General features: G+C 43.6%; 4 protein-coding genes and 1 non-coding gene across 11 annotated transcripts; 2 read left to right on the top strand and 3 right to left on the bottom strand.

Annotated features, from left to right (window-relative positions):
- Positions 1 to 43833: 43833 nt before the first annotated feature.
- On the bottom strand, positions 43834 to 74369 carry bcl11bb (BCL11 transcription factor B b). 2 transcript variants are annotated; one of them, XM_070987724.1, is made up of 3 exons: positions 73698 to 74369; positions 65419 to 65802; positions 43834 to 48689 (listed from the first exon to the last, which is right to left on the bottom strand). In XM_070987724.1, the coding sequence occupies exons 1-3, from the start codon at positions 73759 to 73761 to the stop codon at positions 46624 to 46626; spliced, it is 2514 nt and encodes an 837-aa protein (XP_070843825.1). In that variant the 5' UTR covers positions 73762 to 74369; the 3' UTR covers positions 43834 to 46623. The 2 variants fall into 2 exon arrangements, with proteins under 2 accessions (XP_070843825.1, XP_070843826.1); XM_070987725.1 differs by having other exon boundaries at positions 65419 to 65799.
- A 4103-nt stretch (positions 74370 to 78472) lies between these two features.
- On the top strand, positions 78473 to 84797 carry ccnk (cyclin K). Of its 3 annotated transcripts, none has more exons than XM_070988115.1 (11): positions 78473 to 78604; positions 79624 to 79862; positions 80190 to 80271; positions 80348 to 80479; positions 80868 to 80973; positions 81057 to 81114; positions 81367 to 81536; positions 81628 to 81836; positions 82046 to 82076; positions 82361 to 82432; positions 82921 to 84797. In XM_070988115.1, the coding sequence occupies exons 1-11, from the start codon at positions 78596 to 78598 to the stop codon at positions 83472 to 83474; spliced, it is 1662 nt and encodes a 553-aa protein (XP_070844216.1). In that variant the 5' UTR covers positions 78473 to 78595; the 3' UTR covers positions 83475 to 84797. The 3 variants fall into 3 exon arrangements, with proteins under 3 accessions (XP_070844216.1, XP_070844217.1, XP_070844218.1); XM_070988116.1 differs by having other exon boundaries at positions 78495 to 78604; positions 79627 to 79862; XM_070988117.1 differs by having other exon boundaries at positions 78512 to 78604; positions 79666 to 79862.
- A 324-nt stretch (positions 84798 to 85121) lies between these two features.
- Positions 85122 to 128210, bottom strand: ccdc85cb (coiled-coil domain containing 85C, b). 4 transcript variants are annotated; one of them, XM_070987696.1, is made up of 7 exons: positions 126599 to 128207; positions 99113 to 99192; positions 97838 to 97879; positions 93392 to 93496; positions 88765 to 88857; positions 88300 to 88398; positions 85122 to 87375 (listed from the first exon to the last, which is right to left on the bottom strand). In XM_070987696.1, the coding sequence occupies exons 1-7, from the start codon at positions 127314 to 127316 to the stop codon at positions 87286 to 87288; spliced, it is 1227 nt and encodes a 408-aa protein (XP_070843797.1). In that variant the 5' UTR covers positions 127317 to 128207; the 3' UTR covers positions 85122 to 87285. The 4 variants fall into 4 exon arrangements, with proteins under 4 accessions (XP_070843797.1, XP_070843794.1, XP_070843793.1 ...); XM_070987693.1 differs by lacking the exon at positions 97838 to 97879 and having other exon boundaries at positions 93392 to 93493; positions 126599 to 128205; XM_070987692.1 differs by lacking the exon at positions 97838 to 97879 and having other exon boundaries at positions 126599 to 128203.
- A 463-nt stretch (positions 128211 to 128673) lies between these two features.
- On the bottom strand, positions 128674 to 134343 carry LOC139347861 (cholesterol 24-hydroxylase-like). Its single transcript, XM_070987691.1, has 15 exons — positions 133888 to 134343; positions 133663 to 133740; positions 133222 to 133303; positions 132895 to 132968; positions 132595 to 132681; positions 132327 to 132465; positions 132070 to 132180; positions 131822 to 131984; positions 131385 to 131450; positions 131095 to 131167; positions 130930 to 131014; positions 130602 to 130712; positions 130299 to 130387; positions 130118 to 130184; positions 128674 to 130033 (listed from the first exon to the last, which is right to left on the bottom strand). Exons 1-15 carry the CDS (start codon positions 134034 to 134036, stop codon positions 129884 to 129886), a joined length of 1524 nt encoding a protein of 507 aa, XP_070843792.1. The 5' UTR covers positions 134037 to 134343; the 3' UTR covers positions 128674 to 129883.
- A 4927-nt stretch (positions 134344 to 139270) lies between these two features.
- Positions 139271 to 139341, top strand: trnae-uuc (transfer RNA glutamic acid (anticodon UUC)). Its single transcript has one exon. It is a non-coding gene; the product is annotated as a tRNA-Glu (tRNA).
- Positions 139342 to 144179: the final 4838 nt, after the last annotated feature.

Raw genomic sequence — 144179 nt, 5'->3', positions numbered from 1 at the left:
CCCGGGTTATTGTCCCCCCTCTATACCTGCAATGCCAGAACGCTCTGTTCCTGCATGCAGGAAAGCACAATGGCCCGGTCCGCATTGGCTCCCATCTGAATACCTGTATCTGCCTGTGCCTCTGCTGAGGAGTCTGCCACACAAAGAAAAAAATAATCTTCTGAACTAAGCTTGTCTGGCATATCCACTGCTGAGTCTATAAGAGCAGAGAAAATCTCCTCAAACTGATGCACTGAAATAAATACGCTTAATTTACCTATGCAAAAGCCGCACTGGAGACCGTAAAGGCCAGCAAATAAAAGAGGCGTGGATGGAGTTGTTTGGAGATTGAGATACAAGACATTGCAGGTTAGTGGAGCATGCTATGCATATAGCAAAATGCAAATTCACTGAGAGGGGTAGAGGATGCAACAAAAACACGTTTCATACATTGAGTAAAATTTATTCCATGCATCTGAATGTGCCACCCCAACCCGAGCACATCATTTGCTCGACATTCAGTACATCTGTTGTGTTAAGTGACTGTAATTTAGGTGACATTGGCACAAAGCCTCTTAATGTAGCCCCGGTGGACCCCCTGTAAGAGGGGCACGCGGGACCAAACAGAGGCATCTCGCAGCTGGAGCCGCGTCAAGGATCATTTCCCTCTTCACATGATTAATTACAGTTTGATCACTTGAATCTAAATCTGATTAATTTTGGTCACATGTCAGGGAGGCATCAGTGGTCTATAATGTATACTGTGTTAATCTGTTCCAGTCTCTCCTTGAGAATCATTTTATGAGGTTAGAACATGGAAAACTAATGTTGCGCATGTGTGAAGTGCTGAAACGATCACTTTATGTCACTCACACATGAGTCTTTGGTATTATGTAAATTTCCAGAATTGGCATGGTGAATGTGAGACATGCTGTCTTTAATGGGCCACTCATGCAATGAGGTGATTTAGGCTACACATTTATTGTCTCCATTCTTTGCATAGGGTATGCCCTGCGAACGTATAGGAGGAGGTAGCCTGCAAGCTGTGAGTGCAACATTAACCTTCTCCTGAAAATCACCTGATGAGGTGTATTTAAGGAGCTGCACTCATAGCAACTCCTCACACACACACACACACACACACACACACACACACACACACACACGTTCCCTCAGGACTTTAGGCCAGATTCCTGTCCTAAGTGGTTGTTGTGGAACTTCTGCGCTGTCAAAGCCTCACCATAATCCCTCTCATGGGTCAGGGCACAGTGTCAGATCTCAGTTTACTGTACGGCTTTCCACAGTTTACTGGCCTTCGCTTCACTGTGGCTTAAACGCCCCACAGGATAGGTTTATTTATATTTATAGCCAAGGTAGCTTCATCATTTCATTGTAGGTGAAGAAAGCCTCAGATCTCCCTAAAATGCCAACCTTTGGTGGAGTTCGACCCACACCGTATGTTACAGTTCATCCAGTGGGTTTTGGAAGAATTTCATAAGTGATCTTTCACCAGACAACAATGTGCTGGTTCTAAAAATACGCCCCTGAAATTGCTATTTTGTGTTCTGTTTTCTAATTTCAAAAATGCCTGCTTGGTGGAAGTTGAAAAGGGGCAGTCAAAACAGCTCCACAGGGGCACATAAGCATGACCTTACAAATATGGCAGGAATGTGTTGTGAGTGACAATAGTACAGTGCAAAGTAAACACCGTGAGGCTAGAGGTCACTTTGACAGTACCTGTGTGGCCACTACCATAAAGCGTGTGTGTGTGTGTGTGTGTGTGTGTGTGTGTGTGTGTGTGTGTGTGTGTGTGTGTGTATTTTTGTGGTTTTAACTCACAAGTCAGTGACAGGATCAACATTTCTGCCTAACCAGTAATTAAATAAGAATGATAAACACACAAAAGCTAACAGGGAAATTAAGGAGAACTGGATGTCCAGTATTTGACTTTGTTTGCTTTTCCTACAAGAATTTCTGTATTTACATTTCCCACACAAGCTTGTTTCAACCATCAGATGACAGCTTGCTGAAACCAGCATAATTCTTCAATTCCAAGATGACAAAAGACAGCATGTCCTGAATATCTTGTCAATGTCAAACATTGTTTCGTATAATCAGAATCACCTTGGCTGTGCTTTGTGGGCAAACAGAGGTGGAACTGTAATTGCAGATATGCTGTACGTTTTAACACAAGAATATAAAAGGGGGGCACAACAACTTGCCGGGAAGCTTTGTGAAGTGTGTGAGCTCTGGAACTGTGATCCTCAAGGGCGAATCAGCGGAAAACAAAAGCACACAACAGTCGTGGCCTACATTCATGTTGGAGTGCTTTCAACGCCAACAGAGCTTATTTTCATACGCCATTAATTGCTTGAATAGATTGCCTGTTGAATTCTTAATGTGCTATAAATTCCATGTTTGTTTTCCCTGAGTTGACAGCGCGCAGGCATACTGTGTCAGACCGTGTCCTGTTATCAGCACTGGCCTTGGAAGAAGTTCAGCCAAAGAAAACCCTTCCACGTTCTCCTCTCTTCAACTTAACGTTCTCATTGGCTATTGTGCACAAGTTTGTCTCTCATCTCGTTCCCCTCACAATGGAATTTATCCATTACATCTGCACGATACATCAATGGCCTTCTGTATAGTAGAGGATTTCTTTGTGCTCATCTTTCCTATTCAAGAGGTAGGTGTGAAAGCTGGAGAGGGTCACTGAGCGACGAGCAGCGCTGCCAAACAGATTATCCTGCAGCACAGTGAGGAGTTGGACGGCAGTGAAGGGACATCTCTGGTTTTTGTCTCCTCAAAGTGCAGAATCAGTCGTCACTCCAGGGCTTTTACCTGTAGGAGTCAAACCCTGCTTCCAATCCATTTTAATGCATAACCAGCAGGGCTTTCCTTTCCAGCTTAATTCGTACGCAGGGACTTTGCATGTTTTAAGCTCTATGCAAATATTATTGGATTTTCCAAGGATTTGGGCGGATTTCCTGCCATGGATTTTCCTTTACAAATGTCTTTAGAAAATAAAGTGAACCTATTTTATTTAAATTCGGTTTAAGAAGGCAAACAAATATTTAGATGCTAAAAATATTGAAGAGGGATCTTCTGAAGTAGGAACTGAACTTTATTTCAAATATTTTTCGCCCATACTAACATTTACTTTTCCACAAATCTTCTTTTTATGGGAAATTAACTTTCTTCTATCAAATTCAAAGCCCACATCAACTGGATCGTCATCATCATATTACCTATGCGGCTCATGTGGCTCTATAGTGCTCAAACTGTCTAGATGCAAAAAAAAAAGTGGATTATGGCCCTGAATATCTGTGTAATGATCCTCAGCATTGTTTTTCAGTGGCCTTGACAGACTGTACATGGACCAGGCCTTGAAAGGCAGCACTGACAACATCACATCCTTGAGCAAACCAAAAGGCTGTCCAGAATAATGGGCTGCTGTTGCAGTCATGTCATCCGAGAGGGCGTTGTGCAGAGGAATAAGATGGGGGTTTGTTTGGACATGACCGTGGCGGGTACACCACCCCCTCTAGCCATGGAAGATGACACTGGAAAAGGTAGAAAGCACACAAAGGCAGGTGCAGTCGGCCTCTGAGAACAGCTCTAAAAGGTGGCCCCCGGAGGCAGAAAGCCTAATTCTTCTAAAAGATGTTGACTGTGTACACAATATTCAGAATTGCAACTCTCACCCCTTTGCCACCAACAAACGTCCTGACAAAGGCCTTAATCAGACAATGCTACAAGTGGAATTTGAGGTGCACATGTTTTTGATTAGTGCTCGCTCGTGTACTCTTCCTGCACTGCCATCCTTAATGGTGCCAGAACTTTCAGCAATAATGTTTTCCCAAACAAACTGCAGCAATCCCTGTATTTAAAACATTATGCTTGTGTTCTCTCAGCATACAGGGCACAGTTTTAATGACTATCTCTCACACCCCGCTCGCCTCCTTCTGTCTCTGCCCTTCATTTCTCTCATAGTTTAGTCTGTTGGTGGCTTTTTGGGCTGGGAGGGGGGTAGGCCCTGGCCACAAGCTGAAGGCTTGATTACAGTCCTGGCAAGAGAACAGAAGGCTGAGGGGCAGGAGGGATGGAAGGGGATGGGGAAGGGGAGGGAGAGGATGGAGGGACCTCAGGCCCTGACTAAAAGCAGCTGTGGAGCGGGCGGGGGTGAAGGCCCTATGTGCTTTTAAATGGCTCAGGAAGACTGACCTCAGCAGAGCTACACATGGAAGTGCTAATACGTCCACGTTAGGTAACTTGGCAGACGGCTCAACTGTTAATAACTTTAGTACTTCCTGCGTTTCTTAGCTGGATCCCACTTTAAAGAATAAATCCTGTTTGTTACAACCCGGGTCTTGTTTTTTATTTATTTATTTTTTGTAGCTTTGGCTATTGTTTCTATGATAACTTGTGCTCACCAGAGAAATTGGTGAGATCAGGGAACATGACGGCATCATTAAAATAAAGTCAGACATGGAAAGAATTGCCGGTGGTCGGATGATCAGACATACGAACATAATGGTTGATAAATCGTTTACGGATGCTTTACGGATCAGTTATAAGCCAGAACAAATCTTGAGTTGCCAGGTTGTGATAAATATCCTTGGCCAGTCTTAAGCGTGCAGTTATAAATGCTGGCAATCCATTAATAAAATGTATTAATTAACAAATGGGTTTTGGTGGAGATCCTCTGCAGCCCTTTTTCAGCCGGTCAGTGGTCCAATCAGGCAAAGAGATTTTTTTCAAACTTGGTGTCCCAAACACTATCAAATCAAATCAAATCAAATCCAATCAAACTTTATTTATATAGCACTTTTCATACACCATAAAATGCAACACAAAGTGCTTTACAACAGTTAAAAACATTATAAAGGAAAACATAAAAACGGAGAAGTCTAGTCTTATTATAGGCGTATAAGTGATCAAAAAGGCTTTGTAAATAAAGCCATTGATTTAAACCTTTTTTTAAAGAATGGGTTATTAGAAAGTCATTCCTTCCAAACACATTCATTTGGGGGTTTGTTTGAAATCTGTACGACCATCTGGCTGCGCCTGTTTCTTGCCCTGTTGGACTCCTGTGTAGAATTCCTGGCTGTAAGCAGACAACTTTGTGAGCACAATGTTAATAACCGATACTCATGACGGCCAAAGCTACAAAAACAAGACCCGACTTGTGATAAGAGAGATCTTGCATTCAAAGCCAAGTAAGATGTGGAATGGCACCCGACAACATATGCAAAACCTCAAGAGCCAATGAATCTGGCTATTGAGGCATCAGTATTTCAAGTGAGTTGATTTTCTCTTCTCGTGAAGCTTTTATCTATTCAAAACAAAGAAAAAAAGAGAAAAATGGTGATGAGCTGGATGAGATAGTGCTGCCAGAATAATGATATATTCAAAATAATGGCGGTGAGAGAGCTCCCTAATGGCAATTTTCGGGATCCAAGTATTGTAAAGCGCCGCACAAACTTGTGCAGTGGATTTACATGGGGAGATAGCTGGCGACTCCTACTCTTTTCCTCACAATGGGGGGGAGGGGGGATGAGAAAGATGAGCAACAGTCGACACAGTGTCCTAGTATAGTTGTCGCACACTCCCACAAACCTTCTGTCAAATCAACAATGTCATAGGAGGAAGAGGCACCAAACAGGATCTAAATTTGTGAAGCCATTGGATCTGAACAGGATGTACAACAAAATTACATGTTCACAGATGATAAGCCTAACACTGCAGCACCTTCAAAATTCACTTAACTGCACCGTCGCTTTGGCACAGCGGCAGAAAAAAGGGGCATGTTTTTGAAGGATCTTCTCTTGCCCCCTGAGTGACGAGGACAGTCAGCTTTATTAAAGGGATATTTCATCCAAACACAGGGGTCCACTCTCCCCCTGATTTTGATTGACAGCTGAAGTCCAGCAGAAAATCAAAGCAATCTGGGATGCATTTGGATTAAAGCGAGAGGGTCATCCTCAAAGGCTAAGGTTAGGCACACTGTGTGCATTTCCCATTGAAGGAACACACATTTGAGCGCGGATCAAACGCCTTTGTTTCGGAAAAGGGCTTTAATGTGAAGATAACATGTTGTTGTTTGGAAATGTTGAAATGCAATCTTAAGTATCCCTCTTGAATGTGAATCATCTCATTACCAGGCATTCTCACACTGAGATAATGTGAAGCATAATGTGTTTTATATCATCATGGTATGAAACAGGGCCAGCAGTGCACTGTGTAAAATCCCCTTCAGTGGCATTATTTTGGTCGTCAGTAGCATAAATTTGGATGTGAGAAACATCAAAGCCCCCATATAAATGCCTTTCTCTTCATGTTGTCATCCTATCTTTGAATCACTCCCCCTCCCCCCTAGGGCCATGGTTATTTACATTTTCAAATCTGCATTTTTCATATAGATCTGTCTGCCTCTGATTTTAATATCAGTGATGTTTCCCACGACACCTTTTGTTTTATTATGCATTATGAATTTCTTCCCCTCTCACTCCTCCCTCTCTCTCCTTCTCCCTCTCTCTCTCTCTCTCTCTCTCTCTCTCTCTCTCTCTCTCTCTCTCTCTCTCTCTCTCTCTCTCGCCTCCATCTTTTTCTAATCCCTATCCCCCACACTTGGCTTATGAGTCCCAGTGTTTTATCATGGGGAGAGAGATTTATCATTTCAATCTCATTTCAATAAATAAAATAATCTCTCTTCTCTTGTACGTGACAGCAGCTAATAGTATTTTGTTATCGTGGAGTGAAACTTTGCAGACTTGGTGCACTTGCTGAAATGCATTGGCATTCTGCAGCAGCGTACGTTAGCATCGCCTGCATCATGAGGAATACTTATCGCACTGTAAACTGTACATTTGAAGAAAAGTGACTCCAGCCCACTTCATTAAAGTGAAGCATGATGTCAAAACATCTTATTTGTTGATTTAATGGATGTAATAATGTAACATGCGTCTGTTACAACATGCATTCATTGGATGTTTCTCAGGTTAAATGCAGCATCGTGTTAGCTGCTTAGTAATTAAATGAGTAATGCATTTACTGGGTTTGATTTGTACCTTTTTCACTAGCACTATAGGAACCCTCTTGTACCAATTCCATCCTCTTAAAAGCTACTGGGCTGCACTCATGTATGCTTTTATCTTTCAGCCAGGATATGTTCTTAAAGCACGGTCTGTCAGATCCGCCTGCACTGTGGTGTGTAGAAGAACAAGAGCAGCCATCAAGACGACAGTTTTATTTTAATTGCTATCTCCCTTTCCTCCCGGTCCTTCATTTTCCCTTACCCCTGGAGCAAATCAACAGAAAAAATGTAAAAGGACTGACAGGAAAACAATTGCGTTTCAAATTGAACTCCCTGCAGAGTGTGTTCACTTCCTTAACCTGACATCCCTCCCTTCCCCACACATGGCAGAGGAGAAGGCGAGGCGAGCGGCAGCCACACTAAAGCTTGAGAGAGGGGGGAGACCGTCCTTTTGAATATGTGTTTTCTGTTTATCATTAGCTGACTGGGTGCTTCATCATTCGGCGAAAATCCCTATCTGCTGAACATAAGGCCGAGAGACAGCGGGGAATCAATCTTTTGTGCTTGGGCAGATAAACACAGGACGCAATCAGGGGGAGACGGAGCGACGGAGCAGGCCGCGGGACTCACGCCGCCGGTGATGGATGGCGGAAGTGAAAGTGTCAGGATGGCATTATGCAAATGGGGGAGGCATCCGAGCATCGCCCCGGTGATTATGGGAGATGGGAGAGCAGCCTGTGGTCCCCCTGGCACCAAGGCAGCCATTTTGGGGGCTCGTTGTCTCCTAGTGGAGCTGTGGAAGAGGGAGGAGGAGGGGGAGGAGGAGGGGGATGGATAGAGTGGTGGACGGGGGAGAGAAAGAAGGAGGAGATGAAGGAGGAGGAAGAGGGAGGGAAGAACGTGTCATGGTATCATTCCCTCACATGCGCCACCGCCTCACCCCCACCCCTTACTCAAAAAAGGGGAGGAATAAGTCTATAAGCAGAGTGAGAGGCATCTGTGTCATTTACTGAAACAAATGACCAGCCTTCTCTTTCTGTGGGGTTTGAATGAGGAGGGTGAGCCTGCCGAATGATAGAGATAGAACACTGATAAACAATCATGAATAATGAACTTGAACTGGACAGAAATATAAAAGCTGGTTGGGGTGATTGTGACGGCAGCTACGTTTTTTTTTTTTTTTCTCGACAAGTTGAAACATGCCGTGCCACTCTCAGAGGCCAACGTGACCCCTGGGTACAATGGTATCCATCCCGGCTGTGTCACTTTCACAACCATCTCGACTCTCACACACACACACACAAACCAATCTCAATGACAAGCAAGCAGGACACACACTCCCACTATAATGACCAAGGATGCTACTTGTATTCAAATGAGGGTTGAAGTGAGAGCCAGGCAGATACTTCAGGGAGCAGCCGGGCCCAGAGGGGAGATCCAGCCGCAGTCCCTGCTGTACCATTACAGTAAGATTGGATGAAGATGGAGACATGGAAAATATGATAGTGTGTGTGAGCTGATGGGGACGGCGCAAGGAGAATGCCGCCCAGATGATGTATGCACGCGAGCATGTGCACGATGTGAGCGAGTTGGTGTGTGCTGTGAAATTAGCAGCTGTAGTCGGATGAGCCCATTTTTCTCCTGTTTACACAAGAGGAGAGAGGGAGTGGGCATGTGTTTGTGATATCAGGGAACAGGAGAGCGGCAGTGATCATGCACTTCACAGTGTAATTCTTTGGAGTGAACGTCTGCCATGATCATGGCGTCATTGTTTCTCTACTGGAATACAATTAACGGCAATCATCCAGTCTCAGTCTTTACTTAAATTATCGTCCTGTTTCTCCTTTTCAGCCTGCATCCATTTTTAGTCCCTGTCCTAGAGAGACAAACGGGGCTGAAGCGCCCGTCCTCCACCTCTAACTTTACCACTCGCCACAACACACAGACAATACCACTCCGTTCCGCCTGATTGGATCCATTTGCATTGGACACCTCCTCTGCATATTGATTGATGGGTTTAATCAGCGAATCAGGGGGAGCGCTCAGACATCAATCTCTGTCAAGCCCCTACCTTTTTCCGAGCCTGCGATTCCCTGCTAGGACTCATCAAGGAAAGCAAGTTTAGACAGAGGAAGAGGTAGGGAGAGGGAACAGAGGAGAATGAGAGAGGAAAAAAAGAAGAAAGGCATGCGAGGAGTAGAAGGACAAAGTATTAGAAATAACTTCAGGTGGATTTCTCTGACTGGCCCCAGTAAAAGTAGATCAAGTGTAGCATAAAGGAAGGCCGGCCAACTGTGAAGCCATAGAGGAAATTTAGAAATGAAATAGCAGCCACGCTGAGCAGATTTACACAGGTTACTCATGTACAGAAAATGAGTCCAGCAAGAAAAAAATGAGTTTCAGCAGTGGTCAGCTGAGAATGATCTGACCTGACCGTACACTCTCAATGAATCATATCATTTTACACATTTTTATCCAATTATCTAATTTTATCGTACCTTCAATAATGTAACTTCTCTCTGGCCTTGGCGTGAAGAGAAATTAATACACAGAAAGATTTTCCCACCTCCTCTTCTCCCTCAAATTAAACTTTCATTCCTTTTCTCTCCACTTTAACTTCGGCGCAATGAAGTAATAAGGGATGACGAAACACTTAACTAATTGGCATCAAACAAGTCTTAAGAGCGTTCTTCGTGCCTAATTTCACAGGTCCTACATCAGGTGGAGCTGTCAAAGTCACAGGATCAATAGAAAGGGCTGGAAAACAGCCTTTTCACTCCCCTCCCCACTGTTTGTGTGTGTCTGCACGTGTGCGTCTGCATGCATGCATAGTTGTATATATAGAAAGTGTTAATTGAGTTGTGATTGCCATTGTGTGCCTCATCAGGGGAAGTACAAGACCCCCCTCCACCCTTCCTATGTCAATGTGAGAGTGTACCTGTGACACGTCGAGCTGGCAGATACTTCATTTCCTTCTCACTTGATAATTACTGTAATACAAACTCAATTAAAAGAAAGCAGCTCAAAGATGAAGGAGATGATTTTGATTAAAATATGAATAAAAATACAAATCTGAAGAGACTTTACAGACCTGTCCCTAATATTGTGTGAGATTTGCACAGGAGTATCACTCATTCCTGTATCACTGGAGACAACCAATATAGAGAGAATGTGGTGCTTTGAAGCAAGCAGGAGAAAAGTGTTTTTAGGCAGGGAAATTTGACTGCTTTCAGATAAGAATTTAACAAAATCAGCCTGTTAACAATGAATGAATGAAATGAACGACAGAATTAATGACTCCTTCTTTGTCACGAGCAAACACTCACCCTCTATTAGGAGCACAGGGCTGAGGTTGCTTTAAAGGCGACCATATAATAGTCATGAAACATCACACACAACTAGTAAAAACAGTAAATGAACTCTATCCTTCTGCATTTCAACATTTGTTCAGGCTAAGAGCATATTTTATTTCTTCTATTAAACTCAATTACTTCCTGTGTGAACCTGGCCTTGACGGAAAGGGCCCTATAATTCAGTCCTGGATAGAGAGAGAGAGAAAGAGTAAAAAAAAAACAAAAAAAAAAACATTGCAACATGCCCGTTTTTGGAGGAAGAAACTTTTAATACCCACAGCTCTTAATGACGGCACTGCAATTAGAGTGGCTGCATTTTTGCTCTAGCCGCGAGTCAAAGGAAAACAAATAAAGCAGCTCGATTTAGAAACCTTATTAGACTTTGAGTCCCTGAGCAATTAAAGTATTACAGCTGAAGTGCTTCTGTGAACCCACCGATGGAAAGCATTTATAGGTGGTCTCTACTTTACTGGTGGTCTGTTACTGGGCTTTTTTCTCTCTCTTTTTCTTATTTGCATCAGTCAGAGCCGGAGTCGACTCATTGTTTATGTGTAAGCATGTTGTGAAAAGGTATTGGATGATAAAAGCCCTTCTGCAGTGTCTATCAAGGGCAAATTGCAGACATGCTAACTTTTCTGTCCTCTGCCTGCTTCAGCATGCATAGATTGTGACAAGATGTAAAAACACGTATGGCAGATTGAAGCATCTGTTTAAAATGCAGCGATTTAAGACTTAAACTCCTCATTTCAAACATGCATTCTTTGATCTTCTATCTGTTTGCCCCATGCAGTGTCTAAATTGGCTTGGCTGTGATGATGCCCTTTGCAATGCAATCTCTCCAATTTGATGCCTTATCAAATTACTAACCCAGAGGAAATGAATGGTATCATCTGTGTCAAGGCATTGATGTAGTTTCACTTAGCCTGAAACACTATGGTCCTAATTGAATGATTAGATTTCTCTAGATTTTCTGTCCGTCCTCATACTAATTACAATCGAAGAGGAAAACTGAGTGCCTTAAATATCAATTAACAAATAAAAGCAGGTAAAAATAAAAAAAGGACTTTTTAATCACAGAGAATGTAATAATACAAAATCGTAATTGACTATAATTGGAGTGGGAGTGTTCTGAAGACAAGCAGAATTTCAGTTCCTTAGATATATTTTTATTTTAAGGAGCTGTAATACATTCTTGGAGAGGGCACAGTGATAAAAGACTAAAACCTGATGTGCCACTAGGGGGGGTGGTGATACTTTTCGGGCCGAGCAAGCACATGGGTTGGTATGCACTGAAAATACACTGCATGCAAATGTTCTGTGTGTCATCCACACACACACACACACACACACACACACACACACACACACACACACACACACACACACACACACTTTCCCACAAGTGAGAGAGAGGAGGTGGCTGGGTTTTAAGCGGGAGAATGAAGAGAAAAAGAGAAGAAAGAGGGAGAATGTGGTCACATGACCACTTGCATTACAGCTACAGCTCTATCTCGACTAACTTTGGCGTGGAGTTTCACCCTCTGCCTGCTAATACCATAATCCTCCCGTGGTGACCTCCTCCTCTCAGACCACTTTTGACACCTCCTGCTCAGCCACCTCTGCCCTGGATCCTCCCCTCTGATCACTCGGCAAGAGTCCCCGCCATAATTGACTAATGACCCCATATCAATATTTGGCTGTGGTCACAGGCTTTCAGTACCGTTGTAATTTAAAGTGGATTAGTGTTCGCCTCAGCACGTTTCTTTTGGCAGCCAGCCAGTGGGACGAGCTTTTGATAACAGGTTCCTTCTTGCGTGAGTGTATGTGTGTTTCCAGTATAAGTGTGTGTGTGGGTGTGTGTGTGTGTGAGTGTGTGTATGTGTGTACATGTCTGCTTTGTGTGCATGTGTATTTGTGTGAACTACATAAGCTGCCCATTGCCCTACGGGACTTAGACACCAAAGCAGCAAAAAGGCTGCAGTTTTTCCTGATGAGGAGATGGGAAGACACACACACACGCACACGCAGGCGCTGACTGACTGACTTACTGCCTGAGCCTGTTCCTGTGAAATGCTGAGGTCCCAGTCCAAGTATTCACGCTGCTCTCCCAATGTGAGCCACGCATTTGACAAACAAACAAAACAACAATTTTGAAAACTAGAAAGAAGATGGTTGCTTGATTTGTGAGACTGTCTGGCAAGTTCATTTGTGTTTCAGTAAGTAAGATAATGCTAGTATAACTAACTATTGTAGCCCTGGATGAGTGGTTCCCAGTCTTTTTGGCTTGTGACCTCTCGTCGCATGGTGTGACCTTATTGCGTAGGTGTGAGTTTTCCCTTGCAGATTGATTTGTTTAAAGGATTTTAAAAGGACTTAAGTTATGAAAGTATTTCACAAGGAAAAAAAATAATGATAGATAATACATCTCAGACCAGATCGATGTTTCTGTTTGGCCCCTCTGACCCCTTAGAAGGATCCCACCCGCCAGGTTGGTGTGATCACTATCAATTCAACAAAAACTAATTGTTCAACTGTGCTCTTCTTTTGTTTAAATATTTAAACCATATTAAGATATACTGATCCCCCCCTCCCCTTGTCTTTTGATGTCTGCACTGCTGTGGCTGATCAGACACGACCAGGTCCAGACTTGTCAGGATACACCGTCTGTCTTTCTGCTCCGCTAAACAAACCACACAGCTCTACTACGGCAATACCCAGACAGACAGAAAGACAAACAGAGAAAAAGAGTCTGACCGTGTCTTACGCCGTCCCTGCATCGCTTTCTGTATGCAGAGTGCGGAGGCAGAGTGTTTATCTCGCTCGCTGGTGGAATGTTTGTGTAACTGAACGCTACGCTGATCGAGTTCAAATCACGGCAGGATAATTAAAACATGTTGATCCCTTCAGTCATGGGAAAGGGGCAGATTTATTAATGATACACTTACCACAGCCTGTGGACTGCGCGCGTAGCTGAGAGATGGTAATATTGCATGAAATCGTTGGTTAGATTGTCATTTACCTGCAGGCCCGTGCCAGTGTGAGTGGTCTTTCATGTAAATGAATTTGTCTAGAGAAGGAAAGAAATGAGAGACAGAGGGAGGAGTGAGAGATGGAATTAATAGCTTCGGGTCATGGGGATAATGATTTCTTCATGGACCCAGTCAGAGTCAAATGGCCCAGGCATCTCGTTTGGCTTTTTTTGAAAGGAATGAATGTAAGGGTGAACATTACGTGGAACAGGGGCATTTACTGAATATGTAAACGCATTTGGTTTTATGACAGGGTCTACATGCCAACAACGCTTCCAAATGACCCACTTTGTATTCACGCAATGCAAATTTGCCACCGCGTCGTTAGATCTCGTTGATTGAGTGGTGCTCCCATATGTTGAACAAGAGAGCATATAATTTTCTCATGCTATCAAAATATTGTGACATGTAGGGGTGAAAAAAAACTGTTTTCCACAAGTGTGACCCTGGTCAAGTACAGCCTGGTCAGACACTAAGCAGATTGTCCTGTTTCAACCTGATTCGGAGTCTATTTCAGGCTTAAACTTCCAAGTCAGTCAGAACAGGCATACCCCTCTAGCATTAACTGTGAACCCACACACATAAAGGCACAGGTGTGTTTTTCCACCCGTGCTCATTCATATTTGAATGGGGGTGGCCGCGTCAAAAGCTGCTGGTCAATCTCTTTGCACGTCTATTGTGAAGGGGGCAAGTCTGACAGAGTAAACCAGCATGGACACATGTGAACATAAAGGGCGTACCTCACACCCCCACTGCCCCATGCTGAAAGGACCCAGTGGGGGTGCGAGCAGGAGGGAGAGAGGAGGGGACAAGGAAGGGCCCAGGCCAGGGCCTAATGGTGGGAACAGTGCGGAGGTGAAGCTGTCTTTTTGTTCGCCGCGGATAAAGGAGGCTTTTGAGAGGCAGCGTGTGTTTTTGTTCCACGGAGGGCCATCGAAGCTGCAGGCCATGCTTGTCCTGGGTTGTGTTGTTGGGGGGTGGGGGGAAGACAGGAGTGTGGACACAGCTAGAAGACAGAGTTACTTGCTCCAGGGAGAGAAATATGCTACTGCGAGGGTGTTGGAAGGAGGACAGCGTATCATCTGTCTATGAAGAAAAAAAAAAGAGGGGGGGTGAGACAGTAAGACAGGGCTATAGAAAGAGACAGATGGAGGGGGGGATAGAAAGTGAGACAGAGAGGGAAGGAAAGAGAGATAAGGAGAGGCGTGAAGGTGCTTTATGGGGTACTTAGTGGCTCATGTATCCAAGCTGCTGTCATTTCAGGTCATCCATTGTACTGTGTGCAGCCGTACACACCTGATTTTCACTCAAAATAAAACATATTCCACAAAACAATGAATTTCCAAATCATCCAAAAAACTGGTTTTGATTTTTGGGCCAAGACGGCCAATCAAATTACCTCCCCGTGACAATGACCTATTGTTCACGATGACGGAGGGACAGCTTCAGGCAGCCAGCGGTGAACTCTCTGTGCTCCCTGACCTGTCTGACCTTTCCAACAGTTCAACTTCCACAGACCAGCATTGATTGATCTGCCTTGAGGGCCCTTAACTGCGTCTTGTCTCCTCTGCTGACAGGGAACAAAAATATGCGGTTCCTACACAGAAATCTGATCTTTATATAAAATCTGAACATGAGAACCACGCATTCTCCCCAACGAGCCACTGTGTCAGCTTACGCAGCATTACACATCAAGTCCTAAAAAGGGTTTCACAAATGCTTCTTAGTTTGTTGGTAAACTCAACTTAGCAAGTATTTATGTACTTATGTACTTATTTTGCATCTGAGGAAACCCATTTGGTAGTTCTATACTGAAATGGTGGTGCTCGAATCCAAAACTGTTGTTTAAAAAAATCATTTTTTTTACATTTTCCATCCAGAGATAACAAGGATCAGTGTTGTATTATTTCTGACAAATGTCCTTTCATTTATTCCCAACCAGGTTATTTACTTTATGCATCAACATTAATTATTATTTGTTATTTTAAAATACTTTTTTAAAAAAGTGTTGTTAATTGCTCCCACGACCCCGAAAGGGATAAGCGGCATAGAAAATGGATGGATGGATGGATGGATGTTAATTGCCAGGTTTCTGTGAAAGTAATGAGAGATTCCCTGTTTTAATAAAAAAAGTTTACTATAAAATTAGATTGCTGTTTAAAGAAAACCATGTAAAACGCAGCAGTTCTGCATGGATTGAGAAAAATCTCCTACTTCTTAAAATAAGTAGAACATTTAAAAAAAAATCACCAGATTATTCTGAAAATGCATCAACACAAAGCAAGCTGGCATTTTGGAGAAGCACTCAGAAATGTTTGATGAATGAATCGACGATTGGGTTCTACTCTGCACTGACATGACTTTGCTCTGCAGGAACAAGCAGAAAGCCCTTTCAGGTGTTAGGTGTCACTTTTTGCAGTTAAGTCAGTATTCACTTAAATGACCCCAGGTGACATCTCTGTAGTCCTTTAACCTTTCAGTTCATTGTCAGACATCTAATCTCCTGAAATGCCCATGAAGTTGTCACGGAGAGTTTGTCTGTAGAGCAGATTGTAATTGATGGGATCAGGTGACATTTCAAACTGGCAAAGGGAGGACGGATTCCTTTATGAGCTGCACAGGAATGGCATTGAGTTGCTGCTTTTTTGATGTAAGTACACTACAGCTGAATGTTTGCCATAATAGAATAAAAAGTAGAAAGTTTTTTTCTGGAAATATAGACTGTACCTTAGATGCTTCCCCAAATGTAGCTTATAACACAATGGTGGAGAGCTAAGCTAACGTTGTGTGGATTGTGAAATGTTTATAAAGCAATGTATAACTACATGCATACATATTTGTTCCAGAACAACAGAACTTTCATAAAGGTCTGCCGATACTATAACCAACAATTAGAAATTAGATTAGATATCTATATTGAATACTGCCCTGCGATCGACTGGCGACCGGTCCAGGGTGTACCCCGCCTCTCGCCCGTTGACAGCTGGGATAGGCTCCAGCCCCCCTGCGACCCCAAAAGGGATAGGCGGTATAGAAGATGGATGGATGGATGGATGGATGGATGGATGGATGGATGGATGGATGGATGGATCTATATTGAATATGTATAAAAATGCCACATTAAAGAATGATGTCCTTGCAATTGAACGGGCAAAGTTTTACTCGAAATCGTTGGAGAATCACAACAGAAACTGGACGAGAGAATACTAATAAAGGACAGGGTTGCAGTCACTGGAGTAAGACTTGGCAGCACTAATTAGTCTACAATGTGTTTTCCACATCTTACATGGCAGTATATCACAGTTTGATATATTGTTACATGGCCAATTAGCATCCCATAATGCTCAGTCAGCCACAGAGCTCGGGGTCAGAGGTCAGGTTCGCTCTAGTCCGAGAGGGAATGAGACAGAAGCAGAGGCAGTGCAGCAAAAAAAGGAATGGAGTTAGACTATTTCAAGGCTCATTTTACTGTGATGGATCAAAGATAGTGGGAACTTCTTCTATTATTATTATAAATAGGACTCAGAACAGGCAAATGTAGCAAAATGGCAGATGATATCTCACCACATGGATGTGTGAGAAACATCACAGTGTCTAGATAGCCTGTAGATTAAACACGGGTTTCCTCAAGCCGTTCCTTATCTTCCGCTAGATTCTATCTTCACACAGGTAACTGTGTAAATGTTCCTCGAAAAGACATTACAATGCACACAGTCAACTGTAAAAGGCAAATGAACTCTAATAATAGCCTTTATCTGAGGGCTAATTGCCATAATCCATAAATCATCCTCAAAGATTACATCACCTAAGGGCTGTCAAGTATCATAGATGCATGATAAAGCATTAGAATCACTTAATCACCTCTGACAAAGTATAAAAATGATTGAATGAGTCCTCTTTAAAAGACGCTTTGTTTGGATAAGCTAGAACATGCAGTGAGTGAGGAAAAAGGCCAAGTAAGTCGGGGGCTGCGAGCTGGTAGGGAAACGATGTGTGTGTGTTTGGGTGTGTAGTCCATTGTGCATTTGGCATCAGTTACAGCAGATACACAGTAAAAACACTGCAATCACGCCATTGCACGATAGCCATGATGTCACACCATCAGCGCGCGTACCGATCAGGACCCTCCATTAGCCCGCCCGTGTGTTTACATTCCAGGGTCTGTTCACAAATGATTTGAATGTATTTTTCGTGGCTACTGTTATTTATCACATGCAAAATGGTCTGAGACACGGTGATGTATGCTATCAGCAGTGACAATGATAACCAGGACAATAATTACACAAAGCCCGGCTCATCCATCACCGTCACTTATCACTTAAACAATCAGGCATTAAAGAGAAAGAAGGGTGGAGAGGAAAGGAAGGATCCTGGACAGGGAGTCTCTGTTCCACATGTCAGTCAAAGCCGATCCAGTTTGACTGCCTTTATAAACAAAGTATCATCTGTGTAGTCACTCCAAGCAATGTTTAGTATGATATGAGCACATAAGGTAAGCTCAAACACAAGAGCTTCCGCATTTGACATATTGTTGAGTGATTGTTGAGAAAGCAGTTTCACCACAAGGTCGATTCCTGTTCTGGAGCTTTGATCACATGACATGATTTTAGTTTGCCAGGAATTTTTCTTTATTTTTTGAGCACTTCAGGGACTTCTCATCCAAAAAGTTTAGGGTCAATGTTCCTTCTTAATAAGTAAAAAAGCGTTAAAGGAATGAGAGGTCCGCAAAGGGCTCAAAAAATAATCTGAGTTTGATTGACATTACAGTTCAGTGGGCAAAACTCCATCTATTGATGAAGATTTTTTTATGTCTTTTGTGATAAAGTTTCATTTATTTTGAGGCTAAAGCGGTTGCAAAAAAACCCCTGTTTGATCAACTATAGCGGAGTCAGATTCACACAGTGTTTTGCCTCAGACGGAGTGCTGGACAGCCTAAACGTGTCTGGGCTGGCCTGACAGTGAACTTGAACCCTGAAACCCCCGGAAGACGGGGCTAAACTGGAGACTGCAGAAAGAGGGAGCCTCCCCAGCGGCGAGAGGTCACAGGTTACATAAATACTAAGGTTGACGCTCTCTCGGGATATGAGTTTGACACCTCATGGGACTCGTAACCTTTGAACTCTGGAAGCATTGCGGTCTGTTAGCCTGTGCGGGGGGAAAAGAGATATTTCACTGGAGAAGAGACATACACACCTTCCTGTGTCGGAGAGGAGATGCAAGGGGAGTCTGGCCTTTCACCCACTGTTGTGTGCTGCGAATCCAGCATCATCGGTTTAACAGATCTTTAATGGTATACTGTGCAGTGGCTATATGACCTGTTTGAGAAAATGTGGTGAAAAACTGCAGAAAAGGAGGAGCAAACATCTGCTGCATGCAAGCACCAAATGAAAAGCACTTTACTTCAGTGTTTCATTCCCTTGTTTATTGCAGCAGGATTGTGAATAAGTTTCCTTTGAACATGATGGATCATTAAAGTAATGGTGTACCGTGGTTTTGTTCTTTTTCTGCTTAGATGTTTCTTCTTTTTAATACAAATTTATATCTGTGTCTGTGTCTCTCCTGAGAACTGCCATTGCTCTACTTACCAGGAAATACTTTCTAGATATGCAAATGTATAGTCATGAGAGAGAGCGAGAGCGGGTGTGCGTGCATGTGTGCTGAAAAAGAGAGGGAGAGATATGCATGGTTGGATTTGTTGTAGCACAAGCAAAGCAGAAGCATTTAAGTAACTCAGCAGCACATGTCGTGCATCTGTGATATCATGTGCATGTACTGTACGTGTGTGGGTGTGTCTTTGTGTGTCTGTGCACACTTGCACTCTGTACCTACGAGGCTTACTGAGACAGTGTGTTACTCTGCCTTTGGTAGAAGCAAAATCTAAGTGAGATGAAATATCTGAAATCAAGGAAATTTCTGCTTGTTTGCATTTGCCAAGATTTATCTTATTTCCAGGCAGTTTTGTGGTAAAACATTTCACTTGTTTCAAGCTTTTTTGTCATTGATTATGCTGATGAGATATTACAGCTTCTTACTGAGATTTTATTACTGGCTCTGAGTAACTCAGTAATTTAAACTAGAATTTCCAAAATTGTTAAGTTTTTTGATCAACACTAACAAGGACAACTGCTTTGTTGAAGTCAGAATTTTTTTGTATCCAGACAAATGGACTTGTTTTTAGTCTGGCTGCACTGCTTCTTTGAGGCTAGATATTTTCTACTTGTTTTAAAATCTTGATGAGTAAAATTTTACTCTTCTGTTGGCAGATAATTTTGCTTATTTTAAATAAGATTTCCCCCTTTCCACTGCTTTTTTCTTGTTTTTGAGAGCTGATTTCTTGTTGTGTATTCTTTTAACTTAAAGGAACAGTTAGATATTTTGGAAAGCATGCTTATTCACTTTTATGCTTAGAGTTAGATGAGGAGGATCGATACCACTCTCCTGCCTCTCTGTTTAATATTAAGGTACAGACAGGAGACATTAGCTTCAATTATGCTTCAATTTTTGCACACATTCAACAAAGAGATATAAAGGTGCTAATTAGGAAGCTTTTGAGGTCATCATTAACAGATTTCATTACCTTTGGACAGTTGTGCCACGTTAATTTAACATGTTGTCTTCTTATCTAAGTTTCAGACAGAAAGTAAATAAGTATATTTCCCAAAAATTCAAACTATCCCTTAAAAACAGATGTAAACAGTGCACTTTATACTCGTCTCTGTTTCCTTGGTGTCAGTCTCTCATTCATATACCAAGTCTAAAGCATTATACATGCAGAAACACCTTATAAAAGAGGAAGAGACAACAGTTTCATTATTCACAGCAGCCTCGTTGAAACATCATGACATGATGTGCCTGGGAAATGTAAATGTAAACTTGTTAAATAAAACAAGTTCATGCTGCCCTGGAATTGATCATCAAAATTTGTAGGCTTCCATATTTCTTTAAAACTGGCAGTACAGCCATGTCTCACTTCACAATGACTTGACCCAGATGACATAATATTACTCCAGATATGAAATCCCCCTCGTTCATCTTGTCTGCTGACAGATCAGAGACCACCCTCCCTCTTACGGTGGTGTGTGGTCTCCTCCTGATCCCCTCTGCCTCTCTTTTGAAGCTCAGGGGAGAGTTCATCAGCGCTAAGTGAAACAGAGAAAAGTGCCAGTGGCCAGTCAGTCCTTTGCCCTGCAGATCAAACTCAGCACCACTCTTTTATCTTTGACCAGCAGTTTCTCTCCTGTGCTGTGACACACCACCAGAGTAGCCAAAACCAGGAGGTGCAATACGCCCACGAGGCTGCTGCTGTCAGTGGTGGTGGGAAAACACGACATCGTGTAGCATATAACAGGACATATGGAAAAGGGAGCTTGTTGTATCTCCGGCTAAAAACAATTAGTGAGGTTCATCTGGTAAGCAGCCTCATGTCCACTGGTGCAGTTTTTTTTTCCCTGTTTGTCTCCTCTATAAGCCTTTGCTTTGTGAATTCTTGGAGGAAAAAGCTCTATAGCCACAACATCCTGCATGCACTGTAAACCCCGCCACCACGAAGCTTATGCGCTGGCATCCATCGACACACAATTCATGTCCTCGCTGCTGTAAAACTAGCCAACAACTTCTGTAGCATTGACTTAAACTGCATGCTGCAACTGTAGAGTCTGTTGCAAAAGAATATCTCTTCCTATTAGAATCTGACAGTAGATCAGTTACATCACTGGAAGATGACAGACAGACAGATGGACACCATATGTTTGTAAGTGCCAAGAGTCCCCCGGGAGCACAGATCAAAACTCTCATTTGAAATTAACTTCATATTGTCAAAAGTGACATCTAATAAATCTTACAGTGGAACTTGAAGTGAATCAATTAAAGGTTTGGCTTTTTGGAATTAAAATTTTCACCCAAACTGTCTCCCAGCCAACCGATTCTTCCCTACAATTAAACATGTTTGTCAGAGCTTCTTAATGTTGAGTTCAACAAGATGATCTCACACATTCTGAAGCCAAACAACACTGACCCAACACTAATCTGTAGCATTTGCAGTAAAAATGTTAGTACCAACCTCCTCGCCTGCTTGGAGTTTCGCATTGCTGGGAAACTACCTGAAATATTTTGGCCTGTTTGACTCAAATAGCTGCTCTTCATCTTGTTATGTCACCTGCAGAATGACCAGGTAGATAAGGAACAATGCTATGGTTTGCCTCTGGTTTATTTTGTGTATCATATCCATATGCAAAATATGAAGCTAGAGCAGGAGGGTCATAAGCCTAGCTTAACATATAGGCTGGAAACAGGAGCTAATCTGGCTCTGTACAAAGTAAGATGGAAATGACACCTACCAACACTTGCAAATCAGCTAGCTATTTCTTTGTTTAATGCATATACAAAGTTGTGGTTAAATGGAAAATTACATGTTCTAACTATTTCTTTGCCAAAAGTGACCTCCAGTGACTCTGAACCCTGTTGTCACTGTGAGGTGACAGTGGAGACTCCTGGTGTTGGTGGCCATATTTTGGAAATCTTAAGAGAGCCAAGCTAGCGGTTTCCCACTGCTTTCAGTCATTATGCTAAGCTAAGGCAATCACTCCCTGGCTCTTGCTCCATATTTAGCACACAGCCATAAAAGTTGGATCTATCTGCTTATTCAACTACTGGCAAGAAAGCAGTGTGCGGATGCTCCAGTTGACTAACTTTGTCAGCCAAATATCCAGCTGTTGCCTTCCGTCCTTCTATCTGCTCTATGCGGGGTTCATATTGTTAGCCATCATGTCACCCCAACTCTTCCACAAAATTGTATAAAAAAGATCGAACGTGATTAACAGATAAAACAACAGGGATACAGGATGAGCTTGCGGGTCATGAGACCTCTCTCATACAGCTCTACGAGTGGCTCAGCCATCGTGACAAAAGAGTCTGTGGCACCCTCGTCAGAAAGTCAATACTGTGATAAACACTGCCCTTCACTTGAGCCCCGGTTCACCACTTTAGCAGCCAATTGCCTTGACAGTCATTACCTAACCAGTAAATCAACACGACATGGATACAAGTAAATAACACTGTCAGTGAATGAATAACTGAAAAAACAGCAGTGAGAGGAAACATGTTGCCCTGCATTTTTACACGGACTCCCTCTTAATGGAAAGTGAGCATATGTTATAGAAAATGAGCCTGTAAAACGTTTTGGTATTTTTTTTCCCCCTATGGCTCTGGCAGCGAGTGTCATTCAAGATGTGGCCTTTCCACACTCATAAAGAACACATAAAACACACATTGTGCTCTCGTAAAGTACTTACAGAGGTGAGATTTATGTGCGAGGGTCTGGATTTCCAAATAGAGACCAATGCTGTCACTGAAATGCTTTTGATTTACACTGCCAATGTATTGGCGTGATTACCAGTGTGATTGCTTAAAACTGGGAGATGAAGTCTGATTTGAATGAGCCGAGCAGATTTAAAATCTTGTTGAGTGTGTGCTAAAGAAGTCCACATTTCTTTAAACCCGTGCAGTGTCATCTGAGAGACAGCCCTGGTCCTCCCATAGGCCAGACATGCTATCAAGCATACAGTCATTAAACACTCCTCTGCTCATACAAAACCAGATTCTCCACAACTACAAAGACATGAAGGCAGCACATCTGAAACCCACTGCAAGAATGAACACAGGTGCTCATCTCTGCTTTAGCTGAGAGAAGAATGTATTTCTTCATAAGCAGTTGGTGTCACTAACTTTGCTAATGTGCCTTTAATGTAGCCCCGTTACACCCTTGGATGTGGATATCAAAACGTTTAAATTGACCTGCTCACTGGAGGCAGAAGTGAGTCTTGTAAAATGAATTATTGATGCCATGCGAGGCTCCTCTCTGACTGGGAACAATGTAACTTGCACCGGTGAATTCATCTGAGCTCTTTAAAATCAAGGTCTCTGTGCTCGCTTTCATGTTCTGACAAGGGTTCAGTCTCCACACCACATGACATTCCTTGATTACCAGCGATGTCCAAGTCTTTCTCAGAGACACCTCAGTCCTGTCAGGACAGAGCACGTTATTGTTGGGATACCTGCATAGCTGCATGATTGGTGTCAAATAAACATGGTGCTGAGCTACAGTGCTAGAGGTCTTTTTACCTGTAATTATGGCATGGCTAGCTTTCCACTGTGGGACGGCTGCCAGCTTGCTTTGGCTTTTATGGGGCTTCTGGTCCTTTCTTGTGGTTGTCATGCTGCAATTAAAACTGTCTCCAATCGCTGGGTGGCAAAAGGCGCTGAGACAGACTCTTGTCTCTCTCACACACAGACACACATATGCATGTGTACTTGTGTACACACACACAAACACACTGTGGAGCCTCTGGCTGGAGGCAATGGGAAAGCGTATGATATAGGAAAAACATAGTTAATTACATTTGACAGGTATCTATTAAAGTGCATTCTTAGACCTTAGAGGCCTTCACACATCTAATGGAAATACACACTCAACTGCTGCCCATGAATAATAGGGCTTCCCAGCCAAAAGCTCTGGCTTTTTTTCCCCTTATCTCGCCAACATCAAGCGTCTGTCAGCGAATAGACAAATCACCACTAATCAAATCTGCAAAAGTATAAACCAAGGTCTTATACCGGTATTCAGATGCTTTTTAATTAGTTATTCACAGATTCTTTTCACTTTTAAGTGAACAAGCACTTGAATCCTTCTTTCACAGAAGCACTATCTTGCCTGTTTATTACAGACAATAGTAGTATGATTGTAATCACAGCACTTTGCCCTGATTTTGCAGTTTAAGAGAGGATGTATGCATTGCAGATATATTTGACTCCTGCAGGTGAAATGTCCAGATGCATGAGTGTACGCATCTGTATGACAAGGATAAGCTAGGACAGGGCATGACGGGGATGCTTGTCTGCCTGGCCAGTCTGTGAATCTGCGTTTTTCTCTGTCATCCTCTCTTGGTCTGTCTGCCAGTCCACTGCTCTGTCTGGTTTGTGGGTTCACCCCAGCTGTCTCCCCATTCTTTACTGGTCTTTCATCTAATCTGCCTGAAGACTCTGTCAGATCAGCTGTCTTCAAAATCCAATTTAGGTGCATGATACAAAATATTCCAGGCAACAAAAAAGGAGACAGACACTCATCATGTAAAATATGTATATCTCTTGCTTCATGGTCTTTGAAAATTTTTGAAGGAATATGAATATGGGAATATGTTTTCAAATCTTTGAAAAATGTCGATTGTACATCAATTTACAGGAACATCTAATGAAGCCTAATTATCAGATAAAACAATGCTGAAAACCCCCAGATTATGTTCAGTGTCAGCGTTTTCAGAATTCTTATGCAATTTATGTGCAGAGCAACAGTACGGATAGGGTTATGGAGTAATGGCAGTTATCCCAAATAAACTAAGGTTGAAGGAATGCCTCAATATTTTGAGAAATACGCTTACTTGTGTTCTCATTGAGAGTAAGCTGACAAGATTGATTCCACTTTCAAAGTCACTGTGCCGAGCTCATAAATAGCTCAGCACATACACTAATCCCTGTAAAATTTCAACACTGATTTTACACTTTGCTTTGTTTTTACAGATTGAATGAACAAGATAAGATAAACTAAACACCTGCTGGCCTTAGCTTCATATATATTATCTAACTCTTGGCAAGAAAGCTAATAAGCAGTTGTTCCCAAAGTCTCAAGTTCCAGTTTGGTAACAAAAAGGGACGGTGGGTTCAGCTAAATGTATCATAAAAGCATTGATACTCTGACCAGTATGCTTTGGATGTTCATGCTATTGTCACAGGAAACACAAAGAAGAATAGAACAGACAATGTAACCAGACAAGCCATAATGACAGGTTGTCATAGAGGAAAGGGCATTCAAACATGAACAGAAATATTGTAAACTGCAGAGGATGTTCGATGTCGTTTAGAGCTTTTTGCCCCTCCAAGAATGCAACACAGACCAAGTCTGGCTTACTGAAACATTTAGGGTGTCTTGTTTGGTGTGTTTCACACAAAATATTTGATATGAAAAAGCACTAATGTAATGTAAAATGTCACGAGTCATACTGGGTGGCCACCATGTTTTTACACCTGGTCCCTTATGGGCCTGAAGGGAAATATGTGATGTAACATGTAGTTCTATCAGACACATTTGTACATGCTTTTGGCTGTCGGCATTTGTGAAACCGGGAAACCTGTAACGACTGTTTGCTGGCACAAGCCATTCTTTTCCCTTTTTCTGGATAAGCAGTTGCCTGTTAAGTCTGCAGAGTGGAACTGGCTCACTGATTTATTAATTTGTGCTTGTTAATTAGTTCAGATATTGTAGATGATAAACCACAAAGGTAACATGAGTGAATGTGTGAGATTTTTCTCTCTTTCCTGATTTGCGTCTTGGCCTCTCCCTTCAGCACTTGCTCTGTTCCGTATTTTCTGTTTCACAAAACACTTTTGTGAAACTCCCTTTCTTTCACTCCTCCCACACCCCTATGTTCCTCCCGTCCTATCTCCTCTCATTAGAAGGGCTTGAGGATCACACACAAAGCCAAGGAGAGATTATGATGATAGTTTTGTAACCTGCCCCCCTTTGTCTCTGTCCACATTCCTCTAAAATGAAAGACGGCAACAATTACCTTAGTGTCTGATGCCTCGAGTCTGTTGACATCCACTTTGAAGAGCAGGTCTGGTTCCCAGCCTATGGCTATAGGCGGAGGTTTGTCTTTCGCTGCATTTACTGTCCATGTCAAGATGGCTGACAAATTGGGAGCACCCATCTCTTCTGCAAAGTTGCATTGGTTGAGAGCCAACATTTGCTGGCATGGAAAGCTGTTCTTCATGTATAGGCCAATTTTCTCCACAACAATTGGCAGCACAAGTTCTTCATGTGTTATGGACAACTAGTCGAGATTCACTCTAAATACTACCACAGGTCAGGGGAAAGGCAGTGTGTGGTATTCAAATAGACTGTACATCAAAGCGTGGCAATTTGAGAGTAACATGTGAGTCTGGAAAGTGCTAATAGCCTTCCCGAGCTGATTCCATCCAACCCCCTGCCAATGTCAGAATCCAGCTGAATTTGCTCTCCAAGATGTTCTTCTGAGGTGAAAGCCAACAGTCAGTTGTAGCTCCACTGGTAGCCGTTTCCGATGCTTTGGTAGCGTAGCATCAAAGTCACGGGGCACACATATATTCCGCAGGATTAGAGTAGCGTAAAAGGACAGCCCCAGCCCATTCACTGTTGGCACGGCCGCCACAGCCTCGGCACAAGTGAGTTTTTAATGCATTCCATTTAACTTTAATTACTCCAATCTCTGCGAGGGCACACAGGAAGAAAAGGCCCGGGCGTTTGTGCCGAGCAGATTACCCCACTGCCCTGCCAAGTCCGCGGCGCGCTGCATCCTAAGATAGAATTCAAATTCAAATGTGGGCTAAAGAAAGTGCAGCTGTCACCCCTCTGGCCTGCGAAGCCCCAACCGGATCAAAGATGAGCTGTCCTCCTCCCCTGCCCGTGTAAAAATGAGCTGTCCTGGCCGTGCCAGTGTCTCGTCCCCCTGGGGCACCTAATCCTCCTCTCCTGACTCCACACTGACAGTCTGAATAAAGGCATTAAACCCCGCAAAATAATTACCAATTAAAACGGATGGAGAAGTCATCAGGTAGTGACTGGGGGGAGAGCAGGCAGAGGCGGCAGAGAGGGATGAAGCTTCGGTGGGTTTCTCTCCTCCCTGCCAAGAACAACCTGTATTTTCTCCTTTATGGGTTATGGTTTTGCAGTTCTGGATGAGTGAGTGACCTTACAGAGTGGTATCAGACCAGGAACAGACTTCTGAAAGCTTCTTGGATGTCGAAGAAAGTTTGTGCGAGGCATCCCAACTGTGCGGAAGCCAGAAATCAGTGCCGAAGTTTTATAAGCCACAGGAATTAAGAGTACTTGTTTTATCTGGTGTTATTCCACCTGGGCTGCAGCTGCATAGATCCTGAGATGATGTTGTGAAACTATAGACATCACTGGGCATTTTTGCTTGTGTGTAACATAAAGATGTGTGTTGGCATGCTCGCAGGTCCATGAGAATGCATTTAAAAGCATCGGTGTGTTTGAATGGAAGGCCAAACCACATGTGCTTAAGCATAATGAACCTTGAATCCATGTGTTTGTGTGTTTACTGGCCACTGCGCTGTAAATGAGCATGTGTGTGCATGTGTGTTTGTACCTGTAGAACGGTGTTATGGGGGTGTTTGCAGACTAGCGTGCCATGAGGCCCGGGGCACTAATCCACCAGCGCCACACTGCCGAATCCAGGTAAAGTGATCCTAAAGCCGTCTTACCCTTCTCCCCCCTCTGTTCTCCCTGCTCCCCTTTGAGCTCTGTCTATTAGCAGTGGCGGAGATCAGACTAGTGAATATCCACTCAAAAGACCAGTCTGGACCAAGACCCACATTTTGACAACTTAATCTCCTCTTTGACAGCAGGCAGAAAAGGAGGGAGAAAAGGGTTCTGACTTGACCATATTCTTTTGAAATTCCTTCCTCCCGTATGGGAAACAACCTGTATTCCTGTCCTTCACACTCTAGCCTAAACATGTGGCACTCCTAAAAGACTGCTGCTCTTACAGTCTTTGAGCGTTCAGTTGTTTATGATTATCGATTCTGTGGCATCGATGACTGAAACTTATTTTCAATTATATATTTTTCTCTTGACTGCGTGAGTTTTTGCGGGAAGGCAGATAGGGACGCAGCGCGAAATTCTAGCTTGACACACACAGCTAATAAAAGGCGCACACTATAAATCAAACTCATATTCAAATGCCTGTTTATCCCCTCCGTTTTATAACGCCGATTGAGCAAGGTGGCTCATTCCAGCGTTTTCACCTAACTGCTCCTCAGTCTGTAACTCGCTGTGGTATTCCACTGATGTTGATCACTTTTGACCCGAGGGACAGTTTGCGTTGCTGATATGACTTGTCTTTTGGTTTCTGTGTCTGTGCCAGAATCACCCTGGGCTAAGTACACTGGGCGTGTACACTGCTGTGGACGTTGCAATGTGTATGATGCATACGTGTGTGCGTGTGTGTGTGAGAGAGAACAAGAGAGGAATGATTTTTTTTTTGTCTATTCTGTGGAACCCATAATTAGGCCTTGACTTACACTCCCAGCCAAACACATATTTGCTGTACGTGTACATAGTGTACACAGACATACTGTACACTACATTTACCTTCAGCAGAAATTAAAAAGTGATCCCATGTGGGTGTGTTCATCTTTCTTTTACTGTGTGTCTTTCTCTTTGTGATTAAGCCTGGGATCACATTAAATCCTCTCTTGTTTCATCTCAGTATCCCACAATTATCATGTTATGGTCAAATTATCATCTTGATTTACAAACTGAGCTTGTGTTGAAGGGCCAAGTCGGCTTAAAGGTGCAACTTTTATTCCATTTATTAAGTGTAGCCCGGGCATTTTAGGCCTAAAACCTTGATCCCCTTCAGATGACAACTCTGTTGTATCCAGACCTCATTGTCAATCCCTTTCCCAACTTAAATTCAGTATTGTGGAACTGTAATCTTCAGGAAAATGCATTGCAGTCATCACATAACTAAGACAATGCTTTAGTGTTATAGTATTTTTCAATAGAGATTAGCTCATCAAGGATTTAGTGGGGCGGCTGTGGTTCAGGAGGTTGAGTGGGTCATCCAGTAATCTCTGGGTTGGCGGCCTCTTCAAGTGCAGATGTCAAAGTGTCATTGGGCAAGACACTGAACTCTAAATTCGGACAAGCCAGTGCGCGCGCTGTCCATGAAGTTAGAAAGCTGCTATATAAGTGCAGTCCATTTAATCAAAATATGCATTTTTAATATATTCATAAAATATATTTTTTGTACCATCTAAGTAAATGACATACTTTTGATTGAATGGATAAGAAGTTTCCCTTCTTCTATGCACTTAAATTAAACCCCACTTTTTTTTTTGCAATTAAAAATAGCTTCTTTAGTTGCTGTAAAAATAATGTGTCAGCAAGAGTTGTTGTATGCTGTAACCTTTTGTCTGTGTGAACAGTTTGAATAACAGGCATGCGTGACATTGTCAGACAAACTGGCTGAGCACCTTTACTGCCACGGGCCAGCTGATGTGTGAAACTGGACAAACTGTACCATACTGAGCAGGCTGTACTTTTTCAGAAAATCATGTGATGATCTGTATAAGAAAAGACTTTGGGATGTTTACTACTTTAAATCTATATTTGACTAGTCTTGCTTACTTGGAAGCAATAAAGTTTGGGGTAAGAATTAACTGCATTTTACATAAAGGCTCACAGGTGAAATATTGATCTGATGATGCCATTTGTACTGGATAAATGGTTTAATAAATCTTAAACTGTGTCAAATGACATTATGCCTCACAATCAGCATTGTATCAGCTGAGATATTTGGTACATTGGTGTACCTACTAGTTCGAACTATACTGGTACTGCAAAAGGTGTTTATCTGTAGTCGTTCAGCATCATCCACAAACTAAGCTGATGGCACTGTGTTTTCGCAGGGTAACTTGTAATGCGTGACTTTTTGAATGTAGACATGGCAAACATGTAGCAGTGTTAGCACAACAGGAAGTGAGTTTATCATTAGCATGTTGTTGTTTCAAACATCTGCTAAGGCCACGCTCCATTACGGTCATCCATTAAGTGTAAAAGAAAGGACTCCAAAATCAAATATGCCACTTAAGTAAACATTGTGTTCAATGTGTTTGAAAGTGTCTTTGATAGAAAAATGAGAAACTTTGTGACATGCTAAGGTCAAAGGACAATTTGATCATTTAAGGAGGGCAAGGATTTTTCTTTTCATAAAAGGAAAGTTCGAGATAAAAGAAAGAGAAGGCCTTCGGGCATTGTCAACCATCTTCATTAAAAACCCCACTTTAGTCTTAATGCATTTCTAGTCATTAGCCGGGGCACAATATGTCACAATCCTCTTCAAAAGAGTATATACACATTGTTCAAATAATTGCCCTGTGAAGGACAAACAACCAGCATGTAAAAAGGCATCATTATTCAGGTGCAATCACTGGCGGGGACTTTCAGGCCTTCCCTCTTCTTTGCCATTGTTGTAGAAGGCCATCTGATGTCAGAGTGCCTCTGCAAAAGTAAGAATTAAAGACGGAGTGATTTTCCAAACCACAGCATGAGCGCATCTATGTGGACTCAAGGGCTCTTGAAATAGAGCTGCTGCTGCCAAGATCAACACATAGATACATTCCTATAAGAATCACATTCTCTAGTCTAATGATATTGTGTTAACATAAACTTACTTACTGTATCCGTCAGTATTGCGAAAATTTGACACCCTTTAATAACACCATCCGTCCGGATGTCAATCAAAGTGTTGCAGATATGAATTTTGTCACATTTGCTCAGTTTTTTTTAATTGATATGCATAGTTAATGAGCTGCTTTCTGTCACACAGCAGTAAAATGGCAGCCTGCTCAAGTAAAAAAAAAAAAAAAAATCATCATGCATCAATGACTGCCATATTGCCTTGTGTGTTATCATTACTCTCACTTGAAGGCAAGGTTACAACCACCCATAGAGGTTAGACCATCGAGGTTTATCATATTGTTCACGATAATACTGGTATCATTTGTATATGTATCATTTGTATGAGATCATACCTTCAAGCACAGCAACAGTAAGCATGACCGACAGCGAAGGCATCATCGCTGTTGGTTACATTTTGGAGGAGTTAGTTCCAAAACGGGGAGCAGCTTCAGTTGTGTGGAAGTGGTTTGGTTACAAGAGATCAGATGTTCAGCGAACCACAGCAATATGTAAGAAATGCAAGAAGACTCTAACAACAAGAGGAGGCAATACAACAAACTCATTTCACCAAATCAAGCAGAAGCAACCAGTTGAGTACAAGGAGAGACAAAAATCCTGGAAGGAGAGCTCAACAGCTATTGTGACTGACTCAGCATTGTTGAGTCTTTGGCAAGTTGTACTCCATCTGATGGAAAAAGCAGTCACTGGAAAAAAAAATTAGTGAAGCCATCACATTTTGTTTGGCTAAAGATATGATGCCAATCCAAATAGTTGAGACAGAAGGCTCCCTAGAATTTTTATTTCTAGAATGCTTGGAAACTGTATTCTCTTCATCACTCTTTTAGATGTTTTAAAAACACTCTTGGCAAGCACATAAGGCTTTCCTTATTTTAATGTTAGGTATGTTCCTTTTACAAGCCCTCAGGGTTTTATTTTTCTATTTATACTCACAAATTAAAATAAAGAATATAAACATTCCAAAAACCTCATTAAAAAGTTAAACCCAAAATATAGCATTCCAAAAAGGAAATATTTGTCAGTAACTAACTTATATCATCAAGAATATTATCACAGAAAAACTGTCAATATTGTGACCATATTTTAGGCCACCATTGCCATTGCCCACCCCTACTGGTGACCTTCCCCACAAGCCAGCTGAGCTGTTTACGCCTTTAGGATGACTTGTGAAATGTCTGCCTTGACTTGACATGACTAATTAACCACACAGATATATTGCACACTGCTTTTTCACCTCATGTAGGATGCTCAGGAATCTCCACAGCTTTGGGGGCTTACTGTAACTCCTTGAAGCAGTGTGCAAAAGGTGATGTACTGAAACAAAGCAACCAAAGAATGCACAGGGTCAAGAAGAAATAGCTCAACGTTTCAGGAAATGCTCTCATTTGTTTTCTTGCCAAGAGTTGGATGAGAAGATTGTTGCCTCTTTCAAGTCTGTGCTCAATATGAAGCTACAGCCACCAGCTGGTTAGCTTAGCATAGCATAAAGACTGGAAACAGGGATAAAGCTAGCCTAGCTCTGTCCATGTGTTACAAAATCTGCCTACCAGCACTTCTAAAGCTCAATTATAGCACGTCATATCTCATTTGTTTAGTCCACTGAAGTCTTGTCGTCACCATGAGGCTTCCATGCAACCAGCAGAGGCTCCAGGAAGTCACTGCCAAGAAATAGTCATGCACATAACTTCTGGTAAAAGCACAACCCATTGTTAGTGAGCTTAGAAGTACAGGTAAATTGCACTGCATTTAGACAGTGCCAGGCTAACAGTTCCTGCCTTTTTCTAGTCTTTGTGCTAAGCTAAGCTAAATGGGTGCTGGCAGTAGCTTCGTACTGTATCTGTGGTACAGACATTAACGAGGTATCAATCTTCACATCTAACCCTTGGCAAGAAAGAATAATCTTATTCCCCTAGTTACCGATTTGTTCCTTTAATGAAATATGGCAATACTGAAGACTGAAACTTTCTTTTTTACACAACTCTGTGTGGCTGATACATTTACAGGATTTACTGATGTGTCTATAGCAGGAGGAAGGTTAAAGCTTAAAAGACATTCAATTTCATGTGACATTTGAAAAGATTCAATTTTATGTTCTCATTTTATTCTCAAGAAGAATTAGCATTGATTGCACCATGAAGATTAATTAATTAGATTCTTCCTCTTATGATATGTTGCCTAACATAAAACCTGTGATGCTGAGGCTGCACAGTAGCTTTGGTCAAAGTGCTGATGCCAAGTCAAGCCTCCAAAAACTCGCTCAGTAAACAGAATATGAGCCCCAAAGGTGTCTTAAAATCTACTGAACAGAATCAGAATTTTGGACACTGGCTGTTAAAATGATATCCTTTTAAAGAACTAAATAAGAGCAAGAGAGCCGGGGCGACGATGCAGATGTGAAGTTTAATACCCATGCTTTGTCTGCCAAAATAGGAAAAGCAAGGGTAGAAAAGGACACATTTTTGGCAGCCCTTCATCAAAAGCATAAAGCAGTGGCCACAAGGGGAGAAGTAAACAGATTAGAAAAGCTATTGACATTTCCACGTTGCAAGGAAGGGGTGTCAAATGGCAGCAAGGATGATAAGGTGTACAGGCATTCAGTCCCCCCTCTCATGTTTTATGTATCTGTGATCACAACTGATCGTGAGAGAAATTAATCAATAACAATGCCGCTGGGATGTGTGGATGACACATGCCACTGCCCACCCCCTCCACCACCTTCCTCCTCCAGCACCCCTTGCCACACTCCTCCATTCTCCACCCTCCTTCATTCTCCTCACCCCATCCATTTTGATTCGGGGTCCTGTTGTTCGCCCACGTCTAGGTGAGGGATTTTTACATCCCCAGCGTGCTTGGAGGAACTCCATATGGCCGGGATCAAAGGTGTTGCTGGGTGCATGGTTCTGCTTGGTTGCCAGCCACCGCCGTTAATTAGAAAACAAGATCAGAGGCGGTATTAAAATCCAATTAAGGCCGTATGAACAGATTGCCAAGTGATGTTCACTAATGCATTACTGAGCACCATGCAAATTTTAGTGGCAGCATTTGGCTTTATGTTATGTGTTTGTGTCATTAAGAGTGTGTGTGTACTTCGGAGTGTATCTGAGTGTGTGGGGGAGTGTGTCTTTGCACGTGTCACTTGCTGGCTATCCAAGGCTGTGTGACATTGGCTGATTTTTTTGGTTGATACACAGCTCTAATCTCATATAAACAATCAGCTAAAGCTCTGCAGAGCAACAACACCTATCCACACAATAAGATTGGATGATATTGCTTCTTACAATTAAAGCATAATTGAGAAATGCTGAATTATTGATCCAGCTTAATTGAGTTCTCTTCATTTGATTTGTGTGAGAAACTAATATGATGCACAGAAAATCCAGAAGATTTGGATAAATTGCCTGAGAGTACTTGGATTTGATACAAAGATCTATAGCCTTTCCATTTGGTCTCCACTGGCCACTCAAAGACATAAATTACAAGAGGGACAGGAGCTTTCCATTTAAATCATTTTAAAATTTGAGATGGCTGTCAGCAGATATAATTAAACGATGTTAAGGAATTGGATGAGGCACATTAAAATGCGTACATAAAATCATTCTGCACAATAAGTGCCAATTTAGTCCACGAGTTTCATTCGCCACAGCAGACAGACAGGGCATCTGTACCAAAGACTGACAAGTGGATGCAGCTGGTGGCCTATGGCCCGAAGCATCCACATTATCACAGACGAGGGCTGTTAATGTTGGGCTGAATGGAGCCCCTTTTGAGATACAAAATAGCATTCTGATTAGAAAGCCAGGAAATACACATCTGAAGTGCCGGAAATTGTCACAATGCAGAACCACAGCACATTTGGCACAGTCTCAAGCTGAGTATAGAGGAGTAAGATCTTAATGAAAGGATGTGCCACTATCAAACGCGTTTAGATTTCTCATATAGTTGTGCAGTTTATCAATTTCTTCAGGTCATGGGTTGGGACAAAGTTTTCATCTCAATATGATTATGTGATGTGTTTTGTAGTTAAAATATTTCTGAGATTTAATGTTTACTCTTCAAGAGGAGCCACATGACAGACCTCATGGCTTTTGGGCTGTGTCTGCACATTACATGCTGCCTTGTGTTTTAACCTGTGCAGCTGTGTCTCATTAACTCGTTCAGCTCTGTTTGGTCAGGCCAGGTGACCTGCAGCATTTATAAACCGTCCACAGGGTGATAGTGGTACTAGAGCTGCTCACTCAACACAATGGCTGGGGTTTTCTGCTTGGGGTAAGCCATGATTTGTTTGCAACGTTTTGATAGAGTTCTGCAGTTAGTGATGCTTTGTCTGTTTTTCTTTAGGGCTTTGCTGCTTGTTCTACTGGCTAGTGCAAGTTACAGCACACCTGTGAAGCAAGGTAGAGTATCACTGTTGTCAACTTTTTAAAGTTTTAAGCTGTCAATTGTTTAAAGACTTTTAAAAACTTCTCTTTTCTGTCTCTAAGCTTTTGATCATGGTGCTTCCTATAGTAGCAGCCATGGTTCAAACCCTGCATTTGCTGTCTCTGCCTGGGATGTGCCCTCTTCTGGAAGTTTTGCTGTTGCAGCTTCTGGTACTGGGGCTACTTCTGCCTCAAATCCAGCTCATGCTCAAACTGCTCCAGTTAGAACTGGTTACCCTCAACCCAGTGTTCAGAGGGAACCACCAGCAGCTTTTTCCAGCTCTAGATCTTTGACTACACCTGAATATTCAGGATACCCGAGCACCTCGTTTGCAGGCTCACACCCGAGTTCTTTTCAACCTAGCTCTACCCAAGGTAACTGCTAATATGACTTAAGTATGAAACCAGATTTTCAGCTTTCAGGGCTGCATAATGTCTTACATTTTGCTGCTCTGTACTAACCCTTTTGGTAAGGCCACTCAGTGTAATCTTAAGTTGTGCCTAATGAAATTTCTTTTTAACTTCTGCTCTTAGCCGTTGCCTGGGAAGTTGCACCTCCCAGGCCTCTTTCTAGTGAGGAAACTTCCACAAGACCAAGTGCTCGCCAGTTTACCTCCACTGAACTTGCCCCTGAACCTCTTGTCCCTAGCAACACAAGTCCACCTGGTCCTTTCCCTCCAGCATTCCAGGCAGGAGCATTGTCCAAAACTGAGAATATCTATGAGCATGGTAACTATGAATCGGAAACTGAAGAGCAAGGCTTCCAGCCAATGCCTCCTGTTGCCGTTTTGAACGAAGGAGTCTCCACTAGTGAATTTCAGCCAGCAGGCCCAGGCACAGGTTGGGTTGAATATCCTTATCCTTATGACTACATGTTGCTGACCGGCCAGTATCCTCCAGGCACAATCACTCACTCAAGCACCAGCTTTGAGCAGGGGACGGATCACTGGCAAGACACTCACTACATAAGGAACCACTTTCCTGTCAACTCCAGAGCTCAACCAGATGAGGCTTTCCTTGCTGATTTTGAAGCCCCTCAGAGCAGTGTGCAGCCCAGCCAACCTGTAAAGCCAGATATTGGCAGCACTAGCTATGGATGGAGTGGTGCTGCAGCTGGACAAGATGAACCTTATGGAGCAGTTGGCCTGCAAGGTTACTTTCAGCCAGGTGCATTTGAACCACACCAACACAGCCCAGCAGGGGGCTATGGCTTCCGCAAGGTATGGTCTGTTCTTTGCTGAAAATACTTAACTGTGAAACTACTTTTTTTTTTTTTTTTTTTTTTTTTTTTTTTTAAATCCCCCCCAATGCTTATTTGTTTAAATGTGTCTTTTGTTTTTCAGGTTGGATATTAGGTGAATCGCTGCAGACTTCACTGTTGAATACAATAAAGATTCTTAAAGTCATGTTTGCTCTGGTTTTAACTACTTTCAAGTAACAATGAGTATTGGTCCAACCCTAGCCTCCCCTGGAGAGGTAGCACCAGCAGATCCTTCACTTGTGCATAAATGCATAGTATGTGCACAGAACTCTAAATGGCCATGCTTTACTGCAGATGGTGGTGCACAGTGGATTGTAAATGCCCACTTTAAAGAAATGACTTTGAGGTCATGTATGTGATGCCCTGCCCAAGCATGATGTACCATGTTACATTTTCAGTGTTGCCTGATATGCATTTCAAAGTGGCAGATGCCTGGACTTCTCAAACATTTTCTAATGGCTGCCCTCCATGTAGGAGTGCAAGCTCCAGGTCTTGTGCATTCTGGCTCACTGACACATCAACCTAATACTTGTGCTTTTCCTGCTAGAACAAATCAATATCTCAACTATGAGGTCTTTAATCTCAGAATTAAAGTGAATAAATTATTTGCAGGTGTTTGGAATAATCTTAAAATCAACTCTAACATGGGTCTTTCATGGCACTTACCACCTGTGATTCAATGCTGATCTGTAATGTCTGATTACTGACTCAGGCTGCAGGAGCATTGCACTTCAGATTTTCAAGCTACCTCAGCTCCAGCATTAGAAAGACATATGCTGCTTATCCATCTTCTGATGCAATTTAAACATTAAATAAAAGCCATACATTCTCCAACACATCTGGTGGGTGGATGCTTTTCCCACTTTTTTTTTTAAACCTTATTGTGAGGAAAGGCATTCATAAACAAATTCCAACAGTTTTAGTCATGATATATGGTTTGGTTTGAGCTGTGTCTCAAACAAAGGTGAATCAATACCCAATCTGTTACAGTGACATTGCCTGATGTCATTAATGGACAGTGGGCATCCTAATTCATATAACAAATCACCTCAGAAAGACTCTCCATTGATCTTTAATTAGAAGCAGCTGTTAATCACCTTTATGACTCTCCTCAGTGGCACCATAATGGTTTCTGCAGTGAAGCCACAGCAGTCTGTTCCAGCTAAAGAACAGCAGCATCAGCAGGGTGTGTTTACTGTGTGTTTATATACAGCACGCCACACTGTTAATGGATCTGCTCAGGTTTTCAGAATATTTTGTATTTGTAATTTTTATTCAATTTATGCCTGAGAGAACAAAAGAATTACAGAATCTTTGTCTCTAACCCTGCCACTGTAGCAACCTCAGATCTGCTTTTTCTAATGGTCTTTTCAGGCATAGGGACAAACAATGACCCACAAGAGAGGAATGGCAATTACCTCTAGTAAGGTGCCCACTTCACACACCTGTCACAACACAGATGAACCCATCATAAAAGACCGGTGGAGAGGGACAAAAACGAGGGAGTTCTCCCTCTGTGACCCTTCAGCTTTCATAGTCTCCCCTCTTTTTCAGCTCAACTATTAAGACATAAAGGGGTCAGTCCCCAGACAGCTCCATCCTTTATCCATCCCTCATGCACTCATCTCTGACATAAACCCTTGCTGTGTTCTCTTATTGGTTGCCACTGAGCATTGACATCAAGATTAGAACTGTGCCCTGCTTTTTTTATTCTGATGAAACGGCTGCTTTTGTCAGTTATTGCATGTTTTGTGACTTTCCTGAGTGAAGGTGAACTGTAAGGTAGTACATTATTGGTAACTGTTTTCAGTGTAAGCATATACAATTTCACAGAAATCGCATTAAGAAAAGATCAGTTTGAGATGTTACATGCAATATATATCAGTTAATTGTTTGACTGAATTGAAGCAGTGCTCCAAAACATACTGCGAGAGGTACAGCTCTCTCTCTCTTTCTGTCTCTGTCTGTCTGTCTGTCTGTCTGTCTATCTCTCTCTGTCTATATATATATATATATATATATATATATATATACATATACACACACACACACACACACACACACACACACACACACACACACACATAGCCATATGTTGCGATTTGGCATCTGGCGTCCTCCTGTGCGAGTTGATGTGAAGGTGGAATCTGGTCTGACTTAGCCATGTGGCAAATATAGGTCTAAACAAACATGTAGGCCTATTTCAGATGTCTGGTTGTAAATACCAGATAAAAAGCCGTAGCTATATGAGGAAATAATTTGCTCATAAAATTCATAGATCTTCATACTTGAGTGTTATTCCTTCAAGTGTTTTATGGCTCCCTCTTAAGATAATGAAACAGAAATAAAATCCCATGAGGAAAAGATCTAAGTTTTATTTACAGTCGTTCACATCAGTGTGATTTTGTTTGATGAGAATTGGTCATTTACTGTCAAATCTACTTATTTATCCATCTAACCTCACACACTCAATTTGAAGTGCACAAAGAACAGCAAATCCTTTATTCTCGGCAGAGATTCCTCAGATTTGAATACCTTTGTGGTATGAAAACCATATCATTAAGTACACCACAGAAATAGAGGAGGCATCAGATTCCATTACCATGTACAACTGCTTAACTCTTGACTTTTTTTTTTTTTTTTTCCAGAATTTGCAGGATGTGCACAGACCAGTGTTAAAATCTACCCCCAGTCACTGCAAACGGCCCAATTGCCTTGTGATTAACGCACAATAAAAGAATGTGATGGCTTAAAGAAGCAGCAGGAAAAGCTGCCCAGTGAAAGATGGGTGTATGGCACACTCTATAATTAAGCCAGTCTGCACTTGATGAAAGTAGATCACACTGGCGGGCCACGGCTTCACAGCCAGTTTGTTTTTACGACATAATTACAGTCCAAATCAAATGAGAAGATTTAATATTGCTCCACGACAAGCATGTGCCCAATGCCAACAATGACACTGACCCCCCTGAGGCAAGGTGTGCGTGTGTGTGTGTGTGTGTGTGTGTGTGAGAGAGAGAGAGTGAGTGTGTGTGTGTGTGTGTGTGTGTGTGGGGGGGGGGGGGGGGGGGGGGGGGGCAGGTCAGGCGTCAGGAAGCCGACAGGAGAGCAGCTTCCCCACCGCAGTAGCTATCTACCTGTGTCTGGGCCCACCTGGGAGGTCTGACACCAGTGGAATTACACTGACAGTGGGACAGAGGGTAGCGAAGAGAGAGAGGAGTTTGTCTGTGGAATGAAAGGGAGGGGAGGTGAGGAGCAGAGGGAGGGAGGGAGGGAGGGAGGGAGAAGGATCTATGAGGAGAGAAAGTTTATCTGGAAGGAATCAATCTAGTAGAAGCAGGCAAGGCAGAGGAAACAGAGAACAAAGAACTGAGGAACGAAAATAGATACAAGCGAGGTTATGACAGTCGGAGCAAGTGATGAAGAAGCTGAAAGAAAAGGGAAGGAGCAGACTTACATATGCAGACAGCGAGGGTGTGGCTGGAGCACAAAGATAAATAAATGCTTTGCTTGACTGTGTCTCCATGGCGAGGTGATGGCCAGTGTTTAGGAGGGCTTGTGCAGTCACGACACACTGAGTTGTTTTAGTGATAAAAGCAGGATTAGTTGAAGGCAAATCAGCGTTAAAGTGGATCACATCAGGTGTCTTCCTCGTCACGTCCGCTTGCTCTTCCCTGCAAGCTTTTGAGATGCAGAAGAGTTTTTTTTTTTTTTTTTAAAGGCCCAGAGAATGTGTCATTGTCAAACAATGGATCCTAGTTTTCCTATAGTTAAGGGATTGTCTGAATATAGTGGAGGCAATTATAGCAACCATAAGTTGTCATTTCTGTTTTGAGATGAGTGCCGTTTTGATGCTTGACGACATGGTTGTGCCGTAAACGACCAAAACCTCCCACTGAGTGGCTTCAGTGTTTTTCCTCCCTCTGAAAAAGTCTGCATTTCCTGTCCTTTAGTTACACGCTCGACATGACCACAAAGCCTTTGTTCCTCTGGGTCAGACTCTCCCAGAAGAGAGAATCTTCCCAAGCCACAGCTGTTGAGTGACCACGCTCGACCACACTGCTCTCTGTCTCCTGACCACCCTTTTAAATTGCTCTCCCTGCTCTCCCTCCATCCATCCCTCCCTCCTTTTCCCCTCTTTTTCCCAAGAGCAGCCAGCTGGGCCAGATTTACTCTGGTCTCTGTGTCGCAGGGCGAAGCCCGGTCTGCTCGTTGGGCGGGCAGCATCATTTGACTGGGTACTGGTCAGGATGGGTAGATTAGTAACTGGATATCTACAGAGAGGCCAGTAGGGCCTGAGCCCTGTGATCCAGTGGAAAGTAGGGTCTCTGTGGTGGCCTTGTGGCTCTGTGTGGCCCAGGACGTGAACCGCAATCCCTGCTGACACCCTGTTCCCCGAGGACGTGGTTTTACTCAAACCATGATTTCCCATCTCCCGCTCTGCGACTCACTGTCTGTGACTATAGGGCCTCTGCCCAGTGCTTTCTGGTGAAGAGGATACGCCACCTCCTTGCCGCTGGCGCTCTGGGCCACTTTTCTCCCACGAAGCTGGGCACACAGGAGGGGGCCTTCTCCTAAACTTTTTAACCTCATGTCACATGTGACCTGCACAAGATGGCCCGCTGGCAGAGAACAGGCCAGAATGGGTCTGTGAGCACACATTTGTGTGGCTTTTGATTATATGGAGAGTAGCCCTTTAGAAAAATAGCCAGTTCAGCATGAGCATAAAGTTCTGCTAGAATAGGTTGTATAATGAGATGCTTGAGGTTGTTATAATTGCGCACAACAAATACACAACCTTGTTCTCCAGCACGTCAATTTGATACAAAATACACTGTATGTGTAATGTCATGCAAATGACATCCTTTATGTGTTTTAAATAGATATCTGAAAAGTAAGAGATAAAGTGAGCAGCGATCATTTGACATTACAAGCTTTTAATCTGATTTTTTTTTCTTACCTTTGTTGAATCATGAAAGACATCTGCAGCCACTAACCATTCACAGAAAGCCATGCTATTCCAATTGTTATGTCAATAGCTATGCCATTGCTAGGATAAGAGCTGTGGGAATGTGACATCTTCTCAGCATGCACATTTCTGCTGACCAGAAGACCAGAATTATCAACATGGCACCCAGATGTCAGCCTCCAGGCACAAACACACACACACACACACACACACACACACACACACACACACAGTTGGGAAAGTCACAATAAGATCCCTCCTGCAGACACCAAATCCACCAAACATCATCTTTGTAAGCAATTTGCAGCTTCTTGTTTGATTATTCTCAGAATATTTTGACAAAATAATTACATTTCTACACTGAATCATGCATAATGTTAAGACACCGAGACACTTCATGGGTCATTGTGTGTGGCAAGAGCTGGCAAGCATCAAGAATTCCTCCTGCTTTGACTTTCTCACACAAACCAAGCCTTCTTTCCTTTCTTCACTCCTCTATCTCCACACTATTGTTGTCTCTCCCCTCTCTTTTCGCGCTTTCTTTTCAAGCTAGCGCACACACATACACACACACACACACACACACACACACACACACACACACACACACACACACACACACACACACACACACACTACATGCACTATTTCTGTTTGGTATCCAATGGCCTGGAGGCTCAAGCGAGGACAGGCTTGACTGCTGTTGGCCTGATATCAAGAAATGCCTGATGAGTCCCCATACTCATGCCAGGACTCATTTATGAAGTATGAGACTGTCAACAGCTACCTTCACAAATTAAACCTATGACTCACACTCTCACCTGTATTGTTTTCGAAGAATAAGGGAGTTGTAAGCTACTAGCCGTCACCTCTGAAGTTCAGTGTGCTGGTTCAATAACACAAATTGAAATATTATTTGTCAGACTGATCAAGATTCAGTGCCTGCCATCTATCTGTGTCTTGTCTTGCCCCAAGAACGTTTGGCCAAATAGCTGCAAGCTAGTAAGATTCCTAACTTGATAGGTATTTCTTAAGTTTCAACCATAAAAACATCAACTCAGAGACCTTTAGACATCACACTAGAGCCATCAAACAGCCATTCTCTCAACTCACTGAAAGCTGAGGATGTTCGAGTGTTGACTGCAGCATTGATTAAAACATCAATCTGGTAAAATGTTTTGAATGTAATCTGGAGGCAATTCATCTCCAAAGTTGTCTTGAAGATGCACCAACTGTATGTCAGTAAACCACCACAACGTTACACAAGGCAGCATCGGTGTGAACGCACTAGGTTAAAGTGAACTCTTTAAGAGCAAGCAAGGAAATTCTGGGAGGCTTCTTGTTCATGACCCCGCTTCAAACACTAAATATGTTATATATTTTCATAAGCTGCTATTTTAATAACTCTTACTCTCTAAATTCTACATTATACAAGATGAATAATAGGGAAAATATGTTAGTTTCTGTTTGGTTTGTGTGCACTTTGTGTAGTTTTAAAGATGGCACATTGAGTTAAGTTTACACCCTGCGTAGGTCAGCCACTGCTGGCTGACAGCTGGCAGTATGACAAGGTTCCACACCCTAAAGCCAGCGTCAGATTAGGAGTCATACTTAATTATTAGCAGCCTTTCCTGATTCTTTGAATGTAATATTGTTGATAGCGTATACATGCATGATTCACTTGTGTGGGATGTAAAGATTTAGCCATTTCTGCCCAGTTTTGCATGCCGGCGAAAATAAGGCTGTTATTTTCTCTTAACCCCTTACAGAGACTGATGAAACCTTTTTTTCTTTTTATCTTAACAGATGGGTTAATTTACAAGAACGGGCGAGAATGGCTGTATAGCAGCAGTGTAGTATTGTATTGGCAATTTCTAGTTTTAGCTGTACACTAAACCTGTAGTTGTTCCAGTATGTCATTAATTGTGGAGGTAGAAGTAAAGGAAGGTGGAATAATTGGAATGAAAAGTTGCTTCAATCATAGAGCAATTGCAACATTTATTGAAGTGTTGGCTTTCTTGTATTGATTTTTCAACACATTACAAAAATACATATATGTTCAAAACAGCAGATGTGTACTGTTCTGAAATCACTTTTTTCACAATGATGCACTCCCCCCCACCCGCCCACCCCCCCCCCAAAAAAAAGACCAAGGAAACTATTTTGTACAAAGAGTGTAAGTGACAGTTGTGAAAAGTGAAATATGAAAATGTATTTAAAATTACAGTTGTAAGTGCCATCACAAGACCTTCAACCAACCATGAGGAAAAACATAATGTTCATGAATGTCTCATAAAGTCGATTTGGAAAAGCGTTCCCGCACAAAGCTTTGTTTTCCCCTGCTGAAGGGTCTTTCTGTTAGCATCACCTTCCACTTCTTTTTTAATGGATTTTTTGTTTTACATCCACGTAGGATGGCTTCACCAAACCAACAGCAGGAAACTCATTCAATAAAATGAAAAAAAAATAAAATAAAATAAAAATAAAAAATTAAATAAAAAATAATAATAATAAAAAAAAAAGATTGAAGAGACCAAAAGTCAATAATGGCACCACTCTTGTTAGAAAAAAATAATAATCTGGCATGATTCTGCAATATTACATTTCAAAAATTGTCTTCCCATACAGTGAACAAGTAATCATACAGAAACATATTCATGAAGATAAAATCCCTCCACCAGGATAATCATACAAAACTGCTATGGCATTCAAAAACATTTGAAAGAACATTGGAGAAAACAATACTTTATTATCATTTTAAACACTTACACAGAGTATTTCATTAATGGCATACTTCAACACTGTAAACATATTGTAAGACTGAATGTCCATATGTGATTTAGCTCTCTGTCAGGGTTCCACTGTTAATCGCTTGAATGTGATATATTTCATAGTTGTGTGGCTCCTTTTGGCCTAACTCTGAGCTGAGTTTTCCTGGAATGAATACACTGTGCATTTACAACAGGATCTGGATTTTTGCACTCATGCATCAACATGTGTAAGCAAGCAGAAAGCAGCTCTTCAGCCGATCTCACTTTTCGTGTTAAATCGCTAAAAGATACGGAGCTACGCGCTTACGGAATAGCTTATGGAGAGCTGCTGTGACCTCAATGTCGTTTTCCCTTCTAAAAATCACAAATTGCATTCAAGATACAGCAGAATCCTGTTTCAATCAAAACAAAATGGCGCAGATGAAATCTGGCGATGGGCCAAAAAAGCAGGTCGAACTTTCAAGTGAAGATGATTTTGATGATTGAGAATTGCAGTACTAAAATGAAAGATGTCGTCTCAGTCTGCTTTCATGTGGCTTTGCTGTCTCCCTCCCTCTCATGCTCGCTCTGTCTCACTCTGATGGTCCGTTATAAGATGTGGCCAGTCGATGTGCATTTGGGTACCAAAAAAACACGCTTTTCATATGCTTCCAATTTCATTTGAATGACTCCTCTCCCTGGTCAAGGTCTTGCTCTCTCTCCCTCCATTTCTTTCTCACACTTCTTCATTTCTCAGTTCCAATCTTTCATTTTTACTACAAGAGTAGCCCCTACTCAAGGTCGCCCGGCCATCCCCCATTGCAGCTGCGCTCCAAATTATCATAACTCATATAACCATTTTTTTTTCTACCAGATTCATTTCAGGATGAACGATGCAGAAAATAAAAACCGTAATCCCCAAAAGTCACGAACATGCACACTGTCTCAAAATCTGTTACTGAGAGTTAAACCCATATCACTTTGTGAGGCGAATGAACAGGCTTCCTTTTAAAAGCCGCTCTAATGCATGAATCTGAGCTAGTGAACTGTGAAAAGACGCCGTCGGAGAGAGGCTTAGAGCACACTGCAGCGAGAAGAACACACACGCTAACACACACATTGATATGAATTTCATTTGAAACCATTTTGTGGATCCTAAGGGAACACGGCAAGTCAACCTGGGTCAGAGAGAGATGCCACGCCAGACACGAGAGGGAGATAGAGAATGATTTAGAAAGTGTTACAATTGTTGAAGTAGCTTTAGTTTAACAAATTGACTTTGACTAAGCACACATGATGTGGGGGAGTGGGGCGAAATCATCAAGTGGGTCTGATAAAGCATAAACGGATGGTAGTTACACGTAGCATATACTGTGGATGATGCAAGCAGCTGGTCTTCTGATTGTTTAGTTTTAGGCCATCTTTCACGTACAGGGGATACTTTAACATATTTTTTAAAAAAGAATATATTTACAAACAATAAACAGGACTGTTCTCCTTCTCACATTAATCACAAGTAGTCTTAATTTATTCAACATATTAAATATGGTGGTCCTACATTGGGAATGTACTGAGCATCAGTTAAGGGAATCTCCATCAAGTGCAACCTTTATTTACGTCCTGACTGAAGTAAGGACAGCAATACAGTAACTGCATTTGGAAATTATTCACATGCCAATATTTAAGAGGACAAATTCCCTGAATAAATTAAAAGGAACTTATCGGGGTCTCTAAGATAATGTTGGATTTTTTAAAATCCAACATGATGTTTTATTGTCAGGCTGACATTCAGTGCTTTAGGCTGAGGGAATGGATTGTAGTCCGCTGCTGCAGTTAATATAGAAAACAATTATTTTTACTTTTCAAAGCTAACCGCTTCACACAATTTTACTCTCACATGATAATAAGCTTCCTTAAAGGAAAAAAAGAAAATTTGTATTAAGGGTGACTTCTTTCCAGTTTTCGCATTTTAGAAAAAAAAAATGTTTTAGCACATTTCAAAACTAACTCCATATGAAATCCCACAAAGATGTACCTGCACATGCCAAATATCATTACAAAAATCCAATAAATACAGAAATTATTGCACAGTAGAAAGGCTCCATGGATTCCTAACTGATAAAATCCTCAGACAGTTTGCCAAGAAACACCAAGTTGGGCATTCCAGGCAAGTTCTCATTAAAGTTTCCCTTTGTTTATATTCTCAGGTGGCAGTTTCTGTGACAAGAATAAAAGATGAACATCAATCAGTCTCAGATTTTTTTTTTAAGAGAGAGAGATTATTCAGCCAAGCCCCATAGCTGAAGAAGTGGTTATAGGGATTCTGTGTGTGCATGTGTGTGTGTGTGTGTGTGTGTGTGTGTGTGTGTGTGTGTGTGTGTGTGTGTGTGTGTGTGTGTGTGTGTGTGTGTGTGCTTTTGTGTGTGTGCTTTTGTGTGTATGCCTGTGTGTGTGTGTGTGTGTGTGTGAGTGTTTGTTTGTTTGTGTACACTGTAGGCTGTATAACTAATGGTTGCTGGCTTAACCTCTGTCCGCCTGCTCCAATTTGACCTCACTGGCCATCAAATGTTCGCCATGCCATTTCTTCATGTGTTTCTCCAGCGTGCTGTAGACACTGAAGGGCATATGGCAGATGTCGCAGCGGTAAACCTCCTTACCAAATTGGCCGTGGGTCTTCATGTGGCGTGTCAGCTTGGAGCTCTGGGCGCAGGCGTAGCTGCACAGGTCGCACTTGTAGGGCCGTTCCCCCGTGTGGCTGCGTCGGTGCACCGTCAGGTTGCTGCAGTTCTTGAACACCTTACCACAGTACTCGCAGGTGTCATTCCTCCTCTCCTTGGAGCTTGGGGGCCTGCCGGGTCCAGGTCCCCGCAGGAGGTGAGGAGTGCTGCTGCCGCTGCGGCCCGAGGCACTCCCTCCCTCCATCAGCTCCCCCGGCGGGGTGGAAAAGCGGAGGCTTCCTGTCTCTGAGGAGGAGTGCTCGGAGGAGGTGGCAAATGGCGACTGACGGGAATCTGTGAATCCCAGGAAGGGTTCTCTGATGAAGTGGCGAGAAGCAGCGTAGCCAGCTAAGAGCTGGGAGTAGACATTCTCAGGGGAGATGAGGGGTATGGCTGGGGGAAGGTCCAGCTGTTCCTTCTCTATCTTGATTCTTTTGTTGTTGGAGGGGCTGGGGCTGGTGATGGGGGTGGGCCTACGCTGGAACAGCCCAGGGAAGGAAACTGCTTCAGATACACTGATCCTGCCGTTCATCACAGGTCTGTGGTCCTCCTGCTCATCTCGCTCTCTGTCCTGCTCCCTCTCATTCTCTCTTTCTCTTTCTGCTTCACCCCTCTCTCCACCATCTCCATTAGGTTGTCTGTCCAGGCTTCTCTTGTTAGGGTTAAGTTTAAGGTGATTGTCCAGGTGGTTGTATGGGTGCATGATGCCCACCCCGCCACTGTCACTTACTCTGTCCCCGCTCAGGGGTTTGTCATCGGAAGACTGTCGAGGGCCATTCTCCGTATTCTGGCTGAACTCCTGGGAGTCCTCACTTAAGTTGGAGTCTGGCCGACTTCCATTCCTCAGTTCTTCCTCCTCTTCCTCCTCCTCCTCCTCTTCTTCCTCCTCTTCATCCTCCTCCTCCTCATTGTCCATCCCCATCACTCTTGGATCACCCTCTCTACTCTTTTCTTCACTTTCTCCTCCCTCTGTTCTATTTCCCTGTTCTGGGGAGCCACTCATGGACCCAGACTTGTTGTGCATATGTGTCTTCATGTGCCTCTTAAGCTTGCTGGCCTGGGAACAGGCATGATCACATAGATGACACTTGTACGGCCTCTCTCCTGTGTGACTGCGCCTGTGGACGATCAGGTTGCTCTGGAACTTGAAAATCTTGCCACAGAACTCACAGGATTTGGACTTCCCCGGGGTCTGGTTCTGTCCCTGGGCGTCAGGAGGGCTGGAAGTACCGTGTCCCCCCTGAGAAGTTGGTGGCTGTGGGGTGTAGGTGAGAAAGGATGGGGGCTTGGCACCGGGCTGGAAAAGTGTGGGACTCAGCAGGCGGTGCATGGGTGGCACACGGTTGGGTGAGAGAGGAGGTGTGGGCCCCCCATTATTGGTTGTGTTTCCCGCCAGTTCCCTTAGACGTCGGGAGAAGTCCATGGAGGTAGGCTCCAAGGGGGTCATCCGCATCACCCTCTCAAAGGCACTGGGGTGCTGGGATAGCAGCCCCATCTCCTCGGGGCCCAATCGCTCTAGGGGGGGTCTAGGGGGCGGTGGAGGGCTGACAAAGGGTGGCGTTGCAGGCAGCCGGGTCTCCAAATACCCTGGGGGAGGAGGGTGTTCCCTGAGCAGGGGCGCAGCCATGCGGAGGAGGTGGAATGGGTTGTTGGTGTCACCAAGGAAAGTGGGGAGAGGGGAACGGGGCAGGGCATCAGTGCATGGCGGTGGAGGCAGAGCCATGCGGGGAGTGAGGGAGCAGTTGACTGGGTGGTTGTCCAGGTAGATGCGGATGCCATGAGTGTGCTGGGCATGCTGAAGCAGGAACCAGGCGCTGGTGAAGGTCTGCTTACAGGTTGTGCAGATGTAGCTGGATGGCTCATCTTTATCTGTGGGAAAGAAAATCACCATCAATATTGAAAAAAACAAATCCAAATAACATATGCAAAAAAAACACCAACAATTTGAACCCTTTACAATGCCTGCATGTTTATTAATAAAATAAGTGAATGTATGTGGAGTTTAAGAAAATTAATTATACCATGTATAGTTAGTACATCTTTCTGTTTGTATCTGTGTATGAGGGTCCTCCATGGGCTTTGTCTGTATGCATATGAATTTTTGAGTGTGTGTGTGTCTACGGGCTAATGCAGATGGCAGGTACTGCCCTAAGGCCACGACACATTATGCTAATTCTAATGTCAGCTAGGCTTTAATATACAGATCCATCTCGTCTACTCTGTCATTTCCATATGGAGACAGGGGAGGCAGTAATGAAAAAAAAACACACCAACCAGGGGAAAAAGGAAATATGGGAAGGGAGAGGGAGGGAGGGTGAGATGTGGCATTAGAGAGAAAGAGAGACACACAAAAGGAGAGACAGGATAGGTGATGGAGACGATGTACAAAACAGTAAAGACCCCTGCGGTCTTAACACAGCATCCACATTAAATAAAGCTCTACGTCACTGGTGTAATAACAAGTACAGTAAAATGATTTGTTGTGGCTGCACACACACACGCACACACACACACACACAAACTGTACGTCACTCACTGACAAATTGTCCCTTTAAATGGCATGACTTAATAATGCCAAATGAATATATCAGTCACTGTAGTATGGCCCTGTCAGCCTGCTTGTGAGTCATGAAAAGAGCCTTACTTGGGATTCATCTAATTCAACACAGGCTAGCATTGAAGAGGCATTTCCACAGTCTTGTGTTTGCTTGCAAGGCATCTGCATCTACTTTATCATCAGCGGCTACCGCAAGCGGAGTCAAGTTGGTACGGTGGTCCCATAGCTTGGAGTCCGGAGGGGGAAAATAAAGACGGAGAAGTTACTTTCGCCCAAAGTCTTATGTAAAGAAAAAAACCCCGAGGATGGCTGACTGCCCCAAAGCCACCCATTGTCATGGAATGTAAAACACATTCAGACACAGATAGATACGCAGCAGTATTTCCTTTTCGCTTTTCTTGTCTGTCTTACGCCTCTCTCAGAGCACACCTCGGCACACTCACAAAATCACACACACACACACTTGTACCGTGCAGAACAGATGAGCGAAAGCTGATGTTGGATCAGTGTCTAGTACAGGAAGCTGATTTGGCGGTGTGATTGGTTTGGCTTTCCCCAGGGGAGACGGGGTCAGAAAAAGTTAATGAGGGGCTCATTTACTGATTCTGTCTGTTTTTCTCTGCTATTAGTGGGGCTCCGGTGTGGCCGTCACTCTAACTGTTTGTGTGGGATGGGACATGACCTGACTCCTGCCACTAACGTGTGTATGTGCATGTGTGCGGACATGTATGTGGATGTATTTTTGTGCTTGTGTGTCTGTGCAAGTGTGGATATGGATACAAGTGTGTGTGTGTGTGTGTGTGTGTGTGTGTGTGTGTGTGTGTGTGTGTGTGTGTGTGTGTGTGTGTGTGTGTGTGTGGGCGAGTGGCGGGCTGCATGCCCGTGTTTAGTTTGGCGAGGCTTCACACGGCCGCTTGGCAGCAGAGAGCTGGACAGCTTAACAGCTTGGACGGGGAGAAGAGAGCGAGAGAGGGAAGGGAAGAGGAGGAGGAGAGGGGGTAAGAAGAGAGGTGGAGGGACTTAAGAGCCAGACGTGCTTGGGCTCACACACATAAACAGTGACACACACATAGAGGGTATTTACATGCCCCCAGGGACCAAGAGGGGTTTATAGACTTGGGAGCTATATAATCTCATCAACACACGAAGATCAATATGAACTGAAGATGTGAGATTGGGAGAGGGATTGATGATCTTGCTCAATTAATCAAATAGTGTTTTTCCTTTCTTTTATCTGTTTTTTGGTCTATAAACATGGCATCAATACAAGCTGCCCAGTCGTACGCCATCACCTCTGCAACCTTCCACCCCACCGCCACCACAGCAACACATTTGCATCTTGTCATATCTTACACAGCTGTGCCATATGCTGTTAAAGGAAGCGTGGCAGCTAATAGAGTGGCAGCTGATGGCTGTTGCCTAATGACGGCCAAAGACAAATTTCATCAACTTCCCAAACAAGCAAGGAAGCGAGCAGGGGGAGGGGGAAGAAAACAGAGAGAGGAAAAGAAACTGGAATAGGAAATAAATGAATCATAGATAGGCCGAATGGCTGAAATTTAGCATGTTAAAACTCATTAAACTTCCTCTTATGTGCATTTGGCAGCAGTCATTGATAGGACATTAAAGCCTTGAGAAGGGTATCTCCAGAGACATTGTTTGCTTGACTGACAGTTCTCACAAGCTATCACACAACTGCGGTGTGCTCACGCCACCTCAGCTCCACCCAGATTTCCTCTGATTGCCCAAATTTGCATTCTCCTGGTTCTCACCAAAGAAAAGGTAAGCGGTAAACCTGCAGGATGCAAAACCTCCCCTTAGAAAGCTGAGTGCATCATTACAGACACTACCGTCATGTTTCTCTAAGAAAATAACATGCACAGGCAGAGATGCACAAGGATACACACGTATCAAGTCACAGACATCCGCACTCCACTCTCACACACACGTGCACACATGCTGGGAGAGCATGAATGTTGTCGCTGCTTAGTGCTCCAGCCAATAAAAGCCTTCATTAAAGAATCACAGTGGGCCATGTCATGCTTCAGTTTGTCGTAATTACAGTTGTCTGCCTGACACGCAAGCAGGGACCCTTCCACTGCTGACCGCCAAGGTCAACTACCAGTTAGAATAGTTACATTCTCCTCTCCACGCAGTCACTGATGCTGGACCTAATCGCCCAATTTACTCTGGCACACCATATGCACACAGACACATACTGACACACACACACACACACACACATTGTTCAGTGAATGTTACTGAGATGAAAGGTTAAATGAAATGGAGTCACAGCAGGATTCTTTAATATGGTGTTGCATTATGAACTGAATTTCGCCTGTTTTTGTCACTTCGCTAGTAGTGCAACTACTTGTAAATGCCATAGTGTTATGGCATTCCCCTTAAATACTGTGAATCATTGATTTTTTTCAGCTTTATTTCTGCTCAGTCCACCCAGGCGGACTTTCTCATGAAACAGACAAACACAATGCAGATCTGAGACCAGCTTAGGAGGGCAGCTCTTTGTCCTGTGCAACAAAACAAGGGCTAAGGGCCAGGAGGCCTGGAGGAAGTTATTAAAACATTGGCACATGCGTGGAGCTGAGGTGGGCTAGTAATAATGCTCTCCTTCTCTCCTGGGTTGGTTTTTTTACTAAACCACCGGGCCAATTAACCCAGTCTTCAGGGACCAAGATCTGAGCTTTACATCAGATTTTATTCTTTCCAGATTGCCTTTTATAGCCATTATTTTGCCTTAAAAAGTACAAACAAAATGCCAGTGAATGAAGGGGAGCCATGGTATTGACTGTTTGCATATGGCCAGTGAAGAAAAGTTGGTGTGAGCTTGGCGGGGTTGAAGTAGACACCAGGCGTATGGTGCAGACATGTGGATTTGTGATTAATTTAGGAATTCACATATGCCATCCCTCCAGCCTGAGTTTGATTTATATTTTCCAAGCTCCCTCCATTTACATTACACTTATTTTGGGGGGCTTTTATCAGATGGTCTAATCCAGAGGGACTTATAATAAGACCACAGAAGAATAACAAAAATCCACAGGCTCAGCTTTCGACAAGATGGGCAAACTGGAGCTTCTCAGCTGACAGTGAACAGTGGAGTGGATGGTAATGAATGCTCACTGATGCCAAATTAACTCTCACAAAGCTCAGGGAAAAAAAAAAAATCATAATTGAAAATAAGCAGCATTTGAGCGCTAGCCCAACAACTTCTCTGCTGTACTGCATTCATCTGGCATGGACAGCTCTACAGGGTGAAAAACATTACATCCAGCGAGCAAAGTTTGGAGTGTGCAGAATAATGTTGCGTCACTGCAGAAACACAAGACAGTACAGGCTGTTAACAAGGAGGTGACTGGAGAGGCACAGGACGTGCTACAGTAGACGTGCGTGTAACTATACGTGTGTGTGCATTGCAGCATTCCTGGGGTTCAGGTTCGCTGTACCGTTCCAGCATTCCATCAAGGGCGACAGAACGCTATGGCGACAGATTTGCATACTGAACAAAGCTTCCCGCAGGCTAGGCCACTGGGACACAAACCTGCCCCTGCAGCCCCTCCCACACACTCGCGCAACATACACACATGCACGCGCAGGCACAAGCCCTGGGAGTATGCGTGTGTGCACCTGTCAGGGGTTAGCTGACACCTCTGCTGCTGGCAAAGCAGCTCCTCATTAGCATGGCTGTGATCTAGGGGTCCCCAGGGGTCCCAGCCTCCTCACCTCGCCCGCTTGCCCCCCTTACACCTCTGCTCCTGTCCTCCTCCTCACATCTCCCATCCGTCCCTCCTGCTCCTCCTCCTCCTTCTTCAGTGCTCTGCTCCCCTTTGCTCTGATGGCTTGTTTGTCATGCAGGGGGCTAATCAGAAGACACGAGGCCACGCAGATCAAGCTGCATGTCTGTGGGTGTGTTTTTCGTTGAGAACTTGGACGGTAAACTACGGCCCCGGCGATCAGTGGCTGACTGTCACACATATTTAGTTAAAGAAAGCGAGAGATGAAGAGACAGAGAGGAGGAAAGAGACTGTGGAGGGTGGCAGTAGCAGGCAGGGGGTAAGGCTCTCACACAGTGTGACTGGCTCCATGCTAACTCAAAACAGCTTCGGCCTGCTAACCATATACATCTGTGTGTGAGTATGTGTGTGTGTGTCTGCAGCTAATATGACCAGCTGAAATGCCTGACAGCCTGAGAGAGGATTTAAAGAAACAGTGCTCTTTAACATTTTTGCTGGAAAAGTGTGCAGAAGCTATTTTCTCTTTCACGTCCAAACTATATTTAACCCTTCAGTTTTCTCTCTCCCTGTCTTCCTTTCTTCTCACGTACACACACTGAACACCTGTACAAGGTATCTCGGTACTCCACCCTGACCCTCATGCCTCCTGGGATGTGGGTCAAATGAACAATAAAAGGGATCAGGTATCTCCAACAACTTGATCACAGGCACGCACACACACACTGAGGGAGAGCAGCTGTACAACAATGCATGAGTGGAAGAGGCTCTCATGTAGCACGACCAAAGGAGCACGTTACTGCCATGAGGCAAGCTATCCCAGCTAGGGCACAGGGGACACGCTGTGAAAAATAACTGGAAAGACCTCTCTGTCAGCAAAGAGCTATGACTTTTGGCTCAGCTTCTAGGACAAGAGAGAGAAAGAGGGAGGGTGAAAGAGGGAGCGATATAGACCAAAAAAAGGGGGGGAAAGGGAATGAAAAGAAAAAGGGAGCTCCATAAAGTGCATTAGCTAAGCTCTCTGTGGCATTTCTCTAAGCCTGACTCATCGCCATCAGCTCCTAACTGGTCCCAGCGCCTGTATTTGTGTGTGTTTTGGGGGTATGTGCACACACTTGTGGGGTCTGCTGTCTATCATGTGACGCTGACAAATGGATGACACTCAGTCGTGCTTGTGGTTGCGAGAAGATGTAAGAGAGAGGAGTAAGATGGAGGAGAGGATGAAAGAAGGAGAGGGAGGGCGGTGGGAGAAGAGGAAGAGAAAGAGAAGACGGCAAAAGTGGGGTAAAAGAGAAGCACAGACAGACAGAAACAGGAGAAGACTGCGCTTTGTTTTTCTTCATCACCTGCATTTCCATTTAGAATTACAACAGAGTTACAGTTCCATCACCTACTCATTTTAACACAACACAGCCGAAGGGAAAACAGACAACGTCAAACAATGGAAAAAGAGGCTCATCGCGAGGTAGAACTATAAAAGCGAAATATTTTAGAGAAAAGGTTCCCCACTGATGCGACAGACCAAAAGAAAACACCAAAAATGTTTGGATAGGTGATGGCATCAAAAGACAAAAACTCAAGCTGCTTTGACAATGAAATGGAGACTGACTTTGTGGACTCACACAATGTTTGTTCGAGGTTTTACATCCAAATGAGCTCCAGTCCTACCCCTCAGGGACTCTCACTTTGTCCAGAAAGTTAATTTCCTATTCACTGGCAGTGAATAGGAAATTGACTTTGACATGTGAGTGACACGCAAATTCTGTTTTTGTGGGTTTATTAAATTTTTCATCGGATCAATCATTTTATACAAACAGTGCATCAAATGTATTGTATTATTCTCTTAATGTTTTTTTTTCCTTGCATGGTCAACTAAACAAAGCTAAATGAAATTAAACAAGAGCACAGCGTTATATGTGGAGACGCAGCGCTCATCTCAACCAGCAGTTGCAAATGACTGCGAGGCTGCACCTTCTGCAGTGACATGTCACACGTTACATCCTCTGTGGATGCAATCGGTTTACCTTTCCTCTGTGTGTGTGAGTGTGTGTGTGTGTGTGTGTGTGTGTGTGTGTGTGTGTGTGTGTGTGTGTGTGTGTGTGTGTGTGTGTGTGTGTGTGTCTGTGTCAAAGAGACACAGAAAACAGAAGCAAGAGCAAAACAGGAAAATTCTTCTTCTGTGCTTCTGTTTGTGATGTATGTTTATACGTGTCTACAGTATTGTGCATGTACTGTACGCTTGTGTTTACATGTATATGCCCATGCTCAGTGTGTGTATGGCGGGCTACCATCCAGGATGCTATGTTCTTTCAGCAGTAGTAATGGTCCCCAGCTGGCTTTGCCCACTGGAGCCAAGCAGCCAGTCCCACTTAACTAGCAGCCCACAGGAAAATACCACAGTGGTCCTGAATGAAGCACACAGGCCTTTCCAACCCAATCAGCCTGCTATAAAACTTGCCCCTTACATGCTTCAGACATGGCATAGAGTCCATTCCAGTGATTGGGAAACAGAGCCCGAACATTCATGATCTACTTCACTATTACTCCACAATTACTATAGTTTAATGTGTAATTCTGGCCACTTAAGGCTGTGAGAGGATACAGTGCTATTTGCTCACGCTCCAACACAAAGCAGGGGCTGCGAGCATCACGGGAGAGAGCACAGAAGTGTTGCATCATTTGACGCCAATTTGCAAGCTATCTAATTAGTGTTAGCTTAGTAAAAGGAAGAAACAAAAGGGGAGAGTGTTAAAAAAAAATGGAACCGAGATCTCGGTCTCAGAAAAATAGGTTTTGGAGCCCATTTTGAAAAGCAGGATGTGGGTACGTGACACGCTCGGAACTCATTTCTGGCGGGTGACAATCGATAGCACTCTCACGTCAGTCCACTAAATATGAGGCTACAGCCAGGAGCTGGTTAGCTTCGCTTAGCACAATGACAGGAAACAGTAAAACTGTTAGTCTGTCTGTTCCCGATGGTAAGACAATCTTATTAGTGTCTCTAAAGCTCACGAACTAACACTTCATATCTCCTTTGTTTAATCAGCACAAACACTGATATGTAAAAACAGCATATTGTGGTTTGAGGGGTTATCTAACAGACTATTTCTTGCCACGGCGCAGTTACTTCCTGGAGTGTTATTGTGTTGTTCAGTTTTGTACGGATTAAACAAACAAAAGATATAACCTGTTAATCACCTTTGAAACCTTTGAATGGAGGTAGGCTAGCTGTTTGCCCCTGTTTCCAGTCTTCATGCTGACTTAAGGCGAATCCTGGCTGTAGGTTAAGGCTCAAGTTCCTTATTGTGCAGCAATGTCACATAGGAAACACTCAAACTATTTAGGATAATCAAAAAGAAAGATGCAGACGAAAATTCACTGCCTCTTCTCCCAAATGAGGGAACTATGATCTAAAATGAACAAATGAAGGTGCAAAACGTAGCTTTTATGTGCAATAAAGCAACATGAGACTGTCTTTGTGTTTTCCCCTGTCTATCTTTTCATCTCTCTCTCATCTAATGAGGTCCTGTCGTGATCCGGCGCAGGCCGACGGCATATTATCTATGTTGCAACGGTCATGTCTCCAGGTGAATTTTTGTCTTTCTGTCTTAAATGTCCTATACACACTTAGGTGTGTCAAAATTATCTCCTACATCGAACCACGAAAGCTCCACACACACCCATGCACACACAAATGCAGACATCTCTCAACGTACACACCCAACACATATTTATGAAGTGACATTTGTGTGTGTGTGCGCGCACGCGTGATGGGGCTGACTTTGGCTTCAGGCCTCCCCCTGTGGGTTCCATGAGGTCTCTCTCTCTCTCTCTCTCTCTCTCTCTCTCTCTCTCTCTCTCTCTCTCTCTCTCTCTCTCCCTTTCTCTCCCTTTCTCTCTCTCTCTCTCTCTCTCTCTCCCTCTCCTTCTCTCTCTCTCCCTCTCTCCCTCTCTGTCATTTCTTTCTTTCTTTCTCGTTTTCTCTCTGTCTTTCTGGCTGTTATCACGCTGATACATTTCCTGCTCCTGGCACAGCTCCTGCATAGCTTATGGTTAAAGAAAGCTTTCATCTATCCAGTGCCTTTAGGACACACACACAAACGCACACACACACATTCACACACATACGAACGCTGGTACGGGCCAGCGCTGCCCCGCCAGACCACAGGCCCAGACAAGCTCCGCTGGCACCAATCACCCTGATAACATCTTAGGCTTTATTTCATTTTGGCTTGCTCTGTTCTGCTGTGGGGAAGACAGACACAGGGAAGAGGGCTTTCTGGAAAAGTATGAATTACGCCAGTATACAGGGAGAGTGTAGCCCTTAACCTTGAGCAGTTAACTCCCCTGTCTGCAATGCCATCTATGGACATGACAGTGCAAGCCCTCTTTCATCCAAGAAACAGACCAGAGCAGATGTTTCTTCCCTCTTCTCTGAGACGGCAATACAGGTTTTATGATTTATAATGAAAGGTAATAAGAAGTAATGCACGTTAAAAAAAAAAAAAAACATATTACTTTTATGCCTAGTAAAGTCAGGAGAACAATTTTCAATTGTCAGTTCATCCAAAATCAAAAAAATAAATAAATCTAGCCGCAGAGATAATCTTGGTTTTAACTGCCCTGATTTTGAGATATTCTTCTGATATGTCAATATATTGCTGTGGTGCTCACAGCACTGAAAAAATGTGTTTGAGATTTTCTACATCAATGTTTCTTTCCAAATGAAATGTCGCTGGTACTCTGGATAATCCACAGACCAACCTCGCTGTCAACAGTTTTCATTGGAAATGGAACGACTTCCACCAAAAAGATAGTCCCTATGAAAATTGTTCACAGTGTGTTCTGTGGATTATCCGGACTAACAGGGATGCTTTTACTGGAAAGAGATGTTGCTTGTAAAAATTTTTAATGTCTTTTTTTTTTCCAAGTTTGAGTGCAACAAATGAAATTCCATTCATCTCGCTGTACTGGGGGAGAGACAGAAATCTAAGACATATATATATGAAAACCTAAAAACCTGCCCAAATAAACCAGAACCACTCGATAAATAAGGTAAAGACGAATGCAGTTTTTCCTCATTTCTGTTGAATTGACCATTTAACATTACATTTGAAATAAGTTCAAAGTTTTTTGCCCTTCATGCAACTTTTACTGCTTACAGGAAATAGCTACTGTGCATGAAAGAAAACTATACTGTATATCAAGAAGCAGTATGTATTTTGCATATGAGATATTGAACTTGGCACAGCATTGATTTCTATTTAAGTGACATACTGACATAAAGGCAGCATAAAAGCTCACGTTCATCATGTGTTTGTCTGTGTCCAGTGTTCCCTCTCAGAGTAATTGCTCGAGACAAATAAGTGGATGAAATAAGGGGAATCATAAGCGTACCATGAAAGGCTTTCAATATCTCTTGCGGTGAAGCAGCCTGTAAAAAGAAAATACGGCCATAAACGCTGTCTCCTCATTTTCTTCTCCCACAATCCCGCCCAATCAGAGCGGGACGCTAATAAGATAAGAGGAAAGGAACAACAACAGTGTAGCAAGTAGGATTACCCCTGTCTGACTGGCTAACAAGCGCCATCTCTTCTCCTTTTCACAATTACTAATGGTAACCCTTTTCCTCCCAAAGGCAAAAACAACGTTACTTTCCAATAGAAAAGCGTGAGTGAACGCCCCGGTCAGAAAATCTCCCCATTTACTCCTGAAAGGCACATATTATATGTTATGCACTAATGTCTGACAGACTGCACAACAGCTGAACACACACAGACACATTTATCTGCATGTCCATGTCATGAAGACTTGAAGGTTTCTCTAAAGAGTGTTTCCAGAGCTGGAGAAAGATGTACATGTTGCATGTGTGAGTATTCGAGAGCATACATACGCTTGCATACAGCACTTATACTGTAATTACAGTGCAAGTATTGTTCTTTATAAAATTTGCAACATTACTCAGCACTGATGAAAGCACACCTGTTATCAAAAGTCAGCTTGAATAACTACAGTGCAGCTGTCAAATTACCTTGATTATAGCTATTTATGCAAAGAACATAAACACATTCACAGATTTCCACTGACACAAGACAACTTATGGACCATAGCAGCGAGACCATGAAGTTCACATCAGCACTTCACTCAAAGCTCCACACAAAAGCAGCGTGTTTGTGTTGAATACCAAAGCGCCATCATCACTCCCCATGCGTAGCAGGGACGGGGTGTGAGGTTTCTAATGCCTCTTAAGTAAGGCTGTTAAGGAGCAAAGAGTCCACACATCTGGAAGACACAGTCAGTCGGCACATGCTGAAAGTTAGCGGTGGCGCTCGCAGTCCAAATTAGTGGTGAGTTTTATTCCCCCGCTGTGGTAGGAAAATATCAAATCTGCTGCCATATGAGTGCCATAAAGCTGGCTGTGGAGCGTTTGATGCCTTCATGTGGGAGCCTTTAAGTTGTGTGTGTGTGTGCATGTGTCTGTGTGTGCATGAGTGTGTTTGGTGGGAGATGCAGGCCTTACTGTGAGGTGGGAGTCATTGTATGCATTCCTGCATGCGCACATGTTTCGTGTGTGTGGCTCTTAGCTGTGTGCGTATTCCCACATGCATGATGAGTTTCCATTTTTCTGCATAAATGTTTGAACGTACACTTCTATCTGTTAACGTGTGTGTGTTTGTCGGGTGGGTTAGTGCATGCGTGAGCATGTGTCAGGTGGCCGCGGCAGCGTACATGTGCAGCTGTGCCATTTTAGCAGCTTTCTTACAGACCTAGTTGACCCTGCTGGATATAGCAGACAGACACACACACGAGCAGAGTCAGACGGCCCCTGGGGTGGTCCTGTCTGAGGCGCAGTGTTATGAGCCAACAACTCTAGGGGCCCATACACAGGTAGGAACACGTATACTGTAATTGTACACACACACACACAGATCTGTATGCGAACCCAAATGCTCATACGCAGACACATAAATGGGGACTTAATGACTGAAAATGGAATGATTTAATTATTTTACCTTCATTTCTACGCTAATGCAAAAGATTTCTTTTGCTGTGTGTTTCTGCAAGATCACTGCTCACATGCAAATCTTGGGAAATGTTTATATAAGTTAAGAAATTGCAGTGACGAACAACATTATTTTCGTGCAGTGGATTATTCCATTTTTAGATTCCACCAGTGTCTGCTACAGCTGTGCAGGGATAACTGTATGTTTGCTTATACAGAGTGAGTCACATGCCGCATTCTGTGAAAGCGTGTGCAATTACGTGCATGCAAATACACAACAACAAAATACATAAAATGGGAATAATTGTTCTTGGATATATTGGATGTAGTTGGATTTTGGATTTCATTTATTTCTTAAAAAACTGGATAAATTGTTTCAGCCAGGCTTGTGTAAAGCATATCTGTAGCATTGAAATCTAAACCTCTGAAAGGACCATCCTCTATTCTATTTCTAAGCAACGACATTGTCTACAAAGTGCAGTATTCTACATAATGTTGACATTCTGAGACATATTCTTTGTATGAATACCTCTAACATTGCTTTATCTTGCCTCTCCTGTTCTCTTTTTCTTTTCCCCCACTGCAGTGTGAAAGTGAAAAGAAGAAACACATGAGACGGAGATACTGTATCGTGAAGGCATGTTCATGGTATTCAAAAAAATGTGTATTTAAATGGAAGATGGAGTGTACTTCTCTCTTTTTTCCATGAACAAGGAAATATTTGCCACTCACAGACACTAGGAAACACACACACACACACACACACACACACACACACACACACACACATACACACACACACACACACACACACACACACACACACACACACACACAAATAAACACAAATGACAAAATGAAAAGAGACACATGTGCCTAAAAGCAGACACAAGATAAATTCTCTGGCAAGCATTCAAAACACTCATGTAACAGCACATAAACACATACAGAATGCACCAGAAATGCAAAAGCATGAACACACACACACACACACACACACACACACACACACACACACACACACACACACACACACACACACACCACCTACACAACTGCCACCATGTAACCCCTAATCACAACCCCAGAGCTTGGACATCAAATGAAGCAAGTTTTAAAAAAAAATCATCAGGAGTAATTAACGCATTTTCATATGCAAATGTGATTAATGCAAAACTACAAAGTCATTATGCAAATCGACTTTTCCTTGAGCCTCTGTACAAATATTCACAGCTCAAATCAGGGATCAGTCTCGCCATCTTTCTTTTTTTATCGCTTACCCTTCTCCCTCTCCCTCTATCTCTCTCTCTCTCTTGGAGTCGAGATAATACGTAAGTAGCATGTGAAGTTATTTCTAACTCACACAGTGTGTGTGTTTTCATGCGATGGGCCGGGGCTATGGCATTACGCCGCCTGCCTACTGATTACTGGCTGCTTGGCACTGGAGCGAGACAGGGAAGCCGGCGTACAGGGGAAGGTATGAATATGCAAAAGCCTGATTGCTTTTCATGATTAAAGCCTATTTAATATGGAAATGAGAGCAAGCCAGGTGATTAAAGGAGCATTGGGTGGTGGGGCAAAAAGAAAAAAAAAAGACTGGGGGAGAAACAGAGAGAGAGAGAGAAGAGAAGAGAGAGACACCTTCAAATCCACACTGGTGGTGAGGTGTGGAAACTGGAATGTCACAGTTATTTAGCAGCAGCAGTGAAACAAGTGTTGAACATTGCAGATTTGACCTCTTTGGACACAAAGGTCGTTCTCACTTTTGCTACGTTTTGTAGGTTCCACCGCAAGTTTTCCTCCAGAAATTAGTCATTTTGGGTAAAAGAAGAAAAAAATCCTTGCTGCAGATTGGCTCAAGAACAAAAACTGATCTTATCACGTTAAAAAGCTGCTGCGCCCTTTAACACACTTTTTTAACACACCCGCAGAAAGGTTGTACGTGTAGGTGTGACAGTTCTAAAGTGGCGGGTGTCTCATTTAAATTCTTTGATCATAAATCAGGTGCTACTTTTGGTTCAGTTAGGAACAGCAGTATCGGTATCGTACTGAACTTGTAAGCAGCTTTGCGAAAAAAAAAAAAAAAAAAAACGAAAAAACACAATGAATCAATACAAAACCTTATATGGTCTTATCCTGATATTGTGATAAGCCCACAAAAGTGACAGCATGGAGATCAGAGGTGGACGGAGAGAAAAAGAGAGAGAGATGTTTGAGGATGTCGCTGTCATTCACATGATCTCATGAAATATTTACCGTGTGATCTCTACACACAGTGTTTGTGAGTGAGAAAGAAAGAGACAGACAGACAGAGGGTTAGAGAGAGAGAGAGGCTGTCATGATGTGACTTTGCCCTTATGTACTAGATGTCTTTAAGTGCTCAGAGGGGGCCCGGCAGCCGTCCTGGGAGGGGGTTCAAAGCAGGGCCAGGGTCGTCTTAGTATGGTAACGCTCCCCTAGCGACAACCTCTCGCTTGCCTGGTGACACGCATCATTCTTCACAGACACTGCACACACATGCACACATATACAAAATACGCACACACTTATTAACATACTCTGACGGAGCCCACACATACACACACAGAGTGCATGCATCAGCAAGAGAAACTCAAGGAAAATAAAATAGGGCACAGAAGGGCCATTTTTCATCTACGCCATGCATGCGAGAGAGTGCGCACGTGCACGCGCGTGTGTGCCTGCGTGTGTTTGTGTGAACGCGTTTGCACCTTTCGGGGGTTGAATCTGCTAGCCTTGCAGCATGTTTGCAGTTTAAGCAAGCAGGCTGACAGACAAAGAGGCCAGACAGGATGTTATAAAACACAACCAGGTGAAGAAAAAAAAAAAAAGAAATCCAGGTGAGGAGAGGGTTAAGAGTTATGCATGCAGCACGGGCATTTCCTGCATGCAAGAGTACATAATGGGTACATGTGCATTTCTGTGTGTGCAGGTTTGTGTTATGTTTGATATATATTCTCATTTTCTTGTCTTTTTTCATCACCTGCACTTCAAATATTTGAACTGCAAAGTTCACCACGTGAAGCAAATGTGATGATGTGCATGTGCGTGTGAGCGTGTGTGTGTGTGTGTGCTGCTAACACATTGGACTTAATTAGACCTAATAATGTAATCTAATTTGGTTGAAACTTGAGACTGCCTTGAGTGGCAATCTAATGTGTTGAACAAAGCTCTCCTCCTCTCTTTCATTTGAGGCTTCGAGGGCTTTCATGTACTCTTCTCTTAGTGATAAGACTGTCTGTCTGTGTGAGTGACTAACTGACTGCCGCTCTAACAGGCTGACTCACTCGCTAACTGCCTAAATGTTTTTCCTCTGACCACCTAAGAGACAAAATGCCATGTAAAATCCTTTTTCATTGCATCAGCTTCCGAATGAGTTCATGTTTTTCACAGGGGCTTCTAGGTGGGTTTAACGCTCATTAAATTTCTAAATTATAACTGCAAAAATAGACAATTAGCAAGGCTCAGGCTGCATTTATACAAAATGTCACAAAACTGATGGCCTGTCACAACTTGTTCCTATTAAATCATTTCCTCCTATCTTTGTTTTTGATTTTAAGAAAAGAATTTCAAGTCTCTATTTCTATTTATTTCTTTTATTAGCCGTGACATCTAAAACTGTGCTGTCACATGTTTGTGATTCAATACATTTTTCCCACTGCAAAAGATGGTGACCACACACAGCTGCTGGCCACACAGAAACTGTGCGTGTGTGCTGATCTCTGCAGTGATGACAAAAGATGTCTGCACCAGCTCTGACTCTGAAATGAACAAAACGTGCCAATCCATAATCTGTGTCCCAGAAACTCTGCACAACTATTCGCAAAGCGTTTTGCAATATTTCACAGACCTGCTTCATCTTAAAGACTCCTGCAGTAAAAAATGACATAGAAAACTAAATGTAAACTAAACTAAATGTACAAGTCTCTCCCAATATTAAAAATGTTTTGTTGCTCCAAAGATTTTTACTGTTCAAATGTAATAATACGCATAAAATTTCCACCTGCTGTGAAGAGGAACAACCGTCAGCCTTCTGCCATGACGTCTACAAAAAACTACATTCACACCTTTTATGTCAGCTCTCCTTTTCCAAATAAATACATTATAAACCAATATAACCACTTAGTTATTGGATGTGTGGTGGCAGCTGTGGCAGAACCTTTTCATAATAATTAAAATAAGTGTATAATGTTAATTTTAAAGACTTTTTCCAAAGATTTTAGAATGCATCACATTATATGCATGTATAATATAATGGATTGCAAAAGTCTACCATTTAACCAGTTTAAGACGCTGCGGTGACCAGTTTCTATTTTAACTGTATAAGCTTTTTACATGTAATTCTGCCTGCTAACTTCCACAATACAGCCGTCTCCCTCGTCTAACCAAGTCCCTCTTAGTCTACTGGAGCCTGTGTAATCCTGGATAGCCTCCCCAGCTCTCGGGTGTGATGGTGACTGTCTCCTCTGATAACTTTGAACTGGTTTCCCTGCAGCGCTGGCAGTCTACAGGCCTCGCTTCCCCCCTGCCCCCCCCAGCCCACCACCACCCCACCCATAGCCAGATGAACGGCCTTGCTGCTTTATTAATCCCCTTCTCCTCACCACGCACACAGATGAATTTTAATCAGCTTTCTTAACCTCTTTTTTTTTCATATGCTGCAGGATTTCTTCACAAACGCTCAGACATGTGACGTGCACTCACACAAGCAAAAAAAAAAAAAAAACAGACAAACACACACACACGCACACACACTTTAGGGCGGCTCCTCTATCACCTTCTTCCTCGCCTTTCACAATTGGTTTCAGCTGAAGAAGTCCTTCAGGCCTGCCACTGTGTGTGTTTGTTTGCTGTGTGTGTGATTTTCGTGTGCAGATGTGTGTGTGTGTGTGTGTGTGTGTGTGTGTGTGTGTGTGTGTGTGTGTGTGTGTGTGTGTGTGTGTGTGTGTGTGTGTGTGTGTGTGTGTGTGTGATGTTTTACTTTTACAGAGCAGAATAGACATACAGTGGAGCTCTCACTCACTCTAATGAAATCATCCCAGACTACATTAATCCCTCCTGAAGGCCACTGTCAAAACAACAAGCAGCTGGGATTCTTTAAAGAGAGCAATCTGTCTTGGACAGGTGAGGGATGTGTGAGTGTGTGTGCATGTTTTTTTGCACCTACATGTGTGTTTAAGACATGTGCATCTACACTGACAAGAGAGCTTCCTGTTTATTGGTTCTTCTTGCATCCTCCTTTAAATGTACAGTGTGTTGCAGCCTCCGTACCTCCTCTCTCCTGTTTTGGGCAGATCCCTTTGGCCGGCGTCAGGCTCCTCACCACATCCTCCTCACCGCCGGGGGTCACCTGGATGCCCACCTCCACTGGAATGGACCCTCTACCCAGCTCCAGCGACCTGGCCCTGGGAGAGATGACAATGCCCGTGACCCCGCCAGTCTCCCCAGGCTTGGAGAAGGACCCCGGCCTGTTTCTGGGCCCCCGGCACAGGCGTCGCTTGTGCTCGATGAAAACCAGGATATCGCCCAGAGGGAAGTTGGTCTGGCACTGGCCGCAGGTCAGCAGATCATGCTCCCCGGGTCCCACCCTCCGAGGGCTGGGAGTGGATGGCTCCGGAGATGGAGATCCGGCCCCTGAATCATGATTGGACTCTGCTAAAAAAGGGAAGAGGAAGGTGACAAAGATGTAAATCAGTGATTCTTTTGTTTGTTTTTTTTGTAAGAGTTGAAGTGTGACACAGAAAGAGAAAAAACACACAGCGAGGTTTGGTTATTCCTGATAACATTACCTGATAAAAGCCATCTCTCCCTTCCATACGTGATGATCATTACTTTCACACTTGTGTCACTTTCATGGCATAAAACTACGCTCCTGTAATGCCACTTCGCCTAGACAAACACCTGCACAGCTTATCCGTGAGAGATCTGCGTGGGTGGGAATCAGCACATACATTGTATGTATGTGTGTGTCTGTTCTTCTATTTGTGTGTGTGTGTGTGTGTGTGTGTGTGTGTGGCCAGGAAGCTTTTCATCTCACGGTGCAGGCTGGGTTTCCGGTGAGGGCCTTTGCTGCACTGAGCTGTCATAGCTAGATGGCTGCCTTCACCACGTGGGAGCCCCAGCTTGTGCAGAACAAAGTGTAGAGTAGCGGAGGCCACATCCACCAGCATGCGTGCGTATGTGCGTTCATGTTTGTGTGTATCACAGAATAAGACATGGAAAAGAAAAATGAGAAAGAGAAAAAAGAGCGAGACGCCTAAGTGTGTGCATACATGAATGGAGCAGCACACAGGTGAGTTCGAACACTGTATTCTCCACAGACAGAAAATCTATAAAGCCGAACCCAGGGTCCTGTTAGGAGAGTAAATCTCATTCTTCACAGATCTGACACGGTCATTAATAACCATTACACATTCTTCCCCCCCTCGTCCCCTATGGCGTAGACTGAGTCCCTCAGCTTAACGTAAATCCCTCATGGACAACCTCCATTTTTTTTAACACTACCCTGATGTACCAGGATGAAGATGTGTCCTCTCCTAAAAAGCCCGGAGGAAACCTGAAGCTCCAGAGACTCTAGGGGCGTCTGAGTGAGCGGGTACCCAGGGAGAGGTGTCGATGCCTGGGAGAGGAGCATAGCAGCGCCTGCCTGTCTCTGCTGCTCTTCTAGTTCTAGCACCCACCCACCCCTCCCCTTTGCCTGTCTTCTCTCTCTTTCTCCAAACATGACACCCGAATAATTGCAAAGATTAGACAAAGAGGGTGTGTGCTGGTTTGTGTGTGCCTGTGTCTTGGTGTGTAGTTATCAGAGCAGAGATCCTAAACTCTCTTATCACCCATCTCAAACTGTCAGGGAGGCGTTGCTCCTCTAAATTCCTAGTCATAACCGTTAAACTCAGCTCAGAGTTCCGGCTGACTGTTACACACATTTTCACCCAATTTTTTATCATTTCAAATATTTCTTTGCAACTGTGAATCACCCCCTCCCAGCCACCCACCCACCCACCCACACACACACACACACACACACACACACACACACACACACACATGTTCCAGTCCACTCACTTCGCCCTGGAGTGATGATCCGATGCCAAATATCTTTTCTCTAAATGGAGATGGGTTCCTGGATGCCTGCCAAATAATTTCCATCTCATAATCTTTGGCGGCAAAGAAGGAACACAAACACATATTTACCTACAGTTCACAGCTTGTGACCATAATTCACATGAAGCAATGTTCCAGAGTGTTCACACAAGCCATGTAACTGTGCGCATGCATGCATGCATGCATATGTGCAATGCATATAAGTGGGTCTGTGCAGGAGATCTCTGCAAACAATATGGCGCGCTCTCATTTCTGATGTTGAAAAACGAGACAGGTGGCATGAGACCTCGATCCTCGTGTGTTGCAAATGAGGAAAAGACAGCATCAAGCCAGCCGGACGACAAACACCTGGCCGTTTGAACTTGACTTTCTCCCTGCAAGACAAGTAGAGTAGGGCCTGTTTGTTAACCTGTGGTTAGGTAACATGGCCAGGGGGCAGAAGGCAGTAAATTAGCAGGCGTTGTCCCTGACACTATGCCACTCGAATATCAGTTGGACATCTATCTAAACCTCACCCCTCTCTGAAACCCGCTCACACGTCTATCCCGAGGCTCACCTATGTGAGAAAAACACAGGTGCAAGAAGGAACTGAACATGGAATGCTTGCAGGTACAAAAAAAAAAAAAAAATCTACTGTGGACACAAACACACTGAAATGGAAACATACACACACACACGAAAGAAAAGCACTCTAATGTAGCCTATCATCGTGACAGACAGTGTCTAATTCCTCTGTATAAACTCCTATGTGAGAGGAACATGCTTGATAGGTAAAGGAGCATAGCAGACGCACTGTCAAACATGCCATCGTGGAGAAGGCGTGATGATAGCAATGAAACCCAGCTGTCTAACACGATACCGCACATACTTTATTTCTCACTCTTGGTCTCTTTCTGTCTTTCCCTGACACACACACACACACACACACACACAGAGCTACATTCACCCAGTGACAGTCCTGCTACTCTGCCTTATCAAGTGTGAGTTAAGTCAGGCAGCCTTAGAGCACCCCCTATCAGCTTGACGAGGAGAGTCAGTCAGTCACTCCACTGCTGCTGCCTGCTGCCGCTGCACACTGCCACTGCACAATATGTACCAGATGGGAGACACAGCTGAGGACAATGGACCTCTTTCACCAATATTTCCATTTGTGTAAAAGGTGGAAAAATATATTCAAACGCCGAGCCAAAAAGTACTTAATGAAGAAACAGCGTTGTCAGAGGCAAGGGATTGTTTCATCTGCAGCTGAGATTTTTTTTTTTTAATTGCAGATATTCAAATGTTTGTCATACAGTTCGATCACAAGTGCATTGTAATCGAACTGATGAATTTGGTATATGATACTTGTGACGCTCTGGTCTGTGTTTTTCACAGTCGTGGCCAGGTAAAACAAGCCTGATGAGTGAAACATGCCAAGGTGCATATATGAGGTTCCTCTCTTGTCATCTGACATTACTTGTTCACTAATCTCTAAAGATTGTGTTCATCCCTATATGCTCTAATAAATCTGATGACTGTTTTTGTTCTCGTCATTGTTGCCTGAGGTGATGATGAAGACAAAGAAAAATTTACAGCCTAGCTTGACAACTTCTGCTCGGCCTTAAATTGAATAAGAAACCGAGATAATGTCATTTTGCTGGATTTGAAACATTTGTTTTTATTTAATGATGTGAATTTGGTGCGATTCTCCTGAGCGGCGTTTAACAGAAACCCTGAAACTATTTTCCGTTGACGCTGGAGTCCTGAACTTACACAACATTTTAATACCGGCTGCACACTCTGTTCTGTTGGTAAAGGCAGAGTAAGGCCAGGGGCACTCAGATGACAGTCGACCATACTGTATAGGTTCAGACCTGTCTCCCTTTCTTTGTTTTCGCCTTCCATTTGCTGAGCTAAAAACCCATGCACACAAACACACACACGCACGCACACAGACACGAATGTGCAAACCCCACAGGGAAAGTCGGGTAAGATTCACGCTGTCATTGAAAATAAATGACACCAGCAACGTTGCAGATGGTTGCAATCAAAAATTCAAACAACAAGCGGCCTCGCTTAGCCTATCCCTTTTTCTCGGCTGCGACTGCCAAGGAGAGCTGCAACAGTGTGTGTTGTGTAAGGCCAGGCCTGTGTGTTTCATTATCTTATCACCATTTAATCTGTAGCAGTCTCGTTTCTTATCATAAATCTTAGATTATCAGTCTGAAAGTGAGCAAAATACGGCTCTGCAGCTGACTGTGACTTGTCACTAAATTGCTATAAATGACTTGCAAGCTATGAGGCATGACATTTGGAGATATAAATCAAATTTGCCAAACAATTTTAAGAGATATAATAAAAATAATAAAGAAGCTTTATAGCATTGCAAAATTGATTAAATGTGTTCAATAATATTGAAACGTAGAAAAAAAATCTGAGAACAAACTGCGATGCCTCGCAGTAAATCATATAATGCTCACTAGTCATCTCCTGTGAGATTATCATCCGGTTACCACAGTGTGTGTGAATATTTACTGTGGTGTTGCAGTGCGCACGGTGGGTTTGTCCCCCAGCATTTGACAGCCATATGGTGCGAATGAATACGAAAACATTAACTGTTTCACAAGTAGCATGCCAATTCTGAGAGTAAACAGTTATCATGAGGCGTTTCCATGGCTGGATCCAGAAGACAATTCTTTGCAATAATGCTGATATTAGATTGCAAAAATACCAGCCTCTGAACAAGGGAGGCCTGTGTTACTTAACACCAGTTGTCACACGCTAATGTGTGAGTAATTCATAAAGATATCCCTGTGATGGGCTTCTTCGTCGTGGATGTGACTCCAAGCTGAATTGTTGACTGTAAAGAACCTAAAAAAGCCTCGAGGGGATGTTTGCCTCAGTAAAACAAAGAATTAACTGTAAACTGGGGGTCAAATTTAGCTCAGACAGAATAGCTTGTTCCATCTCATTTGTGAGTGTGTGAACATGTACAGTCTGTATGTGTGGTCATGCATTTCTGGGGTGACGTGCTGTTTTACAGTACATGCTGTGTCTGTGTGTGTGTCTGCCTGCGTTCTTTGGCTTGTGCATTGTGCACATTCATTGCAGTCACTTGCACGTCCCTCTTGATGTCTGGCCTCGCAAGTAGATTCCCAATACATAGTCTTCCATTAAAAGCCTATCCAGAAGTATGCTGATATTCAGGTTCTCTGCACTTCCAGGTAGAACATGACCTGTAAGCCCATGGCTGCAGGGCACGAGGCTGAGTTTTAATGACATGAATATCCCCTGATCTGCCATGTGGGTGATATATTGTGGCATCCACAGAAACTTCATATTATTACTTATGTAAGGAGATACCTTCTGACTTGACTTGACAGCTGACACTCAAATGTTGTACGACCTCAGAACCAAGCCAACCTATTGACAAGATCATTTTAAAGATATTAGAAATAAACAATAAAGTCCACTTCTTCTTCCTCCATTTCTGAAATGTTCTCCAAACAATAGCTCGGTACATATGCAAAGCTCTCATTATATGTTGACTCAATCAAATTACAGTTTGGTTTCCCCACAGGGCTTCTCAGATCCTCCAGCCTGAGGTGTGATCCTGGTCCTCTCCAGACCCACCCAGCTTAAGGAAACAGCCCACAGCGACATGCAGCCTCCAGGCACTGAATGATAGGTACATTAAAAGCCTTCCATCCATTGCAGCAGACAGATGTAGCCGTTATTAAGATATCCTGTACATATGGTAAACATAGCTTAGGCACTTTATGCAAATACAAGTGCATCTGTGCACAGAGACATACATTGTTCTCACATAGAGAGAGGACAACTGGGTATAAATAATAATGAAATTCTTGTTTTATCGCTGGACTTTTATTGAAGTCCAGTTTTGGCTTTGTGTTTGTCCTCCTTGATGACATCACAAAGAGACAAACAAGAAAAATACCTGCTGGTTGAGTTCTTCCTTAATCTTGCACTTGTGCCTCTCAGGTCATTGTCACTGCCTGAAGCCACAGTTCATCAAGCAGGAGACAGTGTGTATCATGTGAGAGAACAGGTAGGACCAGATTGAGGCCCAGGTGACCCAGCTCTCTGGCATCCTAGTGTACATGCTCCAGCCGCTTAGCACAACATTGACCTCAGCATGATCAAGCCGAACATCAAACATTTGTCAGCATTTGCTAATATCTCAACTTAAGTCACTATTTGACGAGTGTGTGCAGACAGGTCAGCAGTGATTAAAAGGATCTCTAAAACCGGTCATTAAAAGCTTTAGGCTGGAACAGATGCACCCTGGAGACGTTTGAGCACAACTTCAGGCCAGGACAAGGAAATTAAGAAATTTAAACTTAATATGTGACAACTAATTATTAAAATAATTATGCAAATATCTACATTCTGCAGCACAGGTTCAGTTTCAAGAATTTGCTGACTGTACAGCAGGTGCTGTGAGGTTTTGTATAACTAAAGATGTCAAGCAAAGTGACCCATGGCCGGAAGGAGGGGAAGCAAATATTTAACACTCAGTCCAAATTGGTACCTGTTCCCTAACGACAAATGAAAATATGGAAAACGTTGCGATTATTTGTCGTATATCATGCAGGTAAATGTTAAACACACACACATGCCCGAGGTGAAACTGTAGTTAGGCTGGAAATTTTGCACAGTCGAAAATGCAGTTGTGCGGGATCAACCCGGCAGACAGTGACTGTGGCAGCAGAGATAAACTGTCAGATCAATATTCAGCTGGATCAATATTTGTCATCTGCCTAAAATCTGCTGAGGACGCGCAATATTTCTCACTTCCACAAAAACATTGGTCATGGCAGACACTTAGATTTCAGATTGCTCTTTACGTTTGAAATTACCGTAATTATTTCAACTGAACACTCAATAGAAGGAGAGAGAGAGAGAGAGAGAGAGAGAGAGAGAGAGAGAGAGAGAGAGAGAGAGAGAGAGAGAGAGGTGAATGGGATAAATGATTAGTCTAAATGCTAAATGTGTCGGGTGGGACGGAATGCGCCTAACCCTTTTCAACACAAAACAGATTGGCCAAAGATTACATCATGAACTTCTGCAATGAATTACCCAGATTAGGCCTCTATGAAATTGGATTTAGGCAAAGCAGGGCGCTGGGAGATGAAGGTTAGATTGATATAATTGATTTGAAATTGGATTATGCGACTTCTTAATCACATGCCCGCAAAAAAAATCAAAAATCCTGCCTCAGATATAATCTGCGCTATTTAATCACAATTTTTCTGAAAAGCTTCAAACGAGTTATGACCCTCTTTTTAAAATATCGTATTAATAAAGTTCACATTGTTGTCGCCTTGTGGCAAGAAGATTTTTGAGACTCTCTCTCTCTGTGTGTGTGTGTGTGTGTGTGTGTGTGTGTGTGTGTGTGTGTGTGTGTGTGTGTGTGTGTGTGTGCGTTGTTTTCTTTCTTGTTTTCTGTGATTGAACAGACTGAACTTATTTGTGTGCACAATTTGAGTCTTTTTTTTTGTTATGTTCTTCAAATCGTACCTTATAAGTGCACACGGGCCTTTATGTGGCAAGAAGATTTTTGAGACTCTCTCTGTGTGTGTGTGTGTGTGTGTGTGTGTGTGTGTGTGTGTGTGTGTGTGTGTGTGTGTGTGTGTGTGTGTGTGTGATATAAAGAGTGAGCGGAAGAGAAAGGAGTATTGAAATAGAAAAAAAGCCCCGTTAAAATTAAGACATAAGTTAACCAGTGCAGCATCACAAAATAAATAACTGCATTTAGAAAACAGTTGACACGTTTTACAAATAAAAATACAGACATTGCCACGTGTTGCAATGTGCTGTAAAAATGCAAAATTGTGTTGTGATGAAATGTTGTCTTACATGCTCGTACGCGCTGGACGCACGTGCGTGCACATGCAAGCCCGCGCGCACACACACACACTCTTTCACACACACTCTTTCACTCACTCACTCACTCACTCACTCACACACACACACACACACACACACACACACACACACACACACACACACACACACACTTAGCCAGACAGTCCCAATATAGATGTCATAAAATCAACTCATAGTAAAGTCACATGAAAGCTGCAAAGGGCGCAAATGTTACTGAATTGTGTTGATGAATTTTAAAGGTGCAAAAGAACAATTATTACTCCATTCATATGCTCAGTCAGTCTAATTAGTATCTTAAAAAAGCAGCGTTGTTCAGTGCTTTCCTGGTGTGTGCATAAGTGTTGCCACATTGTAAATTGACTTTTAAAAATCATAGTTATTGTCCGTAATTGTCGGCGCATTTTCAAAGACTAAAAAAAAATGTCTGGGCACAATTTGAATGTCCCTATAAATAGTTTTACTTTTCCAGGAAAATAAGAGTTAATAATAATGATGAACTGTAAATCATTTAAACCAGTAAACTTAATCATGTATGAGGTGAGAAGTCTTCAACTCACCTTGTATTGTCTCCCTGTGCGTCAACGATAAGTGCTGCGGGTTCACCTGCTTGCGGCGGGACATTGCCCCGGCATTTACTCTGGCATCGCCCGGTGAACGGCACTTGGAGTCGGCTTGGACCGTGGTGTCGGTCCTCTCTGGGTCGCAGGTGAGCAACTTTTCTCCTCTCCTAAATCCGTCTACTATTCACAGTAGTCTTCAGCTGCAACTTTGACGTGCGCTCGGAAGGTGAGGAGTCGGACAGGAGCTCGGTAGCGACTGAAGACCAGTTTGTCCACAATGTCCTGCGGCGACTTCCGAGGAAGCAACACCTGGATCGAGGAAGCCAAAGTGTTGTTTTAGGAAGCCGAGGAGCTGATATGTGCGCAGGTAGGTAATGTTTTGCAATGACCTTTTGCAGATAAAAATCCTGGACTGCCCACCTCTGAAGCGACCGTGATGACAGATGAAGTACAGAGCACTCCACCGGAGATGCCTCTCACTTGGATCCCTTCCTTTCTCCCTCTGCTTAATTTTAATGATATGATTATATCATCTGGGGTCAAACGGCTGCTGCTTATTCTAGGATTCCCTACAGTCCTTCCATTTCAGCAGCGGTGCGCTAAAGTGACCCTTTGGCACTGACGCCTCCTGCGCGTTTTGGCATCGGTGCGCGGAACGGCAACTCTTGGCTCTGGTGGCAGTAGCCTCGTTGATTGAGAGAGAGAGAGAGAGAGAGAGAGAGAGAGAGAGAGAGAGAGAGAGAGAGAGAGAGAGAGAGAGAGAATGAAGGCGGCGGGCAGACAAGACACCTCCTCCTCCTTCTCGTCCAACAAGCAGAGGTCCAATGTTTCCTAGTTTCTTACAGTGTCGAGGCTACTTCTTGTTGACTCGCTCCATGAAAAGACGCTCTGTTTTGGGAGGACCCCGCGCGCGCGCGTGTGTGTGTGCAGACTACTATATGCAGCCTGTGTTTTTGTGGGAGTGTGGCTGCGTGTGTGTGGTTGGGGGTTGCCTCCGTGGAGTGGGATGGGAATCAAGTTCAAGTGCGTCCGTGACGTTCGCGCGTCAGGCACAACAGGCGTGTGAACGGACGACACAGGCGGACATTGGAGGCGATCGGCGGTGGCTCCTCGGAGCAGAGCGCTGGGCTCCGTGCAAAAAGTCATTACGACTCATCAGTCGTTACTTCTCTCAGAAGCAGCGGCGCACTGTCTGCCTTCTGAAGCAGTGACGCTACCATCCACAGTTTCTTTCCTCACAATGCTCATTACATCGTGAGTCTTCTCATGCTTTTCCCATTTCCACATTTTCCCGTATGTTGTCATCAGTTTACTGATTGTTACAACTCTTTTTCCTCTCACATAATGCCAGCTTAAAATGACTGAAATATGAGGACCACCCGCACCTACATCAGATTAAATAATCCATATCGGCCAATCTGGGTTCAAAGGTCACCTTTAATTTGGATAATTATTTTTTTTAATGTTATTGTGGAATCCCAGGCCATGCAAGTGATCCAATGACGCTATTGCACATGTTCAAAATAAATGGAAAGCACACCTATGTCCTTACATTGAATGGAGGGAGGGGTGGAGGGGAGGAATCCAGCAGGCTGCATCTTTGTTGTTTTAATAGTCTAAACATGTTGTGAGGCAACAGTACCCTCTGTTGGCACAGTCAGGAGACATTACAAGCCTGGTTAGGGGGTGATACCTTAACACAGCATTTTATACTCTTACTTTTATACTGAAGCCTCCTTAATTTGCCATTTATACAATGCAGATTCTAAGCGAGTCCTTGAAGAGCAGATCAGGTTCACTCAGAGGTAATTAATGGCACTAATGGGCAATCATTCCGCACATAATTCACTGTATTCATTTAGATCAGTGTATGCACAGTTTAAGTGCTTTGAAGCTCAGTTAAGGAACACTCAAGTTTCTTTCTCTTTTTTTTTTTTTAACCTCACCGTACAATTCAAAGTTGAAATACATTGTTGAATAAAAATATAAAGCCTAATACGGCCGTTTAAAGTTGACACTATTTCCTCGTGGATCAGCTGAGAAGTGTGCAGCCTTAGCAATGCATTTTATAGTCTGCCATTAATAAAACATGGTGGGCAATTTTAAGAGCATTAGAAGTTTGATTGCTTCGGGGCAGGCCTAGGGGACTTTCAGGACAGTAATTATTTATATAAATGAAATGTCATCTCAGCTCTGGCTCAAGTAGACATAACCTCAGCAGACTCCACATGGAAACACTTCAGCACAACAGCTATCTTTCACAGATAGGCCCGAGCATGTTGTCAAGCATATTTGCTTTGACTGGAGCGTGTAAATTCAGTGTGTGATGTTACATGAAATGTCTTCTTTTTCGCATCGGGCCAAGAGAGCAACAGCAGTCGTGGACACACTGGATGCTGAAGGAAACCATTATCCTGAGTTCACACACTCTCTTGCTATCCCTGCTGGCTCGCGAGCAGCTCCTTGATCCTTACCCATGGGTTTCTTAATAATACATCAATGTCTCCATTATAGCTTGTATCTGCTGGCTCCGGGCAAAGGCAGTTTAAGCTGGGTTGCACAGGGCCAATATACCACAAATACCCTGCTTGTGGACACAGGAAAGGTTTTAAGTCCAAAGTGTTGCCTCTAAGGAGACATGCATCTCGCATGGCAAGTGCCATCGCTGGATTGGAGGAAACCGAGCAGACCGCAGGGCAATACCTACACAAAAGATGAGGGCATGCTGAGATAAAAGTTTTGTCCAAGTAACAGGAGATGTTATGTTGACATTTTGGCTCTTTTCCAAAGTGACCCAGGCTTAAAGTAGATTCCAGGCACTTAGGATGTGTGTTAAATCATAAAAATGAGCCCAAGGACAAGCAGTGGACAAAAGAACATGCAACTTAATTGGTTTGGATTCTGGGTCACAACCTTCATCACACCCTTTTATCTTCCATTTTTCATGTGTCTTCCCCTCTGTTTACTCCCTAAAGGATACCAACAAATGCATTAATATCTTAAAATAGGCCAATATATAAATATAAGGGAATAGACTGCACTTAACATAATGCCGTTTTTAGGAACAAAGAAAGCATTTTGTGTACTTGAGGTTAAGTGTAAAAAGCGGTCAAAGCAGACATTTTGATGCGTTTAAGCACACCAGGACTGACATAAACGATGAAAGGTCCACTCCAGGACAGCTCATGGTAATATGAATATTGCTCTGGGATTTGCTTATAGTTGGTGCTTCATTATGCAATGTTTAATATTAATAAAGAAAGTACAAGTATATATTATTCATAAACTGATTTACTGTGGTCTGTGTGTGAGTGTGTGCGTGTGTGTGTGGACTTGAGTGACAGATTGAGATGCTCCCTTGCTACAGGCAATACAACTAGACAAGGCTCTTACTTTTCTACAGGACACATCCTGACAATTTCTCCCACAGTTAAGAGGATTTGTCCGAGCACGGGTGAATATATAATGCATGCAGATTCCAAATTTTAATTTGGACGAAGTAAATGATTCAATATGGGCTTTTCTCAGAAATGAGGGTGCGAGAGGAAACGAAGAGGGCACAAGATGCTCCTTGTAGTCTGCTCTTACCCTGCGACAGTCAAAGGAAGCAAAGGTGATGAGGATTACCACCAGCTGTTATTCATAGCAAGTTCTTTAAAGGTTAAGTGAGTGAAGAGAAAGAAAATGCACATTTTTTATATTTACCATAAAGTGTCATCATTAAATCGTCATATTTTAGATGGACACTGCACTGGGTTGCTACATTGTTCTGCAAAAGATGCAAATCCTGTAGATTGTGTGTGGATAAAAGCATCTAATTAATCCTGTTTTAGTCAAATCAAAGTTAAACTTGTGCTCACAATTGGCTGTAACATGTCACCTGTAACCCAGAAAACAAGGCGATGTTATGTGATATTCCTTAAATCTTAAACTGATTTTTGTCATGACACAAATGAAAATGTACATCTTACGATAGCAGACGTTCATATCCGAAACTTTTTCCATTTTAACAAACACATCACATTACATATTTCTCCAATCATATCTAACTGGTTCAAAGAAATAGACCACTCTGATATAAAAGAGATCAGCATTTTTTGCCTGGTTTTATTCCTTTTAAATGCTGCTTCTGTAATATCTCACTCTGTAATCCCACTCCCACTTACTCACATTTTTACACCCTTCCACAAATAACTTTGCACCACTACATATGGGTGTGATTATAATTATCTTTTTCTATATACCAGCTGCTCACACCATGTGGGTGCAATATAGCCCTGAAGCCTGAGCACAGACCCACATAATCTTTTTAAACAGGTATGTGAAAAAATTCCTTATGTATGAACGTTCAGGATCTGATCTTAAACTATGGATGGACTAGCTGTGTGTGAATTTTGCTTTCTTGTGATTTGCAGCTTGCCCTGTTCAAAAGAATGTTTTTAATAGACATTGAACTGATCTAGTGACTTACAGCACTTGGTCAATGAATTGACTGCATCCAGTCTGAGCTGCTAATGTCCACCAGTAATTCTTTGTCTCCCTCTAGTGGGTAATATTGGGAATAACATATCTTCATCATACTTAAATCGAAAGATAAATTCTTCACATTCATATCATATTAGAAGTTTTACAGAGAGTACAGCAGGAATAGTACTTAAAGTACTGAATAAACTAATTTAGAAGACGAAAGATAAAACCGAAATTTAACCACAGCGCACGCGTATCAGATGTCTTGCGTGATGACGTCGACTAACATGTTGCTGACGTACTCCATAATGGCGGTACCCTCGTTACAAAGGCGGCTGTTGATGATCACTTGTTAGCCAACTTATTGTAAATAACTCTGAAATATTCATACAGCCGCCTGCTGTTGGGTGATTTACCCGGACGGCTACATGCTAAAGGTAAGAGTCGTATTTTATTTCAAACAGTCGGAGAACAGTTGAGGGGAATTGTGACTAGTTTTTGAGTCATTACCTCAGCGTTGATGAGACCTCGAGTGGAGCAAGTTTGCTAGCCGACGCTGCTCGAGAAGAACGTCACCTGGTCTAGATAACGTTAACAAGCTATCCACTGTGCCTGTTTTTGCAAACTGTAGTCCATTTTAGCCCGTCGGTGTATTTAAATGACCCCACTCGTCTGTAAATAATTGACTAAAGTCTACTCTTGGTGATGAATTGGTAATGTTAGCTCTGTGACGCCAACTTTTAAGTCACGGTAGCTCGATTAGCATTAATGCTAACGAGCTGTTCTCAGTTTCGTCATGCTTTTATAACACTTTGTAGTTGTTTTTGATAACCATAGTAGCTAACGTGTTAATAATGTCACGCATTTAGCTAATGTTTATCTGTATGCTTAGCCAGAGCCGCAATGAATGGGAAGGGAGGGGACATGTCAGACATAACGTTCCCCTTATAATCATTATCTGTCTGCTTCTCTAATTTTAGCATTTTTCAATTAACAGGGAGCTTAGTAGCCTCTTCAGGAACTAGACGTGATGATGTTGCAGGTTAGCCACATGTGACTTATCCTTCCTCCACAATTGGCATAGATTGGCCTATAAAGAAGTGGTTTATGTGAGGTACATCCAGTGTGTGGAGTTGCTGCTGAAGTACTGATCCTATAATCTCATATCAAGATGTTAGCTTTGTAGCTCAAGCTTAGTGTTTGTCACGGGTTGCACAAATATTAATCTGCCAGATAGAAGAAGTAATTCCAGTGCCAATGATAGAAGACTTCAGTTGGGGAAAACTTATAGCTAGCTTTTATGTTGAGAACGTCACAGAACATGAGTCAGCCTATCCTGGCAGGTTGATAAATACACCAGATCTACTTGTATTCAGGCAAAGTTCCTGCTCTAGTCTTAGATTAAGAAATGGTGATGGTTGTATCTGCAGTGTCTTGTTTATGTGTTGTAATTTAGCAGTCCAGTGCAGCCGGTCCATCCACTGTTGCCTCTCCTCAGCCAATGAAGGAATCCAAGGAGAACTTGTCAATGTCCGGCCAAGGAATTCTGGACCACATCAAGCCATGCTGGTACTGGGACAAGAAGGATTTGGCCCACACTCCCTCCCAGTGTGAAGGCCTGGACCCCGGCACAGAGGCCCGGTACCGGAGAGAAGGAGCCCGTTTCATATTTGACGTGGGGACCAGACTTGGCCTGTATCCTTGATTGATTGCGCAATTTGAATACTGTTAAAAGCAGAGAATGTAGATCAGTGACTTAGACATAACATCATCCAAACTATGAGAAAAAAGAAACTATACAGAGAAAATACTGATGTGTCATGACTTTTTTCACTTGTCCTATACGCTTTTACAAGAGTCATATTAACTTTTTGTTCAAAAATGATGTCTGTGATCGGGAAGCAAGAATGAGTTTCTGTATGTAAAGTTCAGTGCAGTGCAGTCAAAGTTGAAAAATCATTTGTTAGCATTAATTTTCCATAGCTGTAAATACCTTTAAATTGTTTCCTTGACTGTCATCAGACATAATGACACACTGGCAACGGGCATCATATATTTCCACCGCTTCTATATGTTTCACTCCTTCAAGCAGTTCCCCAGATATGTAAGTTCAGTTGATGATTGTCCTTAGTTTTTCCTATTTTGGACGTGGATTAAATGTGTGATTTGCATCTCAACAGGTGACAGGAGCTTGCTGTCTTTTCCTGGCAGGGAAAGTGGAGGAAACCCCAAAGAAGTGTAAAGACATCATCAAAACAGCCCGCAGCTTACTGAATGATGTGCAGTTTGCCCAGTTCGGAGATGACCCGAAGGTGCAGTTTCAATTATTCCGCTGTTGTCTTGAGACATTTGCAATGTTTACACTGGCCATTGTGCATTGAATAAAAACCCTGACATAATATCATGTGGCGGTCGAAAGGGGAAAAAAAGAAAAGCTTGAAGGAAAAGTTGCTGCAGCCTATTTCTTATTAATTTGCTTTGCATAATGATATCTAGTAGGATTTTGCCTCCTCCCTTCACTGCTTACATGTAGTGAGTGCAAAGGATTACTAAGTACACACTGTGATGTAGGCAGTTCTCCATCTTAGCAAGTTCATGAAGGTTTTTGATTAAATTTAATGACAAAATTTGGTTGCCTGCTTGGGTTCATATTGTACTCACCAACGGGGATATTTAAAGTGTCTGTAATTCTTTCAACAGGAAGAGGTGATGGTGTTGGAGAGAATTTTGCTCCAGACTATCAAATTTGACCTGCAGGTGGAGCACCCTTACACGTACCTCCTGCGCTATGTCAAGCAACTCAAAGGTGAAATTTAATAAGAAAGGCTTTAGATGATTTATGGTTGTAGGAATCTGAAAAGCTTATGAATCTTTTTCTTCTTGTTAAAGGTGAGAAGAATAAAGTGTGCAAGGTGCTACAGATGGCATGGACCTTTGTCAATGACAGGTGAGCAGTTGGCATTAATGTGTTTTAATATTCTAGATGATTTCTTTAGTGCGATGCATCATGTGTAGGATGCTCTATCTATTGCCAAGATTTATGACTCAAGAAGTTAGTGACAACAAATGTGTTCCAGCCATGCATCACTTTCTTGTGTCCCATGGAAAGTGTCCTTTGTTGCCTGTGCTACTTGGAGCATTTCTGTATTCAGCTGTGTTTTCTGTATTTGAAGTGCGTTTCTGCTTGTGTCCCCGGCAGCCTGTGCACCATGCTGTCCCTGCAGTGGGAACCAGAGATCATAGCTGTAGCCGTCATGCACCTGGCCGCCCGCCTCTGTAAGTTTGACATCCAAGAGTGGACCTCCAAGCAGTCGTCACGCCGCTGGTGGGAGCAGTTTGTCCAAGACGTCCCAGTTGAGCTGCTTGAAGGTAGTCCTCATGAAGCCGTGATGCTTCCTGTGATGTTTGTTTCACCTCCTTTCAGACTCGCCTCAACCGAAAACGTGTCTTTGTCTTCCAGACATTTGCCACCAGATCCTTGACCTGTACTCCCAGGGAAACAAGCCCATCCCTCAGCAGATGCAGGAAAAGGAGCGTGTGCCTGCTCCTCCAGCCCCCGCTCCTCCAGCCTCACAGGGACAACCACCAGCCGCCAACCCTCCTCCACCGCCACCAAAGAAGACTTCCCCTCAGGGAGGCAGCCCTGCACGCCAGCTCAAACGCTCACATGTGAGTGTATGCTTGAATTGTGTTCTCTTTGGCCTAAAATCATGGCCAGTGGAAAATCCCTTGCTTTTTTTTTCAGTTTCAAATTTCTACATTTGTTTATTTGAAATGTGCAACAGATCCTACAGCTTGTGCACATGATTCATACGGCAAAACTGAATAGAACTTACCACAAAGTAAAGAGTGTCCTCATCAATTTTTCTTTTTTTCAGACATCCCCAAAAGATGAACCAAAGGCTCCAGGTAAGACTTTTGTTAAACCTCATGCAGGCAACATTCTGCTTATGTGTGGTTTAAAGCAGTTGGAACCTTGTAAACGTCTGTTCATGTACTGAAATACCTCCAAGTAAGGTTTTAATTAACATGACATTAATTTAGATCAAGTCTTGGCAAGATTACAGATAGATATTGTAGATTCTTAGTGGCTGGGATTAGTGTTTTCATGACAGGTTTTAAGTTTTTATGAATGTTCAAGCCTCCAGCAAATCTCCATTTTAAATAGCTTTTGCATCCTGTTTAATTTACAGAACAAGTCGGATCAAAGATTCCAAGACTGGAGAGCCCCATGCCCCCTCTACCGACACTGCAGCCTCCCCCAGGTAAGAGTGTCGTCTATCATCTTCCTTCAGTCTAATTTGCAAGGGTGTTCAGAGTTGGATTAGAGCACATGTATGTAGGTGCTGGCGTCCACTCGACACCCCGCTGTCTGTTTGTGTGTGCCACCAAATACGCCCGTAATGAGCAGTCAGGACCCCCTGCCTGGGACTCGGGCTTAGAAAGCAACCCAAAGTCTTAAGTCCTCTCAGTCTGCTTACATAACCAGCAACTCGTCTGGACACGATGTTTCCCAACACACGCATACTCCTAACCTCTCCCAGACCAATCTGATTAGTGCTTGAGCCTGATAATGAGACCTCCTATGTGGCTGAAGCCTGGCAGTCGTGGTCTGGCTGTGTGCTCACTGTCTGGGAATGACGAGGTCATTTGAGAGCACGGGCGGATGAGCAGCCTCGTGGTTTTTACAGGAAAAATGATGGCAAATTTTTAACAAGCTGTTTTCTCTTTGCTGTTTCCTGCCGCTCACCAGACCGCAAAGCCCCAGCTCCAGCCCCTCCCACGGAGGCAGAACCAGGAAGTGAAGCAGCTCCTCCTCCCCCACACGCGCCCCCTCCACATCAGCAGCCCCCTCCCCTGCCCCATCGCCCTCCTCCTCCTCCACCCTCCAACTACATCATGTCCACCACCAGTTCCTACATGTCCGGAGAGGGCTTCCAAAGCCTGCAGTCGATGATGAAGACAGAGGGTCCTACCTACGCCCCCATGCCACCCAGCTACGCACCCCCAATACCGCCATATCACCCCCATGTCTATCCACCGCCTGCAGCGCCACCTCCAGGCCCTCCACCTCCTCCTTCCTCCTACCCCCCACCCAGCTTGCCACCAACATATCCCCCACCTGGCTACAACAGCTACCCTCCGCTCCCACCCCCACGCATGCCACCAGGCCACGTACCCCCTCCAGGTATAGGCCTCCCACCTGCTGGGTACCCTCCTCCACCCCCTGTTCCCCCAGGACAGTCACAGGTGCCCCTGCCCCCTCCGCCTGGCATGCCTCTGAACCGTGGTGGGTGGATGAGATGAGATGAGAGCATGACAGCAGTCTATGAACTGAATCTGTGCAGAGCCACAGCTGGGGATGGAGCAGGAGAGAGGACGGCCAGGATCTGGTGTTATTCTGGTATAAACCGAGGGAGAGCTTGTTCACCTCCAGTAAGACTTTCATTGATGCGGATCTTAATGAAGGCTTAACAACAAATAGACTTGAAAGGAAAAGTGAGATCTGGACAGGATTGTTATGAGAACCTGAACTGGCACTGAAAGCGAGAATCCTGAAATACTTCTGACATAAATGGCGTTAGTGTGTACTGGATGGTACTTAATGTGCTTAGTTCCAGGATACTGTAACAAAGTCTGTCCACTCATTGTTCTTGTTCTGGAAACTTAGAAGGAAATATAATGCCCTGAATTTTTTTTTGTGGTCACACTAGCTCATTCACGAATTGTGGGCGGATGAAATGTACAATCTTTTGCTTAAAGGTATACCACGCAGGATATGTCGGTTGCTCTTTGTAAACACAGCGTTCAAACTCAGCCCCTCCAGGCTCAACAGCACCAGGGCCAGCTTGTAAAATGCAAGCTAATATTACAGGAACGTTACATTTGTTGTCATGGAAAAATCAATACTTTAGCAAGCTAGCTACATTAACCGCCGGCACCTACCTGTCCAACAGAAAACAGGCCTGTAGATGAATATGCCGTCACACCCACGTGATCTAATGCGTCATAAGCGATGAGTGTGAGGGATTAACATACAGTTTTTTTTAGAAAATCCTGCATAGTATACCTTTTTAAGCATTCAGTAGATAAAAACTTGAGTCTGACATTTCCTTTTACATTCGGTCACCCTGATCTTGTGTTTTCCCATCATGCCAGTGTCCTTTTCCCTGCAGTCTGTTTTGCTCCACATTCCCTCTGTTTTGCTGAGAAAATTAGAGCATCATTAAACTTGAGATGATTGCACATACTGTAGTGAAATATAAAAAAAAAAGACTGTCTCACTGAAAAATGTGAATATACAGCTCGTCCTTTTTGTCACATTGCTTTTATTCTGTGAAAACACTGAAGTCATGTCTCTGCTATCATCAGCCTCCTCGTTATTATATCCTGTCACATTTTAGTGAATCAGCACTGCAGACGGTATTAGTTATCACACGTCTAACACTGGACAGTGCAAGGTTAATATTTGTACATATCTGATCTTTTAATTTAGGCTTTTTGTTTGTTTTGAGAGTTTCTATCCATATGTGCCTTAGTCAGGCTTCTCTTTTCTATATCCTGCACACAGCTTTGGTTTGGTGTCGGAGTGACACTTAGGACAATAAAGATCTGCTTTTCCTACTTTAAGCTGAGTGTGTTTTCAGTCTGTTTAGGGCGAAAAGGTGTAACTGCATTCAGTATGTAGAGCTTTTTTGTCTAATGCCAGATGTAAATTTACTCAATGTCCGCCCATTTAACAGAAATGGATGTTTTTTTAATCACATCACAATATTTTTAGTCAATTATTTGAGTTTTCCATTCAAAGAACCTGGCTGGGAATCACTGATGTACAGAACTTCATGGACAAAGCAATCTGTAGTTTGACTTCCAGCAGTGTACCAGCAGAGGGCAGCCTAACTCACTGAAGACAACAACACGTCTGCTCCATCAAATGAAGACAACACTTGGCAGTATCATTAACCAACTTTGTTTATTTTCTCCCAAATTTTTCTAAAAGTGGCCTATTTCATGTTTTCTTTTCACCTGCCAAATATCTTACCAGTGAAATTCATGAAAAGTTACAGCCATGCTAGTTACTACAGGAATTGACATTTACACTGTAGATGCTAGGATTCTGTACTGTGGTTTTAGCATATAGGCCGAGAAAAGAAGAAACACTATAGATGTTTAAAAAAAAAAAAAAAAGAGGGAAAAAAAAAGACAGTTGGGTTCCAAATCAAAACACCATGCAGAAAAAAATGTGGCACATTTCAAATCAAATGCCATATATTAAGTATTCAAAATTGTATCATGGCTTCAAATTAGTTCCTAGAAAAAAGGACACTTTAAAAAACCACACTTTGATTTATTTTGACCCATTATTGGAGAGAACAGAGATGCATGGCGGGCAGCCTCAGAAATGTTCTAATTTGGAACAAATAACACTAGAGATGGGAGAGCCTGAGCTGTCAGCCACTAAACTTATCTATCAAATAATAAATCCGATGCATTTCAAACATGACTGTCTCTGATCGCTCTCCCATCTCTATCCGACACCTGGCAATAAATACTTTGACAAACATCGTTTGTTCACTCTGACATCAAGAAATACTCGTGTTTTTTTTTTTGTTTTTTTTTTAAATGTTAGTGTTTTCAGGAGACATCTAAGGGAAGACTTATCTCTCATATTCTAAGAAAAAAAGATTCAACTTTAAGAAACATGCGCTGCATAAACACACCTGCTGAATTCATGACGGCGAAAAAGGACTGAGCTTCGGAAAAGCACTTTTTTTCCCGTCGACTGAGATAGAAAATGATAAACAAGGACTTGGGCGCAATGCAAAAATGCCATCCAGCCTGAAATTGGGGTTTAGTATTTGGCCTTGAACGTTTTATTACCATTAATGGGACAAAGCCTTTTGCATGGATTCAGCAAATGCCTTCAGCAGTCTTCAACCGAGCTGTAACCAGGGTTCAATAGAGAAAAAGAGGATTCACAGGCAGATGCTACAGCTGCAGGAGAACCAATCACTCTGCCTTCCACACACACATGCACGCCCACACACTGTCGCACATGGTCACAGATGGGCAAAGGTAAAGCTGTAGCCCTCCCAACCTGAGAAAATGATTGTCAAGCATGCACACAGCATACAATTTTAGTTAATTTCACAAAGTAAGAAAATTATCTATCCATGATCCCATGGAGATGGTTTGATTCAGAATGGCCTTGATACGTTTTCAGAGGTTACAGAGAGAAGGAATAATAGCAATTAATCTGGAAAAGAATAAAAAACAAACCAAAAAAAGACTACTTTTTTTTTTTTTTACCAAAAGCAAACCCTGTTTAAGGTCTGGTTGTGTGTGTGCTTATCAAACTAAATAATTGATCACATGGCCACGCTAGAATACAAAATAGATTAAAGTAAAATCAACAATAACAATGAAGTAGTGCTATGGTTTTATACATAATATACACAAGTTAACAGTGATCTCTAGACTTTATTATCCATAGACTTGTCTTATGAGCAAAAGGCGCTAGGTCACAGTGGGTTTCACATTAGTTAACACTTTAGAATCCTAATGCTAGTTATACTCGTTGACCACTAGGGGGCGATACATGTGACAGGAGCTAAGGTCTCTATAGGAAGTACTATCAAAACTTATCTGAAGATACCGCCACGATGCTGCCTCCACATCTCAGCAGACATTTCTGCCCCGGCGGCCTTATCGGGTCTGTGCTTGAAACCATGTCATATCGCTAGCTTGGTGTAGCACAGCTATGCTATGAAGGACTGAAAGTGGTGTGTGTTTACAGCTTTTACAGAGAGAGATCATTATGTCGCTGGAAGCCTCCAAAACCAATAAAGAAAAGTGGCGAATTAGTGAAACTAGCTGCCAGTTGTCACCGCTTCATAAGCTCTGAGATAAAAACATGTTTGTACATGTGAAGAACAGACTAACAGGTCCATTTAGTAGCTATCTGAGCCAGTCTTGTTGAAGGAATGCTGGGTGCTGTAGGCAGTAGGGAGCACGGCATGATGGGTTGTGTAGGCGCAGGTAGTTAGAGGTGTTTTCAGGCGAGTGTAGGTACTGTAAATCCTGATCTCTCTCTCTCTCTTTCTCTCTGGTTGCCATGCTACAGCGGCCCTTTGAACTGGTTCCCAGAGAGGTGCTGTCTGATGGACAGCTTTGATCCTGCTGCATCGCCCAGCTTTCTCCACACCACCTGCAAAACCGAAGCAGAGAGGGAGAAGTTGAGACGGGGAAGAGGAAGGGCGAGACATGCGGAGAGAGACAGGCAGACACAGAGGCAGAGAGTGAAAGAGTAAAAAAAAAAAAAAAAAGACTTTCTTCTTCAAGAGTGAAAACTTCAAATGCTCGCAGTTTGACTTTGAGCTGCAAAGACACACACATGTACACACACACACTATGGTGGAGCTATCTCTGAATCTCTGTCCTCTGTCACTGCAAGGCTGCTCTGTGGTGCTGAGATCTCTCTGTGACTGAGCAAGAGGGGGCCCCCGGGGGACCCCAGTGACATTACAGAGCTACCATTGTAGTGCTCCCCAGATTCCTGGCCTGTCACATACCTCTGCAGGGCCCAGATAGCCCCGCTCCCGTTTTCTCGCTAATCAGCGGACCTTTTATCCCGGATCAGGCCTTTCAGCACCAACAGAGAAAGATGGAGGGAGAGGAGGGGGGGAGCGCGGAGGAGAGGAAGAATGGAGGGGTGAGGCTGCGGCGCGGGGTGGGGTGGGGGGAGTGCTCTTTTCCCTGCCGCTCCAGTTTAATTGCTCTGACAGCTCAACTACGAGCCTCTACTTAGGGCTTCCAGTGTAGAGTTGGCTCTGGAGCGGGGAGGAGGGGGAGAGAGGGGGGGAGAGGGGGAGAGAGAGAAAGAAAGAAAGAAAGAGGGAGCGCTGTGCCCAGGACACTGCTGCAAGTGTCATTCCAAACCAAATGAGTCTAAATGAGGCTTCCTCATTAGTGAAAGCAGCTCAAACACTGACCTGATTTGCACCCAAGAAGAGAATGAAAAAACTGACCAACACACAGAACAAACAGGAGCATTATGGGAATGAGGCTCCTCTCACCTCATGCTGTCTATGATTACTACAAGGATATGGCTGTCAGGGAATGTCGCACTTACATTGCACATCTCTCGCACAATGGCCTTCTCTTTCTCACTGAGGTCGTCCTCATAGTCCTCGGGAACTTGCTTGTCCAGGTTCTCGTGGACCTCCAGCACCTGGTGGCAGACACAGCGGTGAGTGCGTGTACATTCATTTCACTCGCAATGGTCCTATAAGTGAGGGGTGTAGCTGCTGTTTTAGTAGCGTTTAGCAAAAGCAACAAATGAGTGAGCGCCAAACTTTTTTTCAGTTTCAGTTTTTATCGCAGGTAACTGCAGTTTTGCCCCCATTTTACCCTGGTTTTAAATGTTTTTTCCACAAATAGAATCACAAATAGATTGCTAGTCTTCCTGGGGTCCTTAATGACAAAAATTTTAATTGCATTGGCTCAATAAGACCAATAATGCAGTGTGACCAGGCATAAAGAGTAGTTTTCCTACCACAATATCCCTAAAACCTTAACTACTAAGTGATTATAGTACCTTCATGGCGTGCACCACAGCCTCAGGCTTCTGGACGCAGGACAGGTAGCCTGTGGCCGGAGAGGACTCGCTGGTTGGGAGACGGCCAGTACCCTGGGAGGAGAAGAGGGCAAAAAGATATGTAAAAAAAAAAAAAAAAGGTTTTGTGTCACTTCCTCCACAGTAGACCTGTCTTTGCAAGAGCAAAGTCTAAAGGTCTAAAGCCCTCAACGTCTGGTGGACATCCTGTCAAACTCTCATCTGCCGTCACACAGCAGAGTTTAACCCAGGAGTCAAATGAGCACCACCTCAAGGAGCTCCACCCAAGATGCTTGACTGAAAAATGAACCCGCGCTCTGCTTATCAGCGGGTGTTCGGTTGTGATTGGACAGGAGAGGTTTCTTGTACTGCAGCACTGAAAATGCCATCCCTTTCATCCCAACTCAGATCACGTCTCCCCCCCCTTGTGCTTTTCTTCCCCCTCTTTGCATTCACCGTGTATTCAACTCCCAGCCAGGTCTGCTACCTGCACGCTGTGATTTAACCTGGTGTGATGGGAGCAGCCAGCCAGGAAGAGGACCAGGGGGTTGCCTGACTCATCCCACCCCCCGGTTAGTTCCAGACAGTGGCCTCTCTGTTAGAGGGACACCGAGATCTCAGGGACACACAATGGCACCATTCACTGCAACCTGGCATCGGGGCCCTGAATTAGACACAGCTCCGTGGCTCTGTTAGGCCGAGTTCAATCCTCCGCTCACTAGCGATGCGTTTGTCAGCTCCCTCCACACCCGCTGGCCCCATTTAGGTGCCAGAATGAGCCCACACAGCCTAATAGCACAGAGATAAAATAATAATCCCACTGCAGCCAAGAGGGACGTTTGGTGGAAACTCTCCATTCATGCCAAATCGACCACATGAAAACTGGATTTTTCAGTTGTCCTGATGGTTATGGCCTGACTGCTCACCCAGAACTATAAGAACAACAGTTACAACAGCTCGCATTGAATGCACAGTGATGGTTTTATGTCCTCACATAGTGAAAGCTAATCTCTATGCAGAGGAAACATAAGCAGTGGTTTAGCTCTTCTGATGTAAAAGTTGATGTTATCCACACAGTTACGGTATTAAAAAAGACAAAAATGCCCCGACAGCATGGAGATGAGAGTCGGCTGTCATAAGGCGTTTCATTCATGAGCTTTGATACGAGAAAATCATGGACTAAATGAAAAGGTTAATGTGAACTTGGTTGTTTCTTGTGTTGTTCCACAGCACGCTCAAAAGTCTCAGTGTGTCCTTAGAAGGCTTTTAAAAACACTCCCTACCTGCAGCCTGGGCATTGCTATAATACATACATAACTTTTAAATGAATTCTGACACAACAGCCGAAGTTTCAGCGCTGATACCAAAATAATACTTTCGATACTTTAGTCAATACAAACCAATATTCTCCGATGTTAAATATGATTTAAACACAAGCAGTCATATAAGAACCTTTCCTAAAATTGGCAACATTTTACTTAAATACTGAACTTTTTAATCAACTACATTTTTCTGACAGCTTTGCAGATTCAGGTTTTACATAGTATGTGATTACTCATGATGCATGGTTGTATATTAAATGATCCAACAGTGTGTAAAATAGTCAATGAGTAATAATAAGACAATATCATAACAGTTTAACAGCGACTGCATAATGAGTACTTTCACTTTTGATTATTGAAGTGCAGCTTGCTGTTAAACGTGTGATTTTTGACTACAGGACTACTTGTAACAGACTATTTTTACATTGCAGGATTGCTATTTTTACACAAGTAAAAGATCTGAATAATTCTTCCACCACTGGTGCAACCTACTTATTTAAATCTGGAGAAAAAAAGCTCTGAGGCTCAAACACGTGGCTGATTGGAAGACTGGATGTAAAAGCTCAGCAGGAGTTTTATTTTGTAGGATAAAACATGCAAAACCACTGGCAAATTGCTTTGGAAATGTGGAAAGGAGTGATATATATAAGATGATAGATATTATTGTACCAAGGTTAAGTTTGTGAAACAGAAACACATTCCCACTGAGTAAAAAGTGTTTCTTCTTGCAATAATTGTGACGGCTTAATTTTCCATACAGCTCTTCTATGGTGGACTTTGAAGTACAAGAAAAACCATGCAAATCACTGTCGCCTCCTTTTGATGCTCTCCTCCACGGGTTAAAGCTATTGTTTGAAATGTGTAAACACTTCCTGCTCAGCATCTGGGGCCAGGTTTTTCAGATTATTTTGATCTGCAGCCACGCAGTACAGAAACGGATTTGGACAGCGGAGAAACCCAGCCAGCTCTGGGCAATGTTTACTGTTCATATGGATGTACATTTGGGGATGACTTGCCTGCATAAACAGGCCTGATTTAGGCCTTGCAGGATGAGAGGGGGGGGAAGCAAACACTGTCAGAATCAATGGCTTGTACTTTGAGCGTACGGAATCAGAGCCGACTGTTGAGTGTTTGGGAAAATCACGCAGGCTGGCCACTTCCTTTCTCCATCCATCTTTTCTGTTCTCGCTTGTTTTCTATCTGACAATCTCATGCACACTCGCTGGCCTGAAACTGGGCTGAGACAAAGGAGTAAATACACAGGATGAGTTGACAGATAAGGAAGGGTACATACAACCGAGAGCCCGGTTCACTCAAGTTCTGCTTTTATAGTTTGGCCAGGCGGCTCTCATCTTCTCTCTCATTCCTTCTCTCCCATCTTCCAACAATGGCTTTCTCTCGCCCACGGATGAACTTCAGCCACATTAGAAAGCAGTCAATCGATCACTATCCAGTTTAGCATCTCCACAGAGTTGTCACGTGAAGAAAACCATCAAAATATGAGGACATGAATCAAGAGAGTAAGTTGGTTTATGCCGCATGTAGCTGATTTCCCAGTATCATATTGGAGAACAAATAGTTCTGCATGGAGCTAAACATAAAAAAAACATCTGTCATGAATTTGTTTTCCATTTGTTTTTTGTGTGATTGAAACAAACAAGATATTAAATGTCAGTAAGTAATCTTCAGAGGTGTTAGTATGAGTATTTTGCTACCCGTGAGCAGAGCCAGGCTAGTGGTTTCCCCCTGTTTCCAGTCTTTATGCTAAGCTAAGCTAACTGAACACTGGCTGTGGAGTGTGGTATCAATCTCCTGACTCGCAGTAAGAAAGCAAATAAGTGTATTTCCTAAAATGTTGAACTGTTCCTTTAAACGTACCTGGCAAAACTTTGCAAATGTAAATATGAATGTTATTTTTATGTGCATAAAGAGACATAACATGCGTGTCAGAGCTAGAAATATCCATGCAGTAAAGTGAGATTACGCCACCTATCCAATCACATTTGGTCATTTTGCTTGACATTATTAGAATTTGCTTGAGGATATTTAGGAACAAGTAATGTTTACGTAAGAACTAGTTTATGCAGTGTGACATATTTTAATTCAGTGACACACATCACTCCACTTAACTGTTATAACATGGCTAAGTTTGAACTTACAAACAGGTGATGCAACCAACTCCAGACTGAATCAAACTAAATGTAGTCACGCAAATCCACTCCCACTTCCCAGTCTGAGGCAGAATGACTGAATCAAAGGTCATGTTGACAGGGTGCAAACATTCACACCTCAAGCCAATATCATGACCTGGTTTCATGTGAACCCGCGCGGTGAAATTAAACGCAGGGAGACAGCCATCAAGATAATTTGCAGTTTATCCTTCCCCCCACGGGGAGAGACCTCCCCCTGGGTCGAGGTTCATGGACTGATGCAGAGGCGGGTGTGACCCACGAGCTTAAAAGGTACAGGATGGCTCTGAATGTCTCGCACTGACCTCTGATTAAAACATAATATTGATTTTTACACAGGTTTAGCGCTCTGGTTAGTGGCACAGCCCAGCCCCGACCTTCATTAAGCAGTCAGAAAACAATCACCCAGCCTCCCCTGCACAGACACTGGCAGGGTCAGGGGTGGCGCTGGATTGGAGAGGATTATTACTTTCATAGTGGGATTCAGTTCAAACAGGCTCCGGGGAGGAGGACGGGAGCTGAGGAGAGAGGATACGGGAGGAAGAGGCTCACTCATGTTCGTTTTCAATCCTTGTCTCTCTTAGCTTCTCTTCCTCCTCCTTCCTCTTTCCAGTCTCCCTCATCCCCCTCACACCCCGACTCTCTCTTTTCACTCTTTCTTTTTATTGCCTCTCTCTTTCTTCCTCTGTGTGTGTGTGTGTGTGTGTGTGTGTGTGTGTGTCTCACTTCCTGTCGTGTAAGGGAGAGTGAGGTTGCCTGTGGAGGTATAATTGTAGAGTTCGGAGTAAAGTGAATTAGAGCTGACTTGACTGTGGAGGCACTGGCACAGTCTTCCCAGCAATTATATGTGTGTGTGTGTGTGTGTGTGTGTGTGTGTGTGTGTGTGTGTGTGTGTGTGTGTGTGTGTGTGTGTGTGTGTGTGTGTGTGTGTCTGTGTGCAATTAAACCCTGTCTCTGTACGTAACCGCTTGTATAAGCAGCATCACAGTGTTGATCTGTGGCTATGACTGTCTAAGCGGTTAGGTATGAGTGTGTACCCCTCTGTGTCTGTCTTTATATTTGTGGTTCTGTGTGTGTGTTAGCCTCCTGGGTACTGACCATGTGCATGGCGTCCTGGCGCTGGGGCAGTGAGGACAGCTGGGACTCTGAGTGGTAGAGGGTCATTCCCTTCCTCAGGGCGCGAAGGTCACCTGGGTTACACTGCTGAGCACAACACAAACACAAAAAAAGCAGAGATTTAGGCTTCAAGTCCATGCTTCACTGCATGCCACTGAATCTAAATGATTAACCCAAAACCCAAAATATAAAGATATTAAAAAGATAATGCATCCATACATCCATCACTCTGTATCACAACTACTTAAATGTACAGCTGTGCAATAACCTAAATTTGTCTTAGCACCCAACTGATGCTGGATTTCTGAGGCAGATAATGAGACAAATCAAGAGAATTACAAAGATCTCGTAACAGTACATATTAGCTGACACACTTCTTTACTGTAATGCAAAAACATTTGAGTGGAGCCTGGCTGACACTGGATTTTTGAGGCCAGTATTGGTATTGATATTTGTGAGTTTTCAATAAGGATCCCATTAATGTGTGTTTTTTGTTTTTTTTTAAGAATTATGGATATCAAACAATAACCTGCCACCATTATTAAAGATGATTTTAACAGTAAATATAACAGTAAATTATGTAAATAGCAAGTAAATAAAAAACTATTTAAGTTGAATTGAGAGGAATTACAGTTAAATATATGCACAAGAATGCTGCCAGTAAAGAGACAAGGGCTGGATTTAAAAAAATAAAATAAAATAGCACTAAAAAAAGGATTATTTGAATGATTCAATATCAGTTCTTCTCAACCTTTGCATTTGTGCCTTTTCTAAACAAATCTGCACTGAATGTTGCTAAATGTGTAGGCAGTGGTTGCCTAGTGCTTCGGTTAGGGCTGCATGAAGTGTGAAATAGTGCACTTAGTGGAGATGGAGTTATTGCAGAGTGCACTAAAAGGTTGTTTAAGGATAAAAAGTAATGCAGATGATACTTGGCTGTATCAGCTGCCCTGAGACAGTCCATGAATAGCTGTATGACGGCATTTATTTTTTTAAATACTCATAATCATGACGCCCTTGCAGGAGTCGCAGGTCTTTTATCACTCTCGCTCAACTGTTTTGCACATTGGCCTGAAAAGAACAGATGTGTCACGCTTTAGTCATTTACCAAAGAAAATCCTTGGCCCAGTTTTCTACAGTTGCTCACTTGTTGAACCTAGAAGATATTTAAGTTCCCAGGATATAACTGATGTGACTGAATCCACCACAGGTGAACTGAACTGAATTGGAAGATCAGTGCCAACATCCAGTCATATACATGTTAATATATCAGTCAGGCTCAACTGTGTATATATTAAGTGATGCTCAGCGATGGTGCAGATGAAGAAGGTTCTGTCCCCCGCCTACACTTGCACCTGCACTCTCCTCATCACTTTGCTCTGAGCACTTTATTTGCAAAGCATGTTTTTATTTGTTGAAGCTTGCTACATAAATGGCACTTCAGTGTGCTGGACGGTATCGCATTGCGTCATCATCGAGGGCCGCTACGCCGGGACAGAGTTCCTAAGATTTGTCCTCATTAGCAGCCAAAGACCACTGGTTCCTGGGGGCGGTAGGCGGCCTAGCTTCTCTCTGTAGGCAGGAACACGGCGACAGCGCGGCTCCTTATGACATTTCTCCTGTCACGCACCAGCGTTCCCTCTGCGCAAGGCGTGGTGTGTGAACACATGTGACGCCTGGGAGCACTCGGGCAGTAAATAGACCAATGAGCTGTTGGGGGTGTGCCTGTGAACGCTGTGGACGTCGTGCTGTATGGTCTGCCGCTGCATTATCTCTGTGTGTGTCACGCAGGTGCACGGTCACACACAGTTTGCGCACACATAAATCAGCATTCCCCTTGTCTCCTCTGTCCTTTGATACTCCCCCTCCGCTCCACTCCTCCTGAGCTTAGTATCCTGCCAGTGTTCCTCTAACCTTTCACAATCCTTCCCTTGGCACTTTGTATCCTTCAGCTTTCCATATTCATGCCCTCAACTCTGCACCTTCGCGAACATCTCTGTGTCATTTCTCCGGGTTTTGTGTCTGCCGGCAAGCTACGCACTAAATGTCACATCTGGAGGAGAAACATAAACACACAATCCATGAAATGAACACATCTGTCAACCGAATAAGAAGACTTAGTAAGAGCAGATGCAGTTTTCTGACAAGGCCTCCATCATCTAAAGAATATTCCTCTTAGGCTGAATCGAGCTTCACAAACCGACACACGTCTTGGACTTTTCATTCCCTTCCTGAGCTGACCTTGACCGCTGAGACCAACAAAGCTATTTGTTTGCATGACAGCCGGGGACAGCTGACCCTCTGCAGTCTTCTTGGCTAAAACTGAGGCCCCTCCGTCTATCCATCCATCACAGTGTTCTTGGTGCTGACAGGGAGAAGCTGTGGACGTCACACATCGTTTCCTGTTTGAGTTATGAGGGGCAGGGGTGATGCCACCTTGACAAATGGGTAGCGAGGACAGCAGCGCTCCTTGAGTGCAATCAATTCAGTCTGAGTAACCTGTGCCAATATTTTCTCATACTTAAAATACTAGGGGCACATTCTTTATTTTTCTCCAAGTTTATGCCTGAGACTGCAGCTTTAGCCTCAATGTTTCAGCGCAATATGATGAACGCAGCCATCAAGAGCCAGCTGAAAACATGAAGTCACCCACAGAGAGCATTTTTAACTACATCATGGAGAAAACATTACCTGAATTAGCAAGCTATAGTAGAGATGATAGCTAAAATCCAATCCATCTTTCTCAGTCAGTCAATCAGTCATATTGGAAACTCTTCATTAACCTCTTTCATCATTCAAGTCCACTAGACCCTACTGCAGTCCACTTTCGCAAAATGAGTTCAATTAGGCTGCAGTTAACGGATGAGGTGTCACCTGAATCGGTCATATCAGTCACTAAATTCACAGAGTTGCGCTCAGCATGTGAACGCCTCAGAGTGTCTAACACTGAGTTTAAAGAGATACAGAACGGCTGGAAGACATGGGAGTTGGAGAAAAGCTACTGAGCAAATCACGTGCACTCATGTGGCTGGGCTTGTCGGAGTATGAGCGTGGGCGTGCATGTGAGCGCACACCTGTTTTTCTCATTGTATTCACACCTGTGCTGTGTAGGCCCTCGTTAATGTTTACCGTGGGACCTTGTTGTTAACTCCCTCCCTTCTCCCTTGAGTACAGTAAAATATTTCAGCCGAGCTGGTTTGGAGGGTCAGCATTCCAGCAGTAAGAGCCTATTGTTTCCTTCAGGCTCCACGCAACTTCCACTGGGCCACTTTCATAACACAGGAAGTTTGGCAATATGTCCATTGAGGCGACTAATCCTCTGTAACAATTCCACCTGCTGGGTTATTGCATAAGAGTCGCATTAAATAGCAAACTCCAGCTCTATTTTTTCCATTATTTAGTGGAGTACACTTATGTATTCACGACCCATCTTACAATTTAAAGGACAGTTTATTCATGACACAAGCATCAAGACAGTATCTTTTAACTCCATTCATTCATTCTTCAGTTGCTCTCACACACCAGTTGTCGGCCATGCATTATAGATACCTGGATCTACCTGTGTTGCCCCTGCATCTTTAATTATTCAGCGCACCAGACGTCCCGACAAGCCAGGACAAGCGTGTGTTATTTATGCACCAAAGCACAATGTGGCGTTCATTCACCTGAGGTACCTCGCACCGAACACTGACTGTGCTCTGCGAAACAGCTCCAAGGACAGAGGGAGGCTTTATGCCAAGATAGGCCACATACAAGCAGGGCCACCTGTGCTCATTCATTAGCATAGCATGCTAGCAGCGCATATCAAGGACTGGACACAGAAGCAACGCCCCCCTACAAGGTAATGCGATCCTGTTCCTTTAGGCTTGTAACACTGACAGTCTGTCACACAGGTGACTCAGGTCTATGGCATGTCTGAAGCTGCACTGGCAGGTAAAATATTAGGTACACCATGTACCTGAATATGGCCCGGAATACATATTCTGACATTCTGAGAAAGACACTCATTCATTTGATGAGAGTTAGATGAGCAGATGAATCTTCTCTACTATTTGTTAAATCTGTACAAAGAACAAAGTTTAAAAATAGAGAAATTGTGGTTTTTCAGGGAGTTATATGCAGAATATTTCTTGGCCTGGTAAAGAGACTTTCAGGAGTCTTAGTCAAATTGTATTGCCCAAAACTATAAACCATAGAGTTGATTCAGCACCTGTGTGAAAGTGGGCATCATACCAGTGAACACTACTGCCACGGGGTGCATTGGCATTGTACAGGCGTTGCTTTTATTGTGTCCACCCTCCGCATACAAGGAAGCAACAAGCTCAAAGCTGTGAAAAAGTCCCACCACCGAACAGATAAAAGAGAGAAAAGGCAAAGGAGGCTCAACCAGCAGAGGAGCCAACAAACAGTGACGTTTCTGAGAGTTACCTTTTTCGTCTGTATCTGTGATAAACTATACCGGCTATAAGCCTAGGGAGAGAAACACAGTGTATTGGTTCATCATTTGATTACTGTCTATGGTTAGCCATTATTAACAGCAATGGTAGCAACTGAATTCTTCCAGGCTCCACATTCAAGATGGAAAAACAAAAAGACCTTCATGCTTTCACAGAGCAGTATTCTGATTAATGGCAACACAATCATCTTATACTTTACAGAGTTATTCTATCAGTACTGCAGGTTCTACCACTGCAAAAACAGAAAGAAAAATAACACATGACTTCAACTGTGACTCAGGACTATTATTGGACTTTAAGACGCAGGCTCTATTATATGTCTTGACTGCTGTGAGACAATGTGTAGCACCTAATTGGAGCAGTTAAGGGCTAATTATGAGGCTCATTTACTGCAGGTTTCGTATCAGCGATCCCAGCCTACACTCTCTGCCTATATGTGAATCTGCTGGGAGATAAGCGTGGAGAGAGAAATCACTTTAAAAAGGATAAAGGCCTGGAATCAAAAAGCCATTTAAACTGTGAAAGTCCAGCTCGGAGTGTGTGCAGCCTGACTTGCATTCAAATGAACTGAACCACATGATAAAACAGAACAGACGATATGTAAAAGAATATCATGCATGAATATGAACTAATAACTAAAGAGCCACAGCTTTGAGTGATCCACAGTTCGATCCCGCTAACACGACCAATTCTTACGTTTACACCGTCTGTGGTGGAGTGTGTGTAACACACACCTCTGCAGACTGACATGTGAACTCCTCATGAACCAGACCAGAAATCCACCCTCCTTCCTTCTCGCACTCCCACCTCCACTCACTCAAACCTCCATCCTCAAATTTGGGAGAAGTCAGAGCAAGGTCAACTTTGGGAGAAATGCTTTACTCTGTCACCGTCACTTAATGCCTCGTCCCCCTCCTCTTTCCTCCTCTCATCTCTCCTCCGCTCCAACAGTTCGCCTCGGGGGCTAACATCACTGCTCGCTACTGAAGCTTACTGACTCCCCATGAATTAAACATGGATAAACATATTCTCCAACTAACAGGCAGGCTGTTGTGAGGGGGTGGCTTCACAGAGGCATCAGGCAACCACTTTATCTCATCACAGCTGCCTATCACATGTTTTGGACGAGTTGGGAAGTTGCACAAGAGCGGTTCTGTGAGGGTACAAGTTCAAATAGCGTTGGACTGGGCTGCTAGTGCAACTTTGCATGCACAATATGCACAGCGTCTGCGTGTGTGCACCTCACCTGTGAGAGAAGCTTATTGTTATCGTCCTCCAGGATCCGCACTTTAGTCTCCAGCTGCCTGATGTAGTTGGAGGAGGAATCTGGAGGAGAGACAGAGGAGAAAAGAGGGGAAGGAGAGGTGGTTAGCATTTCAAAGACCTCGAATGGAAAACAGGAAGGCACGGCTACGGGAGCGAAATGACCGCATAGTGCTCGAAAAGTTACTGTGCACTTTGAAAGACCCCTGAAACTCATTCTCCAAATGAGGAGGTTTCACATCACATCAGCGTGTGCACAATGATAATGCTAACAATCTGATGTTTGACCATGTTCAGCTTCTGCGTTTAGCATCCTAGCACGCTCGCAGTTGATAATTAGCTGTAAACAGAAAGTAGAGCAGAGGCATCATGGAAATTTCATTTGTTTTCAGAGTATTAAGCCATAAATCAACTTATTAATCTAATGAGAAATAAAGGTCACGAATAACTCTAAGAGATGACGTGATGTTGTGTTACATGTCAGATTGCTTGTTTTGATCAACCAAAAGTCAAAAACCAAAAGATAAAATCAGAGAGACGCTGTAAATCCTCATATTTTGAAAAGCTGCAAACAATAAGTTAACTACAATGAGTGCTACTCTACAAATCCATGTGCCATGTGTGTTGCCTTGTACAAAGCCCTCATGTGCTAAAAAAATAGTTGCAGCCTGATGTCAGGGGTCAAGCACTGAGCGTTCCCACCCAGATTAGCAGTGCTTGACCTAACTTTTGACCTCATATGTGACTGGGGCCATTTCCCAGTTTGGCCCACATTCTCCTGCGCCACTCATTCATCCTGAAAAAAAAAAACCATTAGATTTCATGATATTTGCTGCAAACAGCCTTCATATTGTATACACCTGACACACAATCTAAGCACGGCCTAATTGCTCCACAGAGATTCCCTCAACGATCGTGGATCCTGATAAAGCGGCATTCAGCGTCAACATGAATCAACTCTACCGAGTTCAAACCAGGAACAGGAGCTGTGTGAGGAGCGGAGGTGCAGTTAGACTCAGTGGGTGGCACAGTGCCTGTTATCTAAAAAGGCATATTTAATTTACAGTGCGTTCAAAGCCGAGGTGCGCACAGGAAGCACACTCCGGCAACTAGTTGGGAGCGCGGCGCTGCGCACACAGCTTTGTTTTATTTTGTTTTCTAAGTGGAGGTACAGAGAGACAGAGCATGTGATGGGGAGATACAACAAAGCCGACAGGGAGGCTGCTGATGAAAAGGCTGGATTGGGTAAAGATGCAGATGAGAAGTCACTTCTGTAGGGTACAACACACACACAAGCACACACACACACACACACACACACACACACACACAAAATCACAGCTTGCTGCATCCATGAGGTAACTCTGACCTTACTTTGTTAATATCTAACTGACCCTTACATGTCTCACCAGTCTGCTGTAATGTTACCAAGTTGAGAGGCACTTTGCAACCAGGGGGCGCTATTCCTCAGATATCCAATATCAAAGATATACACAGCACTGGCAGCCTGGAGGTTTGCAAAGACACACACAGTCACAGACAATAGCTACATCCTTGTGTCACACATAGGTGAACATACAGTATGTTTACATAGACTTGACACAGAAGGTTGTGGTCAGCTTTGTGCAGGACCCTGACTTCTTAAACATCATCCGAAACTAGAAACCCAGTTAACTTATGTAGCTTAACTTCTCCCTGAGAATGATGTCTCAGCCATATATATGCCTTGTGTCCAGTTTAACAGTTTAATATAAAATCTGGCTTTATGTGGAGGACAAATAACGATTTCCACTGCTGTGTGCTGTCTCAGTACCGAGCCTGTCCTCTCACCTCAGTCCAAACGCTCCATATCATTAATACACTGGACCAGCTGCATATAAACAGAACTGCACACGCACACAAGACAGTTGTGAGGAGAAATCAGGTGAAAGCAGGACTAAAACAGAAAAAAACACCTGTTTTCACATGTACAAAACCGATCCTTCTCCTAAGACCAGAGAGCAAAGAGGGGTAAGTGCCAGTAGCCCCAGCAGGGCCTGCGGGCCTATCCATGTCCAGCCACTTGACTTTTTAGGAGGGCCGGTGCAGACAGTGCTGTCAGTTGGCTGGTTGGACAGCTAGAGGAGGCGACTGCCGTGGCCAGAGCTGCTAATCCTCTCTTCCTGCCTTGTGACCCTCTAATCTGGATTCATCTGCTGGCCTGACCTGCAGCCAGATCTCAAGCCGATTAGGGTGAAGACTCCTCAGCCTTCAGTCATCAGCAGCACTCAAACAACAAAAAGAGGAGCCTCAGAAAGACAGGGAGGATGGAAAATTAATGTTTGTTCTTTTTTTTTACCCCCTCAGTGCTGTGTATATTTAGATTACTTACAGAGATTGAGATCTCGCCATCAGTAATCCAATAAACTCAAAAGTCATCTGAGTCTGTCAGGCTTATTTTTTTTTATCTCCTTAGAACTAATTAAACAAAAATCAAGATAAGCAATCAAAGATAAATACTGATTTCACAGCTCAGACGTGCTCTATTCGACTAGAGAAACCCAGAGTTGGCCTGTAGTGAGGAATCCCACTGTCATGAACAGTCTGCACATACCACCGCTCTCCCCTCCACTCCCCATCTCTAAGCCTTTGATGTGCTATAGGGGGGTTATGGTAAATCTCAGAGCGCATCACTTCGGCATCACACATGACATGATTAAGTGGTCCTGCTTAAATACGTGCAGATCTGCCGTGGGAACGTTCACAGGAACACACAGCATGCACAAAAACGCCCGGACACCTCCCATACACACACACCCAAACACTACACACAAGCACAGAGCCGCAGGGATCCACAAGGAGAATCCTGCAGTCACCTTCTCTTTAACACCCGGCTCCACAGAGTCATCCTGGTGGGAGATGGGGGTCAGGCAATTAAAGTGGCTCCCTGGCTCCCTTGCCCTTCCTCCATCCTTTTATCCCCTCCATGCCTCCGGCTTCTCATACTCTCCTCAGCACTCCTCCATGAAGCTGGAGTAAAAGCTACAGATCATATGGGGATCACACAGCGAAGCCAAAATAATTACCCTGCAAAACTCAGCCCTGCATCCACTCTTTTATACACAACAAGCATCCAGGGAGAGGCCATTATTACTTATGCATAACTTGAATGCGATCCCAAGAGCTGATAAAGTGAGTACAAGATGCTGTGGAGCAGTAGCAAAGTAAAAGTGTCCAACCAAGCAGGAAGCAGTACAGAGAGAGAGCAAGAGGAGAAGACAGAAGGGAGAACCTCGTCTTTACAATGCACAAGTAAGCTATTTATACCTCTGCACAAGTGTTGTTTACCCAGTGAATTGAGAGCATGTGAGAGCTCTTACTGTGAGAGCATGTGTGTGTGTTTGTGTGCACGCGGGACAGAAAGGTGACGCAGACAGTGGCGCGAGGGCGCGAGGGCGCGAGGCCGCCCCCCACCCCCGCCCCCCCCGCGCGCGCGTCACATCGCATCACGTCAGTGCCGCTGTGACCCACTTCCAGCGGCCACTCCCTCCTTAACTGCGCTCCGCTCCCCGTTTCCCTCTGCTTTTATTACATCCCTCTGCTTTAACTTCCCCCGTCCATTGTATTCATTTTCTGCTCGTAAAGAGTATACAAGTGTTTTGGAGACGGGTCCACGGGTCAACTTCAACTTTTGTTGGAGGGGGAGGGTTGTTTTCTCATTGCTTTTGCAGAATGAAAGCCAAGCTCCCCAAAACTTGGTGCAATCAGGTCATGACCTCAACTGGGTCTTTGTGTCCTACTGTGCTTCAAACTAGCCAACTATCCCCATCTGTCCACTACAGCTCACTTTGCTTCAGCACCATGCCACAGTCACGCAGCATCGCATCGTCTGCAGGGTTTTTCAGATTTGCGCTCACTTGGAATGAAGCCTGCAGAGGTAAAACTGCACAAGAAGGTGTTGTGTTGACGCGTTGGTGGATGGAGTTCGCTCAGTTGTCGTGGATAGAAATCCCTCCGCCAGGGAAGGCTGTGATGTGGTTGAAAGAGCAGAAAAGCTTATAAATGGACCTTCGATTGGTTTAGTTTATTCAAATCTATCACAGGCTTCTTGAAAGGACCAGTGTAAGCTCCTTAACGACAACTCATTATGCACATTACATTTTACTGACATTCTTTCCTACCAATCCAGTCAGCCATTGGTTTCTGCTGATTTGGGTATATTTTCAAAAAGTCTCTGCCTTTCCACCTCTACATCTGTTCTAGCTCTGTCTATATATGTTTCATCTCCCAGTATGGGGGCAGTGTGGGTGGTGAGTTTATTGGAGGTCAAGGCAGGCCACTCTTTTAGCAGCAAACAGGGAAGTGCGGGCTGAAAGCATGGAGCCGGGCATGCTGGTAAAGGGGTGCTGCACAAATTAGGACGTCTAAAAATAGCCCACACGTGTACAAATTTACACCGGGCATTTAGCTGATGCTGACAGAAATGTTACAATTAGAGCAAAAACCAGCCTCCACGCTGTTGACTCCAAGGTCTTTGCTACATCAAAGTAGCTTTGGTGGAACTGTTCGGTTAAAAAGGACCAGGCTTCCCTTATGTTTTCAAGTCAGATCCCATGGCCTACAGAAGCCTGCAGTGAATTGAAATCACTCTGCTTTTATTATTCCTGGCTCGGCTCTTGCTTTCATCTCCTATTCAAAGCTGTATCGCAGTGTTTTAGCACAGAGACACAGATATTCTCTCAGCGATGTGTGTATGTGTGCGCGTGGAGTGTGAATGAGCGCTTATGTGCTGCATTTGTAAGGTAGGGAATCCATGTGGGTTGCTTGGGGATCTACGATGAGTGTGTGTGTGTGTGTGTGTGTGTGTGTGTGTGTGTGTGTGTGGGAGGGAGAGCAAACAAGAGGGTTTGTGTGAGAGAGGGGATTTTTAAACCCATCTGTGATTATACTGTATGTGTGTATGTGTGCTCATGGCAGGAGGTTGGGTCAATTACCTCAAGATGTTGAAGAAAGAGCAGTTACAGTCTCTCTCTCTCCTTTCTCTGCACCAACACCCAAGTCAAAGTACAGCAAGAAAGCATGAAATCTGACCTCACTGGCTGCAGAAAGTCTAGTTCATTACGTAAAAACATCCCCATTAACCAGCAACTTCCAAAACCTTCGAGGAAAAATCTGAGGATTTGACTGAGGCCCACCTTAAAAAACTGGAAAAAGGGAGGGAGTGACGAAAAACAGAGGGAAAAGGGATGTGAAGGGAGAAAAAGAAACAAAGGAGAGAGGCACCCCTGCTTCTAGTCAGACGTTGGTGCCAGTCAGGCGAGCAGGCTTTAAGGGAAAGAAATGGTTTCACTGCTGCTACATTAGATTTGCAAATAACATTCAGTTTATAAAATTGGGGGAAATAGTGAAGATCACATCTTCCTCGTGCCCAACGTGATTAAACTGCTTGTTTCCTCCAGCTGACTTTCTAATGCTTCCAGCTGAGTCGCTTTAAAAAGATGCAAAACTGTATTTTTCACCTCTACAAGAACAGGATGAGGCCCAACCAATGAGTTTGAGGAATGTAACGCAATTCTTTCCTACTTTGTAGTGTAGCTGTTGAAATTTTCTACGGGAAAAATAAAGTTCTATCTTATCTTTTAATGTAATGTCTCGGCTGAAGGGTTTGAAAGGGTTTGCTGGAATGTAAACTTCCACTAAGCAAGCTGCACATACCAACACACTCCAAAGAAGAGCTGTGAAAAGATGTGTGCATATGTGTGAGCGTAGGCAGTTTTAGGTAAGTACTGCATGTCTGCGAGGGTCTGTTGCACTTGCATCTACAGCTGCGTCCCTTTCTGCATGTCAGTATGAACTGCATGTGTGTGCATGCATGCATGTGCTTGGCCTGCATGCAAGTGTGTGTGTGTGTACCTCCTCAGCTCGGTTGCCCAGCGCTCGGTCAAAGCCAGGGCAGGCCGACCAGAGGAACAGAGACGAACAAGTTAAGTGAGCACCCATGCTGCATTAATGAGGGGGATGGCAGAACCTGGCAACCCAAGCACGTAAACCACGGGCCCCTGGAAGGGCTTCAAAGGCTAGACTGGCTCATCAGCTGGCGGGGAGCTAACCCCATCTGACAAGACATGGCACCCGCTCTAAGGGAGAGAGAACGCCTCACCTCCCCACGCACTCTCTGGTGTGTGTTTAAGTGTGCATGTGTGTGTAGTAAGACGTGTTGTTTTCAGTGTGTGTACGTCTGCATGTGAAAACAGCTCTGTATTACTTCATGCTTGAGGAGAGGAGACCCATGCTGAGTGACTAGTGCGAAAGTTAAAGTGCCAAATGGATTACGCTTCAAAAAGACGGCCTGTGTGTATTAACATCTCTTAAACATTGACCAGATGAAATCAGCTTTTTCATCTTTCGCCGCTTGTCAACTGCGAGGCCAGTCAGGCCGGCGTTAACTCAGCAATGAATGCACTTTCCCAGTGAGGTGAAGTAACAGGCCACATGAGAAATCTCTTTGCTTCTGCTCAGAAATATTGAGCACACCTTAGTGCTGCATGCCAGTATCATAGTTTCGCGAAGCCCTGTTTGGTCCTGCAGCGGAAACAAGGCTGCTGATTGGCTGTGAGCATGAGCCTGGACCTTGACCACATGCATAAACTGAATACACAAGCTGTGTGTTCACTGTTACAGAGTAATACTTAAGTTGTGGCCAGTATTTCCTGCTTTGCCTGACCTCTGGCTGAAATGCTTTTCTGCCTACCTGGAAAACAAGTTCACTTTTTAAAGTAACGCTGAGGTAATTAGTCCATGAACCAGTTCTATTCAACTTGGGCTGTCAAAGAACAGAATGGTTTCTCTTGACCAAACCAGATCTGGTTGTGATTGTTGAGACAGTGGAAAGGTGAACCAGGAAATGATTTTGTTTTACATTTGAATAAAATGCATTTTACGATGATATAATTACTGTTCCTGTGAATGGATTCTGGCTTTGGGAAGACTGACATAAGGGCTGTTTCTGTTTGTTACACAAAAAGGATTTTCCTCTCAGAAAAAATGGGTTCTTTCCATAATGTTGTCAGACACTCAGAATAACAATCTGAGCCTGTCAGTGGCAAAAACAAACACTTTTAGTGGACGCACACTGATGGTGTGCAAACGCCCGGAGGGATTACATTGCAGCCTGCTTTGTGGCTGCCGTCTGCAGCGCTCTCACCAAATACTGGGAAAACTTCAAAAATCCCTGTCTCCATTAGTCACTTGGACACAAAAACGTTGGAAAACAGAGTCCATAATCAAATAATATGTGGCCAGAACTCCAGTTTGTCTGGGACACTAATATCTTGCGGGACATGTGGATCAGCACCAGCTGGAAACTCTGCAGCACAGCGTCTCTTTCACTGACAGAAGATGAAATGTAGGTTGAACTGAAATGACCCAATAATTCAACAACACAGTAAGGGACATCATTTAATTGGACTGTTTTGTAATGTGTAGGTAAGTAGATAATATACAAGGAGCACGTCTCTCATTGTTTTTTCCTCTAATGAACATAATGCGTAAAAATAGATTCGAACAGATCGAATTTTATTGTTCAAGTTAGTTGCAGCCCTAATCTAAAGACAGTCAGACGGAGCCTCTCAGTCTATTCAGTCGGAAAGTACCGCTCTTTTTGGAAACGCCCTGTAAATGATGGTCCAGTTTCGCTGTCTCACACAGATGGTTCTATACATCCTTCTTCACTTCTCCTGAATTCTGCCATTTGTCATCATTCTCCATCTGTCCAAAAGAGTTCAGTGTAAACACATTACAAAACAGGTGCCCGCAGGCATGATGCAGGCTGATCCTCATTTCCTCTCATATTTCCTGACATAAATCAATCTGACCGTCTGGATAAAACAGAGGGAAGTTGATGAATAATCAGTATTGACTTAATCCAATTACACACACTAATCACAGCATGTTATGTATGTAATTACACCCACTTCAGTCATTTACAGTTGTGTAGAGGTCAGCTGGGGCTCTTTAATGCATCAAAGGTTGTTAATGTCGATTGAGTGGAAACTGAAGACCAGCATCAAGCTCTCATGTCTGGCTATCGATCGGTCTGTCAACATCCTTAGCGGGCGGGCAAGAGAGAGGGACAGACAGAAGCAGTTTATTTATAGGTATTCCAGCAGACAGTAACGCAGACATGTGTCTCGCTGCTATCACACATCCTGTCCGGCAAAGTGATGCGTCCCTGCCCTGTCTCCTCAGCTCGTCGTCACCACCCTTGCAGGGTCAGCGGACGCCTTCGCGCGCCTGCAGCTGTGTGCGGTTTGCTGAAAATGTGTGTGTGCGTGTGACGTTGCCGTGCGTCTGTGATTACGTACGTACAGTATGAGACGGTGGTTGTGATTTATAAATAACAAGTTGTAGATCGGAAAATCTTCTCCAAAGTCAAAACAAACATGCGCTGCTTGACTGTAACAACAGTAATCAAACAGCATAGATGATCAGGCCACTTGAAAAGCTGGTGCCCTATGCCCTTAATCTTTTGATTAGGCTAGAAGAATGGCAATCTGGCAGCCAGTTGGGTTTAATCCCATGAAATCAAAGCTTTGGGCTTATATTCAGCCCACACCCTTAATTACAGCCAATGTGTGTGTGTGGTGGCTATTCTAAAATGAAACAAAACAGAGATTAGTGACATTTGGAGATGGATTGGCTATAAGCCATTGTTTGTCTACACGGAAGCAGCAGCATGTTGCAGATGACCTTTCTTCAACATCTTTCAGCCGAGGACCCTAACTATTTTTCAATGTAATGGGTCATACCTTGAGTAGGGTGCTAATAATGCTTCTGGGTAAAAATATATGAAATTGGATGGAAGCCATGTGATACAGGTGTACTAAGACTTTCTAGAGTGAATAAGATGTTCCATTAAATATCTTCTTATTCCAAGATGTAAAAAGCTTCTTGCCGCATCGCGCTCATTGGCACTCATGGCCCCTGACACTGAAGGTCAGGGGTCATAAACTCCTGACTGGTTCAGGGATGGGACACTACATTCCTGTGGATCAGTCAGCCATTTAGACTTTCTGCTGCACAGAAGAACATGATGGCAAACCGCCGAGGGATTACAAAGCTACACTGCTTCTCCCTGATTTGTTTTAGATGGCAGTGCACACAACTGCACAATCCCCTTTTTGTTTAAATACATTTAAGTATGATCCATTCATTTAGATGGGATGATTTGTTGAAGTGATTACATGTCTTTTGCTAGCAGGAATTAGGAATATTTACTTGTTGGTTCAAGTGGAATTAAGTCATACCCCCTTCAACAAAAACATGTGGAAAATGTCGGCTAAAACAGCAATTTAACTGAACAGATACGCACATATGCTGCCAGTAAACGCCTGGAAGTCGTCAACGTGACGCCCCACAGTGTCAGTGAAAGGCTTTGCAGAAGATGCTGGAGGAGATGGCTGGCTTTACCTCACACAACCCACAACCCACCGCAGTGTGTAAACAAACACCAGAGGGCATTGTGGGTAGAGAACGTCCTCCCGCAGCCCATGGCCCTCTTTAACCTCATTCCTCTGCCCGTTACCACGGTTTCACCACCGCAGAGCCCATGGCAACCTTCATTTGCATAAATCTGCATGCCTCCCCGTTCCTTTAAAAGACCGTCTGACTGACTGCTGAGCTGGCAAAGGTTGTGCTTATGTAAGCAGTCTAACAGCTAGCAGTTAGACGGTAATACAGAGAGCGTTCCTTCAATAAGTATAACCCTGAAACCCCTTTATTATCGGCCTCTGAAAATCCCATCTGCGATGCGGGTTCTGATGCAATCTGCGAGCAGACGCTTCTTCCAATCCAGTGAAAATAACCTTTTCTTTCCAGTGACCTCATCGAGTGGTTTCATTACTGTTTACATGAATAATAACTGCCTGTGATTTCATTCTAATGCAAATCACAGAGAAAGGGGGAGCAGGCATGATTCAACTTGTGGCTCTGCTGTTTAATCCAAGTGCTGACAAAACGCAGCGCTGTTTTTGTTGCCTATATGTCTAAGCAAAGCATCACGTGGGACAACGTGAATAAAATCCCAAAAAACTGCTCTGCAAGAAGGACACTTGGAAGAATGGTCCTTTGCTGAATTTCAACAAAATGTCTAATTACTGGAGAGAAGGCAAAGCTCTCAAATGAAACGACTCTGAGAATCAAAACCCCATCCATTCACTGGTGTCATCTGGAGCTTTACCAACTATTAACCGAGCACTGATGGATAAAAGGAATCTCTGAACGGCTATTAGCACAGTAATTGCCACAAAAAGAAAGAGGTCTTACGTAAGAGCTGCCCAGATAGACAGTTATCTTATCCCAACCACGGCTAAAATTGGATTGATGTTGGACTTGAGCTCCATAGCCTTTGACTCGCCCCGACAACAGCGTTTTGAGATGTGGTGAAACGAAGCGAAGGCGACAGCGCTTATACTCCGCAGTCGTCGGGAAAGAGGCCATTAGAAAGGAAACAGGAGAATGAGAGCGAGACGTACATACAGTAGGAGCAGGGAGACAAGAGATGCTGCGCAGACAGGACAGGAACAGGCATAATAACCAAGGGAATTCTATTACATCCCATCATGAATGGTTAGCGCTGGCTCAGGACTACACTGCGCAGCCTCATCCAGGTCTCCACTACATAAGAAAACAAAGCTAGCCAGGACTCATTATCCATGTCACTGAATTTATCCCTTTAGAGTGTTTCTGAGGGATTTTTCAGCTGGAAATCACTTCCATCTACAGGCAGAAAGAGGCCAAAGTATGTGGCTTTGAGTCACAGACATCCTCGTCTTCATTCAGGGAAGAACAGACTGGAACATATGCAAACAGGGACATGCTGCGAACACACACATGCACAGAAGCAGGCTATTTTTACCCCACCCCTACCCCCAACATAAAATCTTCGTGCAGCAGCAGCAAAATAACATTTTAATCTTCGAAGAGTCTGCACACACACACACGCAAACACACAGACGCGCGCACACACTCTCTTCCCCCCGCCGATGGCAAGCAGCTACAGACGGGGAGAGAGAGAGAGCACATGTGCATCTGTGCATGTTTGCGAGTGTGAAAGACGTAGTCAAAGGTGTGAAACATCCCAGAGAGGCAGAGTCAAGTGAGCGTAAATGCCAGCGACCTTTTTAAAGGCAAACTTTTACGAGCTCTGACAAGCCAACATTAGGTCTGCCAGGGCTGCGAGACGTTGCGATGTTTTCTTAGCACGTCTCCTGTTTGTGGGAGCTGCCACGCATTCCCAAGTTGTCCGATCTTGTCTAATTGTTTGTGGTTTAAATTGACCTGGAGCGCAGTGTGCTGTCCAAAAGGGCCCGTTTGTCTCCTCACATCCACGTCACCTTTGCTTTGATACCTGGGCCGACAGGATTGGTTCATTCATCGGTTGACACCATCTAATATTACTCAAAATACTCAATAGCAATACTCTATTCCTCTGCTTTGTTGCACTGCCAATCGTTTTGGGGACCCCACAGATTTATCTTGCGACCCAAGATGTGTCCAAACACATTGTGAACTACTGCATTAATATAGTTAAGTGGAAAAAAATACATAATGTGAATAATCATGTGTTTCCACCAATAGCTCTCCTATCAGGCATACATTCAGACCGTGTCGAATATTTCACTGCAGCATTTGAATTGGTTTTAATGAGCTTCTACAAAGAAAGTTTCCTCATTTGTAATAATGTAATTGAACCTGTAAAGATTAAAAACCATCCAAGGCATCAGTCCTCATCCAGTGAGTGTGTTGTGACAGCTTTGTGCCTCCCTCTTCTTGAATGACTGATGATGATGATGAATCTCATTTTTAGCAAAGTCTAGGTCAGCTGAATAGACACGACTGACAATTCTTCTATACTAACTGAAAAAACACACTGTGTGCTGGCAGAATGTGTGGAGGGACAAGAAGAATCGGAGGGACAATCCCCTTTATTAGTCACACAAACTACATACATGCTGTCACACGCCATGCAAATTGGTGAAATTTGTCCTCCACCTTTAACCCATCCTGGTCGCCTTCCTACGCGGCAGACCAGGAGTGGTGGGCTGCCATCCTACCGGCGCCTGAGGACCCAGTTTCTTCAGTCACCATTGGTCAGGTGGTGATCTTCTTGCATGTTTTTAGTGTTTTAACAAGTATCGATAAAACAAGTTGCAACTGAACCAATCACGTGATTAATCACGCCAGTGCACAATTAAATGAAGCAAATGAATGGCTTCATTAAGCAGCATCACTGCAAACATCAACCCTGTCTCCACCCTAAAGGCAATAATGACATTTACAACTGCTGCTGCTGCTGCTGCTGCTGCCAACATTTAAAATTTAGGACATCACATCTGATCGGATGAGGAAATGGATTATGGCATTATATATATCCTATAGAACAGCGCAGGGTTAAAGGTCATGATACTCTGTGCTGTGGTATTTCATAAGGGTCAGATTCCATAACGGCCACTGCAGCACTGAAGCTCTCGATCCTTTTAATAGGCCTAAACCCCACCTCTGACTTTATAGCCATTAGGTTTATTAGTGTAGCTTGCACGGGGGCAAAGGCCCTCACACGCATACACACATATACACACACACAGGAGAATCACAGGAACAAATTCCATCAGCGGACAACTGGTTTATAGACAGATGGTTCACCTGCCCTGAATGCATCACACTCTCTTTCCCTCTCTCTCTCTGTATCTCTCTCACACACACACACACACACACACACACACACACACACACACACACACACACACACACACACACACACACACACACCTCATAAAGCCTAATGGAAACTCATCAACTAGTAATTTTATTATGTAAGGCCTCCCCGACACCCCATCGCCAGGTCGTCAAGTCACGCTTCCTGACTTTATGATGCATGGCTATCATTTACACAGCAGGGTGGTTACATCCTCTGACAGGGCAGAATCATAAGCTGGCCCCATCAATCTAACAGCCGCAGTCTTTGAAGATTTTTGGGAGTCTGGGTCCCATCAATGAAATGCAAAACAGGAAAATGTGTTCCCAAACTATAAAATAAAACTGTTTGTGACTGGAAAATTATAGCTGTGGCTGAAGCTGATATGCTGCCACTGGATTCCAAAGCCACTGAACTGCAGGAGATGGTTGAATGAAATGCTCAGGCTACTGGGTAAACAGTGAGAAAGATGAGTGATTTGACAAATCCCTTAAAACTGGCCCTGCAAAGGTAATTTCAAGAGGTTAAAATTCACAATTAGGCAGCAGATAAAGGTACAAATGCTCAAAATTGTACTATTTTTGCCTGTTCCTTTCTGTAAACACCCGTCCCTCTTTGCTGTGAGGCTGTTTGTCTACTAAAAGTCAGCCGGCACACCTCCTTTAGCTCAGAGACCTTTGCAGCCACAGTCAAAAGGTACCAGAGATGAGTCAACAGCACAGGCCAAACTAACTTTACCTTGGACGGCACAGTCGGGTCAGACACGGCTTGGCCTCCATTGTCTGCTGTGGAGCCAGCTGTCCTTTGGGAGCTGCCGTGTCAGCTCACATTAGCAGTGAGTGACACAGATCAGAACGAGCCAGCGGTGACCAGGTGGTCCCTGTGACCCGACAGTGGAACGGAGGGAGATCAGCAGTAGGGAAGAAGGGCGAATGGAGGAAACGGATATGCATGGGCTGCCTCTGGATTTCAAGCAAGACAGATTCTAGTTGGTTTATATAGTTTAATGAAAGCCATTCTGAATTTGTAACAGGAGGATGCAGTGCTAGGTTACTCTGAATAAGCCTGTTTTATGCCTTCCTGTAAATTAAGGGTTATCAAACTTCTAATCATCTTACTGTAAAAGCTCCAGATTATCAAACAGGAACATATGGTGGCTCTTTGTCCTCCACATCAATCTCTTGCTTAAATGTTATACTTCAGTTGGAGCGCCCTGGTAGCTGAATGGTTGCGGCACATGCCACACAGTCACAACTGGTTTGCTGGTTCAATTCCAGCCACTGACCTCTGTTGCATGCCACAGCCCTCGCTCTGGCCTCTTTGTCTTACACTATCAAGTCAAAAATGCCCCCCAAAAATAATTAAAAACACTTCATTGTTTTCAATTGGTGGAAGTCTTTCCATTGGCTTATTAAAATTTACAACGCTGCAGGCCGATGATTGATGTCTGCATATTCAGCTCCTTCACTCGCTCAATTATTGGCTTCATTTACATTTATGTGCAACATAAATTATACTTCTTCAATATTGCTGCATAGCACTGAAATGTGTAAATAATCAAAAGACAACAATGTCCCACTTCTCTCCCTTCCACTTGTAGAAAACAAACTCGACCTCACATTTTTTCTTCCCATATGTGGAATCCCATGAGGCAGTTCATCAGCAGGGCACGTTCACAGACACCGACGCCTTGCTTATATAACCAACTGTTTTTATTTCAACATAATTACAATACGCTGCGTTCGCTTTACCTTTAATCCAAGTTCCTGTCAGCACACTCTTCTTATTGACATTCAGCAGACATTTTAGGTTCCCACCCTAGAGCTATTAACATCTGCAGCCTTGCAATAATCCCAATTTTACATTCGATATCTCAAACTGAAGACCATAACTCAGAGCGAAACTGTAAATAAGTCAACTCCAGACCACCGCTGAGATATTTGATGATAGCAAAGCATTTACGCAGCTGGAAACACTCCAACTTGGATCAGTTGAGACACACTGACGGAGATATGAAAGTCTATAAAAGCTACAACAGAGGTTTGCACAGGGTTGCGTTTGTTGGATTAAACTGCCAGCTGGAATGTGGAGAGGGAGTGTACAGTGTGTTTTTATGAGCACTGTTACAATGCAGGAGTCTCTCCTATCATGTACAAAGCAGACCTAAATTGTCAGTACTGGCAACAATATTTATTCCTTGAAATCCTTGAAAGCTTCAGTATCAGGAATCAGTACAAAAAGCTCTTAATAAATTCTTATAGAAATTATTCATGCTGCCGAAAGGCTTGAAGAAAATGTACCTTGCAAGCTTGGGAGAGTAAAAAAAAAGGTAAAATGTAAAGCACAGTGATAGCAGCTGTGTGAGCGGAGATAAAACAGACTTCTCCGTTGAAATATTTACTTCACTGAAAATAAAAGTCGGCATTCAGGGCTCAGCGGCGTGCATTTTTCAGCGCTCTGCAGGTGTAGTCATACTCCTGCTTTAAGTGTTTCCTTTCACCCCAACCTCTCAGCGGCAGCAGCTGAGGCTTCAGGGATGGCTAATTTCCAGCTGTGCCTCCCCGTGACTGACATCTTCTCCTTTGCTCTCATTGTCTCCTCTTTTATACGCTCTTCTTTTTGTCTGCCTTCACTTGCAGTCACCTGCTCCACCTCCTCCTCCTCTTTCTGCTCCATCTTTGCTTTTTTCACCTCTGTTTCCCCTTTCACGTTCTCTTGTTTCTCTCCCCTCCCGTAACCCTCCATAACCCCCGACATTATCCATTTCCCCTAATCCCACCACATTTTTCTCAACTCTCCTCATTTCTCAGATTCTCCTCAGCCCTCATCAGCTGACGGACACTGATGTGGGCTCCTCAAAAAACCTCCTCCGTCAGCCTTTCCACCAGTATTTGCCTTCACTGTGGTAAATACAACATCAGCACAAAGAGCAATCAGTTCCATGTTTCTGCTTTCAGTCGACTTTGGCGCGCTTTTATGATCCCATTCCCTCATCCAACGCTCAATTATTAACTTCTACATGGAAAGTGCTCACACTGTATCTTTCATCTTGTTCCATGTTGTATAAATACTGCACCATATGTATCACGGGTCTGGAGAATTACTAAGTGTTAGCACATGGCGACAGGCCGCCTCTTCATCCTTTTCCACTGAATCCCTGCTGCTTTTGTTTGTTGTACATGTGCTGGCTACGAGAAGGCCCTACAGGTAGTACACAGTCCATATTTCTCCTCGAGGGAGCACAGATTTAAAGCCACCAGCGGCAAAGTAAATCCCTGGATCTAGACGCATTCCTCCGCAACAAGATCCAACTTGTTTAGAGGAATAAAACTTGACAAAGGAAATTTGTGAGATGTACAGCGGAAAGCCACCAAGCTGACGGAGGTGCCACTGTGCAGAGGAAGCGCGGTAAAGAACACCCCATAATAATGAAGAAAAGGGCATAGTATCCTAGCAACAAGCGAAAGGAGAAGCTGCATGCTCTGCAGTGTCCTCTGTTGCTCCTGGATCTTCAACCTTGCATCTTACTTTTCGAGGTCCTCCTCACTCCAGCGCCGTAGGAGACACTTTCGCCCCCCCCCCCCCCCCCTTTATCCTTCAACTTCCTGTAAGGACACCTTGTTGCACCCTAATCAGAGCACTTTCATCAAGTGCGCATGCCATTTAACACCATTATGTCTTCTAAAGGGTTTAAGAGAGCGTCTTGGTTCATACAGTGCATATCATACGCAGGGCTACGTGCCATGTATTTAAAAGAGTGGTGGGCAGAGATACGGCACTGGATCCCGCTCTTCAAATCCTTTTAACAGAGAAGCCCTCCCCTCCAAACCCTCTGCCATGTTTCAGAGAGCCACGGCACAGCTACAACATCAATGGTTTAATCCCCTTACATCTTTTGTTGACTGAGAGGAGAGCGAGCAAGACAGAGAGGATACATAGGAGATAAGGCACTGTAAAACATCTCCTGAAATCCCTCTTGGCTGGCTTTGTTACTCAATCAATAGATTCCATAAAAAATAGCGATGAGGGGAGGCTACGCAGACAGCCGCAGGTTAAAGTGGAGTTATCAGAGAAATGGGTGAGGTTTCAGGGAAAGATTTTTCTGTGCAGTTGTGTGCATATATGAGGCAACGTGTGGGTGGGTTCATTGAGTTCAGCCTAACCTCACCCCGACATCAGAGAACATGTCACAGCTGCAGCAGCGTTTCCATCAATTGTAAGTATCAGAAGCGTGTTATATAATGCTACAGGGCAGGTTTTTTCTGACCTGTGATGCCATTTTAAAGATATAATCCATGGTACATTCAACTGGTTTGAGAGTACTGTTTGATCTATTGCCACTCTGTAATTGACACCTCTACAGTGGAGCCTGACCAATATATTGGTGTGCTGATTTTAGCGATATCAGCCAACGACGACGTCCTCAAATGTCTTGTTTTGTCCACAGTTTACTGTCATAGTGGAGTAAAGAAAGCAGAACATATCCACATTTAAGAGGATGAAATCTGAGAATTTTGATGTGTTTCTACAAAAAAAAAAAATCAGCCAAACTGATTAATCAATTATCAAAATAGTTAGTGATTAATTTACCAATTGACAACTAATCGACTAATCATTGCAGCTCTGGTACAACCAGTAATGTGTTACAATCTGTTTATTGTCCAGCCGAAATTCTAAGCATTGTGATGTCCAGCATGCCTTAACAACAGCATAAATATATCACAATGCATTTAATTCAAAATCCATTTTAAAGCAGCCATACTCTGATTATGATGTGTTTATAGTGCTGAGGGATCACTTAAAGTGTTAACCAACGGTTGCTGTCTTGTAGGCTGAACACCTGATTCAAAAACAGTGGCAGAGGAGTGAGAGATCAGAACTAAAGGAGTTACAGGACTGGAGAGGAGAAACATGCCAGCTGTAACTGACTGCCAGAAGTGGCATCTCCTCTCATCATGTGAGTGAGAAGAGTGTGAAATATGCTGCGTGACCCCTCTGAAGATGACAGATGCCCAGCTCCATCCAATTCTATATGAAGCCATAATGACCGTCCTGACTGCAGCTCAAATAAGAGTGGGTGCCATCTCTTCCCTCTACCCCCTATCAAAACACTCTGAAACCCAACTCTCCATATCCCCACTTTCATTCCATTCTCCCTCTATCAATCCCACCCACATCCCCTTTTAAGATCAGTCACCGTGGCCAACCAGAGTCAAGCAGCCTGTGTGTGATCAGACATTATCTGCAACTCTGATGGAGCTAAAGAGGATCGGAGGGAGACCCAGGAACATCTCCAGAGTTTTATATAATCATGCGGACATCCCTGATGGATGTTGCACGAACATTAATACCAGCACAAATATCCTCCAATACCGTGAATGTCAAATAAATGCAAATAGATGAAAGGATAAAATGCATTTGTACTTGTTCCGCTCCCTCTCATCCATCAAGGCTGCCAGTCATTGATTTAGTCAGACAAACTGCCTCGATGATTATCAGCTTTCACCTAAGCGCTTTATGATTGTGACGGTCACATCGGTGGAAGTGAACGCTCTACACTTGGCTGACTTCAAATAAATAATGACTTTGATCAGCCCTCGTAATCCGAGGCCAAGCCCAGTTAAGTGGGGTGGTCTTAATACATTTCTGATGGAATTTCCACAGCAATCAGATTGTCGCTGAGTATTTGTCATGAGAAACATGACTGGAAAACAGATGAATCATTTTTGAATAAATATTCGAATTTTGATGATGTATTCAGTGGAGTGAGATTTCAAAGCTGGCCTCTGACCTTCCCCTTGTGTCTCACCTACTTTCCACCTGTCAAATTTTCTCTTTCTATATTTGACCAGCATTCTGCATGTGGCTGTGGTTCATTGACTTCATTGACTATCTTTATTGCAATCATTATCGCAGCTCTCATAAAACCATCCAAAAAAGATGATGAAAATTGTATTTTTCACCCAATGGGATGTTCAATTCTTGTCAAAAAAGGGTCTAAAATACAACAGTAAAAGCTTAACTTATGTTGGCGGGACCAACCTGGGGATAGGTGAAATAGAGTCCTTGATTGGCTCTGAGGGGCTGTTTATAAACGAGCTGCCATCTGATTGGACAGACGTCTGAATGTCTGTAGAAAATCCCATGGCAATGCATCAAAAAGTTTTTAAGAGCTGCCGATTAGAAATTTCATTCCGGACCAAAGGGGTGGACTGACTGAACGACCGACATTCCCTGGGGCGATACCGCTAGTGTGGCAAACAGCAAAGGAAAAGATTATCTTGTAAGAGCACAACATTATCCCATTTTTGAAGAATCCGTCCAGACACTGTGAACAAATGTTCATTCATCTTCTCTTTCATGAACTGTGAAGCTGTGTTCTATTTTTGCTATGTAAGAGATATTTCCATGCAGGCCTCCCACCAAGTCTTCCAAAAGTTCAGAGAACGAGACACTCCTTTTATTGCTGTCTTTGTAACATTATGTGGATCACAATAGGCTACACTGACAGATGGTCACAGTGGCCTTAATGTGGTGCATTATTGGAAAGGAGGAGGAGGGTGGCTCCAGTGCAACCCCTTGAACCCCCTAACCTCCTCCACTGTAAAGACAAAAGACAAGACTTCAGAATGAATCTCATATGTTCCAGAATCAGCTAATTCTTTACATGTTTAGAAAGTAAAAAAAGCACCCCATTTCTGCTTTCGTCACACGCAAACACGCACATAATCCCCTTTGACTGATCACTTGTCAGCCAAATGGTTCAAATACTGCTTCTCTCCAGGCTTTAAGTAACAAGAACAACTTGAAAGAAATGTCTGTCTCAAGGCCCATCCCAAACCAAAACAGATATATGTTTTCCCAAGTTACAAAGTCCAGTCTTGGCGCTTAAAACCGGCCTGCAAGAGGAAATTAGTCTCTAGAAGAGCACAGCAAGGTTACCTGAAACCGTCCCAGAAAACATCCTGAGGATAGAGCAACATTATTGAGACTGTACAATTCATTCCAGATGCTTCAGCCGACCGTCAAAACTCCACATTATCTCATCCATCTAGAGGGCTCACCGCCAGTTTCACATTTTTTTCAGGCGTTCCAGTTAAGTCCCAACTACGACTGTTAAGTTGTTATCAGCTAAGCAACCAATCAACGCATCGATATTTCATTACTGCAACAGTGCACCATCTGCACAAATTCCAATTGAGGAATTATGCCTATCAACTTGAAAACTAATGAGCCATTCCGTGTGAGACCTGCCAAAAGTGGCCCCATGCCCACATTTTAAACACCAGGGAGAAATAATCTATAACTGTTAAGCTACATCTTGGAGTGTGGTGACAGCACTATCTAAATGCAAGCAAGGTGAAAACATCTGCTGACTCCAGCCTCCAATGTCATAGCAACCAAAAGCAAAGAGCTGACAGGCAGAAAATTCAGATGAACGCCTTGTTTCTCCAAGGCCCCGAAACAAGCTGATGAAGAGGCGTTCTGTCTAGGAGTTGCTGACTTTTGGCAACCTGGGACTGTTCCATTGTCGGAGGTCACTGGGTGTGTTGCATAGACAGAATTGCTGAAGGTGAGTTTATGCTGCTGAGGTGTCACTACCACCTGAGCCCAGTTACTCTTTCGACTTCTCTCTGCTCCTGTTCGCATCTCAATCGGTTGTTTAGATTTGACATATAACACAGATCGATATGCCAAGGGTGCAGCACTGCTCTACTTTAGTCAGTTAAGGACAGGCTGAGAATGGGACAGAGGACAAGCGAGGGACGGTACCTTTAATAGAATGCCCTCTACAAGCTGGGTTGTGAAGGGCGTTCTTTTAGGGTTTATTTCAAAATAGCAAACAAACTCTTCATTGATTCCAAATTTACACTTCACGAGTCTCTCCAGTTTGTCAGCTATCGAGTCACTTTGCAAGTGTGTGAAGCTCATTAAGAAAATCATGCGAAACATCAGTTACTTTCAACATCAGACACTTTCCCAAAGGGGAAAAAGACAGAGATTCTGAACTTTTGGATTTTCACACTTTGTAGTTCCTTAGTTCAGTACACATCATCTCGTTGGATATTGCATATATTGTAAAAACCCAGGCGTAAGGATCAGGTACAGTTACATGCTCCTGAATATAAACAGCACTCAAGTGAGGTTTCCATATCTGACAATAAAGCTGATTACTAATATATCATATTACAGTGTAACTGAAAATGAGTGTGTATGAGCAAGTTACTTCAAAACAGCGAGCAGACAGACAGACAGACAGACAGACACACACACACACACACACACACACACACACACACACACACACACACACACACACACACACACACACACACACACACACAGCTGACCTCGCTCTGGCTGGCATCATTCTGCACGGGTCAACCAGCATGGAGGCCGACCATGCCCAAACCTATCCCCATCCCCCTATCCCTTACTTCCCTCCGCTTCAGTGACTCTGTGGCTAGGCGTGGGCGCCGTCCACTCGCCCCACTGATCATTGCTGTTGCCTAGGCGACTGAGCAACCCAGCCCCTCCAGCAGCCCACTGCCCAGTGATCAGAGAAGAAGGGCATACATCCAAATCAGTATAGACACAGAGGGAGACACACAGAGAGAAAGGCCGAGATAAGTGGCTGAAACTGTCTTCATATTTGCAAGATAACACATCGTTCGCTTGGCATGACACCACATTTATGCCAATGGCAGATGTCAGAGATGACCACACAAACAGAACAAAGCATGCAGAACTTGTTGAAAAGCTTCCTTTTTTTCTGGGTTTTTTTTTGGAAAAGGCTCTGGCATTAGATCTTCCATTGAGTCCAAGCCTGTGTGTGCAAGCCTCATGCTGGCTCTATAACCTCATTCTGTCGGCCGAGTGCTGCGTTGATGGGAGTGAACGGACAGCGGATCAGACAGCAGGTTCACAGGAATCGAGAGAGAGACGGATGCAGATGGAGGGCGAGAGAATGACCGGAGAAGTGAAGTGTGTCAGGTAAAGGAAGACAGAGGTAAAAGTTCAAAAAAGCGACCTACAGACACATGCTCGCTTTCGTTTTCAATCTTCCTGTTCCTCGTTTTCCACGCATTCCTGCTGTGTCACTAAGAGGAGACAGACCCACTTCCTCTTTTGTTCATCCAGGAATGTGGGACGTCCTGACAGGCTGGCTTTTCATTGACAGCACACAGCTGAGAGTTCCCCCTGTGGCTCTTTCTCTCAGTCTCTCCTGTGTGTGTGTGTGTGTGTGTGTGTGTGTGTGTGTGTGTGTGTGTCTATGCGGGTGTGTTTCTACTCCGTTATCTCTGTTATCAGACGACCAGGCCTCACCCAGGAAAACAGGGTGCTGGGAAATGCAAGCCAGAGCGCGTGGAAAGCCTGTGCTGTTCTCCAGGGAAACTGTCAAACAAAACACTTGTCAGTCAATGCAAAAAACGAAGAAGTTCAAATATCAATAATACCTGAAGAAGGTCAGGAAAGAATTTCTAAGGTGTCCAAGTTGATATGTCTTTGGGAGCAATTTGCAAACTACAAAAGTAAATACAAAAAGGCTCCACTCTTATTCCATGTTTTAAAATGTCCCAATGCAATCCTATTCATTTTCACAATTATAATCATCTTAAAAGCCATAATTTCAGTTTAGCTGCAGAGTCCTTTAATTAAGTTGTGATCATGCACCTTAGGAGGTGTTGGCCCTCATGAGAGAAGTGCAAACACAGTGACTGGGGTGAGGCTACAAGAAACCCAGCAAGCGCCTTTGAGCTCAAAAACATGAATCTGAGTGCGGACAAACAGGATACCAGCCGCAGAAACATCCTATTCCTGCTTCGACGCCCTTTTTCAAGCCCTGCAGACATGCCACACAATGACTTGAAACCACAGCCGAGAGGAAAACACCATTGTGTTGTTAAACTGCTGGTTTCCCTTGAAACAAGAAAAGGAGCTCACACAGAGAATGGCCTGATATGATGTTGATGATTGATAGATGTTTATCTAAGAAAAACACCAGAGATATTAAAAGCCTGACTGATTCTTTGAGATACTGTAGTGATATAAACAAAGTAAACCGCAACTTTGATTCGGTCACATAAAAAGTCGCCTCAAGAGATCTTTCAATTTCAGACTGCACTTGGAAGAAAGGGACTTAAACGTGTGATCACACTCTTCAAGATTATTGATAATCCACCTCAGAAGGAAAGAGTTTCAGCCATACATGAATGTGAACATGAAGGCACTCCCCAGTTTGCATAAGTGTGATGAAACACACACACACACAGGTGGCCAACTGGGAGGGCTGGTTCTACAGTTTCATTGTGAGCTTTTAGGTCACGTCACTCCCCAAGGGTAAAAGAAAACTGAAAAGAGAGCGAGGCAGAGAGAGAAATGGCTCTAGAGAAGAGAGGGGGAAGAGCTCCCAATCACTGTGGCACCTCATATATTAACACACACACACACACACACACACACACACACACACACACACACACACACACACACACACACAGAAAGGCCAGGCGCTAAACACCCCAGTTAAAGCATGCAATTTTATGACTTCTCAGTCAGTTCATTAGGACTAATTTGAACCTAATTTGAGCCTATGTGGGCAGGTTTACAGGGTGACTCAACAGAGTGACTAAACATAGAAAGGCATGGCTCCTTCGGAACAGCACATTTTACTCCAGAGAACAAATGTAGGAGGCCAGTACAAGCAGCCCCCTTTGATGTGGAACAACATATTCATCAAGTTCAAATGAACGCATTGTGCTGGAGTTCTCCTGAGTCTTAATCTCCAGTCAATCATTAACACATGTGACTGGTTTGTGACAGCCACACGCAGCTGATTGGGCGGACACACTGGTGGTGAGGTACGACGGCCTGTTCGCACCAGGAAGTGACCTGTCTTAGCAATGTTTTGCAACACAGCTAATTAGTGACAAGCTTCTTCCATTCATGAGCTTCCTTGCTCCCTCGAATGTTAGCAAGACAGCTTGCTATTGGTCACCGGCACGCATTTATGGGTCAAAGTTCAGCAAAGTTGAGCTCAGCACCAAAAAATCCAGACAGATTTCCTTCACATCTGCAAGCGGATCCATTGGAATTCAGTGGATTTCAACACAAAATGTGGCCATTCCAAACGCCGGTATGGCCCAGCCTTAAGGTATGAGGGAGGGGAAGGGAAGGAGAGGCCACTGTAAACCTTTCAGTATGAAAGCGTGTTTTAGCGTGCCGTCTCCAGCAGTCAACAGAAGTCAGGCCTGATTTAACATCCCTCTGGCCTCTGGCACACACGTGGAAAAACAAACACACACATACCGGTTTGTGCACAAGGGAAGGATAAAGCTGCATAAATGTGCTAGAACCAGCCTCACTTGTCCCTGCACAGCTGGACAAAAGCCCATTTACTAAATCAATGTTTTATTTACTGAGTGTTTTAGTCCCCTGCATTCGTGTACATTTGTTCGCCCATGCCATGCAATGCAATGCAATGGATGCGGCGACCTTACTCACATCACCAAGGGTACAGTAACGTACACTGTGTGACTGAAGCCATCTGTTTCTTATACTTCTGACTGAAATGAATCAGCATTCATGTCTTCAAACTGCAAGTCACTCATTATTTTAGTGACATCATAGACATGGACAACTTCCTAATGCTTTTAATGAAAAAAACAGTCCTCTGCACAACATGAGCTGCTGCACTGTCGCTTCGACTGTGGTAAAAGTGGCAAAATATGTTGACGTCAGCCTGGCTCGGATTGTCTTTCTCTGTCCATGTCTGAGAAACCTCGCTCTCTGCTTAGACTCACTTTATCTGCTGAGTTCGAAACATTGTTCCTTTAAAGCCATTTGGCAGCTAAAGGGCCAGGGGAATGTATGAGGGTCTGTTAAAGGTCAACAAGCGTTATTGCAAAAATGATCTTCACCAGCTCATCTGGACAATGTCAGAGCAGCACTTTGTTGTCCCACTTGGCCACTTTGTCTTAATCTCACACAGCTATATTGAGCCTGTGTGGCACTATAGGGGATCTTAATGCAGGCTGTCTGTGACAGCATCACATTTCAGACAGCCTTTCACTGGAATTGGGTTCCAGACCACCAAAAGTAAATGCAGACGTTGAGAAGTCTGGAAGTGGAAGTCACCCTTAAACACAGTGGTGTTTGGTGCGGCCCCTACTGTCCTTTCTCTTTGATTTCTTCAGAACACAAGCCTTCACTCTTCTCACACACTCTGTCCAAGTAAACATGCACATACACACACAACCAAAGGAAGCGAAGTGGTGGTGGGGGGTGGGGGGGATTGTCAGCCATCTCAACGCACAAGAAATTCAATTAAGCAGACAGCAGGATGTCTCCGAAACCCAACCTCCTTTGAGCTCAATATGCCCTCCTACAGTCCCCCAACACTCCGCCCCCAGGCTTCCAGCCAACCCCTTACTGCCATTCCGCCACTCCCCCAACACCACCAAGACCTATTGAGGGCCCTTTGCTGGGCCCCTCTTTCATACTTTCCTCGCCCAGTGCCTCTTTTGTCTCAAAGACAAGGACTAGATTTGCATTTGCCAAAGAGGAAAAAATGAAAAACCAGACAAAATTGACTGAAAAAGATATGAAACACAAGCCTCTGGCTCAAACAACAGGCCGCTGTTACTCTTTGCACACCGAGCGCGGTCATCATCCTCCCTCTTCTTCCCGTCTGTGTGTGTCTGGCAACCGGACAGATGCTGTTCATTTAGCACTTGAGCGGCAGTCCTCGAGCTTGTCTCCTAAATGCCCAGGGGAGCCACTGGCATTTGGACAGCATTAAATAAAGTCACTCTGCAGACCTCACACCACGGCCAGATCTGACCTCGCAACATGGTCACTCTGCTCGGATTTCAAAGCAGCCAATTGAGTAAATCTGTGCTGCTGAAGAGTATTCTTCCTAGTCAGGCCTGTGGAAGCTGGTGTTGAGTGCAGGCAAATTACATTTTCTATCCAAGCAGGTTTTTGAGATGTGTTCACTGCAATGAGTGATGAAACACTTGTTTCATCCCACTGCTTCTGGCTACAGTCATCCAACTTGTGTAATAGTAGATTAGGATCAATGTAGTGCTGCTTTGTTGTTGTTTTTATCGATTCCTATCTTGGGTTATTTCGAAACACCATGTCAATAACAGTTCTGTTTCTTTCCGCATGGTGTTGTTTGCAATTATGTAAAAGCCAGAAAGATTTGTGATGCTCAGCTTTGTTTAGGAAGAGATAGCATCTATCTCATTACCAATGCACTGCTTTTAACAATGAAATAATAAACCTTCTGTCAAGTGAAGCGAGACATTCCCATGCTGGCTGTGTCGTGTGTGTGTGTGTGTGTGTGTGTGTGTGTGTGTGTGTGTGTGTGTGTGTGTGTGTGTGTGTGTGCGCACATCCGTACATCATTGACAATGATGAACACACTGAGCCAGAGCCTCAGGGGCACACAATGTCACACACAACTAGCGAAACAGCGGCTTAGAGAGGTGCTGGGCTGCTGCAGACACAATATTGATGTTATGTAATGACAGCCAAACACCGCCCAAAAATCTGTGTGTTGGCGTGAGAGTGTATGTGTGTGTTTCCAGATTAAGGGCTCCCTCAGCTCTCCCTCGTGCATTTTTCCATCCTTTAGCATTTGTTACCTTCACGGCCTTCACAGTCCACAGGTCTACATGATCTGATTTGAAGCTGATGGCTTTGAGCTTCTATATACTGCTCGCCCTTGTAAATCAGGGGAAAACAAAAAATATACACGTGAGGTTTCAACTGGATGGGGGATTTTTTTCCCCCCTCCCCAATGATACAGAATTTATTCCCCTTGCCAAACAGATCATGGCGAGTTATCAGCCCATGTGCTTGCTAAACGAGGCTTAGTGTCCTCCTGTTCCATCAGGGCATTTTCATGCCAGCTTGAAGCTTTCAGCTGCGTATTTAGGTCTTAAAACAGGGACATTGATTTCTGGTCCCATGCCATGCATTTCCAGCGGGCCCTAAGCAGACATGAGTGCTCTTCCACAACCAAAAGACGACAATGATAATCAGTGAACGACCAATGAACAAAACAAAAAAAAAAAAAATCAATTTGCTTGAGCCCTCTCTAAAAGCTATTTAGATAAGTCCGCGTCCTTGAGGACCATCAGTGCACTGACCTAAATCATTGCAGATTCACATGATGGGGTAGCATGGGACTGAAAAGGCCACTTAAGGATGCTGTGTGTGCATATGTGTGTGCGTTATAATCACCCCAATCAAGACTTTACAGTGTGGCTAAACCAAGACCCCCACCCCCCACCCCATGTTAATCCTTCACAGCAGTTTTGATCAGCATATGTTGTCAGTGCAATCACATGCACATAGTAAACACATCCTGACTGTACTGTCTGACAGCAGGAGGAGGAAAACAGGCGTAAGAGGCCGGTGGCATACCCGTCTTTCAAGAGCATAACTTTTAGTCATCCTTTTCATCCCATGTGAGCAACTTTTGGACAATTCTCCAGTGTTTAATGTGAAAAAATGTGGTTTATTTTGGAGCTTATCTCTGGCCTGTTGGTCTCTACAGTGCAATCTTCATGTGTTAGGTCTGCATACAGATTACAGCAGCCAGGTGTGTTTCCACAGGTGGAGGGCAGTGTGTGTGTGTGTGTGTGTGTGTGTGTGTGTGTGTGTGTGTGTGTGTGTGTGTGTGTGTGTGTGTGTGTGTGTGTGTGTGTGTGTGCACGCACTCACCATTAAGTCCATTGGGGATGCTCCTGTGATGGTGTGGTGCTGACAGGTCATCCATGGACCTCCTCATGGTAGGGCCCATCTTACTGTTCTCTGAGGTGGGCTTGTGTATGTGGTTGTGATTGTGATGATCGGGGCTCCCAGCACTACCTGTGCTGGACGTGCTACTCCCGTCTCCGACATCCCTGACCGTGCCGGTGCCACCGTTCAGGTTGGTTAAACTGGACTGACTGTCTATGGAACTCCTGGACCCCGCTCCGTTCCTCTCCTCATCCAGCATGAGGATGATCTCCTTCAGCTCAGAGTTCTCCCTCAACACGGTGTCCTGGTTGGCCTCCAGCTCCTTCAGCTTCATCATGTAGGTGCCCACCTCCTTCCACATGGCACTGGCAGTGTAGCGGCCGAAGCGCTGCCACTCCCGGGACAGCTTCTTGCCCTTCTGTCGGTCATCGTCCAGGAAGCAGCACAGCTCCCGGAGCTCATGGTTGTCATCCTGCAGCTTCTGATTGATCTCCTTCAGGCTCCGGATTTCGTGCAGGTGCACCTGCAGCCGCCGGTTGATGTCTTTCATCATGTTGCCGTGCTCGATCATCAAGTTCATCTTCTCGCTGTCAACCCTCCTTAATCTCCGGAGCAGCTCGTCCTTGCTGCACCGCAGCAGCTCCTCGTCCGTCAGCTGGCTCATATCATCCTTCGGTCCCTCGGACGGATTTTTAGCCATGACTGTATTGGCTGTGAGTCTCGGTTCGTTGAAACGGCGGTTTGAAATTAACTCTCAAAACTCATGCAACCAAGTCTCATTTGCGGAACTGTGTTCAAACGCATTTTTGGGGGTGTGAAAGTATCGCTCTGCTCTCCTCTTCAACAGGCCGGTGATGAAAAGAAAAATATGAATGTGATGCTATGGCAACCCGAGCATGAACTGAATGCCCTCACTAATCTTTTAAAGGTAAAAATCCTCCATGAAGCTTGGAAACATTCTCGCATTCCGTCATTGACCACGACACATGATTAGAAATCGATTACCAGTGATTTTCGATCAGCTCCTGGTCCCCAGCGCCGCGTCCCGTCAACACAACAATCCGCGTCCCATCGCAGTGTGCGGCGTCTCCGCCGGACACTGCTCCATTCAAATGAGGGTGAACAGAAAACCGAGCAAATACTAGAAAAATAACGTCAGCTAGATCTCAATTTGGGCTGAAAGGTGAAAATTAGCGTAAACACGGCACCTCTGAAAGCGCACTTTTTTTTTTTTTACCGGCGGTGCTCTCCGTCTACAGCGCTCCTCGGATAAGCCTCTTCTACGAGCTGCAGCGTCGGTGGACGGACGACTCCAGACCTTCTCAGGCAGCCAGCTCGGAATTAGCATCAGACCCCCTCCTCCTCCTCCTCCCCCCGCTACTTGTCCAAGCACTCGGGTTTGAAATCATTCAAGAGGATTTCGGCCAAGACGGCCAATCAAGACGTAGGAGAGGAGTGGGCAGCAGGTAGATGAAAAAGTGCGCTGAAGCCTCATAAGGCTCAGGCTCGGCCCTCTTAAAGGGACAGTAAGACGCGTTCAGGGCCGACAACAACACATCAATCAAGGGAAAAAACAACAGACCGCGAAATTAGCGCTTAGAATACCTGTTTTTACACATATTTCATAATAATATCATGCGTACATTTAAGGCGTTTCTTTTTATATTCTTAGACTTTGGGTCTAAGAAAACTAGTTGCTTTCATTTTCAAACAGCAACAACAAAAAAGCTGTGTTAGCAGTATTGTACAAGCTATTGACCCTATCGCTAATTATGTAATCATATAGCCTCTGACTACAATGTGATTCACCACTTAAGTTTTTCTGAAGTGTCAAAAAATGTGACAACAAACTCCTGAAATGAAGCTTAGATGAGCAACAACTCGACACTGTTGGTTCTCTGGTAATTGTAGTTTAACAGGTGCTTATGAGATTTCTTTGCAAGGTCATAGCGCCCCCCTGCGGTACGCTGTGGGCTATGGCTCAAAATACAACAGGCAAAAAAAAAAGTCACTGCTCAGCAAACTGAGCATGAAATGAAATCAGATAAGCAGACATTAAATTAATCAAGAGTTTATTAAGTAAGTACAAAACAATCCACAACAGGTTACTTCTGCATTAGTACAATAATTATTGTTTATATATAATAATAATAATAATAATAACTGTTATAATTTCCTTCATCCATCCATTTATCGTCTATACCCGACCATCCCTTTCGGGGTTGCAGGGGGCTGGAGCCTATCGCAGCTGTCATTGGGCGGAAAGCAGGGTACATCCTGAACCGGTTGCCAGTCGATTGCGGGGCGACATACAAAGACATACAACCATTCACGCTCACACTCACACCTAAGGACAATTAAGAGTCACCAATTAACCTAATGAGCATGTTTTTGGTCTATGGGAGGAAGCCGGAGTGCCTGGAGAGAACCCAAGCATGCACAGGAAGAACATGCAAACTTCACACAGAGGCCCTGCCTGACCCGGGGATCAAACCGGCGACCTTCTTGCTGTGAGGCAAGCGCATGAGCTGCTGTGTCAGCATGCCGCCCTAATTTTCTTCAGTGTTTTTATTTTCATTAATAAACTCAGCATTTTTTTTTTAAATTGCCATTGAAGGCACAAGACAAGTGCAGACACTCAGGGGCGGTATGGAAGAGCTAAAGCGTTAGTTCCAACCAGTGCTGGAAGAAGTATTCAGATCATTTTCTTTAGTAGAAGTACTAATACCACACTGAAAATACTCCACTCCACTATTTATGCTGCATTAGCTAGCATAGTTTAGTAGTTTGATCTACAGCAATGCATCATATTCTCTAAGATCATCATATGTTTGTGGCATATCTTTAAAAAGTCAACTGTTCATGAAAAGGGTATGAATGAATTGTAATCTGGAAAGTAGTTATTAAGGTATCAGACAAATGCAGTGGAGTAAAAACAGTATTTCCCTCTGAGACGTAGTGGAGTAGAAGCGCAAAGCTGCATAAACTGCAAATATTCATGTAAAGTACAAATACCTCAAACTTGTGCTCAAGTACAGTAAGTGAGTAAATTTACTTGGTTACATTCCACTGCTGGTTCCAGCAAGATTAAAGTGCTAATGATTACTCATTACTGTTAGGAAATAAAAATCCTCATAACTCCATTTGAATATACTGTGCATATCAATCAAACAAGCATTGCTGATATCATTTACAAAGGTTTTGAAATAGAACGACTTGGCAGCATTCAAGGCTTTTAACTGAGGCCGGATCTTAGCATTTGACCATTCATTTGCTGTGACTCCTGTGTCTGACGGAGCACACCACTCCGCTCTTTGGCCTGAGCGTGAGAGTGTCCAGGATGTCAAAGGTCTGTCCCGGCTGAAGGGTGAAGTCAAACCTCTGGAGCAGCTTGGCCATCACCACCTTAGCCTCCATCTGAAAGCACCCATTGAGTTAACGCCATATGTTGTTATGTTTCGTGTGTGTTTGTGTTCATTCTTTTTGATTGCCACCACCCACCTGAGCAAAGTTCTGTCCCAGGCATGAGCGTGGTCCGAGGGCAAAGGGGTAGTAGCAATAATAAGGCCTTGTAAAGCAGACAAGAGAAAGCGTTCAGTACACACCATTGTCCCTCTTTCATCTTGTACGATCATTAATGACACTAAAATATGTTGCTTTGTGTAAACTGTGTGCTGCTTACTTGGGAGCATCTGGGTGAAATCTGTCTGGATCAAATCTCAGCGGGTCCTTGAAGAATTTCTCCAGTCTACCAGTCACGTAGGGGTTAAACTGAATTTCAGAACAGTTTATTGAACATCTGATGGCAGGGAATTGTTTACACTTTGTCAGTATTCGAAAAAATACTTCCTGTTTTATTGAGTGTTTTTAAGTGATAGCTGCCACTGTCCTTCACGTATGGAAAGCACAAACACACTACAGAACATTTTGGGATTCTGATACATACTTCCTGTTTTATGGGAACAAGCAAAAGTGAATGACTCACCATACACATGACTCCTCCAGGTATGTGGATGCCAGCAATGACAATGTCTTCCAGAACATCACGAGATGTGCCTGGAGCTGTGGGGTAAATCCTCAGAGTCTCTTTGAGCACCTAGTGTAGTGTTGAAAAACAAAAAGTAGATGAAACACATTTAAGCAGAATTGCAGAGAGGAGGTAAGTGAATGATCCCGGCTATGCGTTTCACCTGTAGATGGAGCCATTGCTCATATTTCAAACAACAGCATTTACAGTGCAGGCTAACTTGGGACTTTGTGAGTAAGTTGCACCACGGATTCACAACGTGCTTCATTTTCTTCAAAATACATACCTGTGAGAGGTAACTCAGTTCTCCCAGATCGTCATAACTGATGTCCTGTTTCATCCCAATGACTTCATCCACCTCTTTCTTCACTCTGGGAAATAGACACTGGAGAAACTCATTGCTCAACAGCTACATTATGACACTGCTTTGCACTGTATTATTAGTTCTCACTTCTCCAGTATATCAGGATGTCTTGCAAGTTCCATGATGCAAAAAGCCAGCTGATTAGCTGTTGTCTCCTGCCCTAAAATGGTACAGATGACCAAGTGAATCAGAACATCGCCTTCAAATGGAGCAAATGTGGATCAACAACACACAACACACATTAAAGTGATCATATTCCTAATATCATATCTGCAAAGCAAAAAAATTGGTTTAAATGAGCAGGTGACATAAGAACAACACAGGACTTTTTTATTTAGAGCATTTTACAAGATGAAGCACAAACAACGCAGACTCACCCGCAATGAAAAATGTCACAAAATTGTCCAACATGAACTCTTCATCTTCTTGAGTCATGCTTTCCTCTGGAATAATAAGAAAATACTATTGAACAAACCAATATTCTAGTCATTTAATCACAGTGCAAAAAAGTTGAACTCATTTTCTACACCTGTCTGACCTACTTCCAGACATATCTACTGTAACATTATCTGACTGTGAACTTTGCACCACCATCTATTTCTGTAGAAATGTTAATAACACACCTGTTGAGATGATGACTGCACTTTATTTGTGCTTTTTGTATTATTTGTGATAGTATTCTGCACAGTTTAAAACAAGTATTTGATTCTCATCTAGACCCTTGAAAGTATTGTTTTAAACTGCCATGACCCTATTTACAACACAGGGATTTAAAACGTTCCTCTAATCTAATCTGAACCTCAGGAACCATAACCTTTGCCAGCACTTTTGATGATCTGCGTGAGGATGTCCTTGGGGACATCATCGCCGTTTCGTATGGCAGTCTTTCTCTCATTGATCCACTTTGCTCCAGTGGTGCGCAGCAGGTGGCAAGCTTCCTTCACTTCATTAATGACAGGCCAGTTCTTTGGATTGAACTGGAAATGCAAGGTTTTAGGATCTCACATGGTTTGCAATATTTTCATCATCCAAACTCCAGACCAAGTTGCAGTAATGTCCTACCTGAAAAAATGTATTTCTGGTATGGTGCAACATTCCTTTAAGACATGTCTCAATGGCTTTAGGGAAAGGTGAACTCTTATTCAGCAGGTCTAAATCCACACCAAAAGCAACCTGAGAGGTATCAGGAAAACAAACATAGTTACAATCTGATTAAATTAAAGGCTGTGAGAAGATGGCGGTTTCATCACATTCATGGAAAAACTTGTTTGATCAAGGCTACTGCAGAGGAAGCTGCAAAACAGACTAAGGCATAGTACCTTAGCAATAACATCCAAGGTAACACAGTTGACAAGGTGAAGCATGTTGGCCTCTGTTTTGGTCTCGGCGAAATCCGAAAGTTTAATCATCAGTTTCTCTGCCCTCTCATTGAAGGTGCCCATAAGACCTCTCAAATACCTGCAAATAATAGTAGTTTTAGACAGTGGACTAGCATGGTCAGGACATACCCGCAAAGCTCAAGAGAAAATCTGTAATTGGACAAAACAAAAACAGAGCAAAGGATATTCTTTGAGATGATTAACTCACAAGCTGCTGAATGCAGGGTCCATGATCCGGCGCTGTTTATACCACTGTTCATGGTCATGGGCAGTGAGCAGGCCATTTCCTAGGAACCTTAGAGACAGAAAAAGACAGAAATGGAACTTTCCAAACAGCAAAATAAGGCTGCAAATGACTTGACATCACAAAACTACAACTACTTATCATTGCTACAGTGTTCCTAGTTCTGTTTGTCAACAATGAATGACAATGAGACTATCTGTATCTGTATCACTGGGATGTATACAGCATGAATAGCTTGAATAATCTGACAGTTGGATAAAATACCTTTGACCAAACAAGCTGAAGAGTCTCTTGTAGGCTAATTTATTTTTGGGGTACTTTGGGGACATCAGAATTTCCTGAAACAGAGCCATCAAAAGAGGGAGCATTGGAAGACAAGGTGTTTTTAGAGCAAATATGACAGGACATAAGCTTTCATACAGATTTTCATCAAACAGGACAGCAGCTGGCACTGTAGGGCCATATTTATTTTGGAAAGATTTCCATGAAAAGTAGGTCTATCTGTCTTCTTGTTCCCTTTTACACCGTTTATTGCGCAATATTTATGCAACGACTGGTTTTGCAAACACGATTGTTGGGTGCCGTCTTTACCTTGGTTGCCTCTGGACAGGTCACGGCGAGGAAAACATAATGAAGACTATTTATCCTGCAAACAGGCCCATATTTCTCTGACCTGTAAATTACATCTTAATTATAGGCCTGAATTGCAAATATACATCCATAGTTACACATGAAAACCTGGACCCACAGTGAAGGTGCACAAATCACAACCACAGAAAAAAAAAATAGCATTTCGATACCCCCCCCCCACACACACACACACACACACACACACACACACGTTATGTGAAGATGAATAGTCACAGAAAAAAAACAACTTAAACACAAGACAGCTGCACAAAAGAGGAAGAGACTATCGAAACTAGTTAACTGACCTGCATACAGTATCACAGACAGCTAGTTACAGCCTGAGGGCAAGAGTTAGCTGGACTGCTTAACAGTGTTGCTATGGCGTTAGTTCGTTTTGCTTACCATTCCAGAAACTGGTCGTGTAGTAATCTGTCATTTTTCATTACCTTTAAAAACGTTGGTGAATGTCCGAGGAGAAAACTGTGGAAGAAAAAAAAGTTCAGGTAATGATGGTAACTTAATGCAACTAAAAAACAAAAATGTCTTCGCCGACGTTAGCTAGGAGACGAAAGTAATGTTAACGTTAGCATTAACTAAACAGCGACCCACTTTACCCAGTTAACTTACCTGTCCCTCGGTGGTCCAGGTATGTGGTCATATTTCGTGTGAATGTGGTGAATATACAGGCAGTAACCAAGAAACGCTATTAAAAGCAGAAAAAGCAGAAACATGAGCGCTTGAGCAGCCCAGCTCAAAATCAAAAGAAAAACGGCCATTTCGGTAAGTCAAGTCAAGTCCGTGGAGTTGTGTCGCGGGTTAGCTCGTCTGTGAAGTGAAAAGATCAGCCCATTCAATTCAATTCAGTTCAATTCAATTCAATTCAAACAACTTTATCTATCCCAAATAGGGCAATTCAGTTTGCAGTCTCCAGTCAAATAAGGAACAAACAAACAAACAAAAAAGTTAGTCAAAGAGTCAAAGCCAGTCCAGAGTCGTAGAGTTAGTACGTCAATTCCTTCGATATCTGCAATGTTGACGCAGCTATAAAAACTTCTATGTCAAGGCGAGGCTAAAGTTGGCATCCGATTTACAGCTTTTGATTGGAATTTTCCGGTCCACCTTAAAAGTGTCATAACGCCTGTAGATGGCGGTATTCAGTCGTTTTCCTAATTCATGAACTGAGAGCATGAAACATTGTAGGACGATGAAAAGAGAGTCAACCCTAGATTGCAACGGTATTTAATTCATCTAAAAACCAGGATTTTATTTATTTTATTTGTAGATCTACTCTCTAATATGTGTAACTCACAGTAAAATGTAAATGATGTATTTCTATGTCTTTTTCTGATCTACATCACATTAGACCTGTTCCTGATATAAAACCACAACTCTTATACTCCTCAAATCTGGACTGGATTATTAAACAGAGTCTATACATTCATAAAAACACAGTCTCTGATTTGTGAAACCTTTATTCTATTTGTGAAGATGCAAAAAGGGTGCATTTCACTGCTTTTTTCTCATCTAGACCACATTAGACCAAGTCCAGGTCTACAACCGCTACACTTAGACTCCTCAAATCTGGACTGAATTATTCTACAGAGCCTAAACATTCATAAAATCACTCTCTGGTTTGTGAAACCTTTATTCTATTTGTGAAAATGCAAAAAGGCACATTTTGTCAAGCATTGAATTGTTACAGGTTCCATAACTCAGTGGTTAGGGTAACGGTTTTATATATCAAAGGTCGCGAGCTCGATTGTCGCAGGGGCATGCCTGTTTGTAGGCTAGATTAAATTGATATCAGCTTTATTGTCATCATCGGAGTGCAACACAGAGACAACGAAATGCAGTTTAATATCTAACCGGAAGTGCCAATAGTCATAATATCCAAAATAGAAATACATGTTTGTAGGTTAAATGCTCTGCAATACACAATTCTAATCCTATTTTAGCGAGCTGGAATCATTTTGACAGGCAGGCTGCTGTCGTCCAATCTCTTCTCATTATTTCCAATTTTCCTCGTACAGTCACTTCTCACCATTTCCAAGTGCAATAGTATTTCTCAAGTGCAATACAACTTATGACATTAGTAGTTTTTTCATAAGAATATTGGCAACAGTAGTTTTTTTATGGCAGTAGGATTTTTATGGCATTTACAATTTTTTCTAATCTGTACAAATGTGCATACACATAGTTGTTTTTCTATTCTGTACACCTTTTTTTATAGTATACATACTTTTTGCCAGTGGAGCAGAGTGTCCAAACTTTATTTATTATATTTTGTTTTCAGTTTATTATATGTATTCTAAATATTTCTTTTGTTAATTTCCTTGTGTGTGTATTTTGATTACAAGTGAGTGTGAGAAAGAATTAACGTGTGAAAACAGGCGTCAAGTAAAGTTTAGTTTTTTGCAAACTCAAGCCACTGAGGAAATAATAAGAAAGAAATCAAACAGGATAGCAAACAGTTCCACAGTGTGTGCATGTGTGTAGTTACACTACGTGTGTAGTTGTGACGACTGGTTCTTATAAATGTTTCTCACATTGCTATACATTTCCACACATTTCTCACACACACACACACACACACACACACACATATATATATATATATACCACAAGTATTACTATTTGGTTATATGGCATAAAAAATAAGTCACTTTCCTACTTGTCTCGCCTAATAAGTGATTTTTTATTTAAAGATTCATAGCACATGATAAGAGTTCAGGTTAAAGGAGATATGTTCCTTGTCGGGCATCAAAAGCAGAAGTAGGCCTACATGGCACACACTCACTGCATCTTGTGAACTCCCTTTCATGATAAACATGACACAGAGGTGAGTTGGAGAGCTTTCACGACTTTAAAACTAAAAAGAATCCATCCCTCACCAATCAGTTGACAAGGGAAATCCTCCATGACTGAAAATAGGACCAATATTGCCAATCGGAGCATACAACTACACATAGGTAGATGCACTTCACACTTCAGATCGTGTCTGCTTTCACTTCAGAAACTCTCCGTTGGTTTATACAATTGCACTTGTTTCCAGGAGCAGAAGAACAGGGTAATTGTTTGAGTCAACACAGAATCTCACATAGGTTTAATAAAGAGATCCATACAGAAGTGATGGACTAAGTGACGCATGTGGACATTGAGAATCAAATGTGCACTTATGTTTGCTCATGTAATAAAACACATTCTGTGGTGATAAAAGGGGCTAAAAGGCTGTGACAAAGGAAGCAGAAAAGGCACAAAATCCTATTTAGAAACAGCTATATTGTTTCTTTTATGCATCCTTCTTCAAGAACTACCATAAATTGACTGCATCTGATGCATTGCCCCATTTTCCCTGATGCATTACCCTGTACAGCATCCGGTATGTATGAGTTAATACAGTGAAAATATAATATAGAAATATATAGCTCTGGAAAAAATTAAGAGACCACTGCATTTTTTTCTGAAATCAGCATCTCCACATGTATGACAGCCATTCCATTCCAGTGTCTTTTGAATTCCAGTACAAGCACACCTCATTCTGCTTAATGAGGTTCTCATTCAGTGATCACCTGAACCAAATCTTATTTAATAAGATAAGATAAGATTTTACTTTATTAATCACTGCACACACGCCATGCTTCGTGAAATTATTTTTCTCTGCGTTTGACCCATCCTGGTCTGTCGTTCCTCCACAGCAGACCAGGAGCGGTGGGCTGCCAGCTGCCAGCCAATGCCGGCACCCACGCCCGGGCACCCATCCTCCTTCGTCACCATTGGTCAGGTGGTGATCTTCTTGCATGTTTTTAGTGGGGGTTATTAAGGAGGAAACCCCGGGTGAACACAGGGAGAACTTGCAAACTCAGAAAGGCCCCTTTTTCCTCGAGCAGCAGGCACTGAAGACACGCCACCAGCGTGATTCGAACCGGGGACCTTCTAGCTGTGAGGCGACAGTGTTACCACTTGTGCCACCGTGCTACCCAAAACATATGTTCCCATACCAGGAGTCGAACCCGGCCGACTGGGTGAAAACCAGGAATCCTAACCGCTAGACCATATGGGAAGATGCCCCTTTTTTCCTCGAGCAGCAGGCACTGAAGACATGGTGGACACACCACCAGCGCCCACAGTGTTACCACTTGTGCCACCGTGATACCCACGGAAATGAGGAAACGTATAAAAACCATTGCATGGCAAAAACAGTGCTAGCAGCACTTCAAAAGTAATTGGAATCAAAAAATATCTATTGCACATGCCAAAAGAGTTGAAAAGAAAAGTTCTGAGTGAGGAAAAGAAGGGTTCAATTCTGGCTTTACTGGCAGAGGGATACGACGGCGGTTCATAAGAACAATGTCAAGCAGCAGACACTGGGGACAACAAAGCTACAGACTAGCAGAGGGTGAAAACGACTCTCCACTGACTGGGATGACCATCAACTCATTCGAATGTCACTCAGCAATTGTAGGATGACATTAAGTGACCTACAGAAAGAATGGCAAATGGCAGCTGGGGTGAAGTGCAAGGTGAGAATAGTTCAGGCACCTAGGGTGATTAGGGTGATAGGATCCAACAGTGATTGGATGGATTGAAATTTGGTTCAGATATGTTCCCTTCAGCATGAGCTGTACCATCAAAACTAAAGACATTCCCAGCAGCATCAGTTGTACTTTGTGTTTCCTAATTAGAAAATGTTAACATGCTAACACATTCAACTACAATGGTGACCACGCTCATTTTAGCATTTATTTCTGCCTCATGAATGGAGGCTGCATTTTGAGATTTGTCTTGTTGTTCATCTCAGAACAAGACTTCTCATCAACAACACCTCATGTTCCTGCCAGCCTACAAAAGTAAACAGATCTGCAACCACCAAACACTGGCACCAGGCCTGGGCCACCAGCGCTATAATTAAAAGAAAGAATCACACCACACGCATATTCACCATCTACGTGCAGGTTGAAGTGTGTTCAACAGTTTAAGATGGCAGCGCAGGCACAATGCTAGGCTCAGCGTCTCACTAGAATTTGCAATACAGTTATTATTGTCATACTGGATTCCAGCCTGTCCGCTCATTACAGCTTTGCGAATACTTCCTACAACAGACAGCAACTTTTGGATTTAAGATTTTGATGCACAAGCAGTGTGTTCGACAAGTTTCAGCTCCCCCAAGAGATCGCCAGGACAACGAGGCCGACCGACTCATCTACAAACATTTCTGAGGCTTACAAAGCTGCCCCCGTCCCCCACGTGGGACAGTCTGGTCACCTCTCTTTGTTCCCACTCCCCAAGTACACACCATTCATCAGATGTGTGAGGCCATCAGCAAGGACTGCTGAAGTATGGCTAGAGGGAGCAAACACCGCACCAACCTGCAATGCTTCTCTCCCGGACAAGTTCAAGTTCTACGCTCACTTCGACTGGGACAACACACCACCAGCCACCAAAACTACTCCCCACCCAGATGAACAGCATTCTGCATGCAGCAGGGTGAATGTCCGTAAGGCTGCCATGTGCTTAAGGCCTGTGCAGAGGAGCTGGCTGGGGTCTTCACTGACATCTTCGACCTGTCACTGGCCGAGGCAACAGTCTCCATGTGCCTCAAGACCACCACCATCGTGCCGGTGTCGAAGCACTCAGCTGTAGTGGGCCGTAATGACTTTCACCTCGTCGCACTCACCCCTATCATCACCAAGTGCGTCAAGAGGCTGGTATTGGCCCACTTCAAATGCTGTCTTTCCCCCACACTGGACCCCCATCAGTTTGCCTACTGACCAAACAGGTCGACGGAGGATGCCATCTCCACGGCACTGCACTCCACCCTGATGCACCTGGACAACAACAACACCTACAGCATTCACCACAGTAATCCCATCCAAGCTGGTCAACAAATTCAGTGACCTCGGCATCAGAACCTCCCTCTGCAACTAGACCCTAGACTTCCTGACCAACAGACCCCAGTCTGTTAAGTTAGATAACCACACCTCCACCACCCTGACCCTGAACACCGGCATCTTCCCATATGGTCTAGCGGTTAGGATTCCTGGTTTTCACCCAGGTGGCCAGGTTCGACTCCCGGTATGGGAACATATGTTTTGGGTAGCACGGTGGCACAAGTGGTAACACTGTCGCCTCACAGCTAGAAGGTCCCCGGTTCGTATCACGCTGGTGGCCTGTCTTCAGTGCCTGCTGCTCGAGGAAAAAGGGGCCTTTCTGAGTTTGCATGTTCTCCCCGTGTTCACCCGGGGTTTCCTCCTTAAATAACCCCCACTAAAAACATGCAAGACCAACGGTGACGAAAAAAGGATGGGTCCCTGGGCGCGGGCACCGGCATCGGCTGGCAGCTGGCAGCTGGCAGCCCACCGCTACTGGTCTGCCGCGGAGGAACGACGGACCGAGGATGGATCAAACGCGGAGAAAATAATTTCACGAAGCATGGCGTGTGTGCAGTCTCCTCCTTGTAGCATGTGTGTGCAGTGATCAATAAAAGTAAAATCTTAATCTTAAAATCTTAATCTTACCCAGATAACAAAAGACATTTATTCAATGTTGGATTTTGGTCAGATTGGTTATTTTTGGTTGAGGTTGAAAAAGCTATGTTGATTCAATGTTTAATCACAGATACCATTTCAACATTTGAAAAAACGTTGTTGAATCAATGTAGAATAGATGATGACTTTTCAATGTTGAAATGCCCTACAGTGAATTGACATGATTTCAATGTGTGGTGCTGATACTGCTTTGCCCCCTCCCTCCCTCCCTCTGCAAGACCAGTGAGATCTCAAGGGACTCCATTTTTCAAAGGCGCTTTTGTGGCTTGTAGTTGCCATAATTCAACCATCCGTGTCTAAAGTTCTTCTCTGTGTGCGAGCAATACAAACTGGTAAGTCATTGAGAATATAATTTATTTTGCTGTTCAGATACCATCACCTGGCAGTCATTGTTTGACTTAATGTTAACTTTATTTAAATCATTGCCCTGCGGTGAAAAACTTGTATGTACTTTCCCAGATAGCAATATACAGTGACTCAACGTTGAATTTTGGTGAAATTGGTTATTTTTGGTTGAAGTTGAAAAATCTATGTTTATTCAATATTTAATTAGAGCTACCATTTCAACATTTGAAAAAATGTTGTTGAATCAGCATTGTATAGATGCTGGGTTTTCAATGTTGAAATGTCAACATTAAATAGACATGGTTTCGATGTATGGCATGCTGTGGCTGTGCACATGTGCCCCCGCCCACGAGACTTGCTCTTTCCTGAGACCAAACCAGTTCAAACCAGTCAACAGTTGGCAGCAGTTGGCAGCTTTTAGTGGCTTTTATTACCTTCGAGTGACAAAAGAAGACAAACTGGTAAGTCCTAATGAGAACACAATGTATTTTCACCAGCATGTCAACTTTGTGAATTATTACCGTGAGGTTGTAGCTTATTAGCGTCATTAGCATTAGCTAGCGCTAGCATTCTAGATAACGCTAGCTAACGCTAGTGTGTCCGTGTGCAGAGGCTACGCTGAGGGTTCAGGGTTTCCCCCAGTGTATTATAAGCCTGGCGGGCCACCAGGCTTTACTTGCCCCCTGCCAGGCTAACGCTACGTTCCCACCAAACGCGATGAAAATGATTTAATCGCGCTCCAAATGAAATCGCGTCGCGCCAGACGCTCCAGTTTTGACGCTGGTACAAAAAGGCTACGTTCCCACCAAACGTCTAAAATCGCTCCTCAAACGAAATCGCGTCTCGCCAGACGCTCCAGTTTTGACGCTGGTACAAAAACCCCTTGCGGCGTCATCGCGTCGTGCGAGAAGCCCACCCAACAACAACGTTTCTTCCGCCATTTCATTCTCTCGTCGACCATGTCCGTACGTCAGCACGTCGATGACGATCTCAACGCTGATAGGCTGTCGCGGCGCGTCTTCACGCGAATCCGCCGCAAAAGTTCAATTATTTCATCGAGCGATGAAGCGATAACGCGATGGGGCGACACGATGAGAGCGATTTTCGCAGCCAACGCGTCCATCGCGCCGCGCATCGCGTCCATCGCGTCGCCCGGCAAAATGACGCTTCAAATCGCGTATGCTTCATGCAATTTGCCTTGCATGAAGCATATTTAAAACCTACAGATGAAGGCTGAAAAGTGCTGTAATGGTCCTTTAATTAATAACATTGTTGCAATGTAGAATCAATGTAATTTCAATGCATTTATAAATGAATCAATATTGATTCTATGTTCAGATTAATTGACAATTCTACATTGTTTCAATGTTGAAAATGATGTAGTTGAATAAATATTGAATCAATGTTTAGACTGATTGAAAATTCAACATTATTTCAATGTTGATCATAACGAGCGCTTTCAATGTTACTTTCAATGTCTGACATCAATGTTGATTCAATTTTAAGCCATGACCATATCTCAATGTTGATTCAATGGATTTTTGCTTTCTGGGTAATCTGACAAGGCTGTGTGCTGAGCCCTCTCCTCTACTCCCTCTTCACCCATGACCGCCTGTGCATGCCTCCAACTCCATCATCAAGTTTGCAGACAACACCACAGTGATAGGCCTGATCGACAACAACGATGAGTCAGCCTACAGGGATGAGGTTCAGCAGCTGGTGCTGACAGCAACCTGACCCACAAAACCAAGAAGACCAAGGAGCTCATCATGGACTACAGGAAAACTGAAGACTGCAGTCACACCCCAATTCACATTGACGGAGCTGAGGTTGAATGTGTCTCCAGCTTTAAGTTCCTGGGCATCCACATCTCCAAGGACCTCTCCTGGACCCTCAACTCCTCCACCTTGATAAAGAAAGCTCAACAGCGCCTCTACTTCCTGAGGAGACACAAGAAAGTTAACTTGGCTCATCAAATCCTAGTTAACTTCTACTGCTGCACCATTGAGAGTATCCTGACCAAGTGCATCTCAGCCTGGTACAGTAGCTGCACAGCCTCTGAGCAGAAGGACCTGCAACGGGTGGTGAAAACTGCCCAGTACATTACCGGTGCCCAGCTAACTACCATCGAGGACCTCCAGCGCAAGCGGTGTCTCAGAAGGGCACACAGCATCAGTCGAGATGGGTCCCACCCCAACCATGGACTGTTTTCCCCCTTACCATTTGGTAGGAGGTTCAGGAGCCTCTGTTCCCACTCCCGTTCCTGTCCCCCAACAGCACTTACTACCTGTTGCACATGTCACTTGTATTCACTCCATTTTTAAATGCGTCCGCCCTGGAACTCTTGCTCCATTCAATATTTTTGCCACAGATTTTTGAAACCTCCCCTCTTTTTTATGTTCCTTTCTCCTCTCTCTTCTGTTTTCCCTCTCTGCTTTCTCCTCTGTCTACACATCTGCGGTTATTTATCTGCTATTCTGCTGCAGCAATGTGGTCAACATGTGTCTGGCTTCCCTCCATGCATCACTCACCTATAGTCAACTTAGGAATCACTGAAGGACCACAGTAGACCTACCAAGCTCCTTATCCTTCATTCCACAGTGGATGCTCACCACATGGATGGATAGATGGATATCTAAGTATCTCCTTGGTTGTGCACATGAACATTTACGTGGACGTGTACATCCTTTGTTAATTGTGTCCCACATTTGACCTAAAGCTCTATTTTGAAAGCATAACCAGGCTTTTTTTCTCTTCTCTCTTAGGTCAGTGAGAGCAGTCAGTGGAGTATAGACATCATGACCTACAGGAGTTAGAGTATCTAAGAGGAGTACTTGGAAGCCTATGGATTTCCATTACCCCGACCTTTGAACTTTTCATCTCATGTTATTTAATCCTCTGGAAAGAGTATAGCCTCAGACAACATGAGTGAGTAATAGATCAACCAAGATGCCACAATGGAGATGAATGACACCGACTATATCTACATGCTCAAAATATTCTGGTTTTGTTGCTTCAGATACCCCACTGAAGGACCACAGCCTCCTGCTTTCAGCCCCCTTCTTGAAAAGGTCAGAGTTGCACATATCCAAAAGCCTGTTGGTATCTAAGTCTTTTATAATAAATAGGCACGTTTCTCCTTCTGACCAGAAATGGGGGCTTTTATTTAGTGCTTCTAAAGGTGATTGCAAGAGGTCGTGTATTGTATTATTGTGCGACTGTCGTAAAAACCCCAACTAATACACCTATTCTCAGTGTGCCATATGCATGTTCAAAGAATGCTCCTAAAATCCGATTAATATCAACATATCCCGCATGTCTTTATAGGAAAATGCGACAGTTCGAATTAGGCCTTTTTCAGATTAGGCTATCCAAACAGAATGTGTTGTTTACTCCCCAAGGGTAAAAGAAAATTGAAAAGAGAGCGAAGCAGAGAGAGAAATGGCTCTGGAGAAGAGAGGTGGAAGAGTTCCCAATCACTGTGGCACCTCATATATTAAAACACACACACACACACACACACACACACACACACAAACACACACACAGAAAGGCCAGGCGCTAATCACCCTAGTTAAAGCACGCAATTTTATGACTTCTCAGTCAGTTCATTAGGACTAATTTGAACCTAATTTGAGCCTATGTGGGCAGGTTTACAGGGTGACTCAACAGAGTGACTAAACATAGAAAGGCATGGCTCCTTAAGAACAGCAGAACAAGGCCAGAACAAGCAGCCGCCTTTGATGTGGAACAACATATTCATCAAGTTCAAATGAACGTATTGTGCTGGAGCTCTCCTGCAGACGTTGAAAAGTCTGGACATGGAAGTCACCCTTAAACACAGTGGTCCTCCCTCTCTTTCCCATCTGTGTGTGTCTGGCAACCGGACAAATGCTGTTCATTTAGTACTTGAGCGGCAGTCCTCGAGCTTGTCTCCTAAATGCCCAGGGGAGCCACTGGCATTTGGACAGCATTAAATAAAGTCACTCTGCAGACCTCACACCACGGCCAGATCTGACCTCGCAACAT

This window comes from Chaetodon trifascialis, chromosome 19 (assembly GCF_039877785.1).
Source record: "Chaetodon trifascialis isolate fChaTrf1 chromosome 19, fChaTrf1.hap1, whole genome shotgun sequence".
In the NCBI taxonomy this organism is placed as follows: Eukaryota; Metazoa; Chordata; class Actinopteri; order Chaetodontiformes; family Chaetodontidae; genus Chaetodon; species Chaetodon trifascialis.
The sequence above is the reverse complement of the archived record's forward strand: the minus strand, read 5'-3'. Positions and strand labels throughout refer to the sequence as shown.

Bases quoted from the DNA above. Each gene is read 5' to 3' on its own strand.
- LOC139347861 (XM_070987691.1), bottom strand. From the start codon at position 134,036: ATGGCCGTTTTTCTTTTGATTTTGAGCTGGGCTGCTCAAGCGCTCATG. The intron at 132,969-133,221 runs GTAAAGACGGCA...GCTCTGTTTCAG, and splicing joins CCTGTCCAGAGGCAACCAAG to GAAATTCTGATGTCCCCAAA. The intron at 132,682-132,894 runs GTATTTTATCCA...TCTGTCTCTAAG, and splicing joins TTCAGCTTGTTTGGTCAAAG to GTTCCTAGGAAATGGCCTGC.
- ccdc85cb (XM_070987696.1), bottom strand. From the start codon at position 127,316: ATGGCTAAAAATCCGTCCGAGGGACCGAAGGATGATATGAGCCAGCTG. The intron at 99,193-126,598 runs GTGAGTGCGTGC...TCTCTCCTCCAG, and splicing joins CATCCCCAATGGACTTAATG to ATTCCTCCTCCAACTACATC. The intron at 93,497-97,837 runs GTAACTCTCAGA...TGTTGTGCTCAG, and splicing joins CACAGATACAGACGAAAAAG to CAGTGTAACCCAGGTGACCT.
- bcl11bb (XM_070987724.1), bottom strand. From the start codon at position 73,761: ATGTCCCGCCGCAAGCAGGTGAACCCGCAGCACTTATCGTTGACGCAC. The intron at 65,803-73,697 runs GTGAGTTGAAGA...TCCCTTTTTTAG, and splicing joins GCACAGGGAGACAATACAAG to CAGAGTCCAATCATGATTCA. The intron at 48,690-65,418 runs GTACGGAGGCTG...TCTTTCCCACAG, and splicing joins CCCAAAACAGGAGAGAGGAG to ATAAAGATGAGCCATCCAGC.
- ccnk (XM_070988115.1), top strand. The intron at 79,863-80,189 runs GTATCCTTGATT...GACTGTCATCAG, and splicing joins GTGGGGACCAGACTTGGCCT to ACATAATGACACACTGGCAA. The intron at 80,480-80,867 runs GTGCAGTTTCAA...TTCTTTCAACAG, and splicing joins AGTTCGGAGATGACCCGAAG to GAAGAGGTGATGGTGTTGGA.